General features: G+C 41.7%; 1 protein-coding gene across 3 annotated transcripts; it reads right to left on the bottom strand.

Annotated features, from left to right (window-relative positions):
• Positions 1 to 382: 382 nt before the first annotated feature.
• Positions 383 to 102,355, bottom strand: ELOVL2 (ELOVL fatty acid elongase 2). 3 transcript variants are annotated; one of them, XM_033929430.1, is made up of 9 exons: positions 102,254 to 102,299; positions 55,606 to 55,669; positions 51,459 to 51,584; positions 49,922 to 50,109; positions 24,265 to 24,342; positions 21,883 to 22,054; positions 16,373 to 16,497; positions 7,837 to 7,971; positions 383 to 1,182 (listed from the first exon to the last, which is right to left on the bottom strand). In XM_033929430.1, exons 4-9 carry the CDS (start codon positions 50,009 to 50,011, stop codon positions 1,057 to 1,059), a joined length of 726 nt encoding a protein of 241 aa, XP_033785321.1. In that variant the 5' UTR covers positions 50,012 to 50,109; positions 51,459 to 51,584; positions 55,606 to 55,669; positions 102,254 to 102,299; the 3' UTR covers positions 383 to 1,056. The 3 variants fall into 3 exon arrangements, with proteins under 3 accessions (XP_033785321.1, XP_033785319.1, XP_033785320.1); XM_033929428.1 differs by lacking the exon at positions 51,459 to 51,584 and having other exon boundaries at positions 102,254 to 102,355; XM_033929429.1 differs by lacking the exons at positions 51,459 to 51,584; positions 102,254 to 102,299 and adding an exon at positions 102,152 to 102,186.
• Between the last annotated feature and the right edge of the window lie 16,092 nt (positions 102,356 to 118,447).

Genomic DNA, 118,447 nt, shown 5'->3' with positions numbered 1-118,447 from the left:
ATCTGATATAAAAACTGTCCACCCTCATGATAGTTAAATGTGTCTCTGTGCTGTCTCTTAATTATTGATAAGGATGATTCAGCATTTGTATATGAAGTGACATTTAATTTTTCTATCCTCCAACAAAGCAGAGGATTGCAGCGGGTGATTATATCATAGAGAAAACCATTGTTTCGTCTTCATTATTCACTTGGGAAAAGTTCAGTGACCCTTTAAGCAAGTATTATAACTAAAAATAGAATAAATCTAGACTGAACTGCAGCCATTCATCCACTGCAAGACTGGACTTAGTGGACATCGATACATGTTCTTTCTGGGTTAATACATAAGTTTATGAAGAATGTACCATTTTCCATCTCGTTTAAAAATGCACATTCTCACACTCCTCCACTTCTTTTTTTTTTTTTTTTTAAATAAAGAGAGGGTGTTCCAGTAACTAGAGCCCTGCAAATCCTAAACGCAGCATCATCACACTGAGCTCAGAATTTTCCAGCTGCAAAGGGTTAATAGCAAATGGAGTGTTGTGGAGCAATGGGTTGGGATAGTATCTAGAAAAACTTCTGAAGAAGAATTTTGAAGCACTAGTGTGTCAGGCCGGTTGCTTTGGAGACTCCCTTTTTAGTAGAACAGGTTGATGGGCTTCAGAACTACACTGTATCTACTTGGTGCTCATAGAGAAGACATGCCAACATCAGTTTGAGCAGAGCCCTTCTTGTTAAACAAATATGAAAATGCTGTATACTTTTGGGTGCACGAGTAAACCGTTAAGGCATTGTTTTGGAAGTGCTATAGGAGAGCCATTGGGCGAAAGTGGGACTGAAATGTCATCTTGTGGGTATCACTTTGATCACCAACTCTTGCAAAAGCAACAAGCACTATTATACTGTTAAATTCTAAACATCAATGTACTAAATTCTGATGACAAGGGATTTATGTATTTTTTTTTCCTTAAACTTCTTTCTGAAGCTACACTGAAGCCCTACGTATCAGTATTTAAAGTTGGTCTTTTTGGGGTGAGACTTCTTGGGATGTTGTGTATTTAATTTTAATTGCTATTTATTTTTCTTTCTTATAGAAGGCTCCATTGATTGCAGTGGCACACTCTTTATGAAAACCATTCTTGACTTCAGTTATTGTAGCAGACCCTTTCAAATCATTTTTGGAAGACTTTTTCTTGTATGTCTGCAAAAGGAGAGAAAAACATGTTTCTATCATGGTTATATCAAGTACGAGAAGAATCTTAAAAGAGCAGCACAGCTTTCAGAACACACAACAGTGAAGTTTCAACATAAAAATTTGATTTTATGAAATCTATTAACCTTCAGCAAGTAAATCATTACTCCCTGAGTTCAAGCAAGAGACTCGTTGAACTTCTTAACTTATGCAGGTACCTGGCAAGATCCCAAAAGAGTAAAATATGAGTAGATTTTATGCTGTTTATCCTAGGAATAAGCAGTAGATTTCCCCAAGTCTATCTTAGTAATGTCTTATGGACTTTTAGGAAATTATATAAAACTTTTTTAAACCCTGCTAAGCTAACTGCTTTCACCACATTAATAATAAATTCAAATTGCTGATTTTGTTTGTTTCAGGCATATATATCTCCCTCTCTAAAGAACTTATGCATTGGTGTAGCCTGACTGGGTACATGTCAACTATTGGTTGGAAATATGAATGAATGCCCTGAAGAAACTTATTAATAAAAATAGATTTTACTAATTCTGTACAGTAATTCACATCATAAAATTGCTAGTATGAAAGAACATAGAATCCAGTCCAGCAAGGCAAATGCTCCGACACTCATAGGAATTCTATGAGCGGAGCATTTACCTCGCCGGCCTGTGGTAGAAACCTCTACCGCAGTTATGGAAAAGGAGCCCATAATGAGGATCAATATAAAGTAAGGTTTAGATTCAAAAGGTTTGGCTGCAACTAAGCCTGACTGCTCAATCAGCTGAATTTAGTTATCAATTATATATGGTCATATGAGTAAGGAGGAAGTTACTTTTTTCACAAGGACAGTATGGGTGTTAGGTAACTTTGTTTCTTAAATAAATGAACTAATAATTTTAAAAAAACCTGTAGTCTGCTTACTCACTCTCTTTATCCAATATTATATTTTGTTTATAGATTAGAAACTATTCAGTGCGACATATACACAATAATAGGAAAAATGAAAGGGGGGAGGGTCTTTTTCTTGTATTGTATACCAGTACATTTGGTACAGGTAACTGGGAAAAAAAAAAAACTTACCTAATTTAATAAATGCATATGAACCAGTCACTGAAGTCAGATCAAAAGATAGGAAAATATAAGATAGAGAATAATGCAAAGAGGTGAGTCAAATGGAATATAAGAGAAGAAATAGAAATCTGGAGGGGAAAGGGACCGTTCATGGACAACCATTGCTGAGATCTCTTTGCTAACTATTGTCAGTGACTGAGGGGCCGCTGAAAAGTTCTTAGCCCAGAGAATGATGTGGAACCATGAAACTTACAAGTTATTCACACTTACCTTGACATCTATAATTTCAATGATATGAAATGAAATAAAAAGTGTCAGTTTGGAAATTTAATACACATCCAGAAAGAGGGAGGGAGGGGATGGGAAGGGGGTTTCTTTATTCTTGTTTCATGTAAAGTGCTTTTATGGAATTATGTAAAGTGCTTGTTTCATGAATAAGTGCTTTTATGGAATTATTGTTAATGTTATTTTCTTTCATGCATTATTGTATGATGTTCTTAAAGAAATTAATAAAAAGTTGACCTTAAAAAAAGTGTCAAGAAAAGTGTGGAATAACTTGTAAGTTTCATAGCTCCTCATCATTGTCTTCTTGGTTGGGCTGAGAACTTTTCAGCAGTCCCTCATATAGCCCCTATATAGTGTTAGGGTTTTAGCAATTGGTTGGAGGACATATTAGTTTATATGTGGCCTCCAACCAATTGAGATGAAAATGAGTTTATTAAGAAACATTTTAAAAATGATGTAGATCTCTTTTGGCATGGATAAAATAGACCTCAGTGAAAACAAGCCAGGTTTAATGCTATGATCACGGAATGAGCCTGTATCGGTAACACTGGATGAAACAGCACCCCTAAGAGAATAAGATGAAAAGAAAAAAGAATCTTGGGTTTTCGAAGCTTTGGCAATGCTTAAAAAGTTCCAGAAAACTGAAAAGAGTTTGGAATAAGTTTAAAGGTCAAATTTTATATGCAATGGAGACAGGAAATTAAACAGTATTACTTTGAACAACTGATAAGAGGCAGAGAATTTTTTTTCCAGATATTCACAGTGGTTACTTCAATGGATAAAGTTTTTTCTACTGTTATTTTGCTTTAGCAGAATTTTTCAAACTAAAGTTAATAAGATTAGACAGACTTTTACTCTGAATTTACAAAGTTGCCTGTCCTTGGAAATCTTTTCCGATTGTATTACTGATGATGGTTCAGGAGACAGGACTTGGTGCTATTTTCCCCAGTTACACTAGATTTAGGGCTCCTTTTACTAAGCTGCGATAGCGTTTTTAGCGCACGCTAATCCCCATGCTATGCATAAAAACTAACGCCAGCTCTATGGAGGCGTTAGGATCTAGCGCGCATGACATTGTAGCGTGTGCTAAAACCGCTAGCGCTGCTTAGTAAAAGGAGCCCTTAGTTTTGGACATTTTAAAAAGACTATTAGACAAACATCCAAAGTGCAAGTTTTTAAAATCTTTTTTACTAAAGAATATTCCAACAGCTACACTTCTCCCTCCGTATTCGCGGTTTCGGCACTCACAGTTTCACATATTCGGGATTTTTTGTTGGCTGACTCCGCCCCCAAAAATTACATCATGATTAAAGTTCCTTTACTTATGCTGTACTGTAAAAAAAGTTTAGCGTTTACCAATATTTACTCTGCTTCCATGCTTTCTCCTTCAAAATCGAAGTTTCAAAACTTTCACCCTGAAAATCGCTGGATCATATACTGTATAACTTTATTTTCTGATATTTATTTTCAAATGGTTGGTTACAGACTTAACTATATAAGTTCCAAGGAGATCCCAATCCATAATATCCTTCATTGTTATACATACCCCTCCTTTCCTATACTTACCGTATTCTACTCCTAACAGCTGTATACGCCCCCCCCCTTGCCTCTGACCAATCAGAGAAGACATGAATGACACTGAAAAGGGAGGAGTGCTTTGAGGTTCAAACCCCTCGTCCCTCTCTCTTTACCCTCGCCTGTCAAAAGCCCTGCAATTATTAGCTGTCTTGAAAAGCGATAATCGTCTACCAGCTGTGAACTAAGCAATTGCAGAACCTCTAGATAAAAAAATCCAGAACAGAGATGGCAGAGGCAGCAGGAACAGCATGAGACTAGGTAAATCTCACCGTCTATTTCCCCAGGAAGAGAAAGATGCAAGAGATGAGCAGTTTTTTAGCCTGGTCTTACAGTATGTCCTGCTCATGCCTGTAAAGCGCAGCTGGAACCTGCTCTCCGCGCATCCAGCACCATTGTCACAAGAGCAAGAGATGTACAGCTGGAATGCACACGGGATCAACACGGTCTGGCAGGAACAATAGACGGCAGGTCAAGCGCATTGTAGTAGTCTTTTCCAAAAACTGTTGTATATGTTATTTGCGGTTTTAAGAACAAAAACACTGCTTTTACAAAAAATCACAAATAACATATACAATAGTTATTTGCGTTTTTTCCATATTCGTGGCTATAGCCGGAACGCATCCACCGCGAATACGGAGGGAGAAGTGTATTTTATTTTGGTTTACTAGATTTATTAATATTGTTTTGAGCAATGGCTGTTATTTTGATGATTCAAATCACAATTTAACTCTTATTCCAAAATCTATATATATAAAATCGGAGGTATGTATGTGTGTATGTATGTATGTATGTATGTGTGTGTGTATGTGCCGCGATCACGCAAAAACGGCTTGACCGATTTGAACGAAACTTGGTATGCAGATCCCTCACTACCTGGGATGATATGTTCTGGGGTCTCGCGGCCCACCTGCACACGTGGGCGGAGCTACAAACAGAAATTCAGATTTCACCCATTCATGTCAATGGAAAAAATGTAAAAAGCTGCCATTCTCACAGTAATTAAAAAACGGCTTGACCGATTTGAACGAAACTTGGTATGCAGATCCCTCACTACCTGGGGTGATATGTTCTGGGGGTCTCGCGGCCCACCTGCACACGTGGGCGGAGCTACAAACATAAAATCAGATTTCACCCATTCATGTCATTGGAAAAAATGTAAAAAGCTGCCATTCTCACAGTAATTCAAAAACGGCTTGACCGATTTGAACGAAACTTGGTATGCAGATCCCTCACTACCTGGGGTGATATGTTCTGGGGGTCTCGCGGCCCACCTGCACACGTGGGTGGAGCTCAAACAGATAATCAGATTTCACCCATTCATGTCAATGGAAAAAATGTAAAAAGCTGCCATTCTCACAGAAATTCAAAAACGGCTTGACCGATTTGAACAAAACTTGGTATGCAGATCCCTCACTACCTGGGGTGATATGTTCTGGGGGTCTCGCGGCCCACCTGCACACGTGGGCGGAGCTACAAACAGAAAATCAGATTTCACCCATTCATGTCAATGGAAAAAATGTAAAAAGCTGCCATTCTCACAGTAATTCAAAAACGGCTTGACCGATTTGAACGAAACTTGGTATGCAGATCCCTCACTACCTGGGGTGATATGTTCTGGGGGTCTCGCGGCCCACAACTCTATGTTGCTTGCTCAAGGCTGGGTTCACCCAAGAATTTATATGTTCTTGCTCCAGGAGGTGAAACTAAAAATGTTGTTTATAATCACGTTTTGCGTTAGTTGTATTGTATTCATTTTGTCAAATATTTCACATTATAATTTGAATATTGTACTTTTTATTAAGCTGTAAAAAAATAATTTCATTCACCACTATAAAGTATCTTTATTTGAATCCATTTACAGTGTTATTGCTATAATTAAATACCCGTGCAACGTCGGGGCATCAGCTAGTCCTAACTAAAGTGAAAAACTAGTTGCCAGCATACCCTGGCTCACTAAACTTATAGAGTTTATTGTTAGGAATTAGTTTTCAGAGTTTCATTTTTAATTTGACTTTCATTTTACTCAATATGGTGAATAAACATGTGGATAAAGGTGAGCCAGTTGATATTGTATATCTGGAATTTCAAAAGGCATTTGACAAAGTAACTCATGAAAGACTGCTGAGGAAATTGAAAAGTTAGGGGATAGCAGGTAATACCCTATTACGGATTAAGAATTGGTTAAAAGCTAGAAAACAGAGTGTAGGGTTAAACAGTCAATATTCTCAATAGAAAAGAGTAAATAGTGGGGTTTCCCAGGGGTCTGTACTGGGGACCACTGCTTTTTAACAATCAATGAATTAAAGATGGGAATAGCTAGTGAGATAATTTAAATTGGTAATGACATAAAGTTGTTCACAATTGTTAAATTGCAAGAGGACCTTGGGAGACTGGGCATCAAAAAGGCAGATAACATTTAATGTGTGCAAATACAAAGTGATGCATATGGGAGAAAGGAACTCAAACTGTAGCTATGTGATGCAGAATTCCACTTTAGGAGTCACTGCTCAGGAAAAGGATCTAGGTGCCATAATTGAGGATGCATTGAATCCCTCAGCTCAGTGTGCAGCGGCTAAGAAAGCAAATAATTCCTAACTTTCTATCAGGAAAGGAATGGAAATGAAGATAAGAATATGGCAATGTCTTTGTATTGTTCCATGGTGCGGCAGCACCTAGGCTACTATGTGTAATTCTGGTTGCTGCATCTCAAAGATATAGCAGAATTAGAAAAGGTATAGAGAAGGGCAACAAATATGATAAAGGGGATGGGAAGACTTCCCTATGAGGAAAGGCTAAAGTAGCTATGACATTCAACCTGGAGAAGAGACAGCTCAGGGGAGATATGATAGAGGTCTATAAAATACTGAGTAGAGTGGAATAGGTCAATTTGAATTGATTGTTTATGCTGTCCAACAATACTAGAACTATGGATTGTGCAATGAAGCTGCTATGTAGTAGATTTAAATCAAATTGGAGAAAATATTTCTTCACTCAGCATGTAATTAATTCATTTCCAGAGAATGTGGTGAAAGCAATTAGCTTAGCAGGGTTTAAAAAAGATTCAGATAACTTCCTAAAAAAAAAAAACCAAAACATTATTGAGATGGCTTGGGGAACCCACTGCTTATTCCTAGGATAAGCAGCACAAATTCTGTTTTTCTTCTTGCTATCATGCCAGGGTACTTGGAATCTGGGTTGGTCACTGTTAGAAAGAAGATGCTCGGCTTGATGGACCCTTCAATCTGTCCCAGTATAGCAACGCTTAGGTTCTTATGTAATTGTATTTCAAGATATCTGCAATGAAAATGAGTGAGATAAATTTGCATATTGCAATAAGCGCCAATTTATCTCTTGAATTTTGTGGATTTTGTAAAAGTCCATCTGGCTGTGAGTCCCCCAGGAAAGGTTTGAGAACCCCTGCCATGAGTTGACAATATGATTTTCTGTTTAATTGGTTACTTAAACTGACACAAAGTTCTTGTAAGGACTGAAGTGTTGGTTTAACTAATTCCTGTCGGCTCAATCCGAGTGCTGAGGTACTGTTTTCTAGTCAAAAATGATCATTAACTACAGAATATGCATGCACACCACCCCTTTATTTCAACACTGTCTTCAAGCATAGGCTAAAAATCTAAATTTGCTTATGTAGCTCGAATATCCCACCACATGAAAGTGATTTATTTCCGTGTGGTTTGGAGAGAGGGAGAATATTGATAGCACTTCACTTACCTTAACATAAAAATTTATAAAGAGGATCACCAGTGTGGTCATGTAGGAAGACTGGAAGATGAGACAGCCAAATGGGAATCCACAAGGCAGCACAGCAGCACTAAGCGTGTGTGTAATAGTGAGCAGAAACTGAATCTGGGAGCAAGAAAAGGAACACACAGCCATGGTTAAGAAACAGTTTTACAAAGATCAAGTACTATACTATACAAGTTTTTGGGAGGAAAAACATATATTAGGAATCAAATGCAGCAGTACATTCTAGTGCTGCCCGATTCACGATTTGAATCGGTTCACCGATTCACTTTGGGTGAATCGATTTGAATTGATTTAAAATAACAAAAAATCGGCTTCCCAATTCGGCTGACCCTCCCCCCTCGCCCCCTAAAGCAGGAGCGGCAGCGGTGCTCTTGTTGGCCGGCCGCTGCCGCACCTGCTTTAGAGGGCTAGGGGGGAGGGTCAGTTGCGAAGTGCTGCTGTCCGGTTCCCCCCCTTGGCGTCTGGCTTCCCCGCACCCGTTTACCTTTTGAAGAGTACCCTGCACAGAAGATCGCAAGATCGCGGCATTAGCGCTATCTGCAAACAGCTTCAGAGCTGTTTCCTCTGCCGCGGTCCCGCCCCTCCTCTGATGTCAATGGGGGGGACAAGCCTTTAAGGGGGGGAGGCAGGCCTTTAAGGGAGGAGACAGGCCTTTAAGGGGGGAGACAGGCCTTCAAGGGGGGGAGACAGGCCTTTAAGGGAGGGGGACAGGCCTTCAAGGGGGGGGACAGACCTTCAAGGGAGGGGGCCCTGGTGTAGAAGTACACGGAGGGAGGGAGGGAAGGGGGGGTTCAAAGACACGTGCATATGCTGGACTTTGGGGGGAAGAAATAATGGGTCTAAAAATAGAGAAGAAGAGAGATGATGGACAATGGGATTTAGGGAGGGAAGAAACAGAAAGGGAGAGAAGTTGGACACAAGGGATGATGTGGAGTGGGGATAGAGATACTGGATAGGAGGGTAGTTGAGAAAAGAAAGGAAGAGATAGTGGACCCTGGGGTGGTGGGGAAAGAGGGAGAGATGCTGGATGAAAAGATAGTTAAGAAAAGATGGATCTGTGAAGGGAGATGAAAAAAAGGAAAGATGCCAGAGGACAGAGATGGCAGGTGAATTGTTAGCACGGAGAAAGAAGAAAGAAGGAGACCCTGGCAAGCAAGTTATCAGAAGACAACCAGAGCCTGAGACCAACAAAATTTGAATAATGACCAGACAACAAAAGGTAGGAAAAATAATTTTATTTTCTGTTTTGTGATTGCAATTTGTCAGATTTGAAATGTGTATCCTGCCAGAGCTGGTGTTAGACCGCAAACGTGAGCTAGGATTTAACAGAGAGAGGAAAAGTCTTTTTTGTTTGTTGATTTTGTTTACACCACAGCGCCAGTGTGGTTAGGAGAAGGCAAAGAGGGTGAAGAGGCTGTAAAATAAACCCACCAGGATGTTTGAAAAAAAAAACACCCAATTGGGAAGGAAAATCGAATCGAATCGAAAAAAACAATTCAATAGGTTGAGTCGAATTGAATTTTTTTTTTCCCTGAATCGGGCAGCTCTAGAACATACAGTGACGTAGTAAGGGTGAGCGGTACCTGGGGTGGGAGTGAACATTCTCTTCCCCCCCCCCACTGCATGCATGCCCCCTTCCCTTTCCCAATATCTTTTTAACTTCAGCATGTGCACGTCGGTTGGCTCACCCATTGACATTACTTCCTAGGTGCAGGTCCTGGAAGTGATATCAGAGCGCTGATGTCGACGCGGATAGCAACCTCATGCCAGGGAAGTAAAAAAAGGTACAGGAGAAGACGGGTGCATGCGGCAAGGAACGCCCCACTGCACCCCCTTACTATGCCACTGAGTACATAATACTTCTACTAATTTAAATATCACCTTAAAAAAGAAATGGGAAAACAAGTTGTTCTGCTGTTTGTATTCAGCTTTTTATGACATCAAGGGAGCCTTCATCTAGTCTGGAAATTGATTGCTATACAAAATAAAATTAATAGAAAGCCATCTCTGCCCAGGACTAAGAAGCATGTCAAAAATGCATGTGACGAATAGTAATATCTGCATCAATTACAAATACTATAGCAGTGATCTCTAAATTTATTTATTTTTTTCTTTTTCAAAGTGCTCTGTAAGAAGCAATTGCACTGCTGATGGTAGTCCTGTGTTGAGGGTCTCCCTAGCAGTAAGCCTGACTCTGAAGGTAGGTATCCCCTCACTAAATAGTCTGTTTCCTTGGTCCAGTCACTGAAGGATCCCTGCATGCCTGCTCACACTTTCAATCAAACAAATGAGCTGGTGTTTCCTGATATATAATAGGACCAACAAACAGTCCACATGCCACTCTTCCTGTAAAAACTACACTGGCTACCAGCAGTGACATAGTAAGGGAGAACAGGGGGGGGGGGGCAACTGCCCCAGGTGCCATCTTGGTGGGACATTTGCACCTCTCTGCCTCCCACACCATGCTTGTGTCCTCTCCCCCCCACCCCAACCCCCCACGGACCTATTTAAATCTTCACCAGCGTGAAGAAATTCTCCAGCCTGCTGCTTGCGCTGGCCTGGCTCCCCTTTGAAATTGTTGCCGGGTCACAGGCCTAGGAAGTGATATGATAGGAAAAGCCAATGCCGGTGCAGAAGCCACGTTAAGGCTAAGATAAGTGCTGACTGTGTTTTTTGTACTATCATACATAGCATAATACAGGGGTTGTTCTGCCAATGACAGAATGCTGGAGGGGAGTTAAAGAGCAATTTAAGCTCCCCTTCGAAGCTCCAGAGCAATGTTTGCCCTGCAGCTTCTGAGGAGTTTTCCCCTATTCAGCTATATTTGTTTGAAAATGTAGTCTAGTGTTGACAAGGGGTTAAGATATTGAGCATTTTTGCCACCATTGCAGATTTAAACTGGAGATATGCATTTGATTTCTTTGAATATTTTTCTCAAGTTCCTCCATTTTTGTTGGTTTGTCATACAAAGAATAATTATTACATTACATTAGTGATTTTTATTCCACCATTACCATGCGGTTCAAGGCGGATTACAGAAGAGGATTTCAGAATTACCGAAGGGGATTTCTGGACATGTCCAGAGGTGTTACAGAGTAGAGCGGGTTGCTTCAGAGGATTGAAATGTTTCATACGGTGTTAGTTAGTCTTCATGGATTTTTTTGAATAGCAGGGTTTTTATTTCTTTTCTGAAAGTTTTGCAGCATACTACATAGAAATTACATGTGTATCTCCCAGATCTGGATTCGAGCAAATGCATTAGCTCTATGGTTGGAGCAAATATGCACGCTTCAACACATATACGCGTACGTATGTACTTACATTAATAGTCTATAAAGGATGAGAGAAATGTGCTATTTACAAAGAGTTTTCTCATACTTATCAGAAATCTAGGTAGCATACAGGTAAAACACAAAATTTACATCCCACATATTACAAATGTAGGCAGCATATAGATAAAGCACAAATAAATACAGTGGAATCCCAGTTATCCTGGTATTCATCTAACCGACAGTCTCAACCAACCGGGGAAAAAAATTGCTGCCAAAAACAAATTGTCTTCTGTGCTCCTCAGACAACCTCCCCAAGTCATGCACTCCTAAGAACATAAGATAGCCTTACTGGGTCAGACCAAAGGTCCATCAAGCCCAGTCGCCCGTTCTCACAGTGGTCAATCTAGGTCCTGGCCAAAATCCATTCTATGCTACCGATCCAAGACAAGCAGTTGCTTCCCCCATGTCTTTCTCAATAACAGACTATGGACTTTTCCTCCAGAAAATTGTCCAAACCATTCTTAAACCCAGTTATGCTATCTGCTCTTACTGCAACCTCTGGCAATGCTTTCCAGAGCTTAACTATTCTCTGAGTGAAAAAATATGTCTTCCTATTGGTTTTAAAATTATTTCCCTGCAACTTTGAGTGTCCCCTAGTCTTTCTAACTTTTAACAGCGTGAAAAATCAATCCACTTGTACCCATTCTACTCCACTCAAGATTTTGTAGATTTCAATCATATCTCCCCTCATATCTCTTTTCCAAGCTGAAGAGACCTAACTTTTTCAGTCTTTTCTCATACAAGAGGAGTTCCACCTCCTTTATCATCTTCTTTGAAACTTTTCTAGTGCCGCTATATCTTTTTTTGAGATGAGACCAGAATTGAATGCAATACTGTTGACCCAACAATCCCCTCCCTCCCTCTCTCCAGCCCCCCCCCCCCAGCATCAATGGCAGCCATAACCCTACCTTCCTTCCACCCTCCAATCCCCGAAGCAACAGGCAGCTGGTCCTAACAGCCCCCCTCCCTCCCTCTCTCTCTCTCCCTCCCACCAATCCCTGAACCCTGAAGCAGCAAAGCTGGTCCTGATATGGAGGCTTTCCAATCACTGTGCACTTATTTGATTGCAAACCCATGGGAACTGTAAAATCTTACTATATTTTATCAAATTATCTTCATTATGTAGTTAAGAATGGCTGAATTAACTCAATTTGAAGCTTATGAGCAATAAGGTTCTTGTTGAGGCTTTACTTTTTGACATTGCTCCTTATATTTAAAATCAGTCACTTTCTGTACTGTCCTGAGTCCACTCATTGCTAGGTATACTTCTGTTCACTGAAAATCAAATATTTAAGTTTATGGGAAAGATGGCACACATGGAGGGGCATAACCAAAAGATTCTGATTCGGGTGTACGGCGCTTGATGCTCAAAGTTGGCAGGGGAAAATGTCCATTTTCAAAAAATATGTCTAGAATATATTGTATATATTTTTAAAAATCAGCTATCTGGATCGTCCAGACCGCCAGTACATCTATCTTTATACAACATTTTTGACCAAAAATAATTCCCAAATGCCCGGAACAAGACCATTTGGATGTGGGAGGGGAAAGCATTGTGATGGACTGGTCACCCATACATGGCAACAGAGCAGTGGAGCACCCTACAGAGCATTGCTGTGAACTTTACAAAAAGGGTGCCACATAAACATCTCACCAGAACTCCCTTAAAGGTTATGGTGAACCCCCCCCCCAAAAAAAAACAAAAAAACAACAACAACTCCAAAACACACTAAACCTACTTGTCTAAAACTCCAATAGCCTTTATGGCTGCAGGTGGCACCTATATGGCAGTAGAGTAGGGTTTTGGGTGGTCTCACATTTTCCACCATGAATGTAGTGGTTAGAGTGGCTTATGGGTCTGGGTCCTCCTCTCTATGGTTCACTAGCACACTCCCCCCTCCCCCCAGGCTACTTAAGACATCTGTATGCAGCTCTACTAGACTTTCCTATAGCAGGTGCTGATGTTCCGGAGACAGGTATTTACCTTTTTTCTGATCTTTATGGCAGTGTGAGGGGGTCAGTGATCACTGGGGGAATATGTGTGAGTCTTTACTTTGTCTCTGCAATGGTTATCTGGTCGCTTTTGATACCTTTTTGACACTTATACCTGCTTTTACATCATCTAAGTAATAACGTATAATTTTCATCCAGGAAGTCTGTGAAACATTCGATTATTGTAGGGATTGAACACAGCAAACACACACACGCAGGATACGAGTCGGGATGGATCGCTGCCAGTGGCTAGCTCCGAGTACCTTTTATTATGCTTCTAAGCTAATGACATCATAGTAACTCCCTCATTTACACATCTAATGATTGGTGGATACAAAGGTACATGCTTTTACATCGTGATCACCCTCAATTCTGCATGTAGGCAAGGGCCTGATTAACACGTGGAAGGTTCATAGACAAAATCGTGCGAGACAACGGCGCGCTGACAACTGAGCGCAGACAACTGAGCGCAAGGTTGACGGCATGCCGAAGAAATGCACTATTTTAAAGGGTTCTGACGAGGGGTGTTGGTGGGGAACCCCCCTATTTTACTTAACAGACATCGCGCTGGCATTGTGGGGGGTTTGGGGGTTGTAATCCCCCTCATTATACTTGAAACCAAACTTTTTGCCTGTTTTTTAGGGAAAAAGTTCAGTTTTAAGTATAATGTGGGGGGTTACAACCCCCCAAACCCCCCACAACACCAGCGCAATGTCTGTTAAGTAAAGTGGGGGGGTTCCCCCCCACACCCCCTGTCGGAGCCCTTTAAATAGTGCTTTTCTTCGGCGTGCCATCAACCTTGCGTTCAGTTGTCGGTGGACAGAACCTGAGTCTTTGCACATATGCAATGCCTGTCAGCTGATGTCCTTTCCAAATAAGGACAGCTTAAATAAGATAAGGGTTAATATGTGACAGGGGTCTTGTGACAAGAGGGGAGGGGGAATGCCTCAGCATTCTGTCACAAGGTGCTAACATTGTCCTTTGCTTTAGAATGGCTACGTGGCAAGAGGGGAGAGGGAATGAGGAATGATTCATAATTCTTTCACAGGGCCTCAGATCAGTGTGCTGATCTGGCCTTGTATCAGTACTGCGTCCCTTCAGATTATCCCTGCAGGACGACTAAGTCTAGGTCAGCCCACATCCCACCCTATCCACTCCTTCAAATACGCCCCTTTCAGCTCTGGGTGCACAGCGGCATTCAGAGGCCTAAAGAGTCCCTGGATACATCCAGAAATTCTTGAAATTCAGTTTGATTTTCGGCACTTGGACAACCTGTCTTTTAGGTCGTCCAAATGCCGACTTCGGTAGGTTTTTAGACGTGTTTAAGTTTTGATTATGAGCCCCTAATTGTTTATTGGAAGCTTCTATACTGCTACTAATGACTGGGGAGTCAATTCTTCGGGGTTTGCATGAGCTTCAGTATTGGTGTTACAATACAAGAGCTAAATATATGTGAATCTTACCTATTTATACCATCTATATACATATACTGTAATTATTGTTTCTGTGTTGTCATATACTTGTCTTTGCATTATTTGTTAGTTCCTTTTGTGTTCTAAGTTGGGGTAGCCTGCTGTTTCCCCCTAATTGTTTCTTTATTTGCTAAATTGGAGTGGAGGAATGGCCTAGTGATTAGACCTGCTGCATAAGTACTCCGAAGTTGTGGGTTCAATCCCAGCGCTGCTCCTTGTGACCCTAGGCAAGTCACTTAATCCTCCATTATCCCAGGTACCATATTTAGATTGTGAGCCCACTGGGACAGATAGGGAAAATGCTTAGAGCACCTGATTAATAGTCAATGTACGTATTGTAAACTGCTTTGATATCTGTGGAGGAAAGGCGGTATATCAAATAAAAATAACCATAGCTATAATTTGTGGTCACCTCTGGGAAAAGGTGAATAAAGTCACCAGAAACAAATAATGAGCTTTTAATCAATTCTGTTAAGTTAAACAATTTGTAATACAACTGTCCAAATGCCATCCTTTTATGTGAAAAGCAATAATAAAAAGTCACAGACATTCAAATGTAGCTTTTTCAGACTTATGACCCCTTGACATGAAAAATTGGCCACACAATATTTTGAATCTGCTACTTTCATCACCTTTTACCCAGAGGGATGTAAGCTGGTCCTCATTCTAATTGTTAGCTTTTTTGTGTATTTAAACACAAGGTGCTGTACTCGGTTGTGGGCATCTATAAAATATACTCGGTTTCCTATAACTTCACTATCAATCAATGGTGTAGCGAGAGAGGTTAGTGCCTGGGGCAGTGGGCCTTGCAGCCCCTACTCTTCCCTGCTGCTTGAACTTCCTCCTGCCCCCTATGTACCTCTTGAAATGTTTGCCAGTGCGAGCAGCATCTTCCACTTGCTGCTCGCACAGCCATGGCTCCCTTCTGACATCACATCCTGTTCCTGTGACCAGGAAGTGATGTCAGAAGGGAGCCGAGGCTGGTGCAACCAGCAAGTGGACAATGCCGGCAAACATTTAAGAAGGTATGCAGGGGGTGGAGAGGAAGAGAAGTGCTGGCACCTACTCCCCCCCCACGAAGATGGCACCTGGGGTGGTCTGCTCCCCTTACTAAGCCACTACCGTTAATTACACCATCCTAACAGGCTATCATACACCATCCTAACAGGCTATCATACATTTCAGTAATTTTGTTCATCAAGTAAACAAAGGGAACTAGTTTGTGGTAAATACAACTTCACCTAACCATTTTGCTCATGAGGCACCTGATCAATGAGTTTCCTGTTGTTGGATGTATTTGCTGTGATCTCCCTTTTCTTTTTTTTCTTTTTCTTACATTTATATTTCACTTAAAACCTAAGCAGATCACAAATTTAATTTAATACATTGAATTAAGGCACATTGGAACTTCCCTCTCTTTCTCATATAGGCTCACACTCTAAACGAAAGTGCCTAAAAGAGAAAAGATTATGTAATATATACAGTATCCGACAGAGAAATAAAAAATGTAAAAGATAGGCAAAAATCAAACCAAGGCAAAAATCTAAATGTAAATAAAATTCCAGTTTGTATGTTTCATGGCTGCAATTCATCTGGGAAATGTGGCACAATATCTTTGCAAATAAAACTGAGAGCAAATATACTTAACAGGAATTTACTCGCTGAAATATTTTTTTTTAAAAAGACAAAGTAGTGAGGTATTACCAGTTGTGCCTGAGTGAGGTATTTCTTCCACCAAAGATACTTGTGCATGGATGGAATAACAGACAGGCCATAGTAGGAGTACATGAGAACGTGGATAAAACTGTTAAGCAGAGGTCCAAAGAAACCTGTAGAAATACAGTGGAAAGGGATGATTTATACATAATATAGACTCTAGAGTTTCAACATAAAAATGAAATGTCAGTTCAGCTACAGGGGTTAAAACCCTGGAACAATACAAAAACCTTATGAGTCAAAAACGTGCATTTGATCTATCTAGATAAATAGAAATAAAACCAAAATAATTCAAGTGACATCTTTTTTATTGGACTAACTGGAGCATGGTTAGATTAGCTTTCAAAGGCAATCCTTTTTCAGATCAGATTTATCTGAAAACCAGATCTGAAATCGACTTTAACAATTGCTATAGTTCAAAATATATAGAGTGGTTTTAATATTGGTGCTATCGTGTGTTTGATACATAAGTGTATGCTTTTCACATAACCAGCAATCTGGATTACGCAACACGAGGTGAATATTCAGCTGCGCAGTTAGCAGATAATTTGGAGTAGCCTATTGGCGAGAGTACCAAACCAGCCAACAAAGCCAGGGTTCAGATGCCACTGCTGGTCTCTGAGATTTGGGGCATGTCACTTAATCCTCCATTGCCTCAACTACAAAATTTGATTGTGAGCCCTTTAGGAAAGGGAAATACCTACTGGACCTAAATGTAACATGCTGTAAACTATTACTGAGGTACGTGTTTTCAGTTTCTACCATGTTCTCCATTGAGGTGGTGCTGCTGCTGCGAATACACTCTTAAAACTTAAGAGGAACGGCAAAAGCAAGAAGACCCAAGTTTCCACAGGAAAAGAGAGCAAATCCAAACAAACGAGACTGGAAACTCAATGTTCTCGGACCTTGAGTTGTACTTTATTCAAAGTGTTCTTAAGAACAACAATAAAAATGAAAAACACAATAAAAACTTAATCCACAATTATCATAAGAGGACCCAACACGGGCTGTGTTTCGGCTAAACCCGCCTTGTTCAGGGATTCTAGGCTATGAATTACAGAAAAGGTATGTTAGTCTAAGGGCTCCTTTTATAAGGTGTGTTAGGGCATTAACGTGCGGAATAGCTGGCGCTGAATTGCCGCACATGCTAGACTTTAACGCCAGCATTGAGCTGGTGTTAGTTCTAGCCGCGTAGCGCGCGGTAATATCCTGCGTGCGCTAAAAACGCTAGCGCACCTTAGTAAAAGGAGCCCTAAATGTGTATGAATGTTTTTAAGTGAATGATATATGGAGTCCAATATGATGTGAATTACAAACAACAGTGAAAAGAAGAGAAAACCGTGTTTACATGTAATTGGCGACTTCCTTATGATGTCCTAAATTCACATATTAATAATGATTATTATAAATTCACAACCCTGAGAAGCCGTCTATTGAATGCGTGACCTATTTTCTGTTCAATTGTATTTTGTGCCTACCTTGAGTTAAGTTGGGAAGTGGAATGGGGGGTGGAGGGGGGATTGGATTGGAGTTGTTTCATGTGCTTATCTATTAAGAAAAAGTTGAATTGTCATTGTTGTTTTGTTTGCACTTTGTTCTAATAAATATATTTCAACATAAATTCACAACCCCTTTACATTGGTTCTTCACTAGCACCTGTATGTGGTTATGCCTCTTCACCAATTACATGTAAACACGATTTTCTCTTCTTTTCACTATTGTTTGTAATTCACATCATATTGAGCCCCTGTCCTGCGCACAGCTTTTACAGATCAGTTTATTTCTGACTGGCATTTTTATCCACGCATCTTTACCATAGGACTTCATAGGGACCCCTGAAGAAGACATTCCTTCAAAACACGGACCATGTTGGGTACAGGGTCCAAAGCTTTTCAGCAGACTGTGACCTAGAGCAGTGTTCTTCAACTACCGGTCTGCAGAAATTTTCTGCCGGTCTATAGGGCCGGCACGTCCATCGGGCCCAAGACAGTGTTCTTCAGCCACCGGTCCACAGTGCGATCAACGCGGTGTCTTCGGGCCGGCTCCCTGAGTGCTTCAGTGCACAAAGCCATGGGAAAAGTCTCCTACACGCGTCCTGTGCCTGAACCGGAAGCCTTCTCTCTGATGTCGCAATGTCAGAGGGAAGGCTTCCAGATGAGGTGCGGGACTCACGCGAGGAGCCGCTGCCCACAGCTTTGTGCACTGAGCACTCTAGGAGCTGACCGAAGACACTGCATTGATCGTACCATTGACCTGCCCGAAAATAACACAGGGGGCAGGCCAGAAGGCAAGGCACAGCATGGAGGGAGAGAGACAACAACGGTAGGTGGAATGCTTTTATTTTTTTATTTAGTGATTGATTTACATCTGCTATCTGTTAATGATTATATTTTGTGTGTGTATATATGAAAATTGAATGGAAAAAATGATGTTACAATTAGTACTATTATGGGGGCGGGGTCTGGGGTGGAGATGGGCATGACTTAGCCCAGTGTTCTTCAACTGCCGGTCCGTGGACCGATGCCAGTCCACAAAATAATTATTTCATTTCCGCCAGTCCATAGGTGTCAAAAGGTTGAAGAACACTGACCTTGAGGTTTTTATGTGGTTTGCCAAGTTTAAATATTTTAATATTAACAAAGTCCATCTCAGGAACATCATTTCTCCACATTGTTTTTTGTTTCTTCTTGGATTTGTCTGTGGAGATCATTGGGTCAATTCTCTTGTTTTTGAAAAAAAATATATGTCAGTAAGAAGAAAAGTTAGCTCGATGCGGTAAAATGCAAGCTTATACTGAATCTTGATTTATTATGAGAGTCGGCAACCTGTGGTATCTCATTAAGTACCATGGGAGACAGCAACCTGCCATACTAACTAACTCTCCCACCCCCCACTTTATGAAGCCACGTTAGCATTTTTATCACCAGCCATGGCAGTAAAAAGCTCCTATGTAAAAGCTTAATGCTCCTAGAACTCCTTTAAGTGTTGGAACTTTTACTGCTGTGGCTGACGATAAAAAATGCTAATGCAGCTTAATAAAAGGGGGGAGGTCTGTTTTTAAGTCATTGTATATGTGCCATTATTGAAACACTGGATCTTAAAACCATGGCCCAGTTTTCCTGGGTCAGATTTAGAGATAGTGGTGTCATCCACCCCATCACACCTACTCCCACCCTCCAAAAAACTCTTTCTAGATTCAGTAATTCTAGGGCAGGAGCGACTCCCAGTCATTCCTGCTCTGCTGGTGCTGTCTCTATAATGGAGCCTCTAGCAGTAGTCTCACACTAGTACCACTAAGGATCATGTTTTTCATATAAAGATGTCCAAACAATAGGAGTCCAATTTCTATAAATCCTATACACTTACTCAGAATCTCTATAAGCTTTATGGTATAGGATATGTTTCAATAAACATTGTTTCATTTTTAATTTCAATATACAGCCTTATGCTTTTAAATCATGGTTTCAAACCCAGATTTGTGAGTTTCCGGGATTCCACTGCAAAATGGTCAAATGCCAGAAAAGTCCGTCCTGAACGAAGCTACCTGTGACGCTTCAGTGTCCAGTGTGGCGGTGCCTTTGGTCCCGCTCCGCTTAGAAAAGAAGAGCAGCATCCAGCGCTCCGAAAGAGATGCCACGACCGCGGAGAAGGGGGAGAGGTTGTTGATCAGAAGTTTATCTAAATTTCAAAGGGGCGTGTTAGAGGTGAGGTGTGGTATGGTGTGGTGTGGGCGGGACTAGGTTGGCCTCACAGAATTACTATGAGCATCAGAGCAGTTACCTCACTGGACCATGGTAGAAACCTCTACTGTGGTTTAGTATAAGGAGCCCTTAATTAATCCTCATGTCCTACTTTACAATCTCAAACCTAAAGTGAGTAAAATAGAAGGACAACTAAAATTAAGGAAGTGCACTGAAAAAAGTTTTTGATTTCTTTTAACTGTTTTGGCTGATTTTTGCAAAGTTTTTTTTTTTTTAAAGAAATTTGAAATGTTTAAACGCAAATTTTTCTTTGCGCCTAAAGTCAACATAGTGTGTGGCTTTTTTTTTGCATGCTTTGGGGCTCTTTTATTAAAGCTTAGAGTGTACTAAAAAAATAACCCCCTCTCCCCCTTTTATCAAGCTGCGTTAGGGTTTTTTATTGCCAGTCATTGTGGTAAAAGCTCTAATATTCATAGGAATTCTATGAGTGTTGAAGCATTTACCACAGCAGCCTGCGATAAAAATCCCTAACGCGGCCTGATAAAAGGGGGGATTAGTATACATTAAATATCATGAAGCCTATAGGTATAAAATAGGCTTTGTAGCCTTTACCCTCCCCCCCCCCTCTCTTTTACTAAGTCATAGTAGAGGTTTCTATTGCTGCCCGGAATTCTAAATGCTCCGATGCTCATAGAATTCCTATGAGTGTCGGAGCAATGTCAGATCATTTAGCGCTCTGGGCCACAGCAGAAACCTCTACCTCAGTTTAGGAAAAGAGGGCCTTAATGTGTTCTAATCCTGTTTGTGTATGTTAAGCTTTAGTAAAAGGGCCCCTTAACGATTTGTGAACAACGAGCGCAAATTGACTATGTTGAAGATCATTTTCCTTATTCTGTATTTAGCACAGGAGATATTTTTTGAGGAGTAAGTTGGAGAGTTTTCTTATTGGAGGTCTGGTGATACTAGTACTGAAAGTACTTTCTAAAATGCTACAGTAGGTAGGGTGATTCACGGAGAGTGTTTTCAGTGAATGTTTAAGTCCGGGACCCTGAAGAAACAAAGTGGAAGGAGAGCTCAATCAGGACCCAAGGAGATGAGCGGAGAGGAAGAAGGGAGCTTGAACCTACTTGATGGCAGGCCTTTGAAATAAGAAAACTGGGACTCATTGGTTTTTGCTCTTTGTGTATGCCAATTTGTTGTTCTATCTACAACTCTTTTTCTGGAAATATGCTTAATATAGTAGTATCTCCTTTGTAGATCTAGTTTTATGAGTCAACCAGTGAAGGCCTTGGGGCAATGAGGCATTTTGTTTTCTACATCCATCAGAACCCCTTAAATTGTATTATAAGGAAATCAGGCATCGAATTCACCCAATGCGTGAGCAATAGCTTTTTTTACCAGCAAGAGCGCAGTATATATAAATTTTCAAGAGACAAAGCACTTTTACATATTATGTGAACATAGCCTTTGTTACTGTTTCTGTTCTCCAATAGCTGACCTTTCTGCTATCCTCCATGGACAGTTCGTTCTCTTACTGCCTATTCTTGTGATATGGCTATTGTTTTTCTGTTGGTTGCACTATCAATAAAAAAATTTTTTTTTTTTTTAAACACTTTTTTTTGTGCAGCCTCTGTGGACAGTCCCTGTCCCGTCAAGAGAAAGAATTGCAAGTGCAAATGTTTTACTACTGGAAAATGCTCCAGGCCAAAAATACATTTAATGCAATCTCATATTGTGAACACCCATTGCATCAGGAAGTCAGCATTAGATCTGCTGGACATACAATAAAGTACTTACTTTGTCCACAGGGAATCCAGTTCATTACACACCACCAGATGTTAAACATTGTGGCATGGTGATAAACATGCAGAAATGTGATTTGACTGTTTTTCTTCCGAAAAACAAAGAAAAGTGTGTCCGTGAATTCGATTGCTTTGGAAAAGTAGTACCACCATAGAACTTTTGCCACCTAAAAAGGAATGGGGCCTCAATAAGTGAAATGGACACTTTTGCTCACTGACATAATGACTACTCAAATGCGTTTGTGACACAAACATGTTTTCCATACAGGGCTAGACGCTAATTCGTTTTATTGCATGCTGTGTACTGCAGATTCCTCCTTTCCTGCTCTCTGCAGTGTTTTAAGCTGCCATGATGCTAATTGACCAAAAGGTGGTGTACTGAATGTCAATCAACTAAATGATTTACTAACAGTACATGGTATCGGCATTAGGTGTGTCCATTTATTCATCTGTATGTATTACAGCAGTGATTTTCCAATGTATTCTGGGGGACCATGAGCCAGCTAGGTTTTCAGGATCTTCCTAATGCATATACATAAGAAAGATTTGGATATAATGATGGTAGTAGAAGAAAGTAATGGCTAGAGCAGCCGCCTAAGAATCAGGGGAGCCAGGATTCAAATCTCACTGAAGGGTCAGGAATATCATGTTTGGATGTCTAGCAAAGAATTATCTTGTCCTGACTAAAAGCAGCATTTCTTTCTGCAAACCTGTCATGGCAGAACACAAGTCTATTTCTTGAACATGCTGACCATCTTTCCAGGCCTGTCCAAAATTTAGCACACATCTATTCTCTTAGCTGCTGTCTTTCCTGAATGGCAAGAGAGTTATAGTAGCAGATTTAAGTAAGAATTTACTTGCTGTCTGGGCTGATGGAAAAGTTCCGTCTTGAGGGTTCATTTCTTAGCCCACTCTGGTCTTCTGTTCACTATTGGCCCTTGACTTACATGACCCTGTGCCCTGTTCCAGAATATCGACTGATAAATTGCATATTGATCTTATAGCTAGTACTTCTTAGTGGAATTTTTATTGTATTTTAGCAAATTGTATTTTATTCATTATAGTATAATTTTTAGCACTGGTTTTTTAGTACATTGTATTTTTATTCATTGATTGTATAATTTTAGCACTGTATGTGAACTGCCTAGGGCAGTATATAAAAATGTGGTAGGGCAGTATATAAAAATAAAATTATTATTATTGCCCAGATGGTTCTTCTCTGTCCTATAACCTTAGATCAGTGTCTCGCAAACTTTTTCAAGCCAGGGCACACTAAACCTAATGTTCCCTGCTCGAGACACCCGGAAGTGCGCTGGTGTCGGCGTGATGATGTCACGCGCATGCTGTGATGTCAGCACGCCACCGTCAGCATATGCGTAAAGGCCCTGCAAATGGGCTTTGCGCCAAGAGAAGGACCTGCGCTGGAGAGAAGGGCCGGCAGAGAGAAGAGGTGCCGGCATCGGGAGATTGCTTACAGGACGTGCCTCTCTTTGCGAGAGGCCCGTCCTGTACACAGTCAGCCGGCGCTGGCACAGCTCCTCTTCCCTAGTGTACCGTGGCACACCAGAAATCTCAGGAGGCACACAGTTTGCAATACAGTGCCTTAGAGTTTGATCCCAAGGAGAGCCTCGCTCTTGAGCTGGGGCAGAAGAATTTGATTTTGGGCCTTGGTAGATTCCTCCAGCAGTGGGGAGGGAGGGGGCTCACAGTAAATCTGTGGACCCTCTAACATATTTCCAGCCTCATGTACCACAAAAATGTCCATTTAATCTGCAGGTAAGGTTGCTCAGCTGTGAGACCAAAAGGGAAAAGAGGCACTCGCACCTTACACTGCCCCATGTTGAAAAGCATTAAGTGAAGAGAAATGGTTTGAGTTTGACTTTTGCCTGCCATCTTGGATCTCCCCCAGATTTCTTTTTTTTTTTCTAAAAAATTGGACCATGCAAATAAATCATTTTTTAAAAATGGATTATTTTTCTGCTAAATGTTTATTATTTCTCTGTAGATACTATGACGTTATTTTGCTCCATATTAGAAGGTTACACACATGGGGAGAAACTGTATCACTTGCTGTGCACACAAGACTCGTATATGATTTTAAAAAGCAGTTGGTATCCTAATTCACAATACAGATGAGATCATACTAGCTCTCAGAATAGGAACCAGCTCTCAGACAAGAACAATAGTCCAAGAAATCTGAACACAAGTGCCCATTGAAGATGTAATTCAAAATATCTTGGAAACTATGAGTGGACTGAATGCCAAAAAGGAAGAGGATAAAACTGTGCCAAGAGTTTCACTGAATGATTCCTTGAATGAGTGACTGAATTCTACTCCTGATCCTGCACTGAGCATTAAAAAAAATATATTTCCTTACCCTAATATCACCATCTCCTGCACTGTCCAGATTTTGACACTGTAGGTTATATCCTGCTTCCCAAGTTGAGAGAACAAGCTGAAAAAGGACAGGAATAATTACAATAATGCAAACATTATATGATGAACTATACACAACAATCAAAAACATAGTCCAGTAGTATGGGGCTAGAGTACCATAATGAGCCAGTCACACGCTTCCATCGATAAATTGCCACACTTCACAGACAAAGGTGCTAAAATTGAATCTATATTTGTATTGCTATATATTTATTCAATTTTCAATACCATCCTCCCAGATGAGCTCAGAATGGTTTACATGAATTTATTGAGGTACTTGATCATTTTTTTCCTGTCTGTCCTGGTTGGCTCATAATCTATCTAATGTACCCAGGGTCACAGGGAGCAGCTTGGGTTTGAACCCATAATATCAGGGTGCTGAGGCTATAGCTTTAACCACTGTGCCACACTCTTCCCCTTGTATTATTCCCATTTAAATACTTTTTCAGTTTTGCAGTTTCATATGTCCTTAGGCCCTGATTCTATAAATAGCGCCTAGCTCCTAGACACTGTTTGGCATGCTTGCCAATTAGGGTTACCATATGGCTCCAGAAAAAAAGAGGATGGATTCAGACATCCAGGTTTTACTTTTATTGACAAACATGAAAGTAAGGAGGACGAATTGAGACATCCGGGTTTTACTTCCATTGTTTTCAGTGAAAGTAAAACCTGGATGTCTCAATTCGTCCTCCTTTTTCTGGAGTCATATTTAACCCTATGGTCATAAGGTGCCACTTATAGAATCATGCCTAGTGGTGCCTAAGCAGTCTTAGGTGCCAATAGGCATTAAAACTTTACATCTTCATTATACCCAAGGGAGCCTTGAAATTCTTTAAAATCATCCAAATGGTATCCAAGCTAGAATAAATATAATAGTTTAAATAATGAAAGACAATGTTTTGCTTTCATGCAAAATGGCCTACACACACATGGATTCAGCTACTAAAAACAACCTAAAAGCCAAAGTGTTTTTACAATGGAAAGACAGCTGATGTCATATCTCCAGAGAGAGGCTAATTCCTAAGGGGTTTATCATCCCAAACATACAGACTGAAATTCCTGCTAAACTTTTGTATGAAAAGCATTTGTATGAAGCTATTTACCATATAAACTATTGTGAGAGATCATAGCTGTATTACAATCACATTACGTATATACACACACACACACAAAAACAATGGAAAGAGTAGCCCCCACCCAAGAAGGTAGATGGCAGGAGAAAAGATGGAAGATAGAGAGAATGAGAGGACACTCTCTAAAGTTAAAAGGGGATAGATTACATACAAACGTAAGGAAGTTCTTTTCCACCGAGAGAGTGGTAGAAAACTGGAATGCTCTTCCGGAGGCTGTTATAGGGGAAAACACCCCCCAGGGATTCAAGACAAAGTTAGACAAGTTCCTGTTGAACCATAATATACGCAGGTAAGGCTAGTCTCAGTCAGGGCACTGGTCTTTGACCTAAGGGCCGCCGCGTGAGCAGACTACTGGGCACGATGGACCACTGGTCTGACCCCAGCAGTGTCAATTCTTATGTTCTTAAGGTGCTAGACCATGTTGAGGGGGAACAAAAGGAGATGGTGGTAAATAAGTCAGGATATGATAGATTAGGCAGGAAAGGAGAGGAGAGGGAAGATATAGTGGAATTAAGAAAGATTCAAAGAATGACCAAGATGATAAAGAGGATAGAACTCCTTTCATATAAGTTAAAACTAAAGAGGTTGGTGCTCTTCAGCTTGTAAAAGAGACAGCTGAGGGGAGATATGATTGAAGTCTACAAAATCCTGAGTGGTGTAAAATGGGTACAAGTGAATTGATTATTTACTCCATCAAAAATGATAAAGACAAGGGGACACTTGATGAATTTTGAAAAGCATACACTGGACACCAGCTTTAGGCCCCCTTTTATCAAGCCTCGGGTTGAGAGTTTTAGCACTGGCTGGTGAAGTAAATGCTCCGAGGCACATAGGAATTGAATGAGCGTCGGAACATTTACTTTGCTGGCCAGTGCTAAAACACTCTAATGCAGCTTGATAAAAGGGGGCCTTAGTTACTTTTGGTGGCAAAAGCAGATTTTAACTTCAGTTAGATAGCAAAAAGGAAGGGTGAGAAACAGAAGATTGGGTTTGGTTGCTCTGTTGTCAGCTGTCTGTACCCAGAAGAAACAATTAGGGAAAAAGATTAAAACATTTTTTGATTACTTCAGGGAAAACAACATTGACCATGTGACACAGACAATCCTATCAAAAGTGGTAGATGTGAATGTCAAAGATGAAGAGATTGATGTACAGGATGCTGCAATAACATAATCAACTAAAAACTGGGAACTGTTTCAAAGTAACCAGCCTATCTTTCGAAGACGAAGAATATTGCTACACTGGGCCTATGACCGAGAACACAAGGATCTGGTGTGGGTGCTACGTCAGCAAAGGAGACAAAACCAATGGAGTTGAGCGAAAACAATTTATTCAATGTGACATCGAATAAATTGTTTACACTCAACTCCATTGGTTTCGTCTCCTTCGCTGTATTATCTTGTGTTGGTGCTTTGTGGAGGATTTGTTTGCTTCTGTTTTTGTTTGTCTGGGTGCTACTTCAACACAAAGCTGATGTGAACAGTTAGATCTTCGATATTGAAGTGAGCTGTGCATTCATATCAGCTGGTTTTTATTGCTGGTAGAAGCAGTTTATGATACCAGCAAGTTACTTGCCCCTGAAGCAGCCTTGTTTGGCGAAACGCGTTGGGAATCATTGCTGGGAGCATTCTGCATAAACATGAATTTATCTCCAGATTGTCTACAGTTTCTTCTGTTCCACACTGAATTCTTTGGTGGACCATTTGCCTTGCTGTTTGCTATCCCCTGGCATGTTCTTCAGAAAAGACTTCCCTTCAGAGCACCAATGTACATTATATGCCTGCCAACCAGCTAGTCTCCTTGTTTTCATCACTACTAAACTCTAGAGCAGTCTTTTCAGTTACCTGTCATAGGGTGAACCAGCAGCTACAGTAGAAATACACCATGATTAATAGCCTCTCTATAACAGGGAAAAAGGATAGAGAAATAAACTGGGAATGAGAAAGGGATGGGGACTTGTATACTGCCTTTATGTTGTTTTACAACTACACTCAAAGTGGTTTACATACAGGTACTTCAAACATTTTCCCTATTTATCCCAGCAGGCTCACTGTCTATCTAATGTACCTGGGGCAATAGAGGATTAAGTGACTTGCCCAGAGTCACAGGATTTGAACCCACAACCTCAGGTTGCTGAAGCTGTAGCTTTAACCACTGTGCCATATTCTCCCCCTTGAGTTCTTACCAGCCTCATTCAAAACCTTATTATGGGATAAAAGGGTTAACCACAGATGTTGGAGGCTTCTTGGCTTTCTTAGTGCTGCAGTGAGAATACTTAACCAATGAACTGAAAGTGACGTTCCTGTGAAATATCATCATTTTAATTTTTTTAGTAGAGCTGCAATTAAATTGCAGTTAACTCTGCAATTGATGCATTATTAATTATAGTTAAAAAATTAATCATTATTATGAACATGAATCGTTGTAACATCTGCTGTCTCCTCCAAACATCTCCTCTGCTCTCTTCCACTCCCAATCCCTGTCCTTGGCATGATCCAGCATCTCCCCTCCCCCCAATTCATCATCACCAGCCCCCTCAACAGTCTACCTTAAAGATGATCTTTTTTTTTGTTCCATAGCAGCAGCATTGCATATTTACTGCCTGCAGTCTGGTCTGAAGCTTTCCCTCTAATCAGTCCTGCCTCTGAAAAAATAGGAAGTGATGTCAGAGGAGGTGGGACAGGCCAGAGGGAAAGCTTTGGTCCAGGCTGCAGGCAGCATATATGCAACAATGACACTGCCGGGTACCAACAGAAGACCACCTTTAAGGTACACCCTGGAGGGGCCACAAGTAAAATCTATGGCCAAGGTGGCGATCTGGGTTGGAAGGGAGGGAGATTATCAGTCTTTTACAGAAATAAAGGGGGATGGAATTTGATATACCACCGTTCCATGGCTACAGTCAAAGCCACTTGCATACTATATATGGATACTTATTATGTACCCAGGGCAATAGATAGTCAAGTGACAACCAGAGTCACAAGGAACTGCAGTGTGAAATAAATAAATGATATACTTTTAATTGTGCAATTAATCACGATTAAAATTTTTAATCAAAATGCAGCCTATTTTTTAGAATTATTTCAGATATATAGAATCAAAACATGGACCCAGAAAATATTATATTCTGGGGAAAAAGTTTATACTTAAGTTTCAGATTTATTGTTTTCTTGATATCCTGCAATTCACATAAGGAGCTTACAATAAAATTGGTATCAATAAAATTAAAATAAAAAATATTAATAAAACATCATACAGTATAAAAGGGTAAAGGAAAAGAGCTCCAATTCATAATAGAAAAGTGAGGGGAAGGGAGAAAACATAAGGTTAAGGGGACGGTCTAGTTGCTCTAACTGGAGTTTCCTGTATTACAAAAAAATTTTTAAAAATTTAAAAATTCAGATGCTTAAGAAAATACATCGGTGTATAAAAAAATCTTAAGGTTTTTTCTTAAAAATATTGTAAGATCTGAAGTCTGAGATGAATAGGAAGCAGATTCCATAATTCAGGGCCCTGAAATGAGAAAATGGAATTTCGTATAGAATCTGATGCTTTGATATTGGAGAAACAAGCTTCATGCCTTGATGTTGTGGGAGTCTTATGGGGCTAGATACTCTCCAAAGAGGCAAAAGCGATTGTTATCTCTTTGGAACCCATATATACAAACGTTATTCTCAAAGACCCACAGTTAATTTTTTAATAAACTGCAAGGACAGACTGAGGAGCCAGATGGTACTCTATTAGCTCTCAGATTAGAGGGGAGGAGGGGTTTGTTGTTCAGGTTATTGCTTTGTTGTTGAAGGATTTGGGGTTATAAGAGTAAAGACCCTGGATCCTCTGTTGTCTCTTTGCTTTATTGATCTTTGTTGAATCTTTTGCTAAAATATATAAAAAAATTTTAAAATAAATAAAGCACAGACCTTCTCCTCTCCGAAGGGACACCTTCTTGTAGTGGTAGAGGGGCTTATGTGTTTCAATGACTTGGGGGGCTAAGCTGTAAGGCCACCCATATCAGACAGGCCTCTGAGGAGAAATCAGACAAAGAGTGTTCCAAATCTGCAGAAGACAAGATGGTGCTTGAAGCAGAAGTATTGGGAGTCAGCTCTTGTGTTGGCATCTGCTTCTCCTCAATGGTGCTGGTTACAATGGGGAAGAGGAAAGGACAGATATGTACTTACCTGTGGGTGCAGAGTTCTGTTCTTAAGCTGATTCAGACAATCCTCATGACGTATGGATCTGCTACAGTGCCTTCAGAAGGCCTGATATTTAGTGAATTGGGCCTTTGTGAAGGGCTGCCAGATTTTCCAAATGGAAAATCTGAACCCCCCTAGACCCGCCCCCCAGACCCACCCAGTTCCACCTTCCCCACCATAATCTTGCTCCCAGTCCCACCCTATCCCTGTCCCCACTGCCTGCTCTTGTCGGGCAGGGAGGAAATCCATGCATAAGTGGATGTCATGCAATGATGTCATGTGCGCACGCATGTACGCATTGCATCAGTGCATGTGCGGATTTCCTTCTTGCCCAACGTGATTTGAGGAGGCTTTTCAAAACCTCTCTGTTCTCATAAATTCGACTCTAATGGACGTTGGTCGTATATTGAAGACTCCATTGAGGGAAAGCCAATTAATCTTCTCAACATCTATGCCCCCAACACGGATGATCCGCTCTTTTTCCAATCCTTTCACACAGTTTGCAAATCCTCTCTGTCATCGAATACCATTCTTGCAGGAGATTTCAACTTCCCTCTGGACTTGTTCATTGACAAATCTTCATCCTGCTGTCCAGCCAAGCTCTGAGTTCCATCCTCCTTATCGAACTTGATGAACACATATGGATGGTCTGATATTTGAAGAATTTTTCATCCCACTACAAAAGATTTACTTTCTACTCTGCACCACATAAAACCATTTCTAGGATTGATTACATCTTGAGTTCTAAAGACATCTTGAATATTGTCATCTCTGCAAAGATACATGACATCACTATTTCTGATCATGTGACTATTTCAAGCTCTATCAACTGGTCCAGTAATGCCACCCCTCAGTTTTGGAGAATGAATAATCTGTTAGTTCAAGATGAAGACTTTATCTCTTATATATCCAAGGAATCAAAAGCTTTTTTCTCCACCAATCTCCACTCCATCATGTGGGAAGCATATATATCGTGGCTACGGGGAGAATCAATTAGTTACTCAGCCTTCCGTCTCAAACAACAAAAGACTGAACTTCTACGATTAGAGGCTGATATTTATCATCAAGAAACTCAATTATATGATGTTTGATCCTATATTGTACAAAAATTTGCAACATCTCAAGTTTCAATATAACAAAATCTTCAGCAATCTTGCCTCTGTCTCCTTGTTTCGCCAATCTGCTACATATTATGCATCCTCTAATAAGTCTGGTTACTTGTTGACCATGTACCTGAAAGGACGACAAATGAAGCACCATGTGACTCACATCAAGTCCTCTTCGGGGAAGATAGACACCACAACATGAGATATATTGGAGGAATTATTTACCTTTTATGAAACTCTGTACACATCCAAATCTTCATCCTCAGACCAACATATTCTGGATTTTCTTCATTCAGTAGAACTACCATCGGTGTCCAAATCTTAGCAACAGGCTCTGCAACAACATTTATCTTCTGTTGAAATCTCCAGGGTTATTTCATCTATGGCATCTGCAAAGGCACCTGGTCCGAACGGATTACCATCTGAGTTTTACAAATCATTTTCATCCCTCCTAACTCCACACCTACTAGCCTACTATCAAGATCTTATCACCTTTCCCGATTGTTTACACCGTTTTCACGAAGCAAACATCATTGTGCTTCCAAAACCGAACAGAGATGTTCAATTGGTGAAAAATTATCGTCCAACCTCTTTGTTAAATCTGGACTATAAGATATTTGCTAAAATTCTTATTCATAGATTGGAAAAGATAATGTCCTCTCTGATTCATAGAGATCGGGTGGTTTGGTTATTTTTTTGTTTTTTTTTTTAAAGGGAGGTATGGAGAAGATAACACCAGGTTGCTGTGCCATATACTCCACTCTGCCCTGTCAACTAGCCAAACTTTATTAGTTGCTTCTTTTGATGCTGAAAAGGCCTTTGACAGGGTAGAGTTGAGATATCTCTTCTGCGTACTAATTTGATTTGGCCTCCCTCAGCCCTTTGTTCATATGATTTCACTACTGTACAATACTCCTATTGCTAAATTGATAGTTAATGATGAACCTCAGTCCCATTTACTCTACATAGAGGCACTAGGCAGAGATGCCCATGTCCCCCATGTTATTTAATTTGGCACTAGAGCCCCTATTACGGGCCATCAGACAGTCTACCTCCATCAAAGGCATCACCATAGCTAATATGGAGTTCAAATTATCGGTCTATGCTGATGATATTTTACTCTACCTCTCTGAACCTGAGGCCTCTTTAACATCCCTTGTTCAATTGATCTCTATATTCTCCTCCATGTCCGGCTACAAAATAAATTGGGACAAAACAGAACTCATGCCCCTCAATGATGCTTGCATTCCATTTACCATCACTTCACATCCCTTCACATGGGTCACTTCCGGTATAAAGTATCTAGGCATACCCTTTGATAGGGACATTAAATTTACTGCCAGCTTGATTGTTACCAAACTGATCACCTAGGTTAAAGATCTAATATCATCATGGTCCCCCTTACAACTGTCCTGGTGATACTTTAAAAATGATGATAATTCCTAAGATCACATATGTGCTAAGCATGTTCCCTTTACGCTTTCCCGCCTCCTTTTACAAACAATTGGCAAGAATAATGCTTACTTTCCTATGGAATGACAAACCACATAGAATCTCACTATAAAAATTGAAAGCCCCAAAACACTTGGGAAGTGTTAACTTCCCTGATCTCAGTTTGTATCATGAAGTGTTCATATTGAGACAGGGCGCAGAGTGGCTTTGTTCCTTGATCACATTGAAATCCCCAACTGGCTACGTCTGGAGGAATCTTACATTCAGCCCATCCCTCTTAGCAGACTCCTAAGATCCTCCCATATGTCACATTCTTTATATGATCCTCTAATCCACACTACCTGTAAAACTCTTATGGACCTTGACAAACACTTAGATCACCAATGGCTCCAATCTGCCTTTTGTCCATTGTGGAACAACCATAAGTTCTTGATAGATAAAAAACCCATTTTGTGGTCCTTCTGCTACAAGAGGCAAATATGGGATACTGCTTCTCTATGTCACCAAATCAAATCAACTGATAGGTTTCCGCAGTTTCAGAAAAAATGGAACTCTCTTAAACTTTATTTGCAAAGCTCCAATCCTTGATTTATACTCTTCATTTATACTCTTATTCCTATCTTTATATTCCCCTTTTTATATTGTACTTTTACTTTGATTCAATTGATGCTATTAGATGACTTTTCATAAGTTGTATTCAACGTGAGTTATACTTCTGCAATGTAACTGTACTTTTTGCAAATATCTTTTTGATCTTTTATATATACAGGTAGTTGTATTTTCAATTGTACATTTCTTACGTATAACTTATGAGTTTCAATTCTTATGTTTATGTATTTTTCTATATGAAAATTTTCAATAAATAAACCTTGACTAAAAACACAAAGGATTTTAGACAACATTCTAAATCTCACATTTTGGTATTCTGCTTTGGTTAGCACTTCCCACTTGATTCTCCGTACCTGCATGCTTATGGTATGAATTCAGATCAGTGGTGAAGCCCAAGGTTTCCAGAGCAGCAGAAAGAAAATCCTTTCTTACATAGATTAGTAGTCTGCCTGCTTGTGATCTGTCTGCAATGTATGCCATAGGCCATCAGATGAAGCATACCAAGACAAATGCCTAATATATTCAGTTGGCTGCCCCCATCGAGAATGCATGGTGCAACCAGAATGCTGCAGAGCTGAACAAATAACCTTCTGTAAGCACGGCACAAAGAGTCTACTTTGTAAATCTAAAAGAGCCTACTGCATACTTTAGAAGATTAAGAATCAGAGAAATGACTAGTTTAACAAAGGCAAAAAACTTCAACATAAAATCTGACATCTTCTTCCACAACAAACTGAAATTTTACATTAAAAAGTTAATATGCATGGTTGTGTTAGGTTAAGAAAGGAATTTTTAGGGAACTGCTTTGTATCTGACTACAGTACACAGAGTTTCAGATCAGAGCAAGTGCATGCTTAATGGAACTCTGTAGCTTTGGAGTTCTGTACTGCATGTTATTACCTCTATGCCAGTGGTCTCAAACTTGTGGCCCGCCAGGTATTATTTTGAGGCCCTCGGTATGTTTATCATAATCACAAAAGTAAAATAAAACAGTTTCTTGATCATAAGTCTCTTTAGCTATAAATGACAATATTATTATTAAGACTTAGCCAAAAGGAAAGATTTATAAACTGTAAAGAGCTTTACCTCATGCAAAATTGTCATTTCTTTAATAAGACATTAACTATTTTTTTCTGAGGCCCTCCAAGTACCTACAAATCCAAAATGTGGCCCTGCAAAGGGTTCGAGTTTGAGACCACTGCTCTATGCATAGCAGTGAAGGGCAGCATTATTAATGGTTCTCCATATTGCCTTATATTATGTAGGAGGTAAGTAGTCTTCATGCAATATATTTAAAAGCAGTGGTGTAGTAAGGGGGAGCAGTCTGCCCCAGATGCCATCTTGGTGAAGTACAGGCACCCGTCCTCCTCTTCACTCCCCGCTCCATCCTTGCCCCCCACATCCTCCACTGCTGTGCGTGCATGCTGCTTCCCTTCCCCCTTACCTCTGTAACGTTCCTGGCATGAGCATCAACTTCCAACCTGCTGTCGCACCAGCATTGGCTCTTCCTCTGACATCACTTCCTGGACCCGCACCTAGGAAGTGACATCAGAGGGAGAGCCAACGCTGGTGCGACAGCAGCTTAGGGGGTGCTGCTCGTGCCAGGAATGTTATAGAAGTACAGGGAAGGGAAGCGGTGCACGTGTAGCAGGAGGAAGCAGAGAAGGAGCATGTGGAGGTACGGGTGGAGAAGAGGACAGAGCTGGGTGCTACGCCACTGTTTATAAGCAACTTTTCCACTGTCACAAATGACGCATGTGAAGCTAGACTCATTTAGAGCACTGGTCTTTGACCTGGGGGCCACCGCGTGAGCAGACCGCTGGGCACGATAGACCACTTGTCTGACCCAGCAGCGGCAATTCTTATGTTCTTATGACATTCCAGAAAAGTAGGGGTTTTTTTTGTCTAAACCTAAGAAGCTAAGGGCCCCTTTTAAAAAGCTGTGGTAGCGAGTCCTGGCGTGGCAAATGCGGTGCAGCCCATATAAATTGAATGGGCCTCATCACATTTGCCAGTGGGAATTGCTACCGCAGCTTTGTAACAGGAGCCCTAATTTTGTCTGTGGGAAGGGAGATGATATAAGGTGGAGATGTTAGTTTACATTTTGATGTTTAACAAGGTTGCTACCAAAGCCTTTCCTAATTGGCCTTCCACTTGGTGAATATTGTGTTTAGCATTATACAATGGAATAGTCATTCATTATCATAATCAGGTAGATAAACATATTCTAAGTCCGCATGGCTCCCATTCTAGACAACAAGCAATCTATCTCTTAGTACATGGTTTTTATTAATCTCTCTGAGGCCTCTACCCCAAATAAATTTACTTCAACACAAGTAAACATAAACCCGGCCAGTCACTCTTTTGCTCATGTACAATAGCTCCCATTATTTCCTATGAAAAGAGAAATATGCTTGGTCGAGTTACATTATTATGATCACCTTTTAACATCCAGAATAACGACCAGACGCTGTGGGAGTGACTCAATAAGATGCTGGATGGTTGCAAGACATATCAGGAGCCATGCAGACTGCAGTATGTCTGACAGTTGGTGGATCCAGTCATGGAACGTGTTGATTGAGGTGGTCCCAAATGTGCTCGATTGAGTTAAGGTCTGGGGATTCGGAGGTCTGGAAAGTAGCTGGAAATATTGGTCATGCTCTGCGAACCACTCGTGAACAATTCTGGTGGCATGATATGTCTCATTGTCCTGTTGAAAGATCCCATTGGCCATAGGGAAGACCCTCAACATGTACGGGTGTACTGGATCGGTAAGGATGGAGAGATGCCCCTATTGGTTGAGAGTGCCTTTCAGAGGTATCAAGGGATACAGATCATACCAAGAAAACATTTCCCAGGCCATAATGCTGCCACCACCAGCTTCTGTACGTCCAACAATGGTTGCTGGGTGTTTGTCCTCAGCGGTTTCACACCTAACACACCAACGCCCATCCATTTAATGGAGCTCATAATGTGACTCATCGGAGAAGACAACCCTCTGTCAGTCAGTGCAAGTCCAGTGTCGGTACTCCTGTGCAAATTGCAGCCATTTTTTTAGATGAACCATCATGAGCATGGACACACATCTGGAAGCCCCCTGCTTCAGTTGGATGGTGAGTTGCTCCACGGTAGTGTGCCAATTGGCCCACACCAACCTGCACAGCTGACGTTCACCTCTTGCATTGAAGGTTTATATGCCCCACAGTTACCACATTGGGTCATCGAAAAGGTTCCATTCATCCACTCATGGTACACTTTAACCACAGCAGCCCATGAACAGTTCACAAACTCCACCATTTCTGAAATGCTGCCGCCCTTGGCCTGGTAGCCAATGATCATGTATTTTTCAATGTTTGATAAATCACGCTTTTTCTTCCATGATAGCCACAGTTGCTATATTTTCAACTTGCTGACATCCCACCTTAAATACCCACGAAGTCTGCATGAAATATGTGCATTCGCTCATTGGCTGTGCATACCTGACATCAGAGGTCATAATAATGTAACTCGATTGTGCCTATTTTAATTTTCTTTTTCTCCCAGGGAAAATCATGAGAATCCATTTGTCTTCTCCTTTCCTTTATTCCCTATGATTTCATTAGATTGCAGATCTTCTTGCACAGGAGCTTGCTAAAACATTGGTGGATCATATTTTAATGTCATAAGTCGTTTTCTTGCATTGAATTATATGGAGCAGAAAATAATACACGTCTCAGACAATTCACAGACGAGTTGATGTGGAAACAAATGCAGAATATGATTGTGCTATCATATTCTTTGTATAGTGTGCTTGCCTTTTCTAGTAGGGAAATAAAATCACCAAAAAGGAATACATAAGGTTCATCAAAGCGGTTTTACAAAGTATTATTAAAAAGAACACATTAAAAACAAATTTCTTTTTTTTAATTTCTTTATTCATTTTAAAGCCATAAGTAAGTGCAAAATAAAATACAATCATATAATTCTATAAAAGCATTTAAATACAATTACAATTATAATCTATGACAAAAAGATTATCACCCCCCCCCCCTATAATTATATCTAAGAACTACACTCAAATTGAGAATTGAAAAATACATTCCAACCCACCCTGGATGTGTATGACCAAAGGGCATAATCAGCAATCACTGTTGCAAAATTTTGTCAATGGCTCCCAAATCTTCAGAAACTTCTTATAATATCCCTGATGTATGGCCATATTACATTCCATCTAAAAAACATGACAGACTCCCACCAAAAGGAATAGTTCAGTCTATCCCAGTTTTTCCAATTCCTTAGAATAAGCTGTATGGCAACCCCTGTCATAATAAATAGAAGTTTATTATTATGGGATGATATTTGGCTTTTAGCTCTCATCATAGTGCCAAATAGCACAGTGTTATATGTTAGTGCCACTGGATTTTCCATTACTTTGTTTACCTGATCCCAAATGGATCTCCAAAATTGAAGTATCAAGGGACAATAAAATAATAAATGATCTAATGTCCCAGGTTTGAGATGACAGTGCCAACACCTATTAGACTTGGAACTATCTAATTTCTGTAACCGAACTAGGGTCCAAACTGCTCTACGTAACAAAAAAAAAAAACAAGTTTGTCTCATAGATGCAGATACCGTACATTGAAAGCTGTCATTGCTGGTGTAGGTCAACTAGTTATAAATTCAAAACCAAATTTTCAATACAGCAACAAGAATACCAACAGACAGACAATGACTTACACAAAAAGGAACAGGGAAGAACTACAATATTTAGATAGTAAAGAACGGGAAGGAAAAATACAAAAGGGGAAGCACGTGCATTAGCCAAAGGGGCTTGGCTTAAGAAAGTATAAAAACAACCTTAATGCATCCTTAAAAGGACAATCATAGATCATACGCATCTTTAAAAAGAAATGCTTTAAATTAGCTTTGAATTTATCAAGGGACGTAAGTTCTCTTAAATGGTTGGGGACCGAATTCCAGAGTGTAGGAGCCGTAACTGAAAAAATACTGGATTTCATCGTATTGATGTGTCTTAATGAGGGGACAGTCAACAGATTTTGATTTGAGGAATGTAGGAACGTTGAGTAGTGTGAGGGATCAGTAGCCTGTTAATAAATTCCAGTTGGCCTGCAATTGTAGTTTTAAAGGTCAGTAAGATGATTTTATAGGTGATTCGATGTTCAATGGGAAGCCAGTGAGCTTTGATCAGAAAAGGCATGACATCATCGTATTTATGAGCTTTTGAAATCATTTTTATACCAGTGTTTTGGATGATTTGGAGATGTTGTACACTTCTCCCTCTGGATTCGCGGGGGATAGGACCACGAATGGTGAAATACCGCAAATATCTTCTGGTCCGGCTCTGACCCATCCCTACCTCCCTCCCGCCTTCCCCCCGGCATCCCAGCCTTACCTGGTGGTCTAGCGGGCTTTCGGGGCAGGAGCAATCTTCCTACACTCCTGCCCCGTGCAGATTGCCAATAGGAAATGGCTGCCGTGAGTTCCCGTAGTCTCTCGAGACTACGACAGGAACTCCCCACAACCATTTCCTATTGGCGATCTACATGGGGAGGAGCGTAGGAAGATCGCTCCTGCCCCGAAAGCTCGCTAGACCACCATGTAAGGCTTGGACGCCGGGGGGAAGGCTAAACTGTGTGGGGGGGGTTCTTTTTTCCCCCTCTCCAAAAAATCATGAATATGTGAAATCGCGATTGATGAAACCACGAATGGGGAGGGGGAAGTGTATTTCTTTCTTAGTGATTCCCTTATATAATGAGTTACCGTAATCCAATCATGTCTGTTGGTATTCTTATTGCTGTGTTGAAAATGTGATTTTAATGTGTTCTTTTTAATAATACTTTGTAAAACCGCTTTGATATTTGATAAGGCGGTATATAAAATTTTTAATAAACCTGAATAAAATGAATGCTGACTTGCTGGGGCATAATAAGATATTTAAATTGATTTGGGGTCCATTGATGTCTTTTGTAGATTTGTTATAGTTGCCCTTTATCTTTATCTTTATTTTCCATTGTATTGCACCCACACATCCGGGGGTGGGAGGTGGGAGGGGGATATATCTTTTGTTTTGGTATTATTCCTGATGGTAATGATGGATGGGGGAGGGATTTGTATCTTATGTATAGATTCTGATTGTTTATAAGTGCTTATTTGATTATTATTATTTGTATATAAATTGTATTGCACTGTTTGTTGGCATTAAAAACTAAAGTTTAAAAAAATAAAATAAACCTGAAACTTCATGAGGAAGTGAGGCACTTAGGGAGGAATTTATCAAGGGGAACTAACTCTGTCAGCACATGCTAAATCCATTAACACCCCTTGATGAATTATGCAGCAGAAAGTAGGATAGGCTTAAAATGCTTCATAAGATATTCATTTGTGCCCACTTTGTTGTCATCCGGCAGCCCACACAGTTTGTGTTTCAGATTTGAATATCAAGTTATTTACTCATTGGCTTTTTTTGAATCACTACTGTAGTGAAGGGGGGGGGGGCATGGTTAGCTCTCTCCTTTATCATTAATTTCCTTTATTACATTACATTCCATTAGTGACTTCTATTCCGCCAGTACCTTGCAGTTCTAGGCGGATTACAAAAGAAGATAGCTGGACATTTCCAAGAAAATTACAATCAAGAACGAGCAGGGTTTATGATTCATGATTTATAGTCCTTCAACAAGGCAGATTAAAATATTACACACATCATAAATATACAAACAACAGATATAAAAATATTACATCATATTGCTTCAGCAGTCTTTTAAACATACGAGGCACATACGTCTTTCTGCTGCCTGATGTAAACTGGGAGTTTATTCCATTCAGTGGGGACTGTACAAGAGAAAACATTAGTCTGCATTGCTTCCAGGTGCAATTTCTTTTGTGATGGAATGCTTAAATCAGAGTGTCCAGCAGAATGCAATGGACGGGGAGGTGCTATTCACGTGCTTAATTTGCAAGCTAAAATGGAAACTTCTCCATGAACAACTTTCTACACTTAACATAATCCCTTTGAAGATCGACCCATTCTTTCATTGACTGACAGGACACTGAATATAATATCACTTATTCTACATTTGAGCAGTCCAAAATTCTGGGAATAGAAGAGGCAGCAATAAAAAGCTGCTCTTTTCCAGCGGTTTCCATAAGGTTCTGTGAGCTGCAGTGCAATTAAACCACAGATGCAGCTTCCATTTCCTTCAAACTGCTTGAAAGGAGACAATTACCGGTAATCCCCTCTGATGTATAAAGTTCCATTGTTCATATTTGCGTTTGTGTTATAAAGATTTAAAAAAATTCACTTATTCTCTGAACACAAAAATCTTGATGGGCAAGGCACGGAGTAGAGAATGACACGGGGAAAAAATCTGTCCCCGTCACCGCCCCGTCACCGGCCCACCATCCTCTGCACCGCCCCGTCACCGCCATTCCCTTCACCGCCCCGTCACCGTCACCGCCATCCCTTTCACCGCCCCGTCACCGCCACTGCCATCCCATTCACCGCCCCGTCACCGTCCCCGCTGCATCCATATAAGCCTTAGTACTGTAATATTTTCACTCCCTCCTTCCAATTTGAGCCGGGAACACTAGCGATCGCACGGTCCCCGCAGCTCACACCCGCCTGCCCAATCGATTCTAGTGTTTAGCCAGCTCTCTCCCTTCTCCTCACCTTAGTTTGTAGATTTTCTTTTTCGGCGACCCGCACGCTATCAGAGAGCCGCCGCGCGGCTGCTCAGTGTTCAATCTTCTGCTCTGCTGCAACTTCCTGTTTCCGGTTGCGTCAGAGCAGAAGATTGAACACTGAGCAGCCGCGCGTGCGCGGCTCTCTGATAGCGTGCGGGTCGCCGAAAAAGAAAATCTACAAACTAAGGTGAGGAGAAGGGAGAGAGCTGGCTAAACACTAGAATCGATTGGGCAGGCGGGTGTGAGCTGCGGGGACCGCGCGATCCTTCATGCCTCACTGTGGGGAACAAGACCATTCACCGCCCCGCGGGCAGTGAATGGCCTTGTCCCCGTCGCCGCAGCGACTGCTAGTTTTCTTCCCCGTTTTCGGCGGGTGACCCGCGGCTAAAATGCGGTGGCCGCGGGTAAACCGCCACCGTGTCATTCTCTAGCACGGAGATAAATTTATATTTAGTAACTTGGATCCACTCCGCACACTCATTTGTGAACAGCAGCTACATAACAATTTAAATCAGGTTCTCAAGTCTATCCAATACTCAGTGTACTTCCAACAATAGAAATCCCCCCTCCCTCCCCAGTTATGAAATTGACTCCTTCATGATATTAGTCAGTTCAAATAGAATTGTTGCTCTTACATGCTTGAATATAAGATTTACATTGTTTTCATGATATTCTTTAAAAGAAAAAGCTGTCAGGAACATTCAAAATAGCTTTACATCAGTGACGTGGGCAATTAAAAAAAATAAAATAAAAATATAAGCCTACAATTAGTTAGTCTGAACACCTTCTTGGTATTATACTCATCATTAATCAGCTGGTGTTTGGACTGTATGATTGTATGCAAGCATAGACTTTTGGACGAAAGCAAAATTTAAGAACCATTACCAGTAACCATTATCTCTTTCTCAGAGAGAGAAAGAGATAATGGTTACTGCGGATGGGCAGACTAGATAAGAACATAAGAACATAAGAAACGCCTTCACCGGATCAGACCAAGGTCCATCTAGTCTGGCGATCCGCACACGCGGAGGCCCATTTAGGTGCTGCTTTTTGGAGACCCGGAATTCCCGTATCCCTCAATATGATCTGCAAGAAGGTGTGCATCCAACTTGCGTTTGAAACCCAGCACAGTATTTTCTGCCACCACCTCTTCCGGGAGAGCATTCCAAGCGCCCACCACTCTTTGTGTAAAGCAGAACTTCCTGACATTTGTCCTGAACCTGCTGCCATTCAGTTTTAGGCTATGACCTCTTGTCCGCGTCACATCTGAAAATGTCAGTAATGCTGCTTCCTGGTCAATTTGATCAAATCCCTTTAATATTTTAAAAGTCTCTATTAGATCCCCACGCAGTCTTCTCTTTTCGAGGGTGAACAGTCCCAGTTTTCCAAGGCATTAAATGTAGCTTAAATTCTCCATGCCTTTGACTAGTTTCGTGGCTCGCCTCTGTACCCTCTCCAACAGAATTTTATCCTTCTTAAGGTATGGAGACCAGTGTTGGACACAGTATTCTAAGTGTGGTCTGACCATTGTTCTGTAAAGTGGCATTATAACATCTTCCGACCTACTCGTGATCCCCTTCTTAATCATGCCTAACATCCTATTTGCTTTCTTCGCCGCCGCCGCCACGCATTGAGCCGATGGCTTTAGGGTTCTGTCTATCAGCACCCTCAAATCCCTTTCTTGTTCGCATTTGGCTAATGTCACCCCCAACATCTTGTATTCATGTTCTTTATTTTTCTTTCCCAGATGCATCACCTTGCATTTGTCTATGTTAAAATTCATCTGCCACTTTATCGCCCACGTTTCCAGCTGATTTAGATCTTTCTGAAGATCTTCACAGTCCCTTTGAGAGCCAACCGCCCGACATAGTTTTGTATCATCCGCAAACTTGATTATATTACAAGATATTTCCTCTTCCAGGTAATTTATAAAAATATTGAACAAAATGGGACCAAGAACCGAGCCCTGGGGCACGCCGCTGGTCACCTTTTCCCATTCCGAGAATTTCCCATTTATGGTTACCCTCTGCGTTCTGTTCTCTAACCAATTTCCGATCCATCCATGCACTTCTCCTCCTATTCCATGACTTAATAGTTTACTCATAAGCCTTGCGTGCGGAACCTTGTCAAACGCTTTTTGGAAGTCCAAGTAAATTATGTCCACTGGATCTCCACTATCTATTTGCTTGTTAACCTTCTCAAAACATTGAAATAAATTTGTCAAACATGACCTCCCTTTCCTGAAGCCGTGTTGACTAGCTCTCATTAGGTTGTGCTTTTCCAAGTGTTGTACAATGCGGTCTTTAATTAGTGTTTCGATTATCTTCCCAGGAACCGATGTGAGACTCACCGGTCTGTAGTTTCCTGGTTCACTTCTTGATCCTTTTTTGAAAATTGGGATGACATTTGCTATCCTCCAGTCGTCTGGTACTTGCCCGGTTCTAATTGACATGTTAGCTAAAGATTGTAGTAGTTCCCCAATTTCTATCTTAAGTTCCTTTAAAACTCTCGGGTGAATCCCGTCCGGTCCATGGGATTTATCACTTTTCAGTTTGTCAATCTGAAAGTAAATCTTGTCCAACTCCACATTTATTGTTGTTAGGCTCTCCTCTATGCCTCCGGTGAATACCCTTCCAGTGTCTGGCATTGTTGTAGTGTCCTCGTTTGTGAAGACAGAGGCAAAGAATGAATTTAACCTATCAGCAACCTGTTTGTCTTCTTTGATTGACCCTATCATTCCTTGGTCGTTGAGAGGGCCCACTGTTTCTCTTGCTGGTTTCTTCCCTTTTATATATCTAAAAAAGGGCTTAAAGTTTTTGTTTTCTTGCGCTATCTTTTCTTCATAGTCTGTTTTGGCTTATATTACCGCTTTATGACACTTTTTCTGGTCGATTTTGTGACAGTTCCAGGCCTCCATCGTTTTTTCCCGTTTCCATTTTTTAAACGAGTTCCTCTTCTCCCTTACTGCAACCTTCACCTCTTTGGATAACCAAGCTGGTTCTCCTTTGTTCTTTTTTCGCCTTCCTTTGGATATCTTCGGTATGTAAAGATTCTGTGCTTCAATGATGGTGTTCTTCAGTAGAGAGCATGCTTGTTCAACTGAATGGATTTCTGCTTTGCCCTTCTTGAGCCGTTTTTTAACCATGGTTCTCATGCTGTCGTAATTTCCTTTTTTGAAGTTAAAGGTTGTGGCTTTAGTCTTGATTGGTTTCCCCTTTCCGATGCCAATGGTAAAATTGATCATATTGTGATCACTTGTCCCCAGCGGGGCTGTAACTTCTACATCTGCTGTCCTTCCAGTAATGCCATTTATAACCAAGTCCAGGATTGCGTTTCCTCTTGTCGGTTCTCCCACCATTTGTTCAAGGAAACAATCTCCTATCATCTCCAGGAATTTAGTCTCTCTGCCGCAGATTGACGTTCCCAGTTTCTAGTCTATCCCCGGAAAGTTGAAGTCCCCCATGATCGTTACATTTCCTGATTTACATCCACTGTGAATTTCCGCCATCATTTCTTTGTCTGTTTCTTCAGTCTGTCCCGGTGGTCGATAATAGAGGCCAATTTGTATATCTGCTTCTTTTGGTCCAGGAATCTTTATCCAGAGGGACTCTAGTTTACCATTTGCTTCCATCTCCCCCTCTCTAACAGACTCTATTTCCTCCTGGACGTACAGGGCAATGCCTCCCCCTTTTTGCCCAATCCTATCTCTTCTGTATAGTTTATATCCTTGCAATGCCGTGTCCCATACATTTTCTTCATTCCACCACATTTCTGTTATTCCTATGATATCCAGTTGTTTATTTCTTGCTAGTTCTTCCAGTTCGCCCATTTTGTTTCTTAAGCTTCTAGCATTTGTATACATACATTTAAGATCTGTTCGTGCTAATTTTCTGGATTTAGTGGTTCTCCCACCACTTTTTGTATCCGTTTGATCTTTTTCGTTTTCATCGCCTCCCGTAGTTTCATCTTGTTCCTCCCCTATATCTGTGTGGTTTTTTGAAGTTTCTTCTTCAGGATATCCTGGTGTCCGGGCCATCGACTGGTTGTCGACTGTCGGCTCTCCCCTGATCTTTAGTTTAAAGCCTTGTCAATTAACTTCTTCATGTTCCCAGCTAGGACTCTCGCTCCCTGCTTGGTGAGGTATAGGCCGTCTTTTCTAAAGTACCTGCTTTTTCCCCAGAATGTTGTCCAGTTTTGCACGAAGTCGAAACCCTCTTCTTCACACCATCGCCTCATCCAGGCGTTTACTTCTCTCAGTTCCTCCTGTCGCATTGCTTCCGCTCTCGGCACCGGGAAGATTTCCGAGAAAGCCACCTTCACATCTCTGACCTTCAATTTCTCGGAAATCCTCCCGGTGCCGAGAGCGGACGCAATGCGACAGGAGGAACTGAGAGAAGTAAACGCCTGGCCTTTATCTGCTGTCATGTTTCTTTGTTTCTAACTAGAATTCTATAAATCAGTAATACAACAATATAGAAAACATCATACAGCTAAAGAGAAAGACCAGTCATTCCAGATATCAAAAAGTATCAAAAACAAAAAAAAAGTGGAGAAAAAGAGACCTCAAAGCGATATGTCCCAATAATTAAGTTTAAGTGTCCTGCATAAAGGATCCAACATAATCAAAGGTCTCAGAAAAAACTCCACTTCAAAAAAAAAAAAAAAAAATTACATTGGACATGGAGCTCGTGTAAATGATAATGCATAGATTTTAAGATTTTATCTACGCATGTGTTTGTGCCCGTGCTCCATAAGGATATAAGAATAGTCTTACTAGGTCAGACCAATTCTCCATCAAGCCCAGTAGCTGTCCTCATGGTGGCCAATCCAGGTCACCAGTACCTGGCAAAACCCAAATAGTAGCAGCATTCCATGCTACCAATCCAGGGCAAGCAGTATCCACTTGTAAAGTAGGCTTGCTTTTCTGAAAGAGATTGTGAAAACTAAGGCTGTTTATAGCTATTCTGCATGCTACTTTGGATTCTTTAATTTGTAATTTGTCAATTTGTAATTAGCATTTCTTCTTTTCATTCTTTTATTTTTTTAGGGCTACATTTTAGTTAAAATTTGTAATTGTGATTTATTGTAAAAGTGTGACACAGTGGTTAAAGCTACAGCCTCAGCACCCTGCAGTTGTGGGTTCAAACCCACGCTGCTCCTTGTGACCCTGGGCAAGTCACTTAATCCCCCCATTGTTCCAGGTACAATAGATAGATTGTGAGCCTGCTGGGACAGACATGGAAAATGCTTGAGTACCTGAATAAATTCATGTAAACCATTCTGGGAGAACGGTATAGAAAACTGAATTAATTAATTAATGGTATGTTTATTTATTTGTTTGTTCCTCACTGTAGCTCCTTGTGACTCTGAGCATTGGAAGATTAAGTGACTTGCCCAGAGTCACAAGCAGTTGCAGCAAGAGAAAAAAATAACATAATATAACATAACTGCATAATTAACCACAATTAAAATTTTAATCATATAGGGGTAATTTTAGAAAAGTTTTTCATCATGGCGTTACCCATAGAGCAGGTCTCTTATAGAACTGAGCTGAAAAGTTCTGTCAGTCCAAATCAAGATATCAGAATTATTCATTATGAATTTGTACTAATTGGACAAACAGTTAACCAAGTTTACTATTTGGAAGTGCTGAAAAGGCTGCGTGAAAAAAGTTAAAACGATAACGACCTGAACTTTTCGCCATCAACTCATGGCTCTTGCATCACGGCAATGCACCTACTCACACAGCAGTCTGTGAAGGAGATTTTAAGCTGTAAACATATAACTGAATTGGAACATCCTCCCTACTCACCAGATCTGACCCCCAATGACTTTTTTCTTTACCCAGGCATCAAGGTTAATACGACAACAGCTCTGAAGGCCATCCCAGAAAAATAGTTCTAAAATTACTTTGAAGGGTGGACTAGGCAATGGCATCAGTGATATTCAGTAATGAGGTATGTAGCACTTTTTCTAGGATGAGTTCATGAATTTAATTGTCACACTTCGTATGTATGGGTGCAACTTACATGTGAGCTGTGTATGGATGTTCCCAGGGGCATACTTTGGACAGAACAGAAGTAGTGTTGAGATATGACTTGGGTAATTTTACGAGGGTCATTTCATAAATAATGCACACTATTTTTTTTATTTACGATGTTTTATTTTTTTTTCAAGTATTTCTTTACAATCCTTCAATATAGTCTCCCTGCTTTGCAATGACCGAGTCCCATCTTCCGGGAAGCTTCATTATTCCATCCAAGACACCATTTTGTTCAGTTGCCAAATGGCTCGGGTATCGGCGGAAGAAAGCTCTTCCAGATATGCAAAACGATGTCCACGCATAGGTTGCTTCAACTTTGGAAAAAGGTTGAAGTCCGGTAGACTCATGTCTGGACTGTAGGGAGCATGAGGTAACACCTCACAGCCGTATTCGCGTAGTTTTTCAATGATGAGTGGAGAGCTCCATCTTCCCCACGACCAAAAAAATTTCGATGTGCTCAAAAGTCAAATAAATGATGATTTTTGCTTATGGTCATGAAGGCATCATCATCACAGACAAAGTTCCATGTGAAAGAAGTGTATTATTGTGATTTTTTGCAAAAAATGCACAGAAAAATGCACAAAACCCGACTTCGGTTGCTCTTGGCTGGGCCACTCATTCTTCACGACAACACTCGCCCGCACATAGGGAATGTCATTGAAAAACTACACGAATATGGCTGGGAGGTGTTACCTAGCTTAAACTAGCCTTCCCCTCTCCACGCGGCATCCACTATTCAGGCAAACTGGGAAAATCCCTTCTCTTCAAAATCACAGGTCTTTGGAACGACCTCACCACCCCGCTGCGGAACCTGAGCTCCCTTCAGTTATTCCGCAAACAACTGAAAACCTGACTTTTCAGCAAATTGTAGCTCTATCCTTCCCCCCTTTCTCTCCCCCCTTCTACACATAAGTTCATGTAATCCTTTTTCTTCTTCTCTACCCACTATTTTAAGTTCTTGTAAACCGTGTCGAGCTCCATTCTCATGGAGATGATGCGGTATATAAACTTAAGGTTTAGATTAGATTAGATTAGATTACCTCATGCTCCCTACAGTCCAAACATGAGACCAGCAGACTTTGACCTTTTTCCAAAGTTGAAACAACCTATGCATGGACATCGTTTTGCATCTCTGGAAGAGCTTTCTTCAACTGGTACCTGAGCCATTCGGCAACTGAACTAAAACAGTGTCTTGGATGGAATAATGAAGCCTCCCGGACATTGGGACTCGATCATTGTAAAGCAGGGAGACTATATTGAAGGATTGTAAAGAAATACTTGAAAAAATAAAATAAAACATGTAAATTTAAAAAAATAGTGTGTATTATTTATGAAATGACCCTCGTTTAAGGAGCTGCTTAGTTCTGGGTGGCAAGTACATGCACAAAAGCTGTTATTCTAGTTACTTACACACGTGTGAGCACATATGCATGTAAGTGACCATTTTTTGGCTATACAATATTCAGTAAGTACGCATCAAGAGGTACCATATTTTCTCATTTATAACCCGTATATAACCCATGGATAAGCATAAAGTTTGTAACTTGTTTTATTGCCCGCACCTTTGCATAGCCCATGGCTGTATACAGGTAATAATTTAAACTAATTTTGAAGAGGTTAATTCACCATCTATTAAATCCCAATGCAACCACAAAGCATCCCAACCGACAGTTAGACTCAAATATCTTAAAACATATTACTCATACACTTCTCCCTCCGGATTTGTGGGGGGTAGGGGCAGAGCCGGACCACGAATGGCGAAAAACCGTGAATATCTGGCTCTGACCCACCCCCACCTCCCTCCCGCCTTCCCAGCCTTACCTGGTGGTCTAGCGGGCTTTCGGGGCAGGAGCGATCTTCCTACGCTCCTGCCCCGTGCAGATCGCCATTAGGAAATGGCTGCTGTGAGTTCCCGTAGTATCTCGAGACTACGACGGGAACTCCCTACAGCTAGACCACCAGGTAAGGCTGGGATGCCAGGGGAAGACTTAACAATGTTTTTTTTTCTTCTTTTTTCTCCCTCCCCCAAAAAATCGCGAATATGTGAAATCGCGATTACCGAAACCGCGAATGGGGAGGGGGGAAGTGTATATGATTATTGTTTTGGGGAGGAAATGGATCTCAGAAGTGTGTGCAAAATGACTCACATGCGCATAGGTTCAAAATTGTTGTCTCCACAGATCCACTTCAGTAATGGATCTAAAAACCTCATGATTTTTTTACAACATGATATGTGATAAAATTTCTATGCTGTTTGCATCTCACAATCTTCCAAATATGTGTGTAGTGAAAAAAAAGACACTTTCACACACAGCTTCTTCAGGGGATCGGAAAAAAATACGGCCTCTTTTACAAAGCCGTGCTAGCGGCTGCGCTGCGCTAATGGTCCTGAAGCCCATAGAGATTTAAAGGACTTCAGGGCTGTTGCCGTGCGGCAGCCACTAGCGCGGCTTTGTAAAAGAGGCCGATAGTGTCATTTAGCAATGTCAGTTTCAATTTGCACTCACTACTGTTGAAAAACAGCCATTGTAGACCAGTGTCAAGAGGACAAATACATTTTGATTGCAAAACCCTTTTAACTTTAAAACAGTTAAAAACCTGTGTCAAGCAGTGTATGCTGTTTAAAAATCATCATTCTGCATGTAAAAGCTTGTATTCCCTGCACTCATGTATACCCCGCAGCATGCCCCTTCAAAATGTAAAATTTTATATTATTCATGGGGTATACGAATATACGAGAAAAGAGGGTAATAGTAAGTACTTTGCAGTACAGCAGCGTTTCATGAAATGTTGGGAAAGAGGACTCTTTTCCAATAAAGAAGCAGGGGTGTGAGCATTAGAGAATGACACAGGGGCAAATTTTTCCTCGTCCCCACAGAAAATCCCTGCAAGTTCTTTTCCTGCCCCATTCCTGCAAGCTCTGTCCTCATCTGCACAAGCCTCAAACACTTTAAAATCATAAGTGTTCGAAGCTTGTGGGGTTAAGGCAGAGCTTACAGGAATGGAGCAAGGCCAGGGAAAGTGGCAAAACTCGCGGGGATGGGAAAATTGAGTTCCTGCAGGGACGGGGACAAATTTGTCCCCGTGACATTCTTTTAGTGAGCATCTCTCTTCCGGACAAGCATTCATTTTGTACTGCAAGCTATAGGACTACAGTCAAGCCCCAGGGTCAGCCTATCTAAAGATGCAAAAAATTATTTTATTTTACATTACTGCTATGGACAACGTCTTACTAAACCTTGGGATTCATAATACTTAATACCACAGTTTAAATTTTCAAATGTTGATATTCCTTTTCTCATGAAGAGTTCTAGTGACTACTGACATACATTGTGCTTTGATGATTAAATATTGCTGTATACAAATGAAAACTTACCTCTATCAACATGTACAGGGACAGCAATGTAACTCCAAGGTTATATACAAGAAGGTGACCCCTGAGAGAAAATGCAGGCCTGTCCTTCATATATTTGATACCCAACCATATAGAAAGTATATATACTAAGGTAAGGGAAAATGTAGGTAGGTAAGAGTCCAATAAGAGCCATCCTCTGACCCTGGAATCTGCACGGAAACATGAGAAATGAAGTCAGTAATGAGCATGAGAGAAGATTTGTTGAATGCAAACCAAAGTGTAAAACTAAAAAGACATTTTCTTATTACATGAGTATCAGGGCACATTTGTTTTCTAAAACCACCGCCTATTCCTGGGATAAGCAGCATAAAATCTATTTTACTCTTTATGATTTTGCCAGGTACTTGTGACCCGAGTTGGCCACTGTTGGAAACAGGATACAGGACTTTATGGACCTTCGGTCTGTCTCAGTATGGCAAATTTTTATCCAAAATAGCAAATATACCAAAAAATTCTTACAAATTTACTGCAGATACCAGAATATAAGAACATAACTCTTATGTTCTTATATTCTGGTATCTGCAGTAAATTTGTAAGAATTTTTTTGGTATATTTGCTATTTTGGATAAAAATTTCAGAAACTGCTATTACTTGAAGTTTATATTTCCTGGAATCATTTTCCACGACTTTACCATAGACATAAGATGTCTTCATACAGAACTTGAGAAGTATCATATCATGTGTCCACTGAGCCTAGCATCTTGCCTTTGGCCACAAGAATTACTTAGAAATACCCACTAGATCTTATTGAGAAAATTCAATTCTCTGTGACATATATAGACCATAAATCAATGCCTATTTAATATTTTTTTAGAGTACCTGTAATTACTACTTCTGATGCAAATGGATTCCCATTAGAGTGACATCGGTTGAAAGTTCTTACAACTGCTATACTTAAGCCAACCAACAGTTCTATAGTATTTTCAAAATATACCCCCTCTTTTACTAAGGCGCTTAGTAAAAGGACCCCATAATATGATAATAGAAGACAAACTTGTGATGAAGCAGATTCTACCGTTGAAGAATGAACCGAGAGGGAAATCTGGGAATGTGACAAATTGAATTTCACTCTCTTACATTTAAAATGAGAGAAATGGCTTATGGCATCAGTTTCTTGGTGTTCAAATTGCTACTGGTTTAGTAATTCTAGAGAATGTTGGTAGTCTGGTTTTAAAGACCCATCATTTTCTAGGGGCATATGGGCAACATTTTTAGCCAGTAGCACAATACATTTCAGAACTGGGTATATCCTCATCTAGCTTATTGTGAAGAAGGCTCCCTGAATCTTCTAGGAACATTTACAGTGTTTTGCACCAACAATAGTATCTACAAGGGAAAGGACAACTTAAGGTTACTGTCATGCTACCACAGCACAAAATGGATCCTTCCAGAAGCAGTGCCCTTTTCAAGCACACTTAACCCAAGCCCTTCTGGTTCTGAAGCTTACTGCATTGGTCAACCAAACTGGTACTTCAGATGGAAAATGAGTTACAGGTACCTTAAATTTTGTTCTCAGATTCGTCCTTTTAAAAGTAGAACTGTTTCAAGAAAAGACACTGGCGATGCCAAGGGAATGGGTAATATTCTCCATTTGTGAATGTCCTCCACCATTTCACCTAGATTACTGTAAGGACCAAAATCTTTAGCTTTGTAACTAGAAAAGAGATGTTCTCTGATCATTTATTCATGGTAACTAATAAAGGAAAGTTAACTAAAATCGAAACCATGATATATGGCACAGAGATTTGTCAGAGAGTTATCAATAACTTGTTTCATCATGTCAGTTGTGTATAACTTGCAATCTGTAGCAAAATCACATAATCAATATTTACCAATTTGGTTATCATATTACATATTTAATATGTAAATGTGCTGAACTTGGGGAAGGAAATCAGTTTAGATATTTTTAAAGATAAATAATGAATGTAATACTATAGTAATTCTTTATTATTTTATTAAAAATCATTCATTTATTTTGGCTATTGTCTTGAGAAAAACGTTATGAACTCCAAGTTTAATTATGATATATACAACTTCGCATCATGTGATATCTTTGGGCTCCTTTTACGAAGGTGTGCTAGCAGTTTTATTGCACGCACCGGATTAGTGCGCGCTAGCCAAAAGTCTACCGCCTGCTCAAAAGGAGGCAGTAGCGGCTAGCATGTAGGGCAATTTAGCACGCTATAATCTGCACATTAAGCCCCTAGCGCACTTTCGTAAAAGGAGCCCTTTGTTTAATTGATAAAAAATATTTGTTCATGCAATAAAAGAGTATAAATAAAACAATTTTTTATTAAGCTACAATGTACATGGTAGAATCAATAAGAATAATTTAGAATCAATGGGGCAAATTCTATAAATGGTGCCCTACTGGCACCTAAGTTAATGCCATTTGAAACACAGCATCAGTATAAATTCAAAGTGCTTACTAGAGCCTAACCAAACGGCACCAGAATCGTACCTCCAGGCACCAGAATCGTACCTCCAGAGTTGCTTACCCGTGCCTAATGCCACTATAGATATGGCTAATGTTGGAAGTGGTGTTAGGCACCGTAAAGTGCCTATGAAGGCACGATTCACATCAAAAGGCACCGGAAATGTAGGCCTTGAAAATCCTAGCCTACATTTCCGGTGCCTATCTTTGCCAGAGGCACAATTCTCTAAATGGCGCCGTTGTGTGATTGGCACAGAATTGGCAGCCGCTTTAAGGTGGCCACCAACACCACCACCACCAATTAGAGAATCTGGGCCAATGTGTGTGCATTGGAGGAGAGATGGAAGAGGGGAGATATGATAGAGACAAAAAAATGCTACTCACCAGAGGTGGGCGGCTTCTCAGAGATCCACATTTAATTTAACAAGTAGAGAAAGATCCTCAACATTTATTGAGGCTCTTTCTCCACTTGTTAAATTAAATGTGGATCTCTAGGAAGCCACCCACCTCTGTTGAGTAACTTTTTTTTATATTTTTCTGTTACTACTTAATATTTTCTTGAGAGACATTTAAATACCTACATGGCATAAATGCACACAAGTTGAGTCTCTTTCAATTGAAGAGAGATTCTGGAATGATGGGGCATAGGATGAAGGTAAAAGGGGATAGACTAAGACATAACATCAGAAAATACTTTTTCACTCAAAGGGTATTGAATACATGGCATGGCCTCCCAATGGAGGTGATGGAGACTGAATTTGAGAAAGCTTGGGACAAGCATGTTGGATCTCTAAGAGAGAGAAAGGGAAAGTAGATGGCATGGTTAGACAGATTAGATAGGCCATATGGTCTTTATCTGCCTTCATTTTTCTGTGTTTCTATGTGTGAAACAGTGAATGCCTAGTTTCCTTAGCCCAATTAATTGAATAATTAAAACCAGGTGTTTAAATAGGAAATATTTAAAGCGCCTACAGATTAAATCTTTGCAGCTGAGGTTGGTCATTTTTATACAGTTGAGCAGATGCATAAAGCTGAAAACTACAATGATTCTCTCAAGAAACAATTTTCATGTAAAGATTATCCTAAGAGCAAACCAGAAATAGCCATGTATCTTAAAGAACCCCAGACTAACATCTAACGATCTACAGGTCTGCCTCTCTGCAGCTGATGTGAGGGTTCATGCAGTAACCATCAGGAAAAAAAAGAATGGTGATGGTAGTCATAGCCAGGAAGAAAGCACTACTCTCTACAAAGAACACTGCTGCATTCCTCAAGTAGACCAAAGGACATCTGAATGCTTCACAAAATTTCTCTATTTTACTTTTTGGCCATAACAAATATTAGGCTTGGTGAAAACCACACACTGCTTTCCAAAGTAAGCACATCATCCCAACTGTAGTGCATGGTGAGGGACTACTTTGCTGTATCAGCATCATTAATGGAATCATGAATTTGACTTTAGCGCGGATAATTCTAGAAGAAAACATCAACCCTAAATATTTAAATAAATCTACTACAGAATGGCTAAAGAAGAGATTTTATGTTTTGGATTGGCTAAGTCAGGGGTAGGCAATTCTGGCCTCGAGAACCGGAGCCAGGTCAGGTTTTCAGGATATCCATAATAAATATGCATGAGATAGATTTGCATCTCAAGGAGGTAGTGCATGCAAATCCATCTCATACATATTCATTGTGGATATCCTGAATATCTGACCTGGCTCTGGCTCTCGAGGACCGGAATTACCTATCCCTGGGCTAAGTCAAATTCCTGAGCTAAATCCTATTGAAATGTTGTGGCAAGACATAAGAATAGCTTTACTGGGTCAGACCAATGGTCCATTACGCTCAGTAGCCCGTTCTCACGGTGGTCAATCCAGGTCACTAGTACCTGGCAAAAACCTGAAGAGTAGCAACATTTCATGCTACCGATCCAGGGCAAGCAGAGGCTTCTCCCATGCCTTTCTCAGTACCTGAAGTAAGCTGTTCAGGTCCGACCTGAAACTACTCTGTATGGAACAATGGGCCTAAATTCCTCAAGGATTATGTGAAAAATCCAACTGTTTCCTCTGTTTTGTTGCTGGAATGAAGGTGGCAGATGCTTTTCATTTAAAGAACACTTATTGTTAATAAGTCTTTTTGTTAAACTACTAATTAAAATTTATCCTTTATATCTGAATTATTTATTTAGTGGTGTTATTTGTTTCTCTCTCATCAGGGGTTAGGCTTAGGATATAAATTGTGCTTAAATATAGACCATTCTATGAGGTTCCTAAACTTTTCTCAGCACTGTATATCATTGCTGGATGATTTTTATGTTGGACCAATAACCCCCCCTCCCTACACACACATATTGGAACCTGAAAAAAAATATCTGACTTTCTTCAATGTGGGTATAAGGCAGGGGTTCTGAACCCAGTCCTTCTGGACACACCAAGCCGATCTGGTTTCAGATAACCACAATGAATATGCATGAAACATAGAAACATGATGGCCGATAAAGGCCAATTGGCCCATCTAGTCGGCCCATCAGAAAGTGAGGGGCTTGTCTGGGAATTGAACCCAGGACCTCTCGCACCCAAAGTGAGAATCATACCACTAGAAGACCAACGAGCCACTGGGTTGCAGTGCTGATAGATTTGCATAAAATGGAAGAAGTACATGCAAATTCTCAAGCATATTCATGGTGGGTATCTGGAAACCTGACTGCCTCTGTGTGTCCCTGGTTTGAGAACCTGTGCTTTAGGGTAATGAGTCTAAACTAATTGCCTGAAAGATCTTTGAAACAGTATTTCAAATGAAATCTTGTGTATTTCTGAGAATCCAGAAAAGAGAAAAAAAATGCACATTTCCTAGTGCCACCCAGATCTGCATGTATGCAGAAAAACCCAGACTGATCAGCTCATATTTTCAAAACGAAATGTGTCATTCTGCCAGAGTGGTGTACAGCCCTCATTTTACTTCCCCTTCCCCCCTGATACATTTTGAAAATGCACTTAGTCTGAACTGCTAAATGGGCTTGAGAAAATGTACTTTCAACACCAGCACAATACATAGCAAATTAATTAAAGTAATAAGTAGGATGTAAGAATTAGTGTTGTGTAAAATATATTATTGATTTCTCTGCAAAACAGCCAATTTATGTTGAGGGAAACTGGAAATTAAACTCTCTCATTTCATATAAGTAAGGATGTTCATTGCTCCCAGTACTTACCGCGAGGTCCAAACATATAATCCACAAATGCATTTACTTCTTGATCTAGGGCCTTTATCTGTTCCTGAAAGAACACAAAGCAAATTGGTACTTTAAAACATGAATCTACAAAATTGGCACTTTACAACAAGCAGATAGCCAACAAATTCATTATGAAAAAGATGTGCTATAGCAAAATGGAATCACCATAATAAATATTGGGCAAGACTGATGCTGAGGGTCACAATATCAGCTCACATGAGCAATGCTGGATCACATATATCCCCTTTGTAGCTCAGCTCCTAATGACGCCAAGAGGCAAAACACAAGCTGGTGTAGAGCTGAACTAATACAATATATGACATATATCAAAAAGGATTACAAGGAGCTGATAAACCGGATTCATCATCAAGTCGAATATGGTGTATAACAAGGATATAACGTGAAACAGCAGGAATTGCATCATGAACTTGATCAGGTGGTCCAGCAGCGATACTGAAGCAGTAACATTGAACAAACCAAAGATGTTCATTTAGCTGACATAAGGGAGGAGCACGGTATTTGATGTTAATAATGTGATCGTTTGTACAGGTTTATGAGTAGAAGTAATTTATATAGGAAAAAGTAATTTTTAAATAAAAGAAAACTGATAAATATTAATACCTTCATTTGTAACACTTTGTAAAGGGATTCCTTTTCTACCTTACTTGCTTGATTCTGGCCACTTTTTTAAATTGCATCATTTCTGAAATCTGAATTTGTAGCAAGTAGGAGGATTCTGCAAGAAACCATTTGCTCTTCTCGGTCAACAAACAATTTTTTTTTTAAACCCTTAATATTGAATGTGTTCATCTTATGGACTGGTTTGGTAGCTCAGTGGTAGTGCTGCATTCAGAGAGACCTGGATTTGGTTCTCAGTTCAGCCTTCTGCTTGCTAGATCAGCTGGGAATGTTATAATGCCCCTGTATCGCTCCATGGCGCGACCTCATCTGGAGTATTGCATTCACTTCTGGTCTCCTTATCTCAAGAAAGATATAGTGGTGCTAGAAAAGGTTCAAAGAAGAGTGACCAAGATGATAAAGGGGATGGAACTTCTCTCATATGAGGAAAGACTACAAAGGTCAGGGCTCTTCAGCTTGGAAAAGAGATAGCTGAGGGGAGATATGATTGAAGTCTACAAAATCCTGAGTTGAGTAGAACGGGTACAAATAGATCGATTTTTCTCTCCCTCTCCTCTGCTTTCAGACCTATTATTCCTTCCTTTTCACTTCCTCCCCCCTCAGTCTGGCATATGCCCCTCTCTTTGGACCCACTTTCTCCTTCACCTAAAAGCTCTTGTTTTGGGCGTTTGGGAGAAAGGCTTTTTTTAGGTTGATTATAGACATTGTGGTGGTCTGGGCGTTTAAACAGCTGAACGTAGAGGCAGGCCATTATAAAAAAAATTTTAAAAACCTCCTTTTGGAAGTTTTTTTTGATAATGTACATTTTCCCTGCTTCTACTTTCGTTTAAGGCCTTAGGCCAAAAGGGGACTTAGACGTTTTTTTTTATTATGCCCCTCCACGTGCATAAACCACCAAGAGATAGAAACCAAGGCCCAGCATGTTTATCTGCAACAAAAGATATCTACCATTAGGATCTTTCTGAACCTGGGTAACCTGACCCATAAAGCCCTTACAAATGAGCACTGCCACTCCTCCTTTCTTTGAAGGATTCAAAGCATAGAAAACCTGCAGTACAAAGCTTAGAGTGTTCAGCATCAGTAAGCTTGGTCTCCTATAAACAAGCAATGTCCACAGCCCATCGCTTCAGTTGAGATAGGATCTTGGTGCGTTTTATAGGGGAGGTTATACCAGAGACATTCCAGGTAATCAAATTGAGCTTAGAGGGCATCTAAAAAAGAAGAAGCCAAGAAGTACAAATGCTTAGGTATAGAAACATAGGGTGCCCCAGACACCCATCCCATAGCTAGAGCACCAGTACCACTATATGGTAGCCAGAAGCCATCAAACAAGATCTGCCCAATATGTGACAGAGAAGAAAAGCAGAGCTTCAGATGATACTAGATACTGTACCCAACACCAGTGAAACAACCCAACAGCATGCAATAGTACATAATACCCCTCCCAACAGGCAACCAGAAGAATACAGTGAACTCCCCATATCCCATACCTAACCCAAAGTCCGCACTCATTATCCTGCCAAGCATTACCAATTCCCAAACCAATAGGAACCAGTATACCCGAGTCACGACCCAATGTGAACTGTCCGAAGCCCCACCCGCCACCAACCGGCATCCACACATTCTGCTCACTCATTCAATCTACCCACAAGTGCAGAACCACCACTCATACCCCCCACCACATTCCATAAGCAATCATCCCTCAGCAGGTAAAACACAGGTAGCAGCTCGGCTGTGTACCAAAGGAATTACAGTACTACCAGCTAAACCGGTCTGGCCGTTATAAGTTTTTAAAGTGAGATCGGGAGGCTGGGGGAAGCTGGACGATGGTGGAGAGAAGGGAAAAACATGCCAACCTTCAGGTAGACTCTTAAAGTCGCAGGGCCGAGGGTAACATGTCATGTGAGGTCCCCAAAATATTGGGGGTGCTCAGGCACCCACAGCACTGATGCCTACACCCTTATGCAGCACTTCCCAACCAACACGCCCCCCCCCCCCCCCCTGGTGAGCGCTGATATCGGGCCTCCTACAGCAGCAGAAGCAGCGGCACTGGACGGCCAACAAGAGATAACTCTTAGGACAGGCTTTTTGCTGCTAGAGCACTGCCGCTTCTACTTTAGGATGCCCAAAGGTATGAGGGGAGGAGGGTTGGTCACTGAATCTGCGAGCCCAATTTTTTAAGAAAACAAATTGAAGGGAAATCAGGACTTATTCTTTATCTGCCTACTTATGCTTTAACAGTTCTGTTGCAAATGTTAGACTGCTCGCCTTATTCATAGCACTTTGCTGAGTTCCTCTTTGTACTCTTTGCATTGTTTTTTGACCTCTATTTGTTTGATGCTGTTTTCGTTTGGAACTGAATAAAGATGATTAAAAAAAAAAAAAGAAAACAAATTGATTTTGAATTGATTCACCGAAGTGAATCGTTGAATTGGGCAGCTTTGCTTCATGCATCCAGTGCTCATTTGGTCAGTTTGGGTAACTTTTTAGCCCTTATGCACTTTTAAAACAGGTCTAACTCCAAGGCCCTAATTCTGCAAAGTACGACCCGATTGTAGGCAGCTGTAGGCGTCCTACAGCTGTCTAATCAGCCAATCGGGAGGCACGTTTTCTAAAAAAATGCTCCCCAGGCAGGCCGCCTATATTAAAGGTGCCTCTGGGAGCCTAGGGAGGCCCACAGGCCCGTCTAAGCTCGCCTAAGGTTAGGCGGTAGCCTTAGGCGAACCTAGGTGGCCCTGCGCATCTCCCTAGCAGAGCGGGAGATGCTTACAATGTAGGCTAGCAAAATGCTGGCCTACATGGTAAGTAGACACGGCCGCTATACTTTATTGTGGCAAGGGATCTCCCTGCCGTAATTAGTATAGCAGCCGCAGCTACAGCTGCCAGTCTCCCCAACTCCCCTCGTAAATTCGCATCAGGAAAGTGCCCAACCACTCCTGCCGAAAGAACCTGCCTACCCCAAAGATTGCCGGCAGGAGGGTACCCAACCCCTCCTGCTGGACCCCACCAATGACCCTCCCAAACAAAATGCCCTAACCGCCCTCCCCGGACCCCCACAATGGCCTCCCCGAAGATCGCCGGCAGGAGGGTGCCAAACCCCTCCTGCCGGACCCCTCAATGCCCTCACGAAGATCACCGGCAGAAGGGTGCCCAACCCCCTCCTGCTGGACCCCCCCCCCAACGAACCCCTCACCCCGGAACCCCCCTGAAGCTTACCACCAAGTTGGCCGGACGGGTCTTCACACTGTCCGGCCAGCAGGCCCGCCTCTGTCCAAATGAGGTGGACCCGCCCCTCCCCTGCCCAACCCACAGGATCCTAGGGCCTGATTGGCCCAAGCGCCTAAGGCTCCTCCCACTATAGGAGGGGCCTTAGGCATATCTCTCTCCTCCTTTTTTCCCCTCAGATCTAGTATCTGTCTCCTTCCTCTTTTCCTCCTCCCAGGTCTGGTATCGGTCTCCTCTCCTTCCCCCCTGCTCTGGCATTTCTCTCTCCACTCCCTTCCTCCTGGTCTTCCTTCTCAATTTATTTTCTGCCTCTGTCTAAATTCTTTTTTACTATTCAGTCCTCAATTTCCTCCTTTCACTGTGTCTACCTATAGCTTGCCACCTCTTTCCCTCACCCCTTCCAGTATCTAACTCTATCCTCTTCTCTCAATCCAGCATGTGCCCTTTTTTCTTTCTCTTCCCCACTTCCTTCCAGCGTCTGCTCCCCCTCTCCCTCACACTTCCATTCAGCAGCTGTCCCTCCTCTCCCCCACACTTCCATTCAGTGTCTGTCTCCCTCTCTCTACCCCTTCCATCTACTGTTCACCCTCTGTCTCGCCCCTTCCATTCACTGCCCTCTCTGCCCTTTCCATCCAGTGTCCGCCCTCTCTCTCTCTTCCATATGGCATCTTCTCTATTTCTATGCTCCTTCCATAAACTATCTATCCTGTGCCCCTTCTCTCCTTTGTACATGATTGATTTCAGCTCTGCCACCTCTCCATTTTGCTCTCTCTCTATCACCACCTTGTCCCCGTCTCTCTTCTCCTTTCTTTCCTTCCCACCCCATGGTCTGGCATCATCCCTTCCCTGATTCCCTGGCATCTCTCTCCTTTCCTTTTCTTCCATCTTTCCCTCCCCCTCCATGCTCTGACATCTCCTCCTTTCTTTCCTCCTTCCTTTTCCCTTGGTCTGGCATACCTTCCTCCTTCCCTCCATGCCCTGGCATCTCTTCTTCCCTCCAAGCCCTGGCATCGCCTTTCATTCCCTCCCTCATCTTCCTTCTCCTTCCAGTTGGGTACAGCAACACTCTCCTCTGCAGCTCTGGACTTCCTCATACCTGATCCTCCCCCCACCGAATCGCTATTATTTTAAATGTTATGGCAGCCGCGGCACTGTATCCATCAGAGGAGACCTCTAACCACGGCCTGCCCTGGAACTCTTCCTGCAACAGTGACTTCCTGTTCCCGCCTAGGCGGGCGGCTGCTGCAGGAAGAGTTCCGGGGCAGGCCGAGGTTAGAAGTCTCCTCTGATGGATACAGTGCCGCGGCTGCCATAACATTTAAAATAATAGCGATCCGGGGTGGGAGCAGGTGTGGGGAAGTCCGGAGATGCATTAGAGGAAGTGAGAATAGGGCAGCTAAGTATGCTGGTCCAACGTCGCCTTCAAAACCGGGGGGGGGGGGGTTTGAAGCGGCGGTAGGCAGCAGCAGTGGGGGCTGGTCTGGGGGAGCAGGTTTTGCCTTCGGCACTAGATGGAGGGAAAGTGATCGCCTGTCCCGTTGTCCCCCATGGACAGCTTCGGGACGTTATCCCTGAATATGGGACATTTTGGCATCCCGAAGCTGTGTGTGGGATCTAAAAAGGGGACAATCCCATTCAAAACGGGACGTATGGTCACCTTAGTTATGAGGAGACAGGAGTGAGCGGGCCACGCTCCTGCCTTAAAGACTCCCGCTGGATCACCAGGTACCTCAGTGGGCCCGGGAAGATCATGGCGTTGGAAGGGAGATTAAAGTGTCAGGGCCTGGATAGCGATTCCATCAGGCAATCTCAGGGCCAGCTGCCTCTAGCTCTGAGGAAAGAGGAAGTTGCATCATCGGAGGCAGACCGTCCTAGCAAAAGCCCCGAGGCTGCCTGATAGAATCACTAAAGTAATGCTATCGGCAGCTGTGTGTGGAAGTTAAAAGCACAGTGAACTGCCACTGCTAGTCTGGGAGGGCTGGGGAGAGAAATCGATGGTGGAAGGTGAGAGACTTATAGCGCTGGGCCATGTACCCCCTGACAATGGTGTGTGTACCCCCTGGGGTACGCTTACTGTGTGTTGAGAAGGTTATGTGCACACGCATCATTTATGTACTATGCTATATTCTGAATATTTTTTAGTCCATTTAGTCATAATATTTGGACAGTTTGAAAACTAATATACAGACTTTGTTATAAAGTTTACTTTATGCACACATTGGGCCAGATTCTGTATTGTGCAACCACAGTTGAATGTGCAAATCTGTGCACATTGACAATCTGCACACGCAACTTAACTGTTTAATAAACCAGTCAGTGCTAATAATTGGCACTAATTAGAATTTATATGCGGTATTTTCTGTGTACGCTATAAAATGATGTGTATAAATTTTACTTCATGGATCTCAAGAGGGTGTGTGGCCATGGGAGGAGCATGGGCAAGTTGTGGCATTCCTAAATAGTTAGGTGCACTGTTATAAAATATAGCTGATCTGTGCACAGCTTAGTTGCAGGTATTTAAGCCTGGTTCTCATTGGCATAAATGGTTGTGCCTAAATGTTAGTCTTGAGGACAGGTGCGGACGTGATTCTATAACTGCAGTTTAACTTCAGAAGGATTTTATATAGTCTCGCAAAGCCCAATCCTTTTGGGCATCAATGTTTTAGCATCATATATAGAATATGGCCCTTATGAATTGGTTAACCCTTTATTTGGCATGTTGTTCAAAGCGACATGTAAAAAGTTTCTATGGCTCTTATGGGAGATCTGTATCTCCAAATGTTTGTTACTTGGCACTGTTGCTCTCATTCAGCATCAAGTTACATAAAGCAGCCGTTTTCACCATCTGCCAATTAAAGGGTTAAAACCAGTGATGGTTATTTCTGGACTGTGGGAAGCACTCAAGTGAAACTAATAGAGAATGAAAACTCAACCTCTGAGGTTTTTCCACTCATATATAACAATATCACATACAATTACAGTACTCCCCCAAAATTCGTGGGTTCCATTCCAGGAACAGTGGTGAATTTCAAAAAACTGCAAAAGCAGTTTTTTTGCCTGTCATAAGGTAGGGGAGGCAGGAGAGGGCAGCTGGAGCGCCAGCAGGTGCAGAAATTCACTTGCAGTCTGCTCTGACCGCCTCTTCCTGTAGTAAAGTTGGGCTACACCAATCAGGAACTGCTTTGACCACGCAGCTCCTGATTGGTGTAGCCCAACTTTACAACAGGAAGAGGCGGTCGGAGCAGACCCGCAAATGATTGAGTCTGTTAACCACGAAATTCGCGGGGGAACACTGTATATACAATGTTGGGATTACTTTGGTCCAATAATTTGTAATGATAGGTAAGGAGTTTTGTTCGTAGTAGCTTACTCTATTTTGGTCATTTTTGAGGCAATACTTTACACGGCCGCAGACACCTGTTACTCAACATCTCTAGAGCAAGGACCCTGCCTGTCCGGAAGAATAATAACTTTTTTCACAGTAGCTTCAGGTTGTGGGACCTCATCTTAGTTTCCTTGGTAGACTAATTTAAATTCATCCTGTAAGCACAGCAATTGGTTAACAGGCAACATGGACAGACATTTTGTCTTAGTAAGATGGAGTAACTGACAGTCATGTTAGCAATATCTCTGACCAGAAAATGCATCGCTCTGGGAATGAACATATCTTATCTTCAGTACAAAGGACAAAATGGTGACTGCAAACATATCAGTGGTTGTTTTGAAGGACACTAGTCTTATGCTTCCTGCCAACTCAGTTTGTGTTTTTTGTTTAATCGTGCAATGATTCCTGTTTTTTTCATGGCAGTTGCAAAGCTACTAATCAATTAAGATAGATGTTCTATCATTTAATGTTTACAACAACCAGAAGTTATATGGCTGTCTTGTCTCCAAAGGAGTGCGAAAGTGCCAGAGATTTTACACGTACTAATTCTCCCATATAAGAATGCGGAGGAATTTACAGGTATCTTTCCATTTTTTTAAATGTATATGTTTATTATTATTTTTAAACAGCTATTAAACAGTAACTATTCTCAAACGTGAAAAAGAATTTAATGGTAACTTTGTCCGGGCTTTGTAAAGCTTCCTCTTCATATCGTGTCGGGAGGGGGGCATCCGCACATACATGGATGCCCTCCCAACCGATGAAAATAGGCTGAGGAGGGCAAGGACAGAACAGGGCGGCGGCTGGGGAGGGTCTATGCTACCCGCCTGGGGTGCGTCGTGTCCCCCCCCTTTACCACATCCAGTTGATATCAGGATCAGCCTTGTTGCCAGTATTAATAAATATTTTCTCAGCTCCTCTTTTTACAGTGATACTGGAGTTTGTAGTGCAGGTGTATGGATATGCAGATGATATCAGATCTCTCTGAATTTAACATCATTACAAAATTGTCTGGCTGCCACATCTAGATGGCTGAATAAAAAAAGGTTAATGTTAAATACAGATAAAACTATGATATTCAAGGTTTCAAGGTTTATTAAATATTTCATGAATCGCTGAATCTGTTTACAAAACAATGTACATAATTATAAAATAGGATAGAGTTTAAAAAAATACAAAATACATGAACATTAAGATTAAGACGAGACAAACATTAGTTGGAAGGGGAGGAGGGTAAAAAGATACATCTGTTATATCGAGAAAGACAAATAAGGGAAAAAACAAAAGGAAACAGGGTAGTTAAAAAAAAAAAATATCATAAAAGTCAAAAAAGGCTTAATGAAGCACATCCCTATCCTAAAAAGCAATTAACAATTGTTGGAAAAAATCTTTTCAACTAGTGAAGAAATTTAAATATCTAGCAGTAAAGGGAGAAGTTACATCGGAAGGAGGGACTTCGACTAGAAGGTCCCAGAGCAGTCCTGCATGCGATGTTGCCTCTTCATCCCACAAGGCTTCTAAGAGGCTGGTAGGCCCGCCCTGGGAGGCGCAAAAAGGGCCGACCCAGGGGAGTTGCAGGGTTTTTTATTTTTTGCCGATTTTTGAACCACGATCTGGAGCGAGGGGAGGGAGTGGGGCTGTTAGACCTGCAATAGGGAAGGAGGGGGCTGCTGGACTCATGAGGGGGCTGCTGCTGGCTCCCCCGCAAAGGGGGGAAGGGATTGCTTAGGCTGCTGGATCAGATGGAGCTGAAGGGAAGGGAGACAGCTGCTGGATCTTGTCTGGGGATTGTTACAAGATAAGCTTATTTTGAGAAGTTACCCCCTATAAGTACACTTCTCCCTCCATATTCCTGGGAGTTGGGGGCAAAGCTGGCCTGCGAATATGGAAAAATCATGAATAACTTTAGGGCCAACTCCTAACTCACCCCTGCCTCCCTCCTGTCTCCCGGACCTGTCCACTGTACTTACTTTTTAAAGCCTGGTGAATATAGTGGTAAAGCACGGCAGGAGCGATCTTCCTACGCTCCTGCCCCGTACAGAGCCAGGAACAAAAATGGCTGCCGTGAGACCATGGAAACTCATGCTAAACCACCAGGTTTTAAAAAGCAAGTAGTGGAGAGGTCCGGGAGGTGGGGGTGGGTCACCCAGATGAAAACCACGAATAACTGAACGGCCAGATATTGTAACAGCGATCTGTTGTTTCAGGTACATAGTGAAAAATCTAATCAAGAAAATGTGATGACATGTGCCATGAAATAACTCACATGGAAATTATGTAGCTAACATTATAAGGAAATTTTGGAATATTGTCAGAACACATGATACTTTCAGAGATACTCATCTTAGGATTAGCTTTTTCTCAGGATAAAAATTGTAAAAGACATTTTAAGTCCAGCATATGCAAAGTGGATAATAAAAAAAGGCAGGATATGCTTCCCTAATGTTTTTTAATAAAGTGTTTATCATATAGTATCAATCCTAAATGTGCTTCAAGTGAAGGAATGTATAAATCCAGGTGGATGGTAAAAAAATATATTATCAAGAATCACTTGAGGTGTAGGTCATCAATATCTGTATGAAAAGATGTACATTGGAATGTCTACCAGGTACTTTAGGACACTGTCACCTCCAGGCTGCAGTTCAACTGCTACAGAGATTAGAGGGTGGCATTGACAATCCTGGCGTGCTCCTCGATATGGAAGGAGCCCCATAGGGGGGCCAGTTTATACAAAAGTTCAAGTGTATTTCAGAGTATTGCTCACTGAAGGCATTCTCCAAAAATAATTCTTTCAAAGAAAAAACAACTTTAGGCCTTTATTTCTCCAACAACAACAACACTCTTGACTACACAAACAGGAAAAAATTTGTCAGGCACAACAAAAACTATACATCTCAGAATACTTCTTGGTCACAGTAATATCCTTGGTCAATTAGGGTTTGTACAGTTCCACAAAAGCGGACCGACATGTCATGCCCTATTAGGTACCTGGTCTTTAACATCCTCAATCCTGTTTTCTTCACCGGGCCCCTATATTTCTCTCTCTTTTGAAAAAACTAGAGGCAAAAACAAGCCACAATTCAAAAGGAAAAGAAAAAATTCCAGTGCATTAGATTTCATAAGTCCTGTCTTGTCTGTTACTGGCAGATTCCAGCTCTAAAGAGCTGACTGGGGAAGAATTGCTGAATTCACCTTTTCAAACTTTGTTTTCCAAAAGCAACCCACAGAAATCCCAGCCCAGATTTTAGCGAATTCCCCAAAGCAATTTCAAACCCCTAAATGTGACTTGTGTTGGCAGCCACAGCATCGAGAAGGAAGCACATACTGAAACAAAAACAATCCCAAGAAAATTAGGGTTTGGTGAGGCCTTCTCAGCACTGCCTCCACGACCAGCTTTACTGGTACTCCAGCTCTGAAGCTACTTCTATAACTTCCAAACAAACAATTTCCCCAAAGCTGTCTTTAAGCAGTAACTTTCTTCACAGCACCAAGAAAAACAGTCACTGGCATGACATAGTTAAGATCACCTCCATAGGCTCAGGTACATCCAGTTCTGGGCTGAGACTTCCATGCCCTCCTCCATGTAGCCAGGTTCTGGCTGCACTCAGCTGCTTTGCTTCTTGCCACTCCATGGCTTCTTCCTTCCACTCTTGCTTAGCTTGAAGAGCCTCCCAAAGAAGCTCCTCCTAGGCTACCTTCTCCTGGTGTTTGAGCTAGCTTTAAGGTTTGTGTGTGCCCTACCCTCTCTGGCTATTTGAGGCACTTTCTCTCCCTTTAGTGACAGGGAAGTATTTTGATTTCTGCCAATTGTAAACCTCTAGGTGAGGGAGACTTTCTACCTTTAGGTAGTACTGCTGTTCTGTGTTTAGGAGGTGACAGAGTGAGATCTAGAGCCAGAAATTTTACAAACATGCATGTTTGGAATATAAATCTAACATGGTATGACTATAGAACCATTGGATGAGCATTTTCAGAATATAGGACATAGATGTAACGATTTACAGTGTTTCTGCATGATCAAGAACCTGTGAAAATGAGGGGAGGAGACATGAAGAAAAAGATTATTGCAGCATGAGAGACATTGGCTTTTGAGACTAAAATCTTTAAAACCTTTAGGATTGAACATTAAATTGGAATGGAGTGCTTTTTTGTAATACTTATTTAATAGATTGTTATGTATTTTGTATGTGCACATTTGTGTAAGGGAGAGGATGAGAATTCACTAGTTACTTAGGTTTACAGGTCTGTGTTTGTATAAACTGCTGACTTTAGGCTTGACAGTGTATGTGATATTAGTGACATCAGTGATAAGTTCTGCATGAGTGACTATTACTTTAGACTGGGAACATTGTTTCAAAGTGCAAGTAGTGTTCTTGATTGTCTATCTACACGGATACATTTTTTTAATTTGAGTTTAGTTGGGGGGTTCTATTTGAGTTTTAGGTTTATATTCATGGGGGGGTTCTTCCGCAATGCTCCATAACTGCTTTGAAGTAAGATTTATGCACTGGCAGAGTAAAAGCCATATAAATTTGGTTTAAAACAGTGCCACAGTGATTGAGTGTAAGAGGTGCATGCACTGACAGTAATTTATTTAGAGTGCATGCGATTTGGTGACAGCGTGAAGCGTCTCTAAAGCACAAACTCAGCGTTCTGAGGATGTCAGCATGACAGAGTTTTTAAAGCGCATGCGCAGTATTCTGCGGGGTACAGGCACTATTAATTCATGAGTGTTTGTGAATGAAGCATTGCAGGCGAAGTCTTAGTCAACGAGTATAATGGAGTGTGATCGTTATATGATAATTGTTGAATGTATGCTGCAAAGTTAAAAGTCCCGTGTATTACAAGATCTGTTAATTGAATGAAATGAGTGAGTTGAAGGCAGTTTGAAAACAATATTAGCTTGTGTATATAGACAATCAAGAGTTTCTTGTTTGAATTTGGAATAATGAAAGCTGATATAAGTGTTTTATGATATAATAAATTTACCGATTAGTTTCCAGAATGGCAGCACTTTGATATTTTGATTAGACGCCACCATTGAATAGAGATTTGCTGATTGATTTAAAAGATAGTGCTAAAGTGGTGTTTGAATTAATTTTCTTTTTCAATTTATTTTGTAGAAACAGCCTTAAAAAATGTTGACCCCTGATGAAGCTGGTTCATCCAGTGAAATGGGTCCCGTTGGGCCAGGTTTAACGTTACCCCCTTCCCTTTTACAAAACCATAGGGCTGGCCTGTAGACCCTGAAGGGGCATGTGAGGATTACCCCCCCACCCCTCGCCACTGGCAACCTATATAATGAAATATAGGTATAAAGAATATTGTTCTGATATATCATCTAAGACTTGCTATGGTAGAAAAACTTGCACTCTGCCCTAGAAAACATCCTTGCTTGAAGATAAAGGGTTTTTATGACGTTATGACCTTATGATTTATGATGTGTGTAAAGTATCTTTTGTCCATTGACCATATGACCTATGGCTTGCATCTTGTGACATATGCAATTATTACCAATAATTTGACCTTTGCTTGTTATTCTGCTCCAAACTTTTCAATAAAAGGAGTCAGTGCTGTATGCTTCGGGGTCCCTTTCTTGATGGTGCTGCTTTCAAGCATCACATAGAAAACTCCCTGAAGCTTCAGTTACTGTATATCAGGGATCTCAAAGTCCCTCCTTGAGGGCCGCAATCCAGTTGGGTTTTCAGGATTTCCCCAATGAATATGTCATGAGATCTATGTGCATGCACTGCTTTCAATGCATATTCATTGGGGGAATCCTGAAAACCTGACTGACTGCGGCCCTTAAGGAGGGACTTTGAGACCCCTGCTGTATATGATATGATTCTAGTTGTGTGTGCCTGGTGTGTTTCTCATCTCTCTCTTAGCAACTCAGTAAGAATTCCCCTACTAAGAAGGGGGGGGGGGTGACTATCTGGGTAAGTGATATTCACTCTCCAACAGGGCCGTGGCAGTAACAGCTGATGCTCATAGCAATTCTTTGAGTGTCATAATTGTTACCACCATAGCTGGCACTATAAACTGTACTACGATTTTGTAAAAGTGTGTGTGGGGGGGGGGGGGAATAAATGAGATAAGTATTTGATTCCTTTTGAAGCATTATTTACAGAAGTGAAAAATAATTTAAATTCAAATAGCACAGAGTAGATCAATGTGAGAGGTTTTTCAGAGTTGATGATAGAAATCTGGAACCAGTAAGTCTCAGATCTTTTTTGAATATCGGTGATCTTGAGCAGGTTTTCTGAGACCCTTTTCCTCTCAATAATGAATTGCTTACTGCGATTTTGACTGGGTCTTTTGGGTACTGAACCCACAACCTCAGGACGCTGAGGCAGCCAATGCTTAAGTATTATCCCCAATGGCACAATGTTCCAACCCTTCATCACACACTGGGGGAAGAAGCAATCTTCTAGTACACTAACTTGTGGGAACACTGTTTCTATGCATTCCTTTTTTTTTTTTTTTAAATTTTAAAGTTCTTTCATAAAAAGTGCATTATGCAATGTCCTCTTGTTCCTCCTGCTTGGAAGCCTCGCTAGTGATCTGGATGCTCATTAGATGCACAAATCTGTTCTTTCTCTTTCAGGGAAGTCAGATGGTGGTGTTTGTTCTTTTCTTGGAAAACCATAGATTAAGGGTTTGGTTGTTTTGGTTTTAGTTCTATAAAGGCTACAGAATTAAATTCTGGAAGTCCGGCATTTGAATGGAGGAACTTACAGACTCATAATGTCAGCAGTGCTGGCACACTGCCCTCACAGACTTTACTAGTCAAGCATTGTTAAAGACTCAAAAGGCACAGTGACATGAAATTAGAATATGAAAATCATCTGAGCAGAACAGTTTATGTGCCAAGTGGTGTTTTAGAAGGGGCAGTGGAAACATGAAATAGATCGCTCACCCCCTCCTTTACAAAGTCGGGCGTGGTGGTAAGAACTCTGAAGCTCATAGAATTCCTATGAACGTTGGAGGTCTTACCACCGTGGCTGGCGCTAAAAACGCTAGCGTGGCTTTGTAAAGGAGGGCCTCAGTAAACAAGACATACTGCAATATATAGGTCCAGAGGAGCATTTCTGGTGCATAATTCTCCATTTATTGAGTCTGGGGTATTTAAAGCTGTGATGCCTCTGTCTCACTAGAGCACAGGTGTCAAACTCAAGGCCCACGGGGCAAATCTGGCCCGCCTGCTTGTTTTATGCGGCTCGCGGTCCGATGCCCCCATTGTTACCTTGTGGCTGGCTCCCTCCTCCTCACAGCCGTAGTGTGCATAGAGCCGCGTGCAGCGGCTCCTCGCGCATCCCACATCTCATCCAGAAGCATTCCCTCTGACGTTGCGATGTCAGAGAGAAGGCTTCTGGTTCAGGTGTAGGATGCACGAGGAGCCGCTGCACGCGGCTCCGTGCACAATATGGCTGTGAGGAGGAGGGAGCCAGCCACAAGGTAACAATGGGGGCATCGGACCGCGAGCCACATAAAACGGCCAGGTGGGAGCCGGCCCTAAAGTTAGATACCCACCTGAGAGAGGCACAGCATGGAGGGAGGGAGGGAGACAAGGTAGGAGGAATGATTTTATTTTCAAGTTAGTGTTTGAATTGTGTCAATTTTGAGCATTTTTATCTGCTGTCTATGTTTTGCACTGCTCGGGAAGAAATACATTTGTTTCTTTTTCTCTGGGGGTTGTACTGCATGCAGAATCTTGAATCTTAGGGTGTTTTTAAAAAAAATATATTAGTACTTTTAGTTTTTGGTCCTGTATTTGCATAGGGGTTATCTGTGTTCTGTAGGAATGAATGTTGAGAAGCATACAGTGTGTTTTGTGTAGTTTAATTTTGTGGTTAACCATTACCATTATGTGTTAATAAGATTATATTGTGTGTATATATGAAAAATGAATGGAAAAAATTGTGTTATAATTAGTATTATTATGGGGGCGGGGTCTGGCCTGTGAGAGCCTGTGTTTTGGATTTCAGCCCCTTAATGTGATTGAGTTAGACATCCCTGCACTAGAGAGAAAACCTGAAGTGAATTGCTCCAGAAGACATAGACAGGAAAGCCCATACTGCCACAAGAAGGAAAGAAAGGTTACCATCCTGGGTGCCATTCTAGAGAGTGAGCAAATAGTCCTTGACCATCTTCCCACAATATACAACAATTCTGTGGTGATAAAGATGGGAACCTAGTCTTATAAACTGAGCACTAAGACTAGAAGAACAATTACCGCGGTCACTCAGCAAGCAATCCAGAAAAGGTCACCAGTGCCAGAACTAAGATGGGGTGACCAGGAGGACATAGTCCCGGGTGCCATATGTTTTTAGGGAGCTTCAGGACTCCTTTCTGGAGACCATCACCTTCAAATCTGAGCTCACAGTTTAAGGAAATTTTGCAGAAAATTTTTCAAGGAATGAATCATAGGGATCTCACCAAAAATCGACTGTTACACATATATTTCCTTATTCCTAACCCCAGAAATATAAACCTACACAGGAAATGACTGTGGTGTTAACAAATTGTGGAGCCATTTTAGAAGGCTTCATACCATTTAACTCTATATTATACAAATAACTACTTGAGAAGCCACTGTTTACACATATAGACCACAGCAGCAGTTTTAAAGAGGTCATAATGGCCCGGATTCTATAAACGGCGTCCCGATTGTAGGCGGCCAACTGCTGCCTAACCAGCCAATTGGGATGCACATTTCCTAAAAATGGTTTGGCCTGAAAGTAGCCATTAGGTGGACCTAGCAGCTGTAAGTGTCTCCCTAGGAGAGTGGGAGATGCATACAATGTAGGCCAGCAAAATGCTGGCCTACATTGTAAATAGATGCAGCCGCTGAGATTATCATGGCAGAGGGATCTCCCTGCCACGATAAGTTTAGCAGCTGCAGCTGTGGCCACCACTCCCCCAAAGCCAGTCTGCCTGTCCTCCCCCAAAGTCAGCTAGTCTGCCTGCCTTACCTCCCCCCAGAGCCAGCCAGCCTGCCTGCCTATCTCCCCCAGAGCCTGCTATGCCTCTCTCCCCCAAAGTCAGCCAGACTGCCTGCCTATCTCCCCCCAGAGCCTGCCTGCCTCCCCCAGAGCCTGCTTGCCTGCCTGCCTGCCTCCCCCAAAGCCTGCCTACCTACCTACCTCCCTCCCCCCAGAGCCAGCCAGCCTGCCTACCTCCTATCCCCCCTTACCCCGGAAAACAAAAGCCTCCCTCCAGGCCCGATTTAGGTCCACCACCGCTGCTCCTCTGCTGCCTCTACTCGCACCCGGAAGCCTTCTTCCCGACGTTCAATTCTGACGTCAGAGAGGATGTTCTGGGCCAGCCAGGCAGCGATTGGCTGGCCCGGAACGTCCTCTCTGTTGTCAGAATTGACGTCTGGAAGAAGGCTTCTGGGTGCGAGTAGTGGCAGCAGAGGAGCAGCGGCGGTGGGACCTAAATTGGGCCTGGAGGGAGGCTTTTTTTTGGTGCGGCAGGGGAGGGACAGGAAGCGATCGCCTGTCCCATTGTCCTCGCGCACAGCTTCGGGACGCTGTCCCTGAAAACGGGACATTTTGGCGTCCCGAAGCTGTGTGTAGGGACAACGGGACAGGGGATCCGAAAACGGGGACTGTCCATTCAAGACGGGACGTATGGTCACCTTAAGGATGTACCACACAGGGCCAGACACTGCCATTTTGAAGATGACGATACCAGAGGCAGGAGCATTCTCCTCATCGCTTCTGCTTCATTTAAGAAGTGGAGGGGCATAATCAAAAGAAACATCTAAGTCCAATTTGGGCCTAAGTCGCTAGTCGCTACAAAGTCAGCAGTGTCTAAAGTCCATTCCCGAAAAATATGTTTTTTTTCCAAAAATCGTCTAATTATACATCCAGCAGTTTGATTGGCCAGATCGCTAAGTCGTCTATCATTATACCCCATTTTCATCCAAAAATTCATCCAAGTCAAAAATGCCTAGAACAAGACCTTTTGGATGTGGAAGGGGCCAGCAAAGTGACAGACTGGACACCCAGACATGGCAACACAGTAGTGGGGCACCTTACAGGGCACTGCTGCGAACTTCACAAAAAGGGTGCCATATAAACATCTCACAACTCCCTTATAGTTCATGGTGAGCCCCCCAAAAACCTACTAGACTCACCTGTCTACAACCCCAATAGCCCCAGTCTACTTAAGCCACCTCTGTGCTGCTGTACTAGGCTTTCTTATGCCAGGTTCTGATGTTCTGGAGGCAGGTATGTAAAGTTTTTATTACAATTTTTATGATGGTTGGGGGGGGTCAGTTATCACTGGGGAAGTGAGTGTGAGTCTGTACCACGTCTCTACAGTGGTTATCTGGTCACTTTGGATACCTTCTGGAAACTTAGACCTGATTTTCAATTGCCTAAGTTGCTACGTATAAGTTCCGTCTAGGCAGCCTCATTAAACTTTCAGTTATACTTGTAGTACGACTAAGTCTAGGTCAGCCCACATCCCGCCCAAATCCCGCCATATAACAGCACTGAAGAGGCCTAAGTCGTTTTGATTTACATCTAAAACCCGGTTTGATTATCGACATTTGGACAACTTGTCTTACTGATTGTCCAGGTACCGATTTAGACCGTTTTTTAGATGTATTTCCATTTTGATTATGAGCCCTATAGGGTCTGGGGGAGTCCTGGGCAAGGGGTCCAACTAGAAACCATGGATAGTTTTTCAGGAAGTGGGGCAGGAGAGGCATCAGTTAAGGCAGGGAAGTAGGTGCTGCTAGACCCAGGGATATATTTTGAGGGGGAAGGTGGAAGCAGGAAGATGTGTCATGTTGGAGGGTGGTTTGTCATGACTAGCGAATGACATGGGGACAAATTTTTCCTTGTCCCATGGAAACTCATTTTCCTGTCTGTCCCTGCAAGTTCTTTTCCTGTCCCTGCCCCATTCCTGCAAGCTTCGTCCTCATCTGTACAAGCCTCAAACACTTTAAAATCATAAGTGTTCGAGGCTTGTGTGATTAAGACAGAGCTTACAGGAATGGGGCAGGGACAGAGACAGAGACAGCGACAAAACTGTGGGGACGGGGACAAATTTGTCCCCATGTCATTCTCTAGTTATGACCTCAGATTGTGAGGGGGGATGAGGGGGTCCTATGCAAAAATGCCATTGAAAGCTTGTCTACAGAACTGTGTGGGGGTTTTTTTAAACATCAATGTCTAAGCTAATCACCACTCAGGCACCGACAAGAAAGGTGACATTTACAATGAGCTGCAGATTACTGCTGTGATTTTGATGCAGCAGTGAGTTGCATACTTGATGCTCATAGCATGCTGCAGTATTTTGGGAGCACTAATTATGTGGTAGAGTGCTGGATCTAATGCTTTCTCAATCTCCATATGCTAAGAAAAGTTAGATCCTGCTTCCACCAACAACATTTCGCCGTCCTTGTCCAATCCATCATTCTATCCCGACTCGATTACTGCAACTCCATCTTTCTAAGCCTAACAAAGAAACATCTTCTCAGACTTCAGCGGATTCAGAACACCGCAGCCAAATTAATCTTCGCAAAAGGCAAATTTGACCACGTCTCCCCGCTTCTGTCTAAGCTTCACTGGCTCCCAGTCTTCCTCAGGGTTCGCTACAAATGCGCTTGTCTTACCTTCAAATCTCTTCACGGCATCCTTCCTCCCCTCTTCCCACTATCTTGGCTCTCGAGCACTCACTCCACCAGATCCACTCAGAAATTCAAACTATCCTTCCCTTCTCTAATTGGCATCTCCCATACAGGAAAGCATGGTACATCCCTCCTCTTCAGGATCACTGAGCTGTGGAACAGCTTTACGGCCCATCTTCGGAGTTCGACCTCCCTCCAACATTTCAGAAAAACATCTGAAAACCTGGCTTTTCTCCAAAATGTAACCACTCCCTCCCTCTCCATTATTCTATGTACCTCCTCCGTCCTTGTTCACCTTACCTCTCCCTCCTTCCATTGTAGTTCCTCCTCTTTATTTTTAATCCCTGTAAACCGTGTCGAGCTCCACTTCCGTGGAGATGACGCGGTATATAAACTTAAGGTTTAGTTTAGTTTAGTTTAGTGAGGCTTTCTGCATCTTCTCTCCAGTGAGCTGCAAAATGGATCAGTAGAACCACGGGGAAGGGAGAGACATGCCCAGAGTGGGGCAGGACAAATAAACAGATATAGGATGCAGATAGAGAAAAGATATGGACAACGAGAAAAAAAAAAGAGAATAAGAATACAAAAGAGAGAATGAGAGAGACATAGCATAAAGCTACTCTAATAATGAAATTGAGTGCTCTTCACTTTATATACATATATAAGCAGTATTATGGGGTAAAGACCTGGAACAATTAATTATGCTTGCTAATACTTATGGGGAATTTAGAGACACCTAAAACATATCTGTTCCTGAAGTACTTAGGCAACTGATTTGTACAACCTTTTCCACATTAACTGATCTCTAGAGTCGCTATTCACTAGTTTTAACTTGTCAGTTCTACTCAATTTGTAGAATTTTTTAATCATTGTAAACCGCATAGAACTTCATGGTCCTGCAGTATATAAACTGTTGTTGTTATTATTATTATTATTATATTCTCACCAAGATATATATCAAGCTCAATATATATCTCAAACTCCTCACCTCTAATGTATAATCCCTCGCTCCTCAGAAGTACCACCTGGGCTCAAAAGCTTTCACAGCCCTAGGCTTTATGTACTACCTCCTCACTGGAGCCATTATCAATTTTTACTCACAAACTTTATTTTTAAATTTTTATTTAACAACCCTTCTAGCATATTTCAAGGGTACTTAGCTTTTAACTGTGGTCTTCTTTTGAGGGAAATAGGAGCCAACATGTTTCACCCACAGGTTTTTTTCTAGGCTTATCATCCCTATTTAAAGAATAAAACTTCACTTTAGATTTGCATATACCAGTACAGGGGTGGACTGCCTGACCAGTCTATCAGTAGGGCAGTGCCCAAGGACCCACAGCAGTAGGGGACTCACTCTCCCTCATCCTATAGTAACCAGTAATAACCAGGCTACTCCAGAGACCTGTTTCTTGCTTTAAGCTTCAAATTTTATTAAAATTTGATATACCGCAGGGGTGTCCAACCTGTGGCCCGAGGACCGCATGCAGCCCCGTGAAGTATTTTGTGCGGCCCCGGTCAAGGGCAATGCAGTGTTTTCCTCTGTTGCCCCCGGGTGTTTACCGTCGTGCCAGCTCCCTCCTCTGTCTTGCTGCAGCGTTTGCGCGGCCCCAGAAACATTTTTTTCGGCCAATGCGGCCCAGGGAAGCCAAAAGGTTGGACACCCCTGATATACTGTATTGGCTTATCAGTATTCAAAGCGGTTTTACAAAATTTAAAATACCAAAAAACAGCGTCAAAATTGGGAATAGGACAAAACCTAAGACAGAAAACGTGAGACAATGACAAACAAATAGACAACGACTAACTGGAACAAGAGGAGAAGGGGAAGAACTACAAAATTTGTATAGTAAAGAACAAAAATCGTAAAAAACGAAAGGTGGGGAAAACAAAGCGATCGGCCAAAGTGGCCACAATATCTGAAGATGGGGTTATTTTATTGTACTTTGGAGGCCCTAATGAGACTTGTGGTCTATCTTTGCAAACTGCATTAGGATATTTCCATAGTAATGTGATGCAAAGCATATATTTGCCTAGTTTATATCTCATCGCTCACTAATCTGCAGCAACTTAAATATTGCCACAGTACTTTTTAGAAAACCAGTCATAATGCTTCTTAAGTCACGTTAAGGGCCAATTAATGCAGGTTAGAGCCCTAATGCCTCTAGATGAATCTTCCCCTCCCCTAGTGTCTCCAATGGTATGGGATCCAATTTTCAGTGAGCATAGTTTATATTTAAGGCCACATTTTCCCAAATTCTATAAAAGGAGCCCGAACTGAACATGGATCCCAGATCAACGTCTAAAAAAAAAAAAAAAATTTAATGGGCTTCAATGATTTAATTTTCAGAGCTAAAAAGCATTATGATTTGCCTGGATATTTGCTATTATTTAACAATGGGCACACAACTTGCATGCCAGGATTTACACCACGTTTCAGTTGGCATCAAGGGCTGGATTCTCTAAATGGCGCTGGATTTTTTAGGTACAGGTAGGAACTCAAGCTCAGTGAAAAAACCACTTTAAAATGATATTTTAAATTTACCCCCTCTTCTACGAAATTGTGCTAGCGTTTTTAAGCGCAGAAAGCCACGCTGAATGGCCCGCGCTGCTACCAATGCTCATAGGAACTCAATGAGCGTCAGGAGCAGCGCAGGCCATTCAGCATGGCTCTCTGTGCTAAAAACCACTAGCGCGGTTTCATAGAAGAGGGGATCAGTTTCAAAGCATTTACTGGTGCCTAAAACATTGGATGCAGGAATTGTGTCTCCGTAGGTGCTTTACGGTGTCTAATGTCACTGTAGACGTGGCTAACATTGGAAGTGGCATTAGGCAGCATAAAGTGTCGATGGAGGCCCGATTCACACTAAAGGTAGGCAACAGAAATGTAGGCCTGGAAAATCCTGGCCTACATTTCTGTCGCCTACCGTTGCCAGAGGGGCCATTCTATAACCAGCGCCGTCACATGATTGACACATGATCGGCGGCCACCGACAACAGCGCCAGTTAGAGAATCTGGGCCAAAGTGCAGAATTCGGCACTTATGCCAGAGCATATTTGTGAAATTGTGCTACGTGATTATTTTATCCAATGCCCTAACTTTCAGTGCCATTTACAGACTTTTTCTCATTATGACATTTGTGAGACCTAGTCACATTTGCTTTCAAAAACCTTCCCTTGGTGACATTTAATATATGGCCAAGCTTTTAATTTGAATTGTACGCCTTTTTCTATGTGTATTTGATTTGTATCTTACGGTCTGCATTCTGTTTATTGTCAAGGCTGAAAGGCAAGGCATGAAAATAACTTCTGCTAAAAATAATTAAAACATTTACGTGGAACCTAGGAAGTGTGCCTATTGTGCCTAATGGATATGCTTTTCTTATGTTTGTATGATCTTAACTTTTACATCCAAGAATATTTTGAAATTGGAATTTATTTCTTTGCCTGTTTTATTATTTTTACTTTTTTTGGTTATATATTTTAAGTCTTTTCAAAGCATGTTTTGCTTCTTATTATGAATGTTTTATTTGTGATTCATTTAGGAAATTGCTTTGTACAGACATATCAAATTATAATACATGAAATTAAACAATGAAATGACTCATTAACTTTACAATGCAGATTTTTCCAGCTCTCGAATGAGGAAAGACTAAAAAGGTAAGGGCTTTTCAGCTTGGAAAAGAGACGGCTGAGGGGAGATATGATTGAAGTCTACATAATCCTGAGTGGAGTAGAACAGGTACAAGTGGATCGATTTTTCACTCTGTCAAAAATTACAAAGACTAGGAGACACTCGATGAAGCTACAGGGAAATACTTTTAAAACCAATAGGAGGAAATATTTTTTCACTCAGAGAATAGTTAAGCTGTGGAATACATTGCCAGAGGTTCTGATAAGAGCAGATAATGTAGCTGGTTTTAAGAAAGGTTTGGACAACTTCCTGGAGGAAAAGTCCATAGTCTATTATTGACAAAGACAGGGGGGAAGCCACCACTTGCCCTGGATCGGTAGCATGGAATATTGCTAACTCCTTGGGTTTTGATCAGGTTACTAGTGACCTGGATTGGCCACCATGAGAACAGTCTACGTGGCTTGATGGACCATTGGTCTGACCCAGTAAGGCTATTCTTATGTTCTCTACACAATGGGTCATATTCTGCAAATAGCGCCAAAAGTTAGGCATCAGTTCATAAGAACATAGGAATTGCCGCTGCTGGGTCAGATCAGTGGTCCATCGTGCCCAGCAGTCTACTCTTGTGGTGGCCCTTAGGTCAAAGACCAGTGCCCTGAGTCTAGCCTTACCTGCGTACTTTTTGGTTCAGCAGGAACTTGTGCCTATATTGCGCCTACTGGTGCCTAACGTAATTGAATTAATTGACTTTAATTGGTGCGGTAATTGAATGCACCATTTACAACCGATTAATAACACATTTTTTAAAAAGAAGGCACTGGCATGGCATCTAGGAACACCTAAGGTAAAAGTAGGCGTGTTTAGGGGTGGAGATGACCTTAGGCATCACTAGGCACAACTATGTGTGATTCTCCCAAAAAATGTAGGCACCAGAAATGTAGGCCTGTAAAAACCCCGGCCTACATTACTGGCACCTAAGAAGCCACGATTCTGTTAACGGTGCCTAAGTGTGATTGGCATGCAGCTAGCACCATTTTTCTAGGTGCCGGTTGATTTAGACACCATTTACAGAATCCAGGCCAATTTGCATACCCCGCAAAAGATAGGACAAAATATTAAGCCCTGCTTTAGGTCACTGTGACAAAGAGCGGATTATGCAAGCTGTAATATTTTTTTTCCAGGCCATGCTAAGTAAACAGTTTGCATGGTAAAACAAAAACACCACAGAATGCATAAATGACAGTGAATTTATGAGGCAAAATTGACATAAAAGAAAGCATCCATAAACTAGAAATAGTAATTACTTCATCTAAATCAGGGCCTCTGAATAGGGATAGGGATTAACAGACGTTCGTAGAAACCCGGACATATCCTCTTTTAGAGGGCTGTCCAGGCTCCCGGTTGGAGCTTTCAAAACCCGGCATTTGTCTAGGTTTTGGAAAGCCCTGACGAACTCCGGCTGCATATGGAGGGCCTCTGAGCATGCACGGATAATGTCACACACATCCGTATTCGCTCCAGGCCCTTCAGACGTGACTAGACCTCGCCGCCAAAGAAAGGCTTGCTGGGGGAGGAGCTGGGGGGTATAACTGGGCGGAGTTGGAGACAGAACCGGGTGGAGCTGGGACAGAATGGGGCGGGGCTGGAGGCAGAACAGGGCGGAGTTATGTGTCTGGAATTTTCCTTTGTAAAATATGGTAATCCTACCTAAGGAGTATAAGAAGAGGTCAAATGAGGTGCTAGAGAAGGGTCTTGAAATCTGAGGCAATTTATTGAAACTTTAATCTAGACAGAGTGAAGGCAATTTTTAGGACAGTTTTCAAAGAAATTTGCCCAGGTAACTTTGTAGCTGGGTAAGTTGCTCAGGCTGAAAACCTCACCTAGTATTCACATAGATACACCATTGCAACTTTAAGTGTGACTTTGATAGCATAACTGTGTACTAATGTAATTTTAATGAAATGTTACCAGCTACTACTGTTAGTGGTTAACAGTATGCTCTCAGTAGTCACTAGTAGACGTGATTTAGGAAGAGAGTGGAAAGGTTTCATTAATTGGTTAAAGGAGTGTGGGAAGCAAAAAAAAGGTGAAGGGCATTGCAAGTGGTGGAAAATGCTGCAGCCAGATTGATTACAGGAGCATCAAAATATGCTCACATTACCCCTTGTCTTCAACAACTGCACTGGCTGCCAGTGGCATTTACTGTAGAGCAGTGGTCCCCAACCCTGTCCTGGAGGACCACCAGGCCAATCAGGTTTTCAGGCTAGCCCTAATGAATATGCATGAAGCAGATTTCCATGCCTGTCACTTCCATTATAGGCAAATCTCTCATGCATATTCATTAGGGCTAGCCTGAAAACCTGATTGGCCTGGTGGTCCTCCAGGACAGGGTTGGGGACCACTGCTGTAGAGTACAATATAAGATTGTGATGATAAAGTCATCAATTTTTGTATGGTACAATTCCAGAGTTTTCAAGAGTAAGATAACCATTTATCAGCCCAAAAGATCGTTGCGCTCTGAAAACTCTGCTTTGTTAAAGGCCAATCCTAATCCGAAATATGTAGAGACTGTGCAATGATGACCTTTTGTTGTGCTGGGGGTGAAATTATGGAATTGTTTGGTAGGGCAGTTAGAAAATGTGCTGACAGAGTAACTTTCAGAAAACTCCTTAAAAATGCAATTGTTTGTCAATGCTTTTTTTTTTATAGGGTCTAACTTGTCTTGATCGAAGATTAACTGTGAATTTAAATTCTGATGTCCTGTCTCTCTTTTGCACTGTTTTTAAGTATTATATATGTGGATATATTGTAAACCTAGGATTTAGACCAGGGGTAGGGAACACCGGTCCTCGAGAGCTGTATTCCAGTCGGGTTTTCAGGATTTCCCCAATGAATATGCATGAGATCTATTTGCATGCACTGCTTTCAATGCATATTCATTGGGGAAATCCTGAAAACCCAACTGGAATACGGCTCTTGAGGACCGGAGTTCCCTACCCCTGATTTAGACGGTAAAGAAATGTTAAAAATAAATAAATGAAATACATAATTACTGTTGACATAAATTGCATGTTAAAAAAGTTAAAAAAGGTCTGGATGTGTGCTATTCCATGCTCTACAAAAGATTCCCCAACATTTGGTATGCATACTGCAAAGAGTACATTGCAGCCAGCACCCAATTTCCTCTCCCTGCTGTCACTTGCTCACAACTACTTCAGATGTCTGCAGAGGCATGAAGAAATGGAAACAGTAATTTCCCCTGCCTGCCGCTTACCCAGCTCTGTGACTGATAGCAAACCAGAAGCAGGTACAGAGCTCCTAGCCTTGTGCATACAGAAGGAAGCTCTTGCTGGTCCTGTCCCTATGGTGTAAGCTCCTGTTTTGGAAGGACATTGCCGATGGTAGATGTTGCTCCTGCCTCTCACGGTCAGGTGCTGAGAGCGGGCTCAGGCTATTCTGATGAAGAGGCTGAGGGTGAAAGGGTGCCAGTAGACAGCAGGGATTAAAGTTCTTCTTCACCCAGAGAGTGGTAGAAAACTGGAACGCTCTTCCGGAGGCTGTTATAGGGGAAAACACCCTCCAGGGATTCAAGCCAAAGTTAGACAAGCTCCTGCTGAACTAGAACGTACGCAGGTACGGCTAGTCTCAGTTAGGGCACTGGTCTTTGACCTAAGGGCCGCCGTGTGAGTGGACTACTGGGTATGATGGACCACTGGTCTGTCCCAGCAGCGGCAATTCTTATGTTCTTTTTTTTTTTTTTTTTTTTAAACAAATGATGAAAAGTGGGGGAATGGAGGGCCACTAGACTACTAGGGCTTTTTAAATTTCATGTCAGGCGGGTGGGAACCAAGGCTGGCGCACGCAGAAGGTGGAAGATGCTGTTCACGCCAGTGAACATTTCAAGAGGTACGTGGGGGCGCTCGAGCGGTGGGAAAAAGGGGCACATGGTGCAGCGATGCCAGACACCACTGCCCCAGGTACTTCCTTCCCTCGCTACGCCACTGGCTGTGGGCATGCACTTTAACATGTTGTATGCCAGTGTTCTCCAATCTTTTTCATGAAAAGGGGCCGCGGTGTGAATACAAGAAAACTCTGAGGGCCACCAAAAGATTTGAAGCTTACACATGCTACTAATTTTGTAAACCATCTTGACCTGCTTATTAAGATTGGGTATTAAATACATACAAGGATATCTTTTAAAGACTCACTTTATTTTGGATTATCAACAGTAGTAAAATTCCATAAATGACATACACTTAAGAGATTGTTTACAGTTACTATATCAAGTGGGCAAGATTGAAATTAACATATTTGCAGCATATGAACATTTCAACCAATTGAGGGCTGCAATGGAGGACTTCAGAGGCCCCCAAGGACCACATGCTGACATCTACCGCAGGAGAGAACCTCAGTGCAGAAACTTTTAACATGCAATGATCATTAAGAATCAGATAAATTGCCGAAAAAAAAGAAAAAGAAAAACTAATAAACAGAGAAACGCTTTTAAGAAGCGACATTCCCCTCTCCCTTTTGTTTTACCCTTATCTTTCTTCCCTTTCTTTTTATTTATTTACATAATGTAATTAACAACCTCCCTTTCCCCCTCCCTCCTCTTGTCACCCACTTGTCTCAATTATGTCTTTGTCTTGTCATTAACTTTCCTTTTTCTTTTTTAGCTATTTATGCAAATTTAAATATCTCATTTATATATTTTTTAATTATTATTATTGTAAACTGACCAGATACTTGTGATGGTCGGTATATCAAATTACGAATAAACGTGAATAAACTTGTTAAGGGTGCACTGTAGCCTGCAGTAACTTTCTGCAAAGACCCCACAAACTGTAGAATCTCAACTAAGGGAAGGTAACACGTGTAATGATAATTAGTCCCAATCAATACCAATTTTAGCCCATAACTGGTTGTTAATGTCAGTAACTAATTATTATTATTATTTTTTTTTTTTTAAACCCTTTTACTAAACCGCTGGAGAAGTTTCTGTGAGGGTCGGAACATTTAGCACTCTGGACGGCGATAGAAACCTCTACCATTGCTCAGTAAAAGAGGGCCTAAGTTATGCACATATCCGACACTATTCTATAACCTGCACATACAACTTTGTGTGCTATGAATTAGAAAAAGAGTGGTTCAAAGTCATTATGATATTGATCATTTGACAAATAAATGACTTCCAAGCCTAAAAGACTTTGCTACATTGACCCCCCCCCCCCATAATTCTATAAAACAAGCCCAAAATTGCGCACACAATTTAACTGAATAACAAAGCTAATCAGTGCTGCTAATAGGCATTTTAACAAGCAAATATTGATGTAAATTAGAATCAATTAAGAGTTATGCACATAAACTTAGGTGCGGGATCCACACCTAAATTATACTTATGAATCAGAAAAAGGGTGCAGGGAAATGGGTGGACCTGGGGCATTCCTTTAAATTTATGCATGTAATAAGAGAATTTAGACACAGGCATTTGCATCACATTTTTGTTGGTATAAATTGCCATGCTGAAATTTGAGTCATGTTTCCCGCACATAAGCGCTATTCTATCATCTGTGCCTAGAGCGAAGTGCAGGAGAGTGTCGTGTAGTGGTTAGAGCTACAGCCTCAGCACCCTGAGCTTGTAAGTTTAAACCCTGTGCTGCTCCCTGTGAACCTGGGCAAGTCACCTAATCCTCCAGTGTCCCAGGTACATTAGATAGATTGTGATCCCACCAGGATAGAGAGGGAAAATGCTTGAAATACTTGATTTGTAACCTGTTCTGAGCTCCTTTGGGGGGGACGGGCTAAAAAAATAAAACAAATAAATAAAACATGCTGTGATCTCATTACCATGTCAAATAAAGTGAATTCGATAAAATATAACTTAATTAAATACAATAAAAATTGAATTAAGAGTGCTCAGTGTGATATCTTATTCAAAACCAGCAGGTTTGTAGAATAAAGATGTAATATGTCTACATCATTGCACTCACCTACCTACCTACCAACCTTTTAACACTTATTGAAACTGGACTGAGCACTCTAATTCAATTTTTATTGTATTTAATTAAGTTATATTTTATCGAATTCACTTTATTTGACATTATAGAGTATTGGTGAATTTATTATTTAAATTTATTTCTCCTAATTATTTATATATTGTGATCTCATTACCACCTGGACTAATGCTGTGATTTTTTTTCATTGTTCTTATTGCTTTGTATTATATGACTGACTTATGTGTGTTGTGTTGTTCCCTGCCTTGGAGAAAGGCAGGTTAGAAAAGAATAAACTTTAACCTGTCGGTACTACGTGGGTACAGGAAAGCATGTGCACCTTTTCCTATTTAAAATAAGCCTTTCATAAGTACAGGTCTCCCAGTAAAACGTAGGCATTTAAGGGATCCTTTTACTAAGGTGTGCTAACCAATTTAGCACACGCTACAGATTAGTGTTTACTAAATGCTAAGGCGCCCATTATATTCTATGGGTGCCTTAGCATTTAGCATGCACTAAATCGATTAGCGTGTGCTAAATCAGTTAGAACAGGGGTAGGGAACTCCGGTCCTCGAGAGCCGTATTCCAGTCAGGTTTTCAGGATTTCCCCAATGACAAAGGGATTGAGGGGTATAGATAGGTGTAGAGGTAGGCTATAGGGATAGGAGAAGAGGTAAGTATAGGGATGGGAGTGGAGATAGGTTATAGAGCTAGTCAGGGACCACTGCTCAGGCAATGGGCCTGATGGGCCGCCGCGGGAGCGGACCGCTGGGCGAGATGGACCTCTGGTCTGCCTCAGCGGAGGCAACTTCTTATGTTCTTAATATGCATTGAAAGCAGTGCATGCAAATAGATCTCATGCATATTCATTGGGGAAATCCTGAAAACCCGACTGGAATATGGCTCTCGAGGACCGGAGTTCCCTACCCCTGAGTTAGAACATAAGAATTGCCGCTGCTGGGTCAGACCAGTGGTCCATCGTGCCCAGCAGTCCGCTCACGCGGCGGCCCTTAGGTCAAAGACCAGTGCCCTATTTGTGTCTAGCCTTACTTGCGTATGTTCTGTTCCAGTAGGAACTTAACCAACCTTGTCTTGAATCCCTGAAGGGTGCTTTCCTCTATAACAGGCTTAGCAAAAGGGCCCCTTAAAGAGGTAATTCTATAAAGGATTCTTTTTGTCTTTCTATGCATGTAAAAGGGTTTTTATGAATTTATCACAAGCATTATGTGCATAAAATATGTGTGATGACAAGAAGACGTGTACTTTCATGCAATGCATATTCAGGGCAGAATATGGGTATGCCATGGGCATGCGTTGTTTATGAAAAAAATTTGTGGTATTTGTTCAGTTTTCTATACCATTCTCCCCAGCGAGCTCAGAACAGTTTACCCAAATTTATTCAGGTACTTAAGCATTTTTCCTTGACTGTCCCAGCAGCGGCAATTCTTATGTTCTTAACACCCTACCTAATCACCTAAGACAAGAAGACTGCTTAGCAAAATGCAAATCCAATCTTAAGACATTTCTGTTTAAAGATGCCTTCACTGCATAATTCTAATCAAGACTTACTCCTAGTATCTCCTCCCTACTGTGTTGTCCTTTTTTTATTTTTTTTGTAAATATAATGTAGTTATTTTCCCTTCTTCCCTCTTGTAGCGAGTATTGGTTTAATGTTTGTTTGCACCTGTCTTCGTCAACAAATTTTTAAAAAACTTAATATATTTTAACTCTGTATGTACATCGCTTAGACTATTAGATAGGCAGTATTTTAAATTAAAATCAAACTTGAATATACCTGGGGCAATGGGGGGATTAAATGACTTGCCCAGGGTCAAAAGGAGCAGCATGGGTTTGAACCCACAACCTCAGGCTGCTGAGGCTATAGCTTTAACCACTGTGCCAAGCCAATATTCATTAGTTGGATGGCTAAGTCGTAGTCTTCTCCCTTGACTCTAATGAATCTTTGTGATTTACTTTGTGTAATATTAAGACATTTTTGTGATTAAACCTTTCCCCACACTCAGTACATGAAAAAAGTTTTTCTCCAGTATGAATTTTCTGGTGTTTTGTTAGGCAATTGCGGCGTATGAAGCCTTTCTCATATTCACTGCAAGGGAACGGTCTTTCATTTGTCTGACTTTTCTGATGTGATATTAGGCTTTTTTTGTGTGTGGCATCTTTTCCACATTCAGAGCATGAAAAGTTTATATTTACTTTTGAGGAGGTGTAAACGTCTGTGGTCTCACTCAAACTCCTATTTCTACCACTTTGCCCCAAATACTTTATAAAGACACGATAGGCACTTATGTTGACTTCATAAAATACCGAAGGCTAAAATAGATATCTATGTGGCCTTTACACAGAGGTGACCTATTACCCTCCACATGTCAATTTCTTGGTAAATATTAATCTGTCCGTTTTTGCCCAGCGCTAATCACACACTAACAGCTGAATGGATTTCATCCAAGTTGGCAGCTGAAACACATAATGACACAAAGTTTACTGAAATAAAGTCAATAAATAAAAAGATAACTATAGTCTAAAGCATAGCGAAAGAGCATCCGGGACTCTGGCTGTTTCAGTGAACTGCGGCCGTGCTTGAGATCTTTGAATTCTCATGTTTAAGCTTTAGCTCCTGATCTTTGTTCTTACTGGAATCTGTTCCAGTTGGCAAAGAACAGCATATGTTAATCAGAGCAGAAGATTCATTAACTGAAACATATGGGAGCACAGGATTTTAATTCAGAGCCGGCCATGAGAACAAGGCTGTATGCAACAAGGAATGGAAGAGGCAGATTTCAGAAGGTGTTTCTATATCTATAAATTCAACTCATAGACTTTCCAACCTACCGTCTTTCACTTAAAAACTTTTTACTGCATTAGTTGTCATTTTAGATTTATATAATGTTAGCTTCATTTGAGCTTGAATGAAGCATAGTTGATTGTCTAAAACAATAACAATAAGAGAATGAAAAGGTTTGAAGGTCCATAGGTATTACATATCTACAGCAATAGCAAGATATGGTCATGGAAACTGGAGGGCCTCAGGACAAACATCTCTTACAAAACTTGGTGTCATTCTTCGAGCTTCGCCAGTTCTTTGCTCATGTTATTCAAAATTCTGCACACAAACCCCCTCTTTTACAAACACGTAGCATGGGTTTTAGCTAAAACCTGCACTACGCGTTCATCAAAGAGGCAGAAAATTAACATGTATTTAAAATGTATTTGTCAAAATTTAAACAATATTTTTGCTAATTATTATCCATATTCCATTTAAAACATTTAAAATAAAATGGTTTTCTTCTACCTTTGTTGTCTGGATGTTTTATTTTTCCATCATGTTTGTTCCAGTTTAATTTTTCTGCTTTCCTATCATCTGCTAATTCTCCTTCAAGTGGCTCCTTTCTACACCTGCCTCAGACATATTGATCATTCCTTTTCTGCCTCTTTGTTACCCTTCTCCTCTTTCATTTTTCAGCTACCTATCATTCAAAAGCAAAAGTTCTACACTTTAAAAAACTAACTTTGTTCAGATGGGGGGTTACGGTTTATCAAGGAATTGTTGTCTGGATGGGAACGTCTGGAAGGAATGGAAATGCCATGGGCAAAACTGAAAGGAGTAATTGTAAGAGTGACAAACCTTTTTGTGAGGTAAGTACAAGTAAGTAAAAGTAAGAGGAAAAGAAGGCCACTTTTGTTCTCCACAGTAGTAGCTGAGAATAAGAGGTTAGTTTTCATAAACTACAAAAGATCACAGAAAGAGGAAGACAGGCAAAAATATCTGGAAAAGTTAAGAGAGGCTGGTCGTGTAGTCAGGATGGCAAAGATGCAAATGGAAGAAAAAAATAGCTGATACGGTAAAATAGGGAGACAGGACATTTTTTTGATATATGTATTAGTGATAGGAAAAAGTGGCATTGTGAGACTCAAAGGTGAAGGGGAGAAATATGTAGAAGTTGATAAAGAAAAGGCTGAATTGCTTAACAAATATTTCTGTTCTGTGTTCATGGCTGAAGCGCCGGGAGCGGGACCACAGAAGACAAACATGAATGGGGATAGAGGAGTGGTAGATCCTGATTGATTTTCAGAGGGTTGTGCTTGTGAGGAGCTAGCTAAAATAAAAGTAGACAAAGCACAATACTGGGCAGAGCTCTGGGTTAATGGCCCAGAAATATCTAAGAAAAAGAACAATTTAAATTAAATCATTAAATTAATAGAGAGTGTATGTTTGGGCAGATTGGACGGACCGTTAGGGTCTTTATCTGCTGTTATTTACTATGTTATGTTACAATGGGGCCAGATGGTGTACATCCGAGGGTGCTGAAGGAACTTAGGGAAGTTCTGGTGGCTCTGCTAACTGACCTTTTCAATGAATCTCTAGAGTCGGGAGTGCTACCGGAGGACTGGAGAAGGGCGAATATGGTCCCTCTCCACAAAAGAGGAAGTGAGGAAGAAGTAGGGAATTACAGGCCTGTAAGTCTGACTACTTTGGTAAGCAAATTAATGGAAATGCTTTTAAAACAGAGAATGATGAAGTTTCTGGAATCCTGTGAATTATAGGACTGAAGGCAATATTGATTCACCAGAGATAGGTTTTGTCAGACAAATCTGATCAATTTCTTTGACTGGGTGACAAGAGAATTGGATAGAAGGAGTGCATTAGATGTGGTGTATTTAGATTTTAGCAAAGCCTTTGACAGTGTTCCACACAAACGTCTAATAAATAAACTGAGTGCCCTCGGGATGGGTCTCAAAGTGACAGGCTGGGTCAAGAACTAGTTGAGTTGAAGACAACAGAGGGTAGTGATCAATGGAGATCGCTCTGAGGAAAGGGATGGTACCAGTGGTGTGCCTCAAGATTGTTCTTGAGCCTGTTCTTTTTAACATTTTTATAAACGATATTGCTGCAGGGCTGTCAGGTAAGATTTGCCTTTTTGTGGATGATACCAAAATCTGCAAAAGAGTATACACCCAGGATGGTATGAATAACATGAAGAAAGATCTAGCGAAGCTTGAAGAATGGTATGAAACTTGACAGCTAAAATTTAATGCTAAGAAATGCAAGGTCATGAATTTGGGCTGCAAAAACCTGAGGGAATGGTACAGTTTAGGAGGTGAAGAACTTAAGTTCACCATAGAAGAGCAGGACTTGGGTGTGAATGTATGTGATGATCTTAAGGTGGCCAAACAGGTTGAAAAGGTGATGGCGAAAGCTAGAAGGATGCTAAGATGCAAAGGGAGAGGTATAACATAACATAACATAAAAGCCTTCTTCTATACCGCATAACGGTAAAGATCCATGTGGTTTACAAAAGTAAGGAGACATTCAAGATAAATACATTTAATTACCTAAAAATTTAGTGAACAAATAGGTTTTTAAGTGTTTCCTAGCCTGTTGATACGAATCAGCGTTAGAGATAAGGGTATGGCCAGTAGGAAAAGGAGGTATTGATGCCCCTGTTTAAGACTCTGGTGAGATCTCATTTAGAATATTGTGAACAATTCTGGAGGCCGCACCTTCAAAAAGATACAAAAATTAGATAGTTCTAAGTCAAATAGATGTTGGCACTATCATCTTGACATAGAGACACTGGATCATCTGCTCTTCTTTTGTCCCTTGATACTTAGATTTTGGCAATCCATTTGGAGTCAAATCAATAGAATACTGGAAGCTCCAGTGGCATTGACATATGATACAGTGCTGTTTGGCACGTTACATGAGGGCCAAGAGTCCAATAACTTCATGTAATAATAGACTACTTTTCATCATGATGGGAGTTGCCGTACAGCTCATTTTGAAAAATTGTAAAAATTGGGACAGGTTAAACCATAGTTTTTGGTGGGAATCCTTGTGCCAAACTTATAAATTTGAACGTATGAGAGCAATACAATTGGGGCATTATAAGAAATTTAAGGATGTTTGGGACCCATTGACAAAATTGTGTAAAGATTTAGGGCTCCTTTTACGAAGGTGCGCTAGCGGTTTTAGCACGTGCTACAATGCCGCACATGCTAGACACTAATGCCTCCATAGAGCTGGCGTTAGTATTTTCCGTGAAGTGCGGGGTTAGTGCGTACGGAATTGTAGCGCGTGTTAAAAATGCTAGTGCACCTTCATAAAAGGAGCCCTAATTATTGGTTTTAGCCTTTGATTATACACATCTAAGAGGAGTGGGAGGGGGGAATATGCATTTAAAATATTATTTGATTGTAATCTGTTGGTCTTGAACATTTGTATTACTTTTGCTTATCTTTCTACTATATGAAAAGGTGGGTGAGTGGGGAGATGGGATATGTATTTATTATTTCCGTTGATGGAATTAAGTGCTGTTTATTTTGTAAAATTGTTTGACAATATGTTGCACTTAATGTTGGTTTTTAAAATGAATAAAGATATGGAAAAAAAAAAAAGGGAAAGCAATTAAAACATACCTCTTCACCTAAAAAAAGAATTCTTTATTAATTTCCAAGACTTACAAACAAATACAACAATTAACAGCACTTGTATTCAAAGAAATATTAAAACAAATTACCCTACACCCTCCCCCATCCTTTCCCTCCCTCTCGATCTGGATGTGTGTGGAAAATTAAGAAATTCCAGGAATTAAAGATTTTACCAATTTAAACAATCTTTTATTTAACATATGCTTCCAACGGACCCCATATTTCTTTAAACTTTTTATTGTTTCCCAAATGTTTTGTGTTCACTAGACCATAATTACTTTTTAAAGTTAAACTAGGAAGGCTAGGGGGACACGGGTGGAGACAAGAGGGAAACGTGCTAACCTTTGGTGGACCCCCTAAAGTTGCAGGGCCAAGGACAACTGCTCTGTTTGCACCATCTAATGCCGGCCCTGGTAGCAGTAGTATGTTTATGTTTATTTAAGATTTGATATATCACTCCTGCATTTTACTGACCTAAGCAGTTTACAATGTATTAAACTAAAATGAAATTAATGCCTCTGTGGTCATGTGAGGTCCCCAAAATATTGGTGGTGCTCGGACACCCACAGTACCCACAGAGCTGGCACCTATGCCACTAGATACATTTAAGGCATTCCCCCTCACACTCCCCCACTGCTTACTAACCCCCTCCCACCCCCAAAAATCTGAAAAAAAGAGTACATACCTGTCTCTAGAACATCAGCACTTGGTATGGGAAAGCCTAGTGAAGCATCACACGTGTCTTAAAGTTTTATTAAAATTTGATATAATCGCCTATCAATGAATTTCTAGGCGAAGTACAAATATATATAAAATTCAGGTTAAAACAAAAAGAACCCATTCATAAATCACTTTCCTAATGAAAAAAACACCTACCCCCACATGATAATGTGATGTCATATTAGGTTAGGTTCTAAAGCGGAATAGAGATTTTTTAATAAAATAAATAAATACAAATGTAAAAAAAAAAAATCTGATTGGTTGGGCATGGCCAGATGATCCCTGATATAAGATGGCTTGATGTTGATTTCTTCTAGTAACAGTAATGAAAGAAGGAAAGTAGTTATGATATCGGAAGGTAGACTTTACAGTATAAATTGAATAATGTTTCTCTGATGCAGGATAGTTGCCCTGAAATACAATCATGCTGGAACATTGGGAAATGGAGGAACATCCAAGCAGTAGAGAATCTATACCATAAATCAAGCTTGATTCAAGATAAATTAAGAATTATTTTGCTATATTAGAGATTAAATAACTGAAGAATTTGAAGTAGTGTTGAAATGTACTGATGATTGATTGAAGTTTAGAGAATTGGCATGTGGAGGGCCATTTTCAAAAAGGACATCTAAGTCTGACTTGGATGGTTCCCACAAGATGTCCAAATTCAGGAGTGGAGAAATGTCCATTTTCAAAACCACTGGACGTCCAAATTTATTTTTTTGAAAATCATCCGCAGACGTCTTTGGCTGCCAGGATATCCAACCTTAACTTTATTCCCCATTTTCGACCACAGAAACGTCCAAGTTGAAAACATTCAAATCTAGACCATTTGAACATGGGAGGAGCCAGCATTGTAATGAACTGTCGATAAAGACATTCCAACAGAATAGTGGGGCACCTTAGAGGGCACTGTTGTAAACTTCACATAAAGGGTGCCATGTGTACATCTCACCATAACCCCCTTACAATTTATGGTTAGTCTTCCAAAACTCCCCCAAAACCTACTATACCCACCTATCTACCACCCCAATAGCCCTTATGGCTGCAGGTGGCACCTATGTGACAGTATAGTAGGATTTTGGTGGGTTTTGATGGGTTCACACGTTCTGCCATAAATTTAGTAGTTAACGGGCCTTGGTCCTTCTCTCTGTGGCTCATTAGCCCATCCACTAAGCTATTTAAGACAGCTGTGTGATGCTCTACTAACATAACATAACTTTATTTTTCTATACTGCCTCAATCAAAAGAATTCTAGGCGGTTTCCATTGAAGAGAAAAACTGGACAATCAGCGAAATACAAAATAGTAATGATAAGCATACAGCCTATTAGTTAAAAGACACTAAAAATTTTTAAGTTAATACAGTAAAATTATTATGTTGAGAATAAAAACGCCATTTAAGAAATAAATCTATCAAATAATACTGTCTTAATTTCTTTTCTGAAAGTGCCATAGGACAGCATGGCTCCGCCAATATAGTTACCTTTCCCATACCAGATACTGCTGTTCTATAGATAGGTATGTACTGTTTCATTCAGATTTATGGAGGGTGGGAGGGGGTTAGTGACCACTGGGGGAGTATGTGTGTATGTGTGTGTGGGGGGGGTCATTACTTAATTCTTCCAATGATCATCTGGTCAGTTTGGGTAGGTACTTTTTGGCACTTAGATGCTTTGAAAACAGGACTAGCTCAGAATGTCTAAGTTCCATCCAGGATGTGCTGGGAAAGGTTCAATTATAGGTGCAGGACATTCAAGTCTAAGCACGCCCGAAACCTGCCCACAACACGCCTCCCAACACGTCCCCTAGATCTTTGGATGCACAAAAGCTAGAATGCTTCATAGGCTATTAGGATGTCCAAGTACCAACATGACAGTTTTTAGACTTCTTTATTTTTTGATTATGAGCCCCATTGCATATTATTGCAGATTTTTTACATTTTAAAGTGAACACTCTCTTTTCTGATGGTCTTTATAAATTAATATGGGAACGAGAGTATACGGTATTAGTATACGCAACTATTCTTTTTATAAAACAGTTAGTTCTTTATAAAACAGCTACACATATGCATCTATGTACCTTAACAGCTCAGGCATCCTGTCACAAAATTACCCTCCAATAAGAATCAGGAAGTCCATTTTTTTATTTATTCATGCTAAAAAACAGGGGTCCCTGCTGGCCTAATTATATATAAGAAGTCTGATTGCCTCTGTGGAAACACAGTTCTTAAGCAAAAGAGTTATAAGGATAAGGAAAGCAATTGCCTACTCTTAGTCAGTACAGAGGAGTCTGGCAACCTTATCCTTATTACTTTCTTATGTGAAAAACTATCTCTAACAGCTCTGCATATATTAGTGTCACCAAGCGCCCCAAGACATGCAAAATACATCAGACTAAAGCTTGCATTGTAGGCTGTACTTGATACTATGTTTGCAAAGTTGCACTAGCTTATCCAGTAGGGCTATCCAGATGCAATATACTCAAAGAAATGTTACATGACATGAAAGAGCATTTTGGTAATGTGAGACCATGTCGTTCATTGTTTTAAACTCTTTGAGTCAATGCAATGTACATTTGATATCATGAATGAAACAAAAGGCTCTTTAATCCTGGGTATATCTTTGCTTATTTTGCAATGATACATGACACAGTAGAAATATAAGCAGAACCATAGGACAGAAGAACTGGCTGAAAAAAAAGAAAAAGAAATGTGGAGTATCTATGCTTGGATAATGGAGATGCACAGCAGAGAAATCATAGTGAATACAAGCAAGGGCTAGAAGAAGTGCTGGAATATGTCAACCTGCAAAGCAACTAAGTCCATTCTGTATCTAGACAGAAAACAAAAATCATTTTTTGGGAGAGTATACTAGTCAACATTAGGTCATCCAAACATTTCCTCTTCCCAGTTCTTAAGCAGACTTAGGGATAATGGGTGGGAGTGGGGGCGGTGGGGGGGGGGGGAGGGAGGAAGTGGGGGGGAGGTATTCTCACATTGTGCTTCTCTGTATTTATTGTTCCATATTTCTTGCACTTTCTGTATGTTGCGCATAAAATTAATTAAAAAAAAATAAATATATATATATATATATATATATACACAAGAATGTGCTAAACTAAGGGGCTCATAATCGAAAGAAAAAAACGTCCAAAAACCGGCCTAAGTCGGCACTTGGATGAACATTTCTCAAAAACGTCCAAGCGCAGAAAATAAAAACGAGTTTTGGACGTATTTCTAAACGACCTAGGCCTTCATAGTGCCGCTCAACATCCAAAGCTAAAGGGGGCGTTTCAGGAGGTGTGTCGAGGGCGGGACGAGGGCTGGCTTAGACTTAGTCATACAGCATGTATAACCGAAAGTTATACAGCCCAGGATCGACGGAACTTGGACGTTGTGACTTAGACCATGTAAAACATGGTCTAAGCCACAAAAACCCACCTAAAGTCACCAGATAAGCACTGCAAACACATAACACAGACCCCCACACAATACCCCAGTGATCACCAACCCCCCCACCCCCATAAAAATTTTATACACAACTTTAAATTTCAGCCTCCAGACCATCATCTCCTGGTCACCTGGCATAGGAAAGCCTAGTCGTCCAGCCCAGAGGCAGCTTAAGTCGTCTTGGGGGTGGGTTAGGGACCCATAGACAGGAGGACCTATGCCCATAAGCCCCTGTAATCACTGCATCGATACTTAAACATGTGCACTGCCCTATACACCCCCAAAACCCTTTTTTACTGGCATATAAGTGGCTCCTGCAGCCATAAGGGCTATTGGGGTGGTAGATAAGTGGGTCTAGGGGATTCTGGAGGTGGTTTTGGGGGCTTACCATGACCTATAACGGAGCTTTAGGGAGGAGAAGCCATGGCACCCTTTTTGTGAAGTTCACAGCAGTGCCCTGTGAGGTACCCCACTATTTAGGTGGCATGTCTGGGTGTTCAATCCATCACTTTGCAGACCCCTCCCACGTCCATCAAGGCTTGTTCTAGGCGTTTTGGATTTGGATGGAAAGTTGGACAGAAATGTGGTATAAAAATGGATGATTTAGCGGCTTGGACGATCAGATCGAAAGGACGTATAATTAGACGAGTTTTGAAAGTAAAAAAAAAGTTGGACGTCTCTTTCAAAAATGTGTCTTAGGCTCTTTTTAACTTTGGATGACTTGCGAGATGGACGTAAACGGACTCAGACATCCCTTTCAATTATGCCCCTCTAACTGCTTCATGCAAAAGTGAGAATATGAGGAGCTGCTAAAAATTTTTCAGCCTAACCAAGAAGAAAATGCTGTGGAGCCATGAAACTTATGAGTTAGGCTCTGTGGCGTACCTAGCATATGTGACATCCGGGGCCCATCATTTTTTGACACACACACCCCCATCTATAGGAAAAATATGATTTTTAGTAACAATCCACATATCGCACAACAAGAGTGTACCTAGGAAAAGGCAGCATCTTAAACACTGCAGTGAGCACTAGAATACCAACACATACATTGTAAAACTAAACAAGCCAGATCCCACACAGTCAATTGATCCTGCAGTCAATGCCAACTGAAAACTATGTTCTTTTCATACACACAGAACACAGATACACCCTTGCCCAATATGGAATAATCACAAACTAAAAATAGAAATATGTAGACAAAAGTTAAACTGAACCACCAAGAAACCAGACTGTGCATACAATGCAACACCACAACATCACAAAAACAGTAACACATGACCTCTAATACTGTGCAAAATATAAAGACAGAAGATGTAAATTTGAAAAAATTGATACATAACAATCACCACTTTACAAATAAAAATAAAACAAATAATGAGAAATAAGAAAATACCATTTTATTGGACTAATCCCCGTAAGCTTGGTCCCCATCCCCACAAACTACCTGATTCCATCCACACAAGCCTTGAATTGTTTTATACTGAATTTATTATATTAAAGTATAAAAAGAAACATTATTCTGTACAAGTGTCAATTTATAAATCAGTGTCTTCTTCCCACTCTCTCTTCCCCATTTCCCTTCAGCGTCCTCAGTCCACTCTCTCTCCACTTTCCTTCAGTGCACGCACATAAAAACGAGCAAGTAATTTTATATCATTTTCATTCTATTCATTCATAGAAATTAAAGTCTAAATAATGCCAGTCACATAACAAAACATGATTCTACAAAAATAATTCCCTGCACAGTAAAGCCTGCAAGGATTACTAGATGTCTTTCAGCAGCTCCCCTCCCTCCCTCCCCCTTACCTTTGTGGCCAAGTCAAAATGATCTACCAATAAAATTTTAAAAACACAAAGCACACTGTACGCAGAGAAAATGTTAATTATCATTTATATTCCGCGGGTTTTCAAAGAGGTCAGGGCAGATGACTTTATGTAATGTCACCTCGGTAACAACTATACAAAAATAGACAAATATACCCCCTCCCTTTTTACTAAACCGCAATAGTGGTTTTTAGCGCAGGGAGCTGCGCTGAATGCCCCACGCTGCTCTCAACGCTCATAGGCTCCCTGCGCTAAAAACTGCTATTGCGGTTTAGTAAAAGGGGGCCATAGTGCAAAATATAGACAGCATATATAAATTTTCAAAACGGACACATTTTGATCACTAAATTAAAAATAAAATCATTTTTCCTACCTTTGTTTGGTAATTTCATCAGTCTCTGGTTGCACTTTATTCTTCTGACTGTGCATCCAATATTTCTTCCCTTCTTTCAGCCTCCTGTATGCTTCCTCTCCTCCAGACCTCATTCCCTCCCTCAACTTTTTCTTTGTTTCATCCTGCCCCCCTTTTTTTTCTCTCTCCATGCCCCCTTTCTTTCTGTATGTCTGTCTTTCTTTCACCCTGCCCCCTTCTTTCTCTCTCCATACCCCTTTTCTTTCTGTATGTCTGTCTTTCTCTCTTTCTCTCTGCCCCATTTCTTTCTTTCTTTCACCCTGCCCCCTTCTTTCTTTCTCTCTCCATGCCCCCTTTCTTTCTCTATGTCTGTCTTTCTCTTTCTCTGTGCCCCATTTCTTTCTTTCACCCTGCCCCCTTCTTTCTTTTTCTCTCCATGCCCCCTTTCTTTCTGTATGTCTCTTCTTTCTCTCTCTCTCCGTGCCCCATTTCTTTCTTTCACCCTGCTCCTTCTTTCTTTCTCTTCCTCCCGAGCCGCCCAAGTTCTATTCCCCCTCCTTATCTCCAATTGAATCCCAGTCCCTTTCCACACAAAACCATGCTCTGTACACAACCTTATCCTGAATCCCAGTGCCTCCACCTTCTATCAGTGCTGGAAGGCAGAAGTGCCATATTCGCTCCTGACGCCATCTCAGGCAGGAGTGGAGGGGAACTGCTGCAGTTTAACTATTCTCTGAGTGGAAAAAATAGTTCCTCCCATTGGGTTTAAAAGGTTTTAAAAGTATTTCCCATAGGAGGAACTATTTTTTCACTCAGATTAATTAAGCTCTGGAATGCATTGCCAGAGGTTGTGGTAAGAATGTAGCTGGTTTTAAGAAAAGTTTGGACAAGTTCCTGGAGGAAAAGTCCATAGTCTATTATTGAGAAAGACATGGGGGAAGCCACTACTTGCCCTGGATCGGTAGCATGGAATGTTCCTACTGTTTGGGTTTTTGCCAGGTACTAGTGATCTGGATTGGTCACCGTGAGAATGGGCTGCTGGGCTTGATGGACCATTGGTCTCATCCAGTAAAGGCTATTCTTATGTCCCTATGCTATATCCTAGGTAGGTCATGATGAGTATGAGTGTGTTGGGGAGGGGAGGGGGTGAAGGTAGGTAAGGGTAGGGCTTGGGAATAGAGCACCTCTTTTGTTCAGGACAGGATTTTATATAGAGGGATTAGGATTCAATGAGGAGGGGTCAAAGGGAGATCAGAAATTGGGGAGGTTGAAAGGAGGATCAAAACTCAGGGAGGCAGGAAGAGGATCAGAACCTTTAGTATGTGTGTGTGGGGGGCAGGGGGTTGGAAATAGATAAGATACTCCTGGGGAGCTATTGGGTGACAGCTTGAGCTATTATGAATGTTTATGTTGCTATTTCACAATATAGATATTCATGTGAAAGGAAATGAAAATCCACGTGCCTGGTTTTTTGTGTCCATATTCTGTACAGACATTTTTTCCCCTGAAAATTGATATTCCTGCTGCATATCATTGACCATAGACCACTATTTCACCATATAAGATCATGAGTAGAGAATGACACGTTGACAAAATTCATCACCGTTCCCGTCCCCGTGGATAACCGCGGGAAACCATCTTCATGTCATTCTTTAAGGGGAGAGGGAAGAATCAGAGTATGAATGGCCACAACCACTGACCCACAAGCTTTGCTTTGAAGAATGTTGGTGTAGAAAGACTGAGGTTGAAATAGACACTAGAAAATGACATGGGATTATTTCCTGCGGTTATCCGCGGGGACGGGAATGGTGACAAATTTTATCACCGTATCATTCTCTAATCGTGACTGTTATGCCCCTCATTAAAGATAAGCGAGTGGGTGTGGACGATATTGGCAACTTTCGGCCTGTAGTCTCTTTGCCGGTGTTGGCCAAAATTCTGGAAAGGTTGGTTTATATGCAACTCGAGAGGTATTTGCAGGAAAGTAAGGTGCTTGATGTCCACCAGTATGCATTCCACAGTCATCATAGCACAAAGACATTGCTGGGTTCTATGCTTGATGGATGGTGGAAGGGAGTGTCTGGCTGTTTTCTTGGATATCTCAGCGGTCTTTGACACACTGGACCATCAGATTTTGCTTGAACGGTTGAAGGGCTGTGGTACAGGGGTGTGGCATTGAAATGGTTTGCTTCGTTTTTGTCTAATCGACAGCAGGAGGTAATTGTTCAGGGAAAGATATCTCAACATAGAGAGATTCACACAGGAGTGCCGCAAGGAATGACACGGTGACAAAATTCATCACCGTCTCTGTCCCCGTGGATAACCGCGGGAAATAAACCCATGTCATTTTCTAGTGTCTATTTCATCCTCTGTCCTTCTACACCAGCATTCTTCAAAGCAAAGCTTGCGGGTCAGTGGTTGTGGCCATTCATACTCAGATTCTTATGGGAGCCAAGGATAACGAAGCCATTGTGACATCACTAATGAGATTGGCTCTTAGGCACTGGTGGAATGAGGCATTGTGACATCACATTATCTGCTCTGGATATCAGAGACTGTCATTCTGTAGTGTCTATCTCAACTTCAATCCTTCTACACCAGCATTCTTCAAAGCAAAGCTTGTGGGTCAGTGGTTGTGGCCATTCATACTCTGATTCTTCCCTCTCCCCTTAAAGAATGACATGAAGATGGTTTCCCGCGGTTATCCGCAGGGATGGAAATGGTGATGAATTTTGTCACCGTGTCATTCTCTAGCAAGGATTAACACACTTGGCAGTGTGTTTAACCTTTATCTTCTGCCGTGTTGTAAGCTGTTTGCAGCAGTTTGGAGTCTCTTATAGCTGTGGTTCCCAACCCTGTCCTGGAGGACCACCAGGCCAGTCGGGTTTACAGGATAGCCCTAATGAATATGCATGGAGCAGATTTGCATGCCTGACACCTCCCATTATATGCAGATCTCTCTCATGCATATTCATTAGGGCTATCCTGAAAACCCGACTGGCCTGGTGGTCCTCCAGGAGAAGGTTGGGAACCACTGTCTTATAGGCTCTGTGCTGATGACATCCAGTTCTTTTTCCCCACTGAGGGACAATTTGGGGAGGCAGAAGAACAACTAAAATTGGTTATGTAGGGGATAAAGGGCAACAGAAATTAAACATTCAAAAGACCTTAAGGGGTCCTTTTATCAAGTCGCGCTAGCGGGGTTAGCGCGTCGGACATTTCATCATGCACTAACCCCCGTTGCTGGTTAAAAAGCTAACGCCTGCTCGATGCAGGCGTTAGTGGCTAGCGCGGCAGGCGGTTTAACGCGTGGCATTACGAGCGTTAAACCCCTACCACAGCTTGGATAAAAGGACCCCTAAGGTTATGTGTTTTAGGCCATACTGCAAACTGTAGTTTTGTCTTGCTTTGATTATTGTAACCTTGTGTTTTTGGGAACACCAGCCTTGATGTTACCTGCATTGCAGGTTGCACAAAATTTGGTTGTGCGGACGCGCTTTAGATTGAGTAAGCGGGAACATGTGTCAGAATACTACATTAAATAATACTGGTTGAAATTAGATTACCAGGTACAGTACGTTATAAGCTGCTGGTTATGGTATATCTATGTGCACATGGGCCAGCACCAAGATATCTGGTTGATAATATTCTGCCATATGTTCACTCTCCAAAGCTCCTTTCTGTGGAACATGGTAATTTATTTGTCCCGCCTGTTAAAAACTTGTGTTTGCAGGTGTCAAGGGTAAGTATGTTTTCTTGCAGAGGACCGCAGGCATGGAATGAGATCCCTCTATACACCTGGGAGCAGGGAAATTTGCGCAATTTTAAGAAATTACTGAAAAAGTATTTGTTTTGTAAGATGAAATATAGGAACTGAAGCTTTAATATAATTGTAAGCGCTGGTCGCTGAAATGTTTTGTTTGATTTGTTTATATTGTATGTGATATAATAATATTATGTAAGTACTTTTTGGAACCCGCTTTTGTATAAGCCTATAAACTATATATTTTTAGAACAGTCTCTACGTAGGCAGATCCCATTCTAAAATACCAGTGGAATTTCAAGTGTCCTGACCTAGACACCTGATTTCTGATTTAAGAAGTCTTTCTGCAATATTGCCCTACATGTATCTGCTCAGTTTTTGAATTCAAGACCATAATTTTATTTTTTTTTTCTGCAACTTACAAGTCCATTTCAAAATGTTCCCTCATTTTAGACTTCTGTGTACCTCCAGTCCTAGGTACAAGGCAGAATTATATAAAATTGTAGAGACTGTAAATGGTACAACCTCCCCCCAGCATTGCCTGCCACTTGCTTGCATTTTGGAGGGCCGCTGTTTCCAACGTTTCTTGATAGGCTGACAGTTCTTTAGAAGGATTCACTGCATGCAGCAATCTGAAACCAGGTTCATTTCAGTCAGCATTTTTTTTTTGCTCCTAATGAAATATGAAGTTCATTCCTACTGTAGGCAGGTTTTTGCTCTAGGCTAATACATATTTTAAGTGAATCCCACCACACTAATTTTCTCCTCAGCTTTGGACAGAACTGCCAAGAGATCCAGTTCCAGAGACCTTTTGACGGTCCTGATTTTTAACTTACATCCTTCAGTTGCGTGGTATTTGCAGTTTTTGCCATCGAAATCGGTGCTTGTGTTGCCAGAAACCCAGGTCTATCCCGACGGCTCCTTTTCTCAAACCGGGTCACTTGGCAACTCTGCTTGGAGAGCGCGCGCTTAGGAGAAATGATTAGAGGCAGCTGCTTCCAGCCCTTCCCCCCCTCTTCCCTCAGACCGCTATCCTCACCTCGCCATAGCCTTTCATGAAGAGCTCCGGCTCGCTTTCAGTTCAGCCCTTTCACAAAGCACCGTTTCACAAACGAGGACCCCTGAACAAGGATCCCGGGGCTCCGTCCTCTAACTGACATTTTTTTTACGTAGGTATCCCCCCCCCCCCCCGCTTCGCTGCTCCCCGCCGTCAAAGCCTCAGTTCCAATGCACTGCTGTAATACCACAGTTGAACCCGTCGAGGAAAGGCTACAGCCCGTCACTTGACTTGGGCTAGTCACCATTTGAGCGGCTCAGAGACGGAGTGTGTTGCTCTGGAGACTTTTGCATCTTTTTTTTTTTTTTCCATATGCAAATTTCTCCTCGAAACCCCGTGTTCGTTTCTAGGCGATATAGATATATATATATGGCTTTATCCCCCCTCACCTTGCAAGCAATCCTTTCGAATTCTCAGTGGCGATTTTGGAACCCAGAACAAAAAGCACCTGAGTTGAAGCAAGGCATTGAAAGGAAATGCACTGCACTTACCATATTTGCAGGAGTGCGGACAGTGGCAGCGCTGTGGATTTTTTTTGTGTGCAAACGGAGGAGCGAGGCGCTGTCCAGGGTATTGACTCCTTCTGCCCCTCCCCCCGCAGCTGAAGGCACCGATTAGCGATTGTGCTCACAATGGCTAGGACTGTGTGGGGCGTGACGTCATAAAGGAGGCGGGCGCCCGGTGGCTAAGCTCGGGGCACAGCGGCACCAGCCCTGCATAGCCCTTCGAGGCTTTGGCCCAGGCTGTTTGCCAAGAGGATTTAGGACGGGGCATTATCGCCCTAAACACTGCTTTATAACTGCATCCTATCACACTGCATATGTTGAATTGCAGTGAATGTCAGGTATCTCTCCCTTTGTAGGTTCCTTACACATCGGGGGGGGGGGGGGGAGATATTTGGGATTACTAAAGGTATTTATTTATAATATTGCAATAATATATGCATATGCAGTGTAATAGTTATGTGAGGAAGGGAGGGAGAAAAGGATTGGTAATGCATTAATTTTGTGTATTTTAAGTGCTTTATGTATAATACTCATGTTTAATATAGTTGTATTGTGCTGTCAAAATTTGAAAATCAATAAAGAATTAAACAAACAAAAAAAAAACCTGCATCCTTAGTGAATTTCTTTTCCTTTTTTTGACAACCTGCGGTGCTTCGGATTCCCATATTTAATGTTGGGATTTATTTTCTTGGGAATAATGTGAATATCTATGCTGTGACCAATGAAAACAACTTATTAATATAATGACTTTGGATCATCTGTTATATTTTTGTCCATTGATACTTAATTTCTGGAGGTCAGTTTGGGGACAAATAAATCTTATTCTTGAGTCATCTATTCCCTTAACTTATGAAGCCATAATTTGTGGTACGTTACTGCACCTTAAGCCTACTTTGGATAAATATAAAAGCCGTCTTTTCTTGATCATGATGGGAATAGCCATCCAAATGGTCACACATAACTGGAAGAGCCACCACAGAATAAATTACACATTTTGAATAAATTACACATTTTGGTGGGCAAATGTGTGTACCACATATAAATATGAGAGAATGAATGCAGAATGTATGGGGGTTTTAGCAGTTCATTTAATAAAATGTGAAGCCCATTGACTACATTTGTTACCTCAGAATAAGGGTCATGTATCTCTCCTTTTCTTAGATTTCCTTACACATCCAGGGTGGGTGGGGGAGGAAAATGTATTTTGAGGATTTAAATTACTTATTGGAGGGTGGGAGAAAATGATTGCTTTACATATTACTTGTGTAATTAATAGTGCATTTTATGCAGTTTTATGTTCAATTCATTGTATTGCACTGTCAAAGTTTGAAAATCAATAAAGATTTAAAAAACAAACAAACCACAAAACTTATTTATTTTTATCTGTCTTGATAATACTGTACCAGAACTGGAAAATAGCAAGGTTAAACTAGATGGTGGTTCTGTATGTCTGACACCTTGTAGTCTACCGATTTGCTTCGCATATACAGATGCAAATGTCGAATGTACATTTCTTCCTTTTCTGCTGGAATCGTAATCAGCAAGGCGATGTCTTTTTTTTTTTTTTTTTTTTTTTTTACTATTGGGACGTATACCCCAGCATACATACAAGCATGATTTAAGGAAAGGACAACAGTTCTCCTGAAACTGTCTAATAGCATAAATGTCTCCTCAAAGAGAACCACAGGAGGACAGTGTACTTGAAATACTCCAGCAGTTTTAGGCATGCAGCATGCTGAATAAGTGATCACATTAAGACCGCAAGTAAATGCACTTTATTCAAAGCTGTTCGTAAAGTAAAAGCAAAAAGACTCCAGACATTCACACATTTTAAATGCAGCAAATATATTACTATAACCAAGATATAGGTTCTATGGAGAAGCTTTTATCAGGATCCAAAGCCCTGGGACAATAATTTTGTTGAATTTAAATTTGTGAGGTGTAGCTAAACACTTTTTATTTTCAATGCTGCCAGACTTTTGTCAGATTTCTATCTGAGCCTCTAGTAATATCGTGAGGATTAATGATGATGAGTCATTGGACTTTTTCCAATGCAAAACGTATGTCAGATTCAATCTTTCTGTCGGGCTTTACACAACGTGCATTTGAATGACTGCTGGTGTGAGGTTATTATTTCTGTTCTACACCATTCCTACATAGAACAAAAGATAGCACCATCTAGTGGCGTTCCAAAATACTATTTCAACACATCCTTATAGCAACTGAAAGATCATTTATTTATTTGTAACACTTTTATTCCACACTATCAGTAAGCTTCTAGGTGGATCACATTCAGCATTTTTCCCTATCGTGACTTTACATAGTTGCAATTAATTTAAAATCATACATTTGTTTTCAATAAATCATTCTATAGCAGTGGTTTTTCAACCGTCAGTTGTGACACACCTGACAAACCGTATTCAGGTTTGATTCAGCAAACTCTGCAGTATGAGTTGGCAGAAGGATAGAAAGCTCAAGGGGTGGGAGAATTTTCAGGCTATCTCCTCCTCCTCTGCAGCCAGCAGTGGCAGTACTCATGGTTACATGGATGGAGCAAGACCCCCCATATTTCTGGGCCAGGCTTGCAGCAGTGATGGCAGCCACAGGGTAGGAAGTAGAAGTCCACATTTCTGGGCCAGGCTGGCAGTACTGGAGGAAGCAGGATGCATAGCCAGGTTGGTGGAAGTGCAATTAGGTTTAGGATGCAGTGGCACTAGTTGCTGATAGAAAGGAAGGGAGGTCAGCAGACCTGTAACATTTACAGCCTGGGGTGGTGGCATCAATAATCATTGGGCATGGGAGGAAATTATGTGCTTCATGGAGGGGAGATTTGCATCCCCGCGTTACTGCCGCCCATTGAGACGAGGGCTCTCGGGCTCTTAACAGCAAGATATGTATTGGCCTGCTTACCTCTGTCTCTCCCCCTAAACTCCCCCCCCCCTTCTCCCCAATAACCAGACCACACTCTTCTTGGTAGAAATAGCCACAGCTCTTGTTTATTAACAACCAATTCATTTAAACACACTCAAATAACAAAACTGTTTCCCGAGCTACACGTTAAACCATTACCCATAGTATTTGGCCCCCAACCCTGCCATGCCAGCAAGGGTCTGGGGGGTGGTATGTCCCCACATGCTCCTTTAACCATAGACACTAGAACCTGGGCATGGCTCCCTGCCAGCCCCCTGCTCATCTCCTGATGAGCCCCACCATACAGTAGCTAGGGATAACCGCCACAAGGCTGTACCAAACAGGCCTCCATCCAATAAACCAGAGCTGCGACTACACCCCTGTGGTAGCATGATGAGACTCACAACAAGTGGCAAAATCATCCAGCAGTAAGTCCCACCCCACTGCTGACAAATGAACTTGATCCCACCCAAACAATCCCCCACAAGTCACATCCACCCAAGTATGCTGGATCTGCATCCCTCCCATGCTAACCTCCCACCTGTTGATTAATTTTTGCTAACCCTCGAGTCCACCTGCATGACTCCAATCTGCGCGGGCACGGTATGATATCCGACCATACCAACCGCGAATGGGGGAACCAGTCCAGCACCAGTTGAAAGTCATCTTTAATACGGTCTATGAGCTGTTTGACCGTCAGAGAGTCCACATCGTTACCGCCCAGATGGACCAACAGGAGATCTGGCCGATGTGGGTTAGTATGCAGGCGAGCCATCAGTGGCAAGAGTTGATGCCAATGCAGACCGCATTGCCCCCACCAGGATACACGGACTCCACTGCTCTCCAAGCCTAAATGCAGGCCACCCGGGCGAGTGACCGCTCGCTCGCCAGCCCAATGTACAAATGAGTGGCCCACGATCCAAACAGAACAGGCATGGGAGACAGAGCCTGCAAAATAAAGTACAAACTGAACCCAGTCGCCCCAAAACCCAGCTATCTTAGTGATACTAGGTGCCCCACACGTGCACTGCACTCCCCCTTCTGGCACCATCCCCCACTGTCAACACACCGCTGCTTCCGCCCCAAATCCCCACAAACCTATTCCGTAACATCCCTCCCGACCACTGGAGCCTGAACCACAGGCCGTATATATCCCCAATAAGCTCACAAGGACCAGCGCCCCAAGTGTTGATTGTCCTCATCCAACAAGCCAGCGGCTTGAGCACTGGTCGCAGACCCTATCCTAAAAGAATGGGTCCCATAACGGGAAGGGACTTCCCCACATCTCCCAAGTGCCAACCATAGAACAGCCAGAAAGTGATATCATGTGAGAGGAATACCATCCGCATGTATGAATAAGGGGGACCCCTCCTGTGGGCAAACCACAAGGAAGTTACGCATCAAGGTGACCAGACACGAAGAGCTACCCGGGATAGGATGGAGAACCCTCCAATGCCTTCTACTGAGGACCCAGGAAGACGCTGGGTCCTCCGAGGTCCCGGCTTTATATGCTCCGCCCGACCGTTGCCCTGTGCTTCTCCTATCAGGAGGCCACCCAGTGGCAGGAAACCTGCTCACCGCTAAGCTGCCTCCTCTACTCCTTACGCCCGCCCACCACGCAGAGTGTTCGTCCCCCATGGGAGGCAACGCGGGCCCTCCATCCCCGCGTTACCGCCGCCCATCGAGACATGGGCTCTCGGGCTCTTGTTTCTAATTTTAAAAACAATTTTATGTAAACTGCTCTATCAGGCTTACCAGGGATAGCTCTATTTTAAGTATAATAATCATAAATCATACAATCTCTATAGGCGTGATCCTGTTTGTAAGCAGAGATCAAAGACAGAGTTTAAGTCAAGTTTCAGGTTTATTAAAATTTGATGAAATGCTAATCAAAATTCTAAGCGTTTAACAATTAAAAAATTAAAATGGGAAAAAATTAATATACAGTCAAACCTCGGTTTGCGAGTGTTTTACAAGATGAGCAAAACATTCTCACAAAACTTGTCTCGCACACCGAGTGTTGACTCGATTTGCGAGCACCCCCCCTCCGATAACCGGCATCGCTCCCCCCGCTCGAACCGGCACCACCCCCACCCCCTGTGCGAACTGGCATCCCCCACCCAAACAACATGAACTTGCCAGTGCCGCTAGAAGATCTTCCTGCCTCTGCCGGCCTTGAGCATGCATCTGCGCATGCTCAAGGCCTTCTAATTCTCCCTCTCTCTGAGCTTGCGCAGATGCATGCTCAAGGCCGGCAGAGGCAGGAAGATCTTCTAGTGGCACCAGCACGTCCTGTGGGCTGCGTGCCGGTGCCAGACGGGGGGGGGGGGGTAAGTTCAAGTTGTTCGGGCAGGGGTGCTGGTTCACGTGGAGGGGGGTGCCAGTTCACGTGGGGGGGGGCCTTTGCGAGTGGGGGAGGCAGCGTCGCTGGCCTCGGGGGGGGGGGGGGAAGTATCAAAGCGAGTTTCCATTATTTCTTATGGGGAAACTCTCTTTGTTATACGAGTATTTTGGTTTACGAGCATGCTTCTGGAACAAATTATGCTCATAAACCAAGGTACCACTGTACTTGTTAATGACAAGATGTAACTTACATGAAAACAAAAGGATAGAAGAGGGAAATAAAATTTTAAAATGAAAAGAGTACAATTAAGGTTAAAAACAAGAGGGCAATGGGAGAAATCATATCAATGTTGAATGTGATTACTACAGAAATCGATAGTGTGGACCCAGAGATCATTTAGCATTCATGTGCGTCTTTAAAGAGGAAAATTTTATGGTTTCCCTTAAATTTATCTAGATTTTTCTCAGACCTTAAATGTGAAGGTAAAGAGTTCCAAATTGTAGGGGTTAAAGGTGTCTTTAAATAAAAATGTTTTAAATTTGCCTTTGAAACGTTTTAGTACTGTTTCTCCTCTTAGTTCAGTAACAGAGATAATTGCTGTTCGGGTTATGCTAAGGAGTTTGACTGATGGAACAGTTAAGAGGTGTAGAGAAAGTGATCTGAGCGTTCTTGATGGGGTATAAGGGATTAGAGCACTATTCAGGAATTCTGGAAGATTACAGTTGTGTGTTTTAAACATTAGTAGTAGGATTTTATATGTTATTCTGTGTTATGGGTAATCAGTCTGTTTTTATTAGGAGTGGTGTAACATGATCGTACTTTTTTGCATTTTCGATGAGCTTTATTGCGGTGTTTTGTATGATTTGCAAACGCCTAATCTAGAGCTATTTAAACGCCCCCAATGGCACCATTGCATCATTATGTAAAGTTTTAGCTCTTGCTGCCAGCCCTTCCCCCTCAGGACACTTTCCAGCTCCCCTGACGGCTTCTGTGAGCTTGGTCAGCTCACACGGATGCCTCACTAGCATAACAGAATTACTTACTCCCTCCCTTTCTATGACTGTAGAGTGCTTCTAGTTTTACCACCCCCAAAGCATTCCCATTGGCCGAAAACTACAAAGCCTCAGTGTCCCAGAGCCTCCTTGCATGAGATTGGTTGACAGAAAAGTACACATCATGAAGAGCCCAAAAAGGTGAAGGGCAGCAGAGCAAAACATTTTTCTGCAATGCTTTGTCCTCTTTTCCTGTGTTGCTTGGAGTGGGTGAGCCAGAGAGAAAAGTGGAGGGGCTACTCAAATGTCACACCATACTGGCTGAACTTCATTGGTTGCCAGATGCACGGTGAATACAATTCAAGATATTGACCTTGGTATTTAAATCTGTTTTGTGACTTGTTACCTAAGGTGGCTGCCTCTTTATTACAGGCCCTCTGAGATCGCAAGCTAGAGACCTTTTGATTGTCCCTCCACTTCATTCGGTCACTAAAGTCGTAAATTGATCCCAAATGTTTCAGGTGGGCTAGACCTTCATTGTGGAACTCAAATCCAGACTCTATTCATCTAATTTCTGATTTTTGGGCATTCCGGAAAAGTTTGAAAGCTTTTTTTTTTTCCAATTGTTTTTTTCAAACCTAGGCAATGTGTAATTTTAGCAGTTATCTGGCCTTATTTAAATGTTTTAAGGAGCAGGTCTCAGGATTTCAGTTATATACTGTATTGTATTGTGGTTTGTTGAGTTTTAATTATGTATGGAATAATAATAATAATCTTTATTCTTGTATGGGGGGAACACCACTAGGGGTTAGTAACCTGGAGAGAGACCTGGGAGTGATGGTAGACGCAACACTGAAGGCATCGGCGCAATGCGCCACAGCCTCTAGGAAAGCAAACAGAATGCTGGGTATCATTAAGAAGGGTATTACGACCAGGACGAAGGAAGTCATCATGCCGCTGTATCGTGCAATGGTACGGCCGCATCTGGAGTACTGTGTCCAGTACTGGTCGCCGTACCTCAAGAAAGATATGGCGGTACTTGAGGGAGTACAAAGAAGAGCAACCAAACTGATAAAGGGAATGGAAAATCTCCCATATACCGACAGATTGAAGCAGTTGGGACTTTTCTCCCTGGAGAAGCGAAGACTTAGAGGAGACATGATAGAAACCTTCAAGATCCTGAAGGGCATAGAAAAAATAGACAGGGGCAGATTTTTCAAATTAAGGGGCGCCACAAGTACAAGGGGGCACTCGGAGAAATTGAAAGGGGACAGGTTTAGAACAAACGCTAGGAAGTTCTTTTTCACTCAGAGGGTGGTGGATACATGGAACGCGCTTCCAGAGGCTGTTGTAGACAAGAAAACATTAAATGGTTTCAAAGAAGGTTTGGATAGATTCCTGGAAGAAAAAGGGATTGGGGGGTATAGATAGGTATAGACCATTGCTCAGGCAATGGGCCTGATGGGCCGCCGCGGGTGCGGACCGCTGAGCAGGATGGACCTATGGTCTGCCTCAGCGGAGGCAACTTCTTATGTTCTTATGTTCTTATACCGCCCAACCATAAGTTCCAGGCAGTTCACAACAAAGAAGGACTGCACAATCAGTGAAACATACTTATAAACAGAGATACAAGTGTTTTAAATAAATAAATATGAACAGAAATGATGTAAAAACCCTCCAAAATATGTAAATACTCCTAATAGCCCCTATTTCTGTGCTTTTCCCTAATAAGTATCATCCTTTTAGAATTGTTGGAAGTACAATTCTTCTATTTGTCAATGATTGATTTTTTTTTATTTTATTTTTTTAATCAGTCAGTCACTGGGACCTTGCAGCAATGGCATTTGTTTATCTACATCGGAATAGGCTCCAGAGGGAACTTAGTGTTTTGTAACAGTGACATACATTTGCCTTGCAAACAAACACCAGGACTCCGGGGAAAGATTTGTTGGCAAGAAAGCAACAGGTTCAAAAGAAGCATCCATATATAGAGGATAAACACCTCTTTGTAGGTAGAAAGCTGGACAAACAAAACTTTATACCAGCTGCTTTTCAGCAACATATTTTTCCTGTAGTCCTTTTTCTACTGTTTTGGGGGGTTTTGCTGGTTAGGATAAGTTTGTTCTGTATTTATACATACACTATTGGAGATCCAAGGAAACTCATCAGTAAATTAGCCTCAACACTGGGGACTCACTCATCCCTGTTCTGTATCATTTGCTTTCTTCTTCTTTTGCCCCTCCCAGTCTCTAGCCTTAACTTTTTTTTCTCTAAATCTCCCGTTCTTGTGGCCAGCAGTCACTCTTTCTCATCCCCCATCCCGAGAACTCACATACACACACACACACACACACAATTCCCTCTCCCTGCTCAAAGCATACTCTTTCAATTTACCCCGTCACCATCATTCTCTCTCCTTCAATCCCTCTTCTCTGCCCTCAGCACACATCTTGTCTCTGAATTTTCCTTCCTTGTGTCCAGTAGTAACTCCTCCTTCCTTATTCACAGTGGTCAATCCCCCCCCTCCTCTCTCTCTCTTTCTCTCTCCTGAGTGGTCACTCACTTGAGGAGCTTATTCAGGGAGCTTGCTGCAAGGAGAACATCCTTTATCTATGAAAGACTCTTGAGGAAATTAAAAAGTGGTGTTTATTTATTTGAATAGTAACTATGTAAGTGTTAACTAGTTATTTATTATACTTAAGTAAAGTTTTGTCACTTTTACTTATAAAGAATTACAGGAAACATTTTGTTACTTTTATTTTTACTGTAGTAATATAAAATTTTACTACTTTTGCTCAGTTACATCTGATACTTGTAGTTAAAAGTAAAAGCGGAAGTGAGACATCGATGACAAACCTTCAGTAAACCAACTGAAATAACAAAACCTGGAAGAGGATTTTGCTATTGCAAACCTTGTCACACAAACAGTGGATCATATCTTCAATTTTGCTGTTCAATAAATATACACATCTCCCTCGTTATTCGCGGGGGATAGGGGCAGAGCTGAACTGCGAATTAAGAAAAACCACGAATATCTTCTGGTCCAGCTCTGACCCATCCCCGTCTCCCTCCTGCCTTCCCCCCGGCATCCCGGCCTTACCTGGTAGCTTAGCGGGCTTTTGGGGCAGGAGCGAACTTCCTACGCTCCTGCCCTTTGTAGATCGCCAATAGGAAATGACTGCCGTGAGTTCCCATAGTCTCTCGAGACTATGACGGGAGCTCATGGCAGCCATTTCCTATTGGCAATTTCCTATTGGCGATCTACACAGGGCAGGAGCGTAGGAAGTTTGCTCCTGCCCCGAAAGCCCGCTAGACCACCAGGTAAAGCCAGGATGCAGGGGGAAGGCAAAAATCCCCCCCCAAAATCACAATTATGTGAAATCGCGAGTGCCGAAACCGCGAATGGGGAGGGGGAAGTGTAGCCTATAAGAACAGTGTAGTTGTTGGTTACTGGTCTCCAGCTAAACAGAACATGGATGAGTTGGATCACTCTGAAGGGGAAGCTGGTTGCAATTCTTGGTGAACAGACATATGTCTCTGCCACAGCAGGCTGTTGATTTTTTCAAGGAAAATTTTGCATTGGGGTGACTGTCCATTGGATTGATAAGAGTCTTTAAAGAGGAAGTCTGCTTGTCTGGCCATTAGAATGAAGGGATCCCACACATTTGGTGTTCTTGCATCAGTCTTTGAAGATATTGTAAACCGTGTCGAGCTCCATTCTCATGGAGATGATGCGGTATATAAACTTAAGGTTTAGATTAGATTAGATATTCAGTGCTTGCCATTACACTTCTCCCTCCATATTTGTTGGGGATGCGGGTAGAACATAGGCGTGAATATGGAAAAACCGCAAATAACTTTTTAAACATTATTCACGGTTTTTAGAAAAAGCTGTCATTTTTTCTATTGAAACCACAAATAACTTAAGAACATAAGAACATAAGCAGTGCTCTGCTGGGACAGACCAGGGGTCCATCATGCCCAGCAGTCCGCTCATGCGGCGGCCCATCAGGTCCAGACCTGTTACGTAACCCTCTATCTATACCCTTCTATCCCTTTCCCTTCAGAAAGTTGTCCAATCCCTTTTTGAACTCCAATACCGTATCCTGTCCTATCACACTCTCTGGAAGCGCATTCCAGGTGTCCACCACCCGTTGGGTGAAGAACTTCCTAGCATTGGTTCTGAATCTGTCCCCTCTCAATTTTTCTGAATGGCCTCTCATTCTTGAAAGTTTGAAGAACCTGTCCCGTTCCACTTTCTCTACGCCCTTCATGATCTTATAAGTCTCAATCATGTCCCCTCTAATTCTCTTCTTCTCCAGGGAAAAGAGCCCCAGTTTCTCCAGTCTTCCAGATAGGTTCAAAACGAATGCAAGGAAGTTTTTTTTCACCCAGAGGGTCGTGGACACTTGGAATGCGCTACCGGAGGAAGTGATCAGGCAGAGTACGGTACAGGGATTCAAACAGAGACTGGATGGATTCCTGAGGGATAAAGGGATTGTAGGATACTGAGAAAGTTAACCAGAAAATAAATGTAGAAACCCAACCAGGTCGTGCAGGTGCAAGACCGGAGGGCTAGGACTTTGATAGGAAGATAGGACTCAATTAGGAAACCAAGGAGGCATGGGGGCCCCTTCTGGTGATTAGACAGGTCGTGACCTGTTTGGGCCGCCGCGGGAGCGGACTGCTGGGCAGGATGGACCTATGGTCTGACCCAGCAGAGGCACTGCTTATGTTCTTATGTTATGTTCAGCGTATGAAAGGTTTTCCATACCTTTTATCAAAAGTGTCGCTCTCTTCTGAACCCTCTCGAGTATCGCCATATCCTTCTTTAGGTACAGCAACCAATATTGGAAGCAGTACTCCAGATGCGGGCGCACCATCGCCCGATACAACGGCAGGATAACTTCTTTCGTTCTGGTTGTAATACCCTTCTTGATTATACCTAGCATTCTATTCGCTTTCTTAGTGGCCGCTGTGCACTGTGCTGACGGCTTCATTGTCTTGTCCACTAATACCCCCAAGTCCCTTTTCTAATGTTATTTGCGGTTTTTTGAAACAAGCCACTATTACTACTACAGTATTGAAATTCTCAAAATTTTATTAAACAACAATACCTGTACTGTACAGTCATATTCTCAGGGCAAACAAAAAGTTCAATACTAATAGTTCAATACAGTACTGAGAGGTCAATACTGGAATACAGTACAGTACTAAACAATACTCAGGCAGCATCTTCATCCTCATCATCCTGTACAAGTATTGCAGGAGGAGGAGACGAAGAGGATAAGTGAACACCAGGGGCCTCCTCAGTAGGAGGAAGACGAAGAGACAAAGGGTGAAAGAGGTGGATGGAGATGCAGTCACTCGGTATCTTTTGGAAATACATTGTGATTTCTGTCTGGCTCTTCTGCTTCATCATCTCTTTGTATATATTTGTGTATGTAGAAATCGCTGCTTCTGCTAACTCCCTCATCTTTAATGCACATACCATGGATGGGTCGATGTCATAGAAAAAGTCAATCGCACCGTTGAACCTGCGGATGCCCTCTGCGATATTATCCAGTGTAAACTTGACTTCTATCACTTCTTCTAATCTTCCTTCCTCCTCCTCATTGCCTCTCCTTTAGGAGAAGTCAGGTCAATGAGATCATCTTCCTTAGTTCATTTGCTCTGGTGTCTATTAAGTCTTGAACATCCTCCATATCTTCAAAGCCTTCCCCACCCACCTGTTAGAACAACCGACAATGATTCAAACATTAGGAAAGCCTCCTCTGTATTGGACAGTATAACAAAGATCAAGATACAAGTAATGAATTAGACAACACTAGATGATAATTACATTCCCTCCTCCCACCCAACTGCCTTATCTCCATCTGCGTTTGATTGTACAGGAGGCAGCCAAAGAGCATTTCTGTTTTGCAGCTCCTTCTGCTGCAGATGCAATCGTGAGCTGATGCAAACAGGCTTTGTGGTATGGCTGACAGCACACTGAGAGTGAGGAGCAAGGGACAAAGGGCTATATTCACTAAGCAACCGATCGTGTACCAATCGGTTTGCGACCACTTAACTATCAAATTTCCCTCCATCCTGATTCACTTACCTCTCCTGCGATCCGCTTGGAATCCTTGCATGCAAATGAAGTGAAATGCATGTAAATTGGACAGCGACCCAATTCACTACACCAAATTTCTGATTCGACTGGGCTGGCCGATCACCTGAAGAAGCGATTGCTGGGAACCAGTTGAAAACGTCTTTCCGACTGGAAGCCCTGCTCTCTGCCCTGCGATCTCTTCTGCCTGCTCACCCCGAATGCTGCCCTGCTATCTCTGCTGCTCACCCTCATGCCGCCCTGCTCTGCCTCGATCTTTCCCTGCTGTATCGCCCTTCTCCTGCCCTTCCCCCCCAGCAAGCCCGTGGTTTTAACCTGCGGGTTTAAAGAAGGTTAAAACCACGGGCTCCATTTATCTTTTTGTGAGGGTGGCAGTTGGCAAAAGCGGGACCAGCTTTTAGGAGCCACGTGGGTTGGGGTCAGTGGAGGTGGCGGCGTTTCCTCGAAGTCAAAAGTTAAAAAAGTAAAAAATAAAAAAAAAAAGATTGCTTCTCCTATGGTCTGCTGTGCAGGCAGATGGGGGCGTTCCTCCGATCGCCCTCATCTGCATGTTTAAGTTTACTGAATCAGTCGGACCTGCCGGGATCGAGGACCCAATTGGGCAGGTTAGTGAATCCAGCCCATAGTGCTGAAAGCCACAGCTTTGGTAAATCAGCAAAGGAGGGCCCAGGTGGAAAGGCAGGTGGGAAGGGGGAAGGGACTGAAATTTTGCATTTCTGGGGAAGCTCTAGGTTGCATTGCCTTGATGGGGCTGATTGGTGGAAATGGTAGAGAGGGAGGAACTGGGGCAAAGGCTGCAGTTATGACTTGAGCTCTGTTTCTGTGGATCCTGGAGGAGTTTCAGGGCAAGTTTCTCAAAAATCCATGTAAAAAATGCAGCTGCAAGTGAATTTTTAAAAAGAGAGACATTCTCCAAAAATCTCGCATGCAAATGATGTCAACGGACAGTAGAGGAGATTCGCCGGATAGTGGGGGAGATTTGCTCAATTTACAAGCGTCGAGTCGCTGACCGGCACGTGCGCATGTGAATGTGCACATGTCACTGGAAAGCAACACAATGCAATCAACACGGGTGGCACAAATCCAAGCATGCTTTGTGAATTTTTCCTGCCATAAAGCATCAGTGACGCCATAAAAGCCGTAAGCGGTGTGTCAATCATAGGCATACAAGTGCTATTGGACAAGTGGGAGGGGCGTGGGAGGGAAGAAGCTACGTCGACTTTTATTAAACACACATAAAACATGCCCTGCCTTTCTCTACAAAAAACTAATAATTCAGGTAAATCTTGTAATTGGCTTTATATAAAATTTATTACTCATGACCCACTGCCAGAAACACACAAGATAAGGGTATCGTACATGTGCTCAAGAAGAAAAGTTGGCTTTTAACAAACACGCATGAAACATGTCTGTTTCCCCTATAAACTGAAGTGAGATTTTACTACCCTCCACTTATATAATACTGTATATAGATACACTTTTTTTTTTCAATAGCCACAGTCAAAACACAAGTGCTGGCACTGTAACGGCACCCCCGGACCAGTCGCTGCTTTTTGTCGCCAAAAGCCGGTACCGTTCTTCGAAAATGCCTTGGCAATTTTTCAGAATCCACTGGAGGGCTCATTTCAATGTTAAAGAGCACATTTGCATGCCATTGTTGTAGACTGCTTGAAACCTCGCTAAAGACAAAGATAATCCGTTTTGATAATCCACCGCTAAAATACGTGCAGGCAAAACTGCTGGAAAACAGTTTAGTGACTGTGTAAAAGTTTTGAGAATCTAGCCCTTAGTGAGTTGTTCTTCCAAATATTATCCATGCATGCTTCATCTCTGAGCCAGGATTACTTTCTGCAAGTCTGAGCTATTATATATAGAGAGATTTCTTTCTTTAAATTAGTGTTCATTTTCTATAGGTAATCTGTTGTATTTCTATACATGCAGAAGGAAGCTAATAAGAACGTAAGAACAGCCTCACTGGGTCAGACCAATGGTCCATCAAGCCCAGTAGCCCGTTCTCATGGTGGCCAATCCAGGTCACTAGTACCTGGCCAAAATCCTAAAGAGTAGCAATATTCCATGCTACCAATACAGGACAAGCAGTGGCTTCCCCCGTGTTTCTCAATAACAGAATATGGACTTTCCTCCAGGAACTTGTCCAAACCTTTCTTAAAACCAGCTATGCTATCCACTCTTACCACATCCTCTGGCAACGCGTTCCAGAGCTTAACTATTCTCTGAGTGAAAAAAAAAAACATTTCCGCCAATTGGTTTTAAAAGTGTTTCCCTGTAACTTCATCGAGTGTCCCCTAGTCTTTGTAATTTTTGACAGAGTGAAAGTTTCGTAGACTTCAATCATATCTGGAAACAAAGTTGAAACAAAACAAAAAAGGAAAGCTGATCAGAAAGAGAATGGGTACACCTTGCACATGACTGGAGTAAAGAGTTAAACTGGCAGCTCTTCTCACAACTCTTCAGTCTGTTCTTAAGGTCACTGAATGAAATTAGGACACTTATTTCCTATTGGGTCAGTAATAAGTGGATGAGCAATTCATTTGTGGTGGGTGGCAGAGGAAGGGGAAATGGAAAGTAGTCCAGTGAACTGTACCTATGGAAAATTGTAGCAATCTTATGCCTACAAGTAGGTCAAACACTTTGAATGAGGTCCCAGGATATACGTATTACATTGATATCAGGTAATAAAAGCTTTAAGCCTATGTTTCTGGTTTGTTTTTGTGTCTTAGCATGTGTCTACTTATTCTCTCAGTGGTGACCTTTGTTTTCATTTTAGGCACATTTCTCAAAAGAGAGCATGCTTATGTTCAATGGTCAATCTGTCCTTCTGTCTATTCATCAAAGTGTCTGCCAATGCCAACAGCAAATGTCTGCAAAGTCAACAGTAGGAAAGGAGCAGTAAGCGGCAGTATAGGGGGAATGGTAGGCTCCATCAGCTGAAGATCAGCTGGAACCTTGACTCTGGAGAAAGGTCAGTGTCACGATGACCTCCAAAACCTATGGAATGAGAGAAAAAGGAAACAGCTGGTGGTGGGATTATAAGCATGCTGGTGGGGACTCAATTTCTACCTCCGCCAGAAGAGGAGGAAGCCCATGATAGTGTGTCAGCAGGGAACATAAGAATAGTCATACAGAATCAGACCAATAGACCATCTATAGCCCAGTATCCTAGTTTCACAGTGGCCAGTCCATGTCACAAGTACCTGGCAAAAACCCACATAGTAGCAACAATCCATGCTACTGATCCCAGGTCAATCTCTGCCATCCTATGACTGTAGCCTGTTACCCTAACCTTGCTGTTGAAAAAATGAATGAGAAAGCTACTCAACAAAAATTTGTAGAATTGCTTGAAGCAAGAAGACTACAGAATTTGAGGCAATGTCAAAGTACTGTGAATGACTTCTCTGACAAGGCAACTGGAGGAAAGAATTAAGAAAGTGATGGATATGGGTTAGCTTTATTTCAAGAAGACCTCTGATACTATTCTACACAGAGGACTCATAAATAAGTTGGGCAACCTGAATGTCCACCTTAACATAGAAGTCTAGGGGAAAGATTCTCAAAACACGGCTGCTAAACTGGCCCACTCTCTCCCACCGCCAAGCAATATCCCCCTTAACACCCTCCCTTGGCAGCGGGAGGGATGCTCACTCCCTCCTGCTGCCAAGCAACATTACCCCAACACCCTCCCCCGGCAGCGGGAGGGATGTGGGTTTATTTTGCACGTGTCGATCGCTATCACCAATGATCGGCACATGCAAATTTAGTGATCCTCCGTAAACCTCATTTGCATGCGTGTTTTTAAAAGA

Source organism: Geotrypetes seraphini, chromosome 2, assembly GCF_902459505.1.
Source record: "Geotrypetes seraphini chromosome 2, aGeoSer1.1, whole genome shotgun sequence".
Classification (NCBI taxonomy): domain Eukaryota; kingdom Metazoa; phylum Chordata; class Amphibia; order Gymnophiona; family Dermophiidae; genus Geotrypetes; species Geotrypetes seraphini.
The sequence above is the reverse complement of the archived record's forward strand: the minus strand, read 5'-3'. Positions and strand labels throughout refer to the sequence as shown.

Coding starts and splice junctions, on each gene's coding strand:
- ELOVL2 (XM_033929428.1), bottom strand. Junction 24,343..49,921: donor CCCTGTACATGTTGATAGAG/GTAAGTTTTCAT, acceptor GTCCTTTTTCAG/CTTGTTCTCTCAACTTGGGA. Junction 22,055..24,264: donor CAGGAGATGGTGATATTAGG/GTAAGGAAATAT, acceptor ATTCCTTTTTAG/GTGGCAAAAGTTCTATGGTG.